Source organism: the organism of the source record quoted next, unplaced genomic scaffold (genome assembly GCF_019419815.1).
Source record: "Pyrus x bretschneideri cultivar Hongxiangsu unplaced genomic scaffold, Pyrus_bretschneideri_v1 Contig38, whole genome shotgun sequence".
NCBI lineage: Eukaryota > Viridiplantae > Streptophyta > Magnoliopsida > Rosales > Rosaceae > Pyrus > Pyrus x bretschneideri.
In genome coordinates, this window is record NW_025999701.1 from 3,195,051 (window position 1) to 3,315,770 (window position 120,720).

Sequence of the window (120,720 nt, forward strand, 5' to 3'; positions counted from 1 at the left end):
TGTTAATCATGTTATGTGAAATTGGTATCATACGGAATAATCTGTAATAAAAAATTCTAGATTTGCTTGATTGACTTGTTGGCAACATCAACCAACTAAGATCATATTTGTTACTTTTCCAACAGTAGAATTAATCAATTTAAAACTTGGTTTATTGAAGTGTTCTTAGTTGACCACGGTCTAGTTCAGGGCACATTCTAACTTTGATAAACTTAGTTGCATGAACATATCTATTTACAAATCATGGTGGCCATATATCATATGCAAAGAGTGAGATATGTAAACAAGAAAAATAACAAACAACATATAGAGTTGTTGGCCGGAAAATCCCACTTCTAGTTTAAAAAATCGGAGACTCTCCACTGAGTCCAATCCACCAGTGCAAATAAGGTTCTAACAAAGTACCACATAAAGCTCAATTCCTAGATCTGATCCACGGAACAATTTTACCTTTGTGCAACCTTACTTTGCACGAGATGGAGACGTCTTCAATTTTCACAAGATGGCAGCTCCTTTTCCTAAACTCTTCACCTTATGGCACCAATACCAACACTAACAAAAGCAAATGATATGATAATGATTCATTGACATTGAAGTGGGAGAACGTAAAAGTTCTAATGAAATTCAACAAATGCATGGCTATTTGTGATGGAACCTTACATTTAAAATAATGTATCAAAAAATCCAAACTAAAGGGAGTTTGAGAACGAAGAGAACCTCTCTCGTATATGAAAAGAAAAAGTGCTCTCGAGAGAATGGAAGAGATAGTTTAGCCATTTTTTTGTGAGAATATATTTTCTACTTCCATTTTTATAGTGGAAGATATTGTAATATTTTGTCTGCTCAATTTAATTACACAGGATAGAAAAAGTTTGATCTAAAGACTGTCAATTTACTTATTAACTTTTATCAATTCCTATCTTTCCCAACAAATATTCTATTGGTCCCAACAAAAATGATCATACATACCATGCTTATCTTGGAGAGATTTTTTTAAAGTACTGGAAATACGATCTGGAACACCAAACGTCATAATGTAATTTGGTAGAATTTTTTCCTTCAAGTGTCCATTTACTTATATTATGACACTTGGTGTACCAAGTCGTCTTACCGGTACACTGAAAACTCTCTCATTCAAATTATAATATTTCTATCTGCTTTTTTTGGACTTATATATGCTTCATACTAAGTAAATGTCTTACTTGCAGAAGTTTTAAGCATATAGAATGTCAAACCAAAACCTAGGATCGATGAGGATAATTGTATGTTAGGGAGAAGCATGATGTAATACGCATATTATCTAATTTGGTGAAATATCTAATGAGGTTTGCTTTAGTTACTTTAGGTTGAGTGTACACATATGATTTTTTCACATCTTCCAAAGTAATGTTGAAAATACTTGCAGAGTTTATGTGGTATATTTGACCTAAATTTCCAAGGACATGTAAACTGTTGGAAAGTATTCAAAATAAAGGAATCGAGGGGGCAACAATATGGTGACCGGTTAAAATTTCGCAAAATGTCCATAATGTTGATTTGTACATGGCAATCGACCAGACCAAAATAGCCAAAATGACAAATTTGAACTTGAATTTTTCACCTTTTTTTTTTTTTATTTTTATTTTTATTTTTCCTTTTTTAAGGTATGGTTTGTTTGTTTGGTTTCAAGCTTTGATACTATGTGTATCACATTGAAATAACTTCACAAACATGTTCTAAGCAATTCAAACACAATTCCAACTAAAGAGACATGTTTGACACTATTTCTCAAATTTTTATCTTTAATCCTTGTCCTAGCTATTTCCTACTATATATCCAACGTAAACAGAGAATCAAATACATGATGTCAACTGTTGGAATAAATATCCTTAAGCACTTAGATCTATGAACCCTTAAAATAAGTGAGGAAATGAATCGATAACGTCAGATGGTCCATTCCAATATGCATAATAGAGAGATCTTTAGGACCATGTGATCATCCGAATACTCAGATCACGAATATTGTCCTTGTTGTTCACTCACTACCATCATAACAGAGATAGAAAGGGCAAAAGGGATTCATCTTTTTATACATAACCAGAAAGAGAAATATAAGATACAAAAAAAAGAGAAAACTAATGGAAACACCCTAGAAAACTTTCATTTAACCTTAAGGACAAATAATTTCAAAAATGGCAATGTTGCCCTTGAAAACCTTCTGACAGAAAAAAAAACCAAAAGTATCCCAATTTCCAACATCCATTAGAAGTCACATGCTCTTCATCAAAGCAAATATAAAAATTCCAGGAGGAAAAACTATGCAGCATGTTCACATGCAAAGCAAAAGGAGACAAGCAAGTTCACATGCATTTATCAAACAAAGCAAAAGTCAGACAAGTTTTCAAAAACAGTCCTGATATTTTCAGCAACAGTAGAAGCAAAGTGACAAATACCAAGGAGATGTCCACACCATCCATTTGTAAATTTTTATACCGTTGTATCCTCATTCAATATATATAAGTGAAGTTCTATTCATTGTAAAGATACATCAACATATCAGCACCTGAGCATCCTACTCTCACCATATACTCACACCATCTTCATACTCTCAAAACATCCGTAGTCTTCATAACATCCTTGTAAACACTTCATTGTAAACACTTTCTTGTAAACAACTATCTTTGTAAACATTCTATATATCAATAAAAGTTCAAGTGTACATATTTAAACAATCTCCAAGCCTTAAGTAAGCTTTTTTTTCTTTCTTTAGTGTATTTGTTTAATTAAACTTATAGTCCAAAACAGGGAAACACTATTGTAGTTATACTATTAACCTATTACACTGACGATCATACTTTGCTCGAGTACTCTATTATAGTTGAATGCTTGCCATACAAATAACTGGACATTAACCAAGGTACCTTTGAGTTCAGCCGTTAAGGCCTTATACTTGTACCGCGAGTGGCCGTCATGCTGAAACATGTCGAGTTCCATGTGCAAGGTTTTATGTCTAGTTATTATAATAGTCACCCGACTATTTAACTGGGCCTGCTGTGTGAATCTAGTATCAGAGCCAAGTTTAGCATTTTCATAGTATAATTATAATAGTAAAGTACCTTGAAGACGGAAGTGATTAACACAACTGATATCACACTTGTTTATTTTATATGAACAACAGATATTATTGTCCTTGTAGACCTTGTCAACTACAACCACCATATATTTATTGTCACATACACCCAACTATAAATAGCATAAAGAGAAGATTAGTATATATATCCAAAAGAATTAGCAGGATTTTGAAGAAGCAGAAGTTTTATCTTGGTTATCATGAACATCATTCATTTATTCGTAAATATAATAATACAGAAGTGCAGTACAAAGTTTTAGAAGCAAAAAAAGCAACAGATCAAACTTTAGAGATCCTTAGAGAAGAAAGAGAGTTTCTAAAAAATCAGTTAGTCGTAACTTTAGAGAAAGGTAGACTGTAATTCATGATAGATTATCTTAATTTAGAAATTAGTGAACCTCAAAAAAGAAAAATAACCTTAGACCTAAATAGTTTAGTTTGTTATTTTCCATTGAAAAAGCATAATTATATTTTGCATAGTGAAGAAAATCCACAAGCCAATAGTATTGTAGATCTTATTATTAGTCAACCAGAAAATATAAAATAAGAAAATAATAAGCATAATCATTTGCTAAACCAGTTGTTAGAGTATTTTCAGAAAAATTCCATAAAAACAGTTAGAAAAAATTTAGACTATATTACATCTCAGTTAGAAGATAATAATAAAAATATTTAAAAATTTCCTAGCAAAAGAGAGATAAAAGAGCTTGTTGACCTCATAGATAGTAAGCCGAAGCATGTAAAATTTAGATCATTAGAAATAGTAAAGCAGTTAAAATTAGAAGTCCAAAAAATTCAATTAGTGCTAAAAGAGTTAAGTGAACAAATAGATAAGTTGCATAATGAAATAGATAAATTATTAGTTTAATTATTAATTTAATGACCGATTATAGAACTAGCAGAAAATATATCCAAGCTTTGAAAGAAATTAGTAAGTTAGACAAAGAACCAGTAAGTTTAACAAATTTTTCAACACAAGTAGCCAGTAGTAATATTCTCATTAGGCAAAATAATTTAATTATTCAATTAGTTTTAAGTTTGGCTGAAAAATTAGATCAAGTTGAAGAACAAATAGCAAAAATAAACCAAGTTTTAGATAACGCATCTTCATCACTTCCACCATCTTTGCTAGATAAATTAGAAAAATTAATTTTAAGTGCAAATAATAATATTAGAAGACCCAAGCTAAATCCTTTTGATAATAGAAAATGGAACTCTTTAGGAAAAAAAAAAGAAAAGAAGTAGTTAGATCTGAAGATATTTATCCAAATGAAGAAGAAGCATAATAATTTATTTGAAGAGGTTTTGAGAGAACACAGAAAAATAAATATAATTTGTATCAATTAGGTTTATTTGAAAATAGAAGCAGAATTGTAAGTAACATCAGTCAACATGAAGTTAGCTGTATTGATAAAGAAGTTACACTTAATTTAATTAGTAAAGAAGCAGTTACTCATTTGAGAAAATCACATTTTAATCAAATTCATATAGGATTAGTGTGTGTGTGTGTGTGTGTGTGTGTGATGATAGATGTGATAATCACCAACAAGCAGCAATAACAACAGCTGAAGTAGATTTAAGTTCAAACTTAGCAATCATAGGATGTATTCCAAATTATGTTATGACAATTAATAAATTTAGTAAATATATTAAAGTACATAAGAACAAAAAATTATAATATGAATGGAGAGTATAAAAATTTATGTATTAACTTAATTTATATTGGTAAAATGTCTGATAAATATAATCATAAGTTTAATTTAGAATTTCAAAATTTAGTTCAAACATTTGGTAATAAACATGTAAATATGATAGAAGCAAAATCCGTAGATAATAGCTTTTTAGAAGGAACTCAGTGGACATTACCTAATTTACAAGTAACAAGAAATAAACAACCAGTTAAAATACAAGTATATGAAACTAGTACAGGTAACGCAACAATTAGGTTTAGTAATTACAAGAGACTAAAAAATATAGAAGAAAATGAGAGTGAGATCGAAAATGAGAGTATACGTATGGCTTTTGATAATTTAGATATTAATTTAGTTGAGAAATTTTTTTATCATATTGTAGATAAGCTTATAGAAGATATTGATCATTTAGATGAAGAGCAGTACTTAGAAAAATATAGGATATATGATTTAGAACTACATAGAATTTCAGATGAAGAGATGAAAAAATTAATTTTAGAAATAGGAGTAGAACGTATTTTAGGATCAAAAGAATAATAATTTATTCAAATTGAAAGAAGAATGTAATACAGCAGAAGAAAGAAAATCCAGGACACGTAAGTAGAACTGATCAACAATTTTTTAGACCAACAAATGAACAATATAATGAAAAAGCAAAAGTAGATTACATAGAAAAAAGTATGATAAAACTACCTAGAAAAAATATTATTCCATATTTGAGAAGGTTAGAACAAATTAATATAGTTGGCAATATATTAAATTTAGATAATGTAGATCCACAAGATTGGGAAAGAACGATTGAGAGATAGGAAAAGAGTTGCGTACATGCAACATTAATGTTAGATTTTTGTAATTCACAAAATATGTTAGATTACTTTGAATATACTTTGGATGGTTTAGTTTTTTATTATTTTCAGTCATGGAAAGTCCAAAATCCAGAACATCAAGCAGTTAAAGCACATTTTAATATAGATGGTTTTGTTACTTTGATTAAACAAGAATTTTTAAATCATAATAGGTTAGATCAAGAACAAATAAGGGCAATTAGAAATTTAGAACAATTGCAAATTTGTGATTTATAGTATATAACTGAGTATACAATAGATTTCTATAAATATTTAGGAAAAACAGATAGAATTAGTGATATTAATTTATTAGATACTTATATGACAAAAATAAAAGGATCAATAGAAGAAAAGATTTGGAATGAATGGCAAAAGCATCCAAAGAAAAATGATATTGCATAAGACCGAGAATTCAACATGTATATGATATATTTAGACAAGAGTGTAGCCAAGTAAAAGTTAAGAGACAAATTAGAAAACAATTTTATCTGAGTTGTAAAAATATAGACTTACCACAACAGTATGGTTGTCATAAGAAAAACAAGCATAAGCATAAGAAAATATACAAAAAAAAAATATAAGTCATATAAACCCTACAAACAGCATAAGACATTCAAGAACATATAAAAAGAAAAAATATATTCCAAAACAATTTACGAAAAGAAATGGCAGAGCTTGGATTAGAAAATATAAAGCACCTAAAGATAAGAGTAGTTGTAAATGTTATTCATGTGGAGAAGTTGGACATATTAGACCTAAATGTCCAAAATTAGGAAAACAGTCATGAGAAAAATGCACATTTGATGGAGTTGTTTAAGTTAGAAGAAAATGAAGATATTCAGTCAATATACAGTTTAGATGATTTAAGTGATAACAAGAGTATTTATAGTATAGAAAGTGTTAACATGATAGATTCAGACTCGGAAGATTTAAGTAGCACAAATAGTGATTTAGAAGAGTATATATGTGCATTCATAGAAGAACAACATGAAGAAGAATATAAATACATTAATTTAAGTTGGCCAGAAAAATGTCATAAGTTTAGTAAATTAGTTGCAAATAAATACTATAATACATCTGCGAAAAGTGTGATAATAATAAGTTATTAGAAATTAATTCAGCAGAATCACAAGAAAACACTAAAATATTAGAAAATATTGTTTATAGTATAGAAAAGCCAAAAAATAGTTTTTTAATTACTATAAATTGTGAAATATAATTAGTAAAAGAACATAAGATACAAAAAACAGCTATGACAGATACAAGGAGTACAAAAAGCATCATAAGAGAAGAGTTGGTACCAAAAAAATATAGACAAAAATTAGCAAAACCAGTGAGAATAACACAGTTTGATGAGAGACCGGTTTACTTAACACATTGCATCAATAATGAGTCTATTAAAATAGAAAAACAACAATTTAATTTACCATTAACATTTGTTTCACCAATAGGATCATACCCATTCATTTTAGGTTTAAATTTTTTGAAAAGTTTACAAGGCTGTTTATTTATGAATCCTAGCATAACATTTTTCAAAAGAGGTATTACAATAATTGACCAAAGTAATGATGTAGAAGCATAAAAAATCTAGTAGTCAAGATAATTATTATTTGGAAAACTCAAAAGAAAATAATGAGCATAATAACATAGAAGAGTTTGATGAAGAAATATTTGAACATGAATATCCAATTTTAGAAGAAGGAACCCGTATAGAAATATTACACTTAAATAAACCAAAAAGTTTAAAATAAATATTACAATTAGCAAAATAAATTAAAATTATAGGAGAAGATCCACAGTTACATTGGAATAAAAATAAAATACTAGCAAAATTAGATATAATTAATCCAGATTTAACCATAAAGACAGCTAACAAGCCTTGTAGTTATTAGATAAGCAAGAGTTTGAGCAGCAATAAAAGAGTTGTTAAATTTAAAAGTAATTAGACCCTTTAATCATAGACATAGATCAGCAGTATTTATAATGAGAAAACATTCATAGCTTAAGAGATGTAATGTGACATCCCGTCCCGAAACTATCGAACCGTACGTGTGAAATGACCATTTTACCCCTAGTTTGTTCTATTAGGTTTTTGGTGTTTAGTGTGGTGTGGACAGGTGTGGGGGTCACACACACACACATTCACACTTGCTATCTCTCTCTCCCTCTGACTTTCCTCTCTCTCTCTCCCCCGAGCTCCATTTCTCCTCCTTCCCTTTGAAAACGTACGGACAAACCCACAACCCACACAATCCTAACAGATCGTGGAAACCAGCTACACCATTCAACTCGTAAGGTCGAGGCGAGCTCAACCATACCATTTTCAGGTGAGGAATACTTCGTTTTCACGTCGATTCAACAATGGCCGAATTGAGTACTGTTCATGCAAGTTTTATACATTGAGTTTTTGGACTTTTGAAGCTTGTAGAGGTGTTGGTGAGGTTCCCAGGAGCGTCGGAGTAGCTCGTTGGACGAATTTGGACGTCGGGAAGGCCTGGTTCGAGGTTAGCCGAGCTTGGAGTTTTTGGACAGGTATAATCTCTAGGTTTTAGCCCTTAAAACTTGTTGGGACATGTTCTACTAGTCTAGAGCTTTCTTTTGGTGCAAAAATCTTGAAAAACGGTTGAAAAACGAGCGAGAAAACCTAAGTTGCAGGTTTTCCGGCGACGGCGCCGGCGAGGGGGGTTGGCCGGAGAAGACAGAGGAATATTCCGTTAGGGTTAACGGAATATTCCTAACAGAAGCTAACGGCGTCAGTCAGGGTTAACGGAATATTCCAGGGAATATTCCTGACGGCGTCACCTGACGCCGTCAGTGTGCAGGTCACGTGGCCGCGCGTGGGGGCGCGTGGACCCGTGCCTGTGCTGGCGCGTGGGGGCGCGTGCGTGGTCCAAAAATTATTTTAAAAATATGGTTGTGATCGTGAGGTTGTGTAGGTCACGTTGGTATATTCATTTGTCCATTTTGAGCAATGTATGAGAAGTTATTTTGAACGGACGGTTATGTGCTCTAAAGTTAACGTTTTTATAGTTAATTCGCATATAGGTGACACGTATCCCGAGGACGAGCGTGCACATTCGAGGCAGGGGGGCTACGACCCTTCTACATACCAGTGAGTGGGCTTTTGTTTTCCGTATATACCTATATACATTTATATTCCCAGAAATTGATTTAAAAAGGGTTAATTGCCTTATGCCATGTACTTTATTATTTATCGTTTATGCATCGTTGCATGCATCATTTGTGGCATACATATACATATGCATACGTCATATATTTATGTGGGGGTGCTGCGGAGGCATAGGTGAGTGCCAGGTAAGCGTTAATTAACGACTGCATTAAATAGTGGTTAGAGATGATTAGAGAGCTCATAACCTGCACCCCCGGTGTTAGTGCTCCCGCCCAGAGTAGGGCACAGTCCTTCACGTGTTGTTCACCTCCCGCACCATACGCTCAGCTTGGATCCAAGTTAGGTGCATAGGCCTGTCGTACAGACCACAGTAGGTGGTTCCGACTCGTAGGTGACCCGCGATTATTCGCACAGCCTTCACGTGATCGTAGCACTAGAGCGTATATACATGTTACACCCAGGCCTGTCGTACAGACCCTTTAGGTGGTTCCGACTCGTGGGCAGGTTTAGTTATTGAGATTGACATTTGAGCTCTATATACAGCCGTACAGGTCGCGTTAGGTGACTCCGGTTGTCAGAAGATTGTGTGACTGATACGACTCACACCTGAGCACTTGCATATCATTAGGAGATTTTGTCATAGCACATATTGAGCATGATTGGCATACCCTTGAACATGTTTGAGCATATCTATACATACGTACATATGTTATTTTCTGGGACGTATACAGGTTTTACGGCGAGGGGTTAGTTGTGTTTTGCTAAATGGTTTTCAAAGAGTTTTGTTTTTGCCCACTCACGCTTTTGTTTTGCGCCCCTCCAGGTTCTAGTTGCTTAGCCGTTGCGGTGGTTTCCCTTGCGAGCTTTTCGGCGTTCTGACAGACACTCCACATTGTAGGTTCGCCTTCGGGCGTACTACGGTTGTTATTTTATTTGGACTGCTATAGACCTGCTCTGAATTTGTATCGCACTAACTAGCACTTATTCTGGTACTTGAATGCTAGTTTTTAATTATTCGTACTTTTTATTACTACTCTATTAGCTTCCGCACGTGCACATGGCTACGTCGCCTTTGTGTGACGGCCAGCACGCTCCTACCTCGGTCGGGGTGTGTCAGTTTGGTATCAGAGCCTAGGTTTGGCAGTCCTGTGTCCTTGTGAGTATTCTAATAATTTTGGTGTCTTCTGTCAGAACTATGCCGCCTCGTCGGGAACCCCGTCGCTCTTCTGAGCCTACGTTCCCCGATATTACTCAATTGGGGGAAGCTTTTGCTACAGCCCTTCAGGCAGTGATGCGCCCTCCCCAGAGGACTCCTCTGGAAACTATGTACAATCTGAAGTTGGATAAGTTTAAGGGCAGTGAGGGACCCGAGAACGCAGAGCGCTGGCTAGAACATATAGAGAAGACTTTTCGGGTGCTACATAATCAGGGGAACTTGCCTATGGAGAGATGGGTTGAGACGACCGCTTGGTTTCTTGATACGGAGTCGGCAGCTTGGTGGGAGCAGGAGCTTCGTAGGTTGACTCCGGATCAGAGGGTCGAGTGGAATGTTTTTACGAGGTTGTTTAGGAGAAGGTATGTGCCCCCTGAGTATATTGACCGTAAGAAACAGGAGTTTTCCGAACTGAAACAGCGGAAGATGTCAGCGAATGAGTACTACCGTAAGTTTACGGACTTGTCCCGTTACCACCCTGATGTCGCTGGTAATCCGGCGGAGATGCTCCGTCTTTTCCGTTTGGGCACTAGGAAGAAGTGGCGTTCTATGGCGTCTGCAATCCACAGCGAGACTTATCGGGACTTCTATGAGATACTACTGAGGATCGAGGATTCGGAGAATATGTCGAGCGATACTGATGAAGAAAAGGACGGCAACCAGAAGAAAGATGACAAAGGTAAAGGTCAAGCATCGCTTGGGCCCCGTCAGACTCAGAACTTCAAGAGAGGTGGAGCTAGTTCTAGTTCTTCGAGTGGTGGCTTCAGTGCCACTGGGCAGGGTCGTGGAGGTAGATTTTCTGGTGGCGCTAGAGGCCAGAGGCAGGGCGATGGTGGGCGAGGCAGAGCCCCAGTTTGTCGTAGGTGTAACAACCGGCATTTTGGTGAGTGTAGACGTGGTAGCAATGGTTGCTTCACATGTGGACAGGTGGGACATAGAGCGGCACATTGTCCCCAGGGCCAGCAGCAGCAGAAACCACAGCAGACCTTTATGCCACCACCTGCACCACTTCAACAGATCTAGGGTCCTAGTGGTTACGGACAAGCAGGTCGAGGTGGTGCCTACCACTACCAGGGTGATGCTGTACCCTATGCCTCGGGACAGTATCAGTATCCTCAGGACCCCTACTCCCAGGGTAGTTACCCTCAGTATTCGGGCGGCTATATGCCGTATCCTCCAGCTTCAGCCGGCGGTTCTCAATGGTATCAAGGAGGACAGTTTCAGACAGGAGAGATTGCTACCAGTAGTGCAGGGTCTTCGAGACAGACCGGTCAGCCCAGTCAGGGGCGTGGTACGCAGAGTCGTGGTGCTCAGGCGAGCAGAGGTCGTGGCGGACGGCATCAGGGCCAGGGGCGTATACACAACATTTCTTTGCAGGATGCTCAGAACAACCCGGATCTGATTATGGGTACGTTAAATATTCTTGGTTATTTTGCTAGAGTCTTAATTGATTGTGGAGCTACACATTCTGTGATTTCTCATACATTTGCTCAAGTGACGCAACCTCGCCCCACACCCCTAGGGTATGATTTAGAGTTCGCTATGCCTAGAGGGGAGAGATGTATTGTGGATCGCGTGTACCCAGGTTGTCCAGTGATAGTGGAGGGCGTGGTTATGCCCGCTGATCTTATCCCGTTAGATATTGTGGATTTTGATGTGATTTTGGGCGCGGATTGGTTGCACCCCAATCGTGCCAATATTGATTGTTACGGGAAGGTAGTTACATTTCGTCGTCCTGGACTACCCGTGGTTACCTTTGTTGGTGAGCAGAGTGGGGTGAGACATGGTGTTATTTCGGCGCTACGGGCGAAAAAGTTGTTGACTAAGGGTTGTCAGGGGTATTTAGCCCATGTGGTGTTGGATGAGGTTCCTCCTTGTAGTGTTGAGGACGTGAGGGTCGTCCGACACTTTCCAGATGTTTTTCCCGAGGAATTGCCTGGGTTACCACCAGATCGAGATTTAGAGTTCACTATCGAGTTGCTTCCAGGTACTAATCCTATTTCGTTGACTCCTTACCGTATGGCACCTGCTGAATTAAGGGAATTGAAAGTGCAACTGCAAGAATTAGTGGATAAGGGTTTTATTCAGCCTAGTACTTCACCTTGGGGCGCTCCAGTGTTATTCGTAAGGAAGAAGGATGGAACTTTGAGACTGTGCATCGACTACAGGCAACTCAATCGGGTGACGATTAAAAACCGTTATCCCTTGCCTCGTATCGATGATTTGTTTGATCAGCTGAGAGGTGCTTGCGTGTTCTCTAAGATAGACTTGAGGTCTGGTTACTATCAGCTGAAGATCAGTAGGGATGATGTCCCTAAGACGGCGTTCATGACTCGTTACGGTCATTACGAGTTTCTGGTTATGCCATTTGGGTTGACGAATGCACCAGCCGCTTTCATGGATTTAATGAACCGAGTATTCCAGCCTTACTTGGATAGATTTGTCATTGTCTTTATTGACGATATTCTGGTGTATTCTAAGTCGAAAGCGGAGCATGTTCGACATCTTACTTTGGTGTTAAAGAGGTTGAGGGAACACCAACTATATGCTAAGTTTAGCAAGTGCCAGTTCTGGTTAGACCAAGTTGCGTTCTTGGGGCACGTCATTTCTGCTCAGGGTATTTTGGTTGACCCTCAGAAAGTTGCAGCGGTAGAGAATTGGGAGCAACCGCGAACCGTCACCGAGGTGAGAAGTTTCCTTGGATTGGCAGGGTATTATCGGAGATTCGTTAAGGATTTTTCGGTGATTGCCTTACCACTGACGAGGTTAACAAGGAAGGATGTTAAATTTGAGTGGGATAATAGGTGTGAACAGAGTTTCCAACAGTTGAAGCATTGTCTCACTCATGCACCTGTTTTGGCACTCCCAGACGATAGCGGTGATTTCGAGGTTTATAGCGATGCTTCCTTGAATGGTTTGGGCTGTGTATTGATGCAGCAGGGTAGGGTGATTGCTTATGCTTCGCGGCAGTTGAAACCTCATGAGATGAATTACCCTACACATGATTTGGAGTTGGCTGCTATCATTTTTGCGTTGAAGTTGTGGAGACACTATCTTTACGGAGAAAAGTGCAGGATCTTTACAGATCACAAGAGTCTCCAGTATCTCTTTACTCAGAAGGAACTTAATCTTCGTCAGCGGAGGTGGTTGGAGTTGCTCAGCGATTACGATTGCACGATTGATTATCATCCTGGTCGTGCGAACGTAGTGGCTGACGCGCTTAGTAGGAAGTCACAGGGCCGCATTAATGCGTTGTACGCTAGTCGTGTTTCTCTTTTGGCTGACTTGCGTGCCACGGGAGTGAGGTTAGAAGCTGAAGATCGAGAAGTGGCGTTACTTGCTAATTTCCAAGTTAGGCCAATTCTTATTGATCGGGTACTTGAAGCTCAGGTAGCTGATCAAGAGACTCAAGCACTAATTCAAGCTCGTGAGCAAGGAAGGAGGCGAGACCTCAGAGTTCGAGATTCGGATGGCATGTTGATGCTAGATGGTAGAATGTTCGTGCCTAAGAGCGTGGAGTTGAAGAAAGAAATTCTCGATGAAGCACATATCTCGGCTTACGCCATGCATCCAGGAGCTACGAAAATGTATCATACCATTCGACCATTTTATTATTGGCCAGGTATGAAGAGGGAGATAGCCGAGTATGTGAGCAGTTGTGCTATTTGTCAGCAAGTTAAAGCAGAAAGGAAGAAGCCGTTTGGGTTGTTGCAGCCGCTTCCAGTTCCCGAGTGGAAGTGGGAAAATATCACCATGGATTTTGTGTACAAGTTGCCGCGTACACATAATGGCTTTGACGGCATTTGGGTGATCGTTGATCGACTCACTAAGTCGGCCCATTTTATTCCAGTGAGAGAGAAGTATTCTTTGAGCCGTTTAGCGGAGTTGTTCATCTCGAAGGTTGTGAAGTACCACGGTGTTCCGGTGAGTATTGTCTCGGATCGTGATCCACGGTTCACATCGAAGTTTTGGGTAGCTTTCCAGGAAGCCTTGGGCACGAGATTACTTTATAGTACGGCGTATCATCCACAGACCGACGGGCAGTCAGAGAGAACTATACAGACCTTAGAGGATATGCTGCGAGCTTCGGTGTTGCAGTTTGGTGACGCTTGGCACCAGCGGTTAGATTTGATGGAGTTTGCTTACAATAATAGTTTTCATTCAAGTATTGGCATGGCACCATTTGAGGCTTTGTATGGTAGAGCTTGTCGCACACCGTTGTGTTGGTCAGAAGTCGGAGAAAGGGTCTTAGTAGGTCCGGAGATCGTTGAGGAGACTACCCAGAACGTCCAGGTAATCAAGACTAATTTGAAAGCGGCACAAGACAGACAAAAGAGTTTAGCGGATCGGCATGCTACAGACAGGGTGTACGAAGTCGGAGATTGGGTATTTTTGAAGCTTTCGCCGTGGAGAGGTGTAGTGAGATTTGGTAAGAAAGGCAAATTAAGTCCACGGTACATCGGACCATACATGGTCGTGGAGCGAGTTGGTGAGGTAGCTTACAGGTTGGAGTTACCTCCGGAGCTAGCCAGAGTGCATAACGTTTTCCACGTGTCTATGCTCCGACATTATGTTGCTGATCCATCCCATGTGATACCTCCTCAACCGTTAGAAATTAATCCAGACTTGACGTATGACGAGGAACCGGTGACGATCATCGATTGGAAAGAGAAGGTTCTGCGGAACAAGACGGTGAAATTAGTGAAGGTTTTGTGGAGGAACCATTCCGTTGAGGAAGCGACGTGGGAGACAGAAGATCGGATGAGGGATTTGTATCCTAGATTATTCTTTGGTTACTAGGAGTCGTTTTCGGTTGTTTTGAATTTCAGGACGAAATTCTAATAAGGTGGGTAGGTTGTGACATCCCGTCCCGAAACTATCGAACCGTACGTGTGAAATGACCATTTTACCCCTAGTTTGTTCTATTAGGTTTTTGGTGTTTAGTGTGGTGTGGACAGGTGTGGGGGTCACACACACACACATTCACACTTGCTATCTCTCTCTCCCTCTGACTTTCCTCTCTCTCTCTCCCCCGAGCTCCATTTCTCCTCCTTCCCTTTGAAAACGTACGGACAAACCCACAACCCACACAATCCTAACAGATCGTGGAAACCAGCTACACCATTCAACTCGTAAGGTCGAGGCGAGCTCAACCATACCATTTTCAGGTGAGGAATACTTCGTTTTCACGTCGATTCAACAATGGCCGAATTGAGTACTGTTCATGCAAGTTTTATACATTGAGTTTTTGGACTTTTGAAGCTTGTAGAGGTGTTGGTGAGGTTCCCAGGAGCGTCGGAGTAGCTCGTTGGACGAATTTGGACGTCGGGAAGGCCTGGTTCGAGGTTAGCCGAGCTTGGAGTTTTTGGACAGGTATAATCTCTAGGTTTTAGCCCTTAAAACTTGTTGGGACATGTTCTACTAGTCTAGAGCTTTCTTTTGGTGCAAAAATCTTGAAAAACGGTTGAAAAACGAGCGAGAAAACCTAAGTTGCAGGTTTTCCGGCGACGGCGCCGGCGAGGGGGGTTGGCCGGAGAAGACAGAGGAATATTCCGTTAGGGTTAACGGAATATTCCTAACAGAAGCTAACGGCGTCAGTCAGGGTTAACGGAATATTCCAGGGAATATTCCTGACGGCGTCACCTGACGCCGTCAGTGTGCAGGTCACGTGGCCGCGCGTGGGGGCGCGTGGACCCGTGCCTGTGCTGGCGCGTGGGGGCGCGTGCGTGGTCCAAAAATTATTTTAAAAATATGGTTGTGATCGTGAGGTTGTGTAGGTCACGTTGGTATATTCATTTGTCCATTTTGAGCAATGTATGAGAAGTTATTTTGAACGGACGGTTATGTGCTCTAAAGTTAACGTTTTTATAGTTAATTCGCATATAGGTGACACGTATCCCGAGGACGAGCGTGCACATTCGAGGCAGGGGGGCTACGACCCTTCTACATACCAGTGAGTGGGCTTTTGTTTTCCGTATATACCTATATACATTTATATTCCCAGAAATTGATTTAAAAAGGGTTAATTGCCTTATGCCATGTACTTTATTATTTATCGTTTATGCATCGTTGCATGCATCATTTGTGGCATACATATACATATGCATACGTCATATATTTATGTGGGGGTGCTGCGGAGGCATAGGTGAGTGCCAGGTAAGCGTTAATTAACGACTGCATTAAATAGTGGTTAGAGATGATTAGAGAGCTCATAACCTGCACCCCCGGTGTTAGTGCTCCCGCCCAGAGTAGGGCACAGTCCTTCACGTGTTGTTCACCTCCCGCACCATACGCTCAGCTTGGATCCAAGTTAGGTGCATAGGCCTGTCGTACAGACCACAGTAGGTGGTTCCGACTCGTAGGTGACCCGCGATTATTCGCACAGCCTTCACGTGATCGTAGCACTAGAGCGTATATACATGTTACACCCAGGCCTGTCGTACAGACCCTTTAGGTGGTTCCGACTCGTGGGCAGGTTTAGTTATTGAGATTGACATTTGAGCTCTATATACAGCCGTACAGGTCGCGTTAGGTGACTCCGGTTGTCAGAAGATTGTGTGACTGATACGACTCACACCTGAGCACTTGCATATCATTAGGAGATTTTGTCATAGCACATATTGAGCATGATTGGCATACCCTTGAACATGTTTGAGCATATCTATACATACGTACATATGTTATTTTCTGGGACGTATACAGGTTTTACGGCGAGGGGTTAGTTGTGTTTTGCTAAATGGTTTTCAAAGAGTTTTGTTTTTGCCCACTCACGCTTTTGTTTTGCGCCCCTCCAGGTTCTAGTTGCTTAGCCGTTGCGGTGGTTTCCCTTGCGAGCTTTTCGGCGTTCTGACAGACACTCCACATTGTAGGTTCGCCTTCGGGCGTACTACGGTTGTTATTTTATTTGGACTGCTATAGACCTGCTCTGAATTTGTATCGCACTAACTAGCACTTATTCTGGTACTTGAATGCTAGTTTTTAATTATTCGTACTTTTTATTACTACTCTATTAGCTTCCGCACGTGCACATGGCTACGTCGCCTTTGTGTGACGGCCAGCACGCTCCTACCTCGGTCGGGGTGTGTCATGTAAGGCTAGAATAGTTTATAATTACAAGAGATTAAATGATAATACATATGAAGACCATTATAAGTTACCAAATAAAGATGAGCTTATCAATAAAATTCAAGAAAGTAGATATTTTAGTAAATTTGATTGTAAATCAAGATTTTGGCAAATACGATTAGCAGAAGAATCAATTGAGTGGACAGCTTTTACTTATCCAGAAGGATATTTTCAGTGACTTGTTATGCCATTTGGACTTAAAAATGCTCTGCCGAGCTTTCAAAGAAAGATTGATCAAATTTTCAAGAAACATGATAATTTTTGTAGTGTTTATGTAGATGATATTTAGTACATAGTAAAAATAAAAATGAACATAGAAAACACTTAAAGATAGTTTTACAAGAATTTATCAATAATGGAATTCTGATTAGCAAAAATAAAATAGCATTAGATAAGCAAGATATAGGTACAATATAATTACAAGATCATATAGCTAAAAAAGTCTTAGAATTTCCAGATAAATTAGAAGATGAGAAACAGTTACAAACATTTTTAGGATTGTTAAATTATGCAAGAAAGAGAAGAAAAATAGCAATATTACATAGTAAAACTAGCAAAACTGGACAAAAGTATTTTAATAGTAAATATATTAAATTAGTTCAAGATATAAACGAAGAAATTACTAAACTTAAGTCATTAATATTACCATTAGATAATAGTTACAAAATAGTTGAAATTGATGCTTCATCATTAGGATGGACATACATACTATACCAGAAAAAGCATAAGGAGTCTCCAAAGTCTGACGAATAAGTTTGTAGATATTCATCAGGAAAATTTAGTGATGTACAGTCAAAACTACTATCAACAGATTTAGAAATTTTAAGAATAATTAACTCACTTGAAGCATTCTCTTTATTTTTACATAATGAAGTATTTACGATTGGAACAGATAGTCAAAATATAGTTTCTCATTATAACAAGATACATGCTAATAAACAGGCAGCCCGAAGATCGTTAATTTTGTTGATTCAATTACAGGAAATTGTTTTAAATCAATTTTTGAACATATAAAAGGTAATGACAATACATTAGCCGATATTTTATCAAGATTAATTTGTTGAACAAGAATAGAATATTGTGGACCATCATCCTCAAATAGCACAAGACCACAAAGCAGAAAAACATCTTTCAGTAGCATAATGATGCACCATCAAACTCCACCATTCAGTGGATTCCAAAATAGCATAAGCAGACCAACATCACCACCAATACCCACTTTCAACTTTAATGGCAATGTTGTTGAAGGAATCAGAAATTTAACTCTAAGGTATAGGTCAAGAATACCAGAGCTTTCTGATAGGCAACAGATTTTCTTAGATAATTTTTGGAATATCCAAACCAATTAGCCAAGCATGAGGTTAGGTCATGAAAAACTAATTAGAGTCTTAGAACAAGAGTTTGATAATTTTAATTTTAACTTCTATCAAGGTCAGCAGCATATTCATTATCTTGAGTATAACCTTCAAGTCATCTCTAAGGATCATGAGTCATTACTTAGGAAGTTTGCCAAAATGAATCAAGAACTCCAATATCTTATAATGCAGCAGAAGGCAAATCACACTCTAAAAAGAGAATTGAAAATAGGTTTGGAAACTGATCATCATAAGAATAAAGGAAAATAGGTTATTGAACCCATAGAACAAGAGGCTAATAAACCCATGGAAGAAATTAAAATTGAACTCTTAGAAAAAGACATTGAAATGGAGCAACATCAAAATAATGAGCAGCATCAGCTTCTGAATGACAAAGAAAAACAAGAAAAATATGAAAGTTTTCTTAGAAATATATCTTTAGACTTAATAATAGATGATATTTTATTAGAAGAAATTTCAAAGATTCTGAGCAAAGCATCATAGTCCATGAAAAAGTTGCAATTACAATTACAATGTGCTTTGTATCAGTTCATCTTTAATTCAAAACCATGGATGGATATTATTACAAAGATGTATCTACTATGTCTTTATGATAGTACAGAGAATTGTATTTGTAAACCGGAGATTAGTATAGCTGTAGCCAAGATTAACATGAGAGATTTTAGACTATAGCAGTTTAGTTATGAGCATCAGAAAAAACATAACTTGGTAGAAGTTACCCCGACCTTACTATTAGAGTTTGACTATTTTGATAAAATATTCATTAACCATATTTCAGAATTATTTCCTGAAAAATTTATAAAAGTAGCAGAAGATTATCTAAAAAGATGGAAAGAAATTTGCATAAGTTTTATTAATAGTCCTCCATATTAGCATATACATATGCATAAGAAGAAAGCTAGGCATATAGCCATGATTAATGAACAGTCATTTAGACTATCCTCTATCTCCCCACATATGTAGACTCCTTCATACAAAAATATTCTAAAATTTCGAAGGATCCAAATGCTAGCCTTAGATGATTTTGAAGATTTTAGGTATGATATGAAATTAGTAGCAGAAGAAGAAGAAGAAATGTATATTTATAGCAAGACAAGGATCAGTCTTCAGCCTTATTAGAAGTCTCAAAATTTCAAAGAAGAAACAGTATAAATGTACTGCAAGGTGAAAGAAGAAAGAAAAAAGATGCAGAGCTAGTAGAATGTGATGAACAGTACTGTAACAATTTGACAGAAGAAGAGCTACATAACATCGATAACATGATGGAAGCATGAAGAGCTGGTAGCAAATTAGCATAAGTTGAATAGCATCATGTAAAATAATGTATTTACAGATGAAAATGTCAACATCATTGTGGACCCCGCCATAATAACAAAAATGGTATAAGAGTAAATAAAGAGCAGAGCTTGATCTATTATGGACTTTTTATACATAAAATGTCATTTTGATTAAGAATGAATAATACCAAATTCTTTTCGTTAAAACTCTCTCCAAAAAATGATAAAAAAAAAATTAAAAAAAAAAAAAAAGGATGTTTAAAAAACTTGGACACCAATTAGATCCTTCGAATTTCCAGTCTATTGGCATCGTACGCATTACCATCCAAAGAGCAGGTGGAGATACAAAATATCTCCTCCTTTTTTAGTGTTTGTATGGCTAGCTTGTAAATGTCACCATCAAGATTTTTATGGGAAAAATAATATTTAACATTTTAAGAAATTATCTTTTTTGCTTTGGTGGATTGTTCTCTTGGCACCAACCATGATTCTTCCAAGAAACTATGTCCTTTTATTTTTTTTCTGATCATGTTAAATTGCTTCAGCACAAGCTATTAGTCATTAATATCCAAACTTTCAACAACTAAATATTCTCTTCTTCAACACTAATTATGTTTCTAGAACTAGATTTAGCCAAGTTGGCTAGATCACAGTGTGTCCCATACTTTGCACTCAAGTTCAAACTCTCCTTCTCACAATTTACATGAATTATTAGTGTAAGTATAGTTCCTATCATTTATATAAAAAAAAGAAGACATTAATTATGTCTATATTCTTTAATTGTTTTTAGATGGTGGAAATAAGTAACTGGTTACTGGTGGTCTCAAGACCCTCTGAAAGTTAGGAGAAATGCATGTGAAGGTCTTTCAGAACTCTCTGAAGGTTTGATACGAGACATTTTTGTGTCCATCAAATGTTTGATGAACTACCTTTTAAGAATATCTTGGAAACATTTGGCAAAATGTATCGACAACGCTCAACATGGGATGTTGATATCCCTCGGCAGATTGCTTTGGCATTTATCGACATGAATGCAAATGACTATAGACCCACCTAGTGCATGACAAATTCCCCCTCTAAAAAATTTGCACGCTACGTGCACATGCAAAATTTCTATCTAAATAAAACTTGAATATTACACACTGGGCCCTCAAAATTAGAATTTTGGATCCCTCACTGCATGCATGTCTGCTTAAGTACCTTTTATCTTATAAAGCAAATATTATGGCTATTGCTATACACACACCCAATATTATTTGTATGGTATAACCTTTTACATTCTACCAACATCTCCACAACATTTTCTTTTAAGCAGTACTGGAGCTAGAGTTGATTAATTTTCACTGATGTCAACAGTTCTTGGATTGCAGATGAGTATATTAGACAGAACAACTGCAAAATGTTAAGCTTGCAAGGACTAAAAAGAGAAACTTGATATCAATTTGTAACATGTTTCAGTAAGGATCTAATAGAAAACATAAAATTTCATCACTTTTTTTTTTTTCTTTTTTTTTGACAATCATAAAATTTCATTACTCATTACCCATAAAATAATATTCAAATTTATGGAGATTCAGTACAAGGAATTATATATATGTATAATTAGATTATATTATCTTTCTTTCTTTTTTTTTCTTAATATGTCTGAACTAGTAACTTCAGTAGTTCTGTACAAACGCAAATAATGATATTAAGGAGGAACCATTACTTAAATTACATGGATTGTTTCCCTCTGACCCATCATAATCCCCAAAAAACCAATGACCTAGATTATGACATACAATAACAACATTTATAAAATTGCAGCAGAAATATTAGAAGGCTTTGTGATAAAACTCATGAATCTTCTTCCATGAGTCTTCCCTCTGCATCTTCAGCTGCTTGTAGAAGTTGCTAATAAAGTTCTCAGCTTTAGCAAACAGCTCTTGCCCACTAAGCTCCTCGAAAACTTCTTCTTCTCCCTCAATGTAACGCTTTTCCTCGACCACTTCGTGATCTCCATGATAAGTCTCACCTCCCCCTATGAAGAAAAGGCTAGGCATAGAAGTACACTTCTTCACACTCTCCACTTTCACAGTGTCCACAATCTTCTCAGACTTGGATTTCTCAACAACCCTAGCCTTCTTTTCGACATATTGCGGAGCAACAACCGTTTGATGTTCATCATTTCGGGAAACAACCCTTTTTTCGTCGGAGGCTAGCTCCGTGGGAACCACAGGTTTGGGAGCAAAAGAAAAACTGGCGCCAGAGCCGTTCTTCTTGTCATGGTCTGAATCAGGTTTGGAAAAGGAAGAGAGGACGCCGGCTTGTGCTCCGAGGGCAATGATGAGGAGGTTAGTGATGATGTAGAGGTAAGGAGTCCTTAGTGAGGAGGACAACAAAGGTGCAAGGACGAGAAGAAAAACTAGCAGAGAAAACATAAGAATCTGAGATTTTTCATTAAGCTTGCTCATGGCGTCTGCTGAGGGACTGAAAAGGTGGTGCGGGTAGTAGGAATAATAAGGATGAAGTGCGAAGAATGAGAGGAGTGAGAGGGATGTGGTTTATGGTAGTAGAGAACAAGTAAAAGCCTAGGGACATATTTATAGAGAGAGATAGAATTGTCTTGCTCATAGGATCATGGCCGCAGAATATTATTATAATAGTCAAAATAAGTACAAAAGAAATTCATAGGAAGCCAGCAGTGCCTTAATCACACTACAATTTTTATCTCTTCATGCATGTCATTTTCACGATCAATTCATTTAATTAAGCAAAGGATCAATCGAATTATGTACGTTCATATACTCAAACGCACTCACCGGTTAGCACTTAGCAGTAAGAGCATCCACTCTTACATCTAATGCTCTATGTTTGATTTTGTTTACAATATCATCGCACGTGATTTGTATACGTTTAGAGCATTCAAACTTACATATTTGGTTCTATGTCCGTATACTCAAATTCACGCATCAGTTAGAAATTGATCAGAAGCTAGGAACTAATAATTTAAATTGTCAAGAGCTTTCGCTCATGTACTGAGGTTCCATATTTGATTCCTCCCTTCTAGAGTATCATAGTAAATGACTAGTAACTCCAGTAGTAGATAAGAGCACTCAACCTTACATCTGAGATTTTATGTTCAATTTCCCCCTTCGACAATCTACAGTATCATCATAATACACTTGTAATTCAAGTGGTTAAGAACATTAAGACTTAACACATAAGATTCTATGTTCGATTTCTTTACTTTTTACAGTATATTTATAATGAACTTGTATATCAACTGCTTAAGCACATTCAACCCTTCGCCTGAAATTTCGTGTTTAATCCCTCCCTTCTCCAACATGGTTCGTATTAATATATAAGAAGATTAACAATATTATCGTCCATTTTAGGAGCAAGATTCTATACAAGAAAGATATAACAGCAGATAACATGCAAGAGGGAGTGAGATTTGAATATAATTGGACAATGGTTGATAAGGTCGGTGAAAGAATATTCTTCAATTGCTTTCATTTGCTCTTTTTGTTTCCATGGTTAAGAGGTTAACTAGCTCATAGCAGAAACGTGCGGTTCCTGCAGATTAAGCTTGCATCGGGTCCCACGATGGGCTAATTGTGTTGTGGAGAAAATTTTTATTTTGAATCACATCCCATATACCTTTCATAGTGTAGTAGTTGGAGTGAGTACGATACTTTTATATAGAAATTAGGCAATTTAAATTTGATACTTATAATAATACTATTATTTTAGTATGAGTTTAATATATTGATATCACACTCAAGAGTATATCATATTGAAACGATCGAATCACATAGCTACTCAGTCCTACAGTTTGGTGGTATTTCTCTTCACTTGTAAGTGAGAGGTTTTAGGTTCGAATCTCGTGGATGATGAATTCAATACCAAATTAGGTTGCCCATTGTGTGGTTTAGTCGAACTCCTCCTCCCCCTTAGTGTAAAATATATTGTTGTACTCAGAAAAACGAACCACATAATTCATATGACATAGATTTAAGGTATTAAAAACTAAATTCATGCTAATAACATAAGTAAATTGATAATAACACTTACGCTAAATTTTTTTTAAAAAAAACTAATGAAAACCGTTTAAAAACTTTGATTTTTAACAATAAGAACAAAATAAAGGGTAAAGTGAATAGTACCATAATTGACTTTTTAGTGTAAAAATATAATTTTTCGTTACAATGAACAATACTAGAAGTTTTTTGCTACAATTTCTTTTTTTTATGAGTCGGCTAATTAATTGTGGACCCCCAAGAATCAAGCATAGAGTCCCACTTGCAGCACTAGTGCGCCTGTAGGCTGTAGTGAATGGTCCGTCACAACCCCTCCACTTCCAAGGCCCACTTCTCCGTGCATTTTGGACTTTTTCGCTTATTCCAATCAAAATAAAATGACCCGACTTTAAGACACACCTAAAAGGATCCGCAAACTTTTTTCTTTTCTTCTGAATTCCCCTTTTTTATTTAATTATTATCTTTTCTAGTTGTTAAAGCAGATAATTCTTTTTTAAACTAATAATATTATCTACTTTAAAAAAATGAAGAAGTTGACTAAGTCTCATAATGTGTTAACAATATTGTGGTTCAAATTCATATTTGACGAGAATCGAACATAAGATTTTTCACTTATAAGTAAAAAAGAATACCACTAAATTGTAGTACTAAGTAAAAATAATTAAAGCAAATTAGCATTAACTCTTTCTTAAATATCAACAAAAATAGACAAGTATTAGTCATGCAGTCCTTCAGTACAATGAGTATCTCATCCCGATTTATAATGCGAAATACATAACACCTAATATGAAATGCGGATAACAATTTTTTAAAAATAAAGAACAATATTTATTTATTTGAATCCTAATTTTCAGTACTTGTCAAGAGAGACCCCATAAATAGAATCAATAGATGGCTCCCAAAGAAATGGATAAGGCAAAGGATACAAATGCACATGATTTTACTAGTCAAACTTTTCTTTTGTTACCTTTTTGAACAATCTGTAATCTTAAATAAGTTAAATTAGATGACTAATGCAGTCCATAATATTTGTGTGTACAGACAATTGTAGGACCCACATGAGATCAGATAGCCTATAAACCTACACAAGCACTCAATCCAACCGAAAATAACTAAAGAACAATAATTAGCTACTCAAAAATGAGTACGAGTTTTTACTCAAAACCTTAGTATTTTAATTATAGAGCTTTGTACTCAAGATCAGAACCGTTCATATTATGAATCATACTGTAATGATCATCTATGCCGAAAATAAATTATAACTAAGGTCGTTTAATCAATTTATTATAGCAAATGCATAGACGGTTCGTAATACTTTTATCAATACCGTTCATTTGTTTTCAAACAACTTAATGATTAAACGACCTTATTTTTATTTAATTTTTTGTAGAGATGATCTTTATAGAGTGATTTATAATTTGAACGGTTCAGATTATAAACACGAAGTTCTATAAATTGACAACAAACAATTTTGAAAAATTTTGAATAAAAATTCTTATTCATCTTTGAGTAATCAAATATCGGTCATAATTAAATCGAAAGGATTCTAAATGTTCTTTCTAGGTTGTAGGATGACAATGATGACGATGATGAGTCCACTTTTCCTAGCATTGGAAATGGAGGAAGAGATATTAGGAGACTTGAAATAGAAAGAAAGAAAGCAATGCTCAACGTGCTTTGCACCGACAAATCTTGTCCAACAGATTTAGATACTCCCTTATCCTTCTGATCCAACTAAGCGCCAGATAACTCACAGTTTCCTTTATGTGTTTTTCGTCCAAGATTTCCGCCCGTTTGGTATGTACGATTGCATTGGAACGAGTAACCCCTAGTTTTAAGGTGTATTAAAAGTAGAAGTGAATAATTTTTATTTATCAATTTTGCATACCAAACAAGCCCTATTATTGTATAACTTGTACCGGCAGCAAACAACTCTTCAGTTGAGAGCCTAGCTTTCTAAAATAGCTACGTTGCTTATAATTGGTACCATTAAACTACAATCCCAGCTCACCTTGCATACCTTCTCAATTTCTACTAATCGACATAAGAGTTGTGCCAGCGTCAATCGCACATGGGCCCTATGGATGCTACCCGTTAATCATTCTGGGACCCGAAGCGGGAAACATAAAGAACAATGGCTAGCATTCAGTGATGCGTGACTAGTGTTAGCATTCCCATTGACAACATGGTTTGCAGTTAAACTAGAAGGTTGGTCATAAAAAGTTTGGTTGCAAGCAAAAAATCAAATAAAATTATTGCACAGGAAGCAAATTAGGAGTTGATATTTCATATCAAATTCACACGACACATTGAACAGCATATACAGAAGCTGGATTAGCCTAGGCAAGTCCAGGGCGTGCTCAAAATCAACACAACAGCATGCAGCAAAACATGAGAATCAAGGCGACTGAAATAGGCTTACGTTTCTTTCAGTACTGCTCGAAAGGCCCCGGTTGCTTGCATATGGCGATGACAAGCCGGCTTCAAATATTCACATATCAAAATGTACACTACATCTTTGCCTACGATGAGGGCTGGTCCACTCCATCTGAGATTCGACGAGATGGAAGATGAATGTTCATGTCATCTAAAGTTGGGCAGTCATCTATGCTTAGCCCGCGGTCATTAGCTAGATGCAAAAGGCAGATGAAACACAAATGGGGCGTGATATCCTGAGCCGCTGCAGCTTGGCAATTGACAGGAAAGGTAGCCAGGACATACTTGAAGGATATGGTGTCTTTGAATTCCTTCTGTAAGTAGAGTAATAGTCAGAATGAATGAAAAGCCTCCTTTAGTAGATAAAACAAGAAAATATATCCCTGAGTAACTTGCAAAGAGATACTTAAGTTATGAGATTGGAAAAAAATTTCATGAACATGTTGAAGAAAAACAATATGAATTCCGCACATGCAATCAGAATATGCTTACCGCAGTAGGAACTCTGGCAGATTCTTGCATATGACCCCACAGAGTTTCCTTCAATGCATGAACATCAACTTGTTTTGAAGTTCTGTCGTACTGAACTTCAAGGTTGCTTACCTGAAACATCACAAGTCACAGTCTTTAACCAGAAGTTCTTAGTGCGGAAACACAACGCCCAGCACTCCCAAAAAATTGATTTTCTCAGTGCGTTATTATCATTAGACAATGAGGACATTGTAATTTCAGTTCACACACAAGGCAATTGTATGTCCAGGAAAGCAACAAAAAATGAACAACCCCAGCATGCAGGGTTTTTGTTATTGCAGTTTCGCCCAATGATCTACTGACCTAATCTAAAATTCCAAATGAGCACCAACTACCAAGGTAGAGTTTTCATATTCACAAACTAACAAAGAAAAATTTGAAACCTGACGAGGTGGAGAAACAAGAGTATCCGAGTCTTCTACATCGCTATGAATACATCCATCATTATATTGGCCACTAAGCACACTCTCATCGTCCCATGATGGCAATGCTACATCAAAATTGTGACTTTGTTTCCAGGAGTTATAATCTGAAAATTAAAACTAAGAGTCATCCTTCAATTCTAGTAAGAGTTGTGCAGAAATTAGCCTTTTTCGTTCTAGATTAAAATAAGATCACTATCATAAGCCAATAGATAAAAAACCATTAAAACAAGATTACAAATGGATGATAAATAGACATTTGAATCATGATGGATGTTTAAACTGACACACACACACACACCCGCTTGTACGAAGAAGCTGATACCTGTATGCTGTTGTCTTCTCTTCCCAAGGCACTACAATAAAAATTGAAATTTTACCACTAGCCACATCAAACAACATAAGGATTCAGAAACTTATGAAACCTAGGCAGAAATATGAGAAAAAAGTGTCCTAAGGCCAATATTAAGCCTACAGCTTGGACAGGCTAACCATTTGGCCATCATTTTAAGGCACAAGACCATTGTATGGTTTTAGACCTGATAAACAGTTCAAGATTGGCTTAGCATAACCTAGGCTCAGCTCATAACAAAACCAGCCCTTACTACATTACGGAATTAAGCTTGTACACAAACAAAATATGAAACATGGAACTGCACGAGTACAACATATTCTGAGTAATAGCATGTTATCATTTGTATTCAACTCTTTAACTAAGTGACAAATTTTATTTCGCGGTTTCTTATACTGTAGTTATCACAAACTCAACCGATGGATTATCTACCCTGGATTAGCATCCTATACATGGAGTGAGATCATGATCATGTCAGAATCTCCATCTTTCCTTGAAATTTTTTATCATGGATAACAATGGATTTGTATATTATTGGACAACATGGAGAAATCATTACCAGAACATTGGGAAGAAGAAACAACTTGACAAGATTCTCAGGTTTATAATGGCAGTCATCTGGAAGCCTGTTACTGACAGGTATTCTATTTGGAGGTAGGAGTAAAGACTTGAAATTTTTTGGCACAGCAAAGACATTTGGAATTTCGTTGTCTAGAGATGCTGTGAAATCAAGCTCAACTTCCTTATAGTTTTTGTTCTTTGATATATTAGTAGCTGGTCTGCTTCGAGTGGCAGGAGCTTCCTCTGAACCTACAGAATAGAAAACAAAGACGGTAAAATCAAGGCTTACCCACAACAGAGCAAACCGAAAAGTCATTTCCTTTGTAACACCAACCCTTAGGCCTCCTATACTTCCAGTGATCAGGACCAGCCCATGAATTTTCCTTTAATCGCAAACCTTGAAACAAAAACATAGAAACTTTCTCAAATCTGTCATCCACATCCGCTTCATATGATGTATGGGAGTTATTATCCTGCGCAAATTTAGAAAACGTATTCCATTTATCTTTTTCATTCAGCAAGACTATATAGAGAAAACTAGAGAATTGCTGGCGGAAACGTGTTATGTAACAAGCCATTTATCAAAGTCTAAATGACTTCTGTATATAGCCATAACAAGTACCTCATGATGACTTTGAAATGAAGGTCCGAAACTCATATTCTCTTGATCACCACCCATATGATCATTTTGATCAATGTTCAATTTGTAATAGTCCGCAGCATTGAAGGGATCCGTTTTGAGATCTGCATTCTGGCTTATATTAAAATCTTGAGATGATCGATGATTATTTTCATCAAATTGGCAAAATATCTCCTTGAGAGTAGGACATATTTCAGTCTTTGCGCGTATGCCCACCACCATCTGCTCAAGAGATTCTACATAGAAACCAAAAAATAAATAAATGGCTGAAAGAGAAGACAAATAAAAAAGGCAGGGAGGGGAGAAGGGATGAGAAAGAGGTGGCAAATCAACCCATTGGGTTCTTAAGGGGTAATTTTTAAGACCCATTTAGTTTGATTTCACCATAATAAGGTATTACACCATCATCACCACTACCAATCTCACCACCATATTATGGTGCTGTCAAACTAAACGAGTCATAATGGTTACACATTAACAACCCAATCAGTTGATTTGCCACCTCACTGAGATGGTGATTTGGTCAAATGAAGCAAGAGATTCTAATCTCACTCGCCTTTGGCAAAAGAGAGATCAATCAATTCCAAGGCAGTACTTTGCAATGAACATGATCTGCACTTCCCTGGAACTTCGTACGCATCAGAAAGCACCTGGCATCCTCCACATGCTCCAAGGTTATTCAGTAGCAGACCCTTGGCTCCACCTTCATCCAACTGTGCAAACGTTTGATGATATAGAGGATCCGCCACCAATGTGACTAAAGTTCAAAAATAAATCAAATTAGAACTTTAAAAGGTAACAAGATAATAACCAAAATGGATAGTCTAGTTACCATCAAACTTCTTTATGTTAAGAGCTTCGAAGGAGGATTCCACTGTCGACATTGGATCTATCTGTTACAACTACATTCATTACTTTGAACTTGCAGTCAAAGTTTGTAATGCAATATAATTAAAACACAAATAGTTCATACCTTCCTCTCTGACTCTTTCTCCCTACCCTGCTTGTTGCTGACATGGCCATCCTCTGTGGTAGTTACTGTCGCCAAAGCAAAACATTAGGGAACTGACGAAAGCAAAGAAGCGGTGAACCTCAAAGCTAATAAATCCGAAAACTGCCTGAGATAAAGAAAAAAGGGACCACAAAATCTGTGACACAAAAATAATTACAGACCTAAACCAATGTCTAAACCACCAACCTTGTTCATCTTCAAGACGAGCTCGATTCATCCCACTTAGGACCTTATATGCCTCAGCGTGCAATGAATCCACCCTCGCCGAGTAGATTTTCAACCCGGCTTCCAATGTGCAACTTGCCTATTCACTCAAAACCAATAACAATAATATCTCCACAAGTACATACATAAACACCAACAATATCCCAAAAACCAACCAATTTTCACGATAAGTGCTCCAAACCTTGTGAAAATTAGTCTCCGCGCCATTTTCCGTTCCAACCTTAATAATGTCGCTAAGATGATCGATAAGCTTAAGCTCCCACGTGTTCTTCTGGGTTATTTTCTAGTATACAGAAAACAAAACAAAAAATCACAAAAATATCGAAAACTTTGAAAATAAAATAAACTAATGAGCCGCTTTTTTTCCTTTAGGAATGAAAAAAACATAGAAAGGTATGATTTTTAAGTATATGTTTCCTTTCCCGCATTTTCTCAGCAACCAAACAAACCCTCATAAAATTTGGTCAATAACAGCAAATATAGTAACTGTATTACTAAACGCACTCAGCAATCTATTTTTTTGTATGTAATTTCATAGATTAGATAAGCAGACAGAGCGGAGTGGGAGTGTGGTGATGGTTTGTACGGACATTTTCGCTGGCGAGTTTGATACATTCTTGAAAGAGTTTTATAATCTGTTTTCCGCTGAGACAACGATCGTCCGGTAGAGAAGAATGAGCGGAAACTGTAGCCGCCTTGCGACGAATAGCGGCGGCGCGTGCCACGCGTGCCTGTGCACGTTCGAGCTGGTCGTCGTTGGAGCACAAAACGAAAAGCGGACTGGTAGGCGATTCGGGACGGCTCGCCGTCGACGCCGTACTCCTCGGCGCTGCTGGCGGTTTTGGACTCATTGCCTTCGCCATTGATGAGCGCAGAGAGAGAGAGGGAAGAAGTAAATTTGAAAAGAGGGGAGAATGGTGGTCGCGTGTGGGTTTGTAATTTGATTCTACCAGAGACGACGCACGACGTGCCGTATTGTGTGTGGTTCCCGCCAAACGGGGGATTGTAGAGAATCGACGACATGTCGTTTATTCGGTAATTCCAACCCCTTCCTCACGCATTCGCTTTTCCTTGTTTCTTGCTTTCTATTATTTTAGGCATTTATAATTTGGCCATAAACCCTAAACCCTCCACGTGCATCTCATTTCTGTTCGCCAGTGGACTCTCCAGATTCTTCTGGTATGGTGATATCTGCTCGATCTTTTCGGTTTTTCGTGTTTTAGTGTTCCCATCTATCTACCCATTCTTCTTCGTTTGTGCATTTCTTTGTTAATTTTGTGTTTGGATGGTGAGAAAGTTTTTTAGCAAACAAAAAAGAAAAAAGGAAAATTTGCGGAAAAATCGACATTTTGGACCTTATTTTTCAACCGATTGTTGTTTACTCGTTCTGGTTTTACTGTTTAGGTAACAAAGTAATGAGATTTGTAAGTTGGGTTTGTTTTCTTTTCTGATTTTCGTCCAATTTTCTAGGTTATGTTTGGCCGGTAAGAAAATTTTAGGAGGAGAGAAAAATGGGAGTGTCTACGAGATTCACGAACATGAATCGAAGAAAAATAAGGGCATTATTTTGAATGATTTACTTGGATTAATAACACTGGCATTTAACCTGTCCACACTCAGCATTCAAAAACATGAATTTGAACAAGATGAAAGTCCCCAAACTTCCTGGAGCTCGTGGCATTGCTGCTTTGCTTACGGTGGGAGTTGTTGGTAGTCTTGGTGTATATGGACTTAACAATAGTCTCTACAATGTCGATGGAGGGCATAGGTCCATTGTGTTCAGTCGTCTTGTTGGTGTCAAAGACAAGGTTAGTTCTTTTCTCCAGTTCTTGGGAATTGTGTAACGTTCGATCGTTTTAAAATCTTGTTGAACACATTTTTCACGACCTAAAAATGACTTTAAGAGGACTGGTCAATAATGAGATCTGTTGTAATTGCTTATATAGCTCACATGGAGCCAATCTGTGTCCAATTCAGCACATGCTTTGCACAAAACAGAAACAAAAGTGGAATATCACAATATTATGAATTGAACAGTTTTGTTCTATACTTGTATGTCCATAACTTTATCTGTAGCATGTCTTTTTTCTGTATCTACTTTTGCAGCACAATATATTTACATCTTAAAGTTGCAGGTTTATCCTGAAGGGACACACCTTATAATTCCATGGTTTGAAAGGCCGGTCATCTATGATGTTCGTGCAAAACCTTATGTAGTGGAGAGTAAAGCTGGAAGCCGTGACCTCCAGATGGTATGTAAATATCCTAATCTTTTTCCTGGAAAATTCTCAGAACAGCTTTAAAATTTATACAAATTGGCCACTGTAATAAAGTATGTGTTTGAGGTTATTCGATTTTTTCCTAAACAATTTTTTCATCGACTTGTATAAGTTATGTAGTGAACTTTAAGAGCATGGCTTTGAGGTCCTAAAGTAGGACATCCTCTATCTCTATGAATTTGATCAGCTATTTTTCATATGAGAGTTCAATTATGATTTACTTTCAGGTAGGATAGGGTAAGGTACAAATGCAATCCCCATGAACTATGTATGTCAAAGGTTGAAACACTTGCATCACCGTTCATTACATCTATAGAACACATCAAAAACCCTTAAATCTTGTGATAAGTTATTGTCGTGGCTAATGCCTACAGTGATGTTATTCTACCCATCAGATCCCAAAAGTTTCCGAATTCTCATGAATTCTTGTGTCGTTAACTCATCCCACCCATTATGTTGCTGGGCACCCATTTTCCCTCTTGCTCCTGGTCTTTTATGTGTGAGAATTGCTATCTGCTGTCGTATTGAGTTGAACCTGGTATTATCCATTTGTAGTTTCCACTTTCCAGTGAAGTGTTTATAGTGTTGTTTAAGAATTTAGGATACAAAGGTTTAAGGGGGCAGTAATAGTTTTGGAAAGTGAAAATTTTCAAACTGACTAATCATAATTCATTTTATTTCTACATATTTTGGTTTTTCTTCCAGGTATTAGTAGGTCTTCGAGTGCTGACCCGTCCCGTGCCAGACGAATTACCTACAGTTTATCGAACTCTGGGTGAGAATTATGTTGAGAGGGTCATGCCTTCAATTATCCATGAAACTTTGAAAGCTGTAGTTGCACAGTATAATGCCAGCCAACTTATTACTCAGAGAGAGGTAAGCAGAAGGTGTATCATTTTCTTTTGGCTATAACTAGGACTGTTTGGTTATGTTAAGTTTGGGTTTTATTTCAATTGGTTATCGCTTTAGGTTTTTTTTTTCTTGATCCCCTTCTCCCCTTTCTCTCTCCCACAACTAGGTACTGGTTTTTCTTTTTAACCTTTGAGGTAATGAAATGTCTTTTGCATGTTTAATATGTTATGTTGTAGGTATATATAATATGATATTTGATCTAAAGAAAACAAGGTAATAGTTCAATTTACCAGCGAGAAATCACTATCTAGGCCAATAATGTACCAAAAACTTTTAAAACCGGAAATAAAAGGGTAAAATACCGATTAATTCAGTAATAGGAAGGTTGTCTAACAAGTGCAGTGCTGATTTAATAGCCAGTACTCTTTTTTCAAAATCCAATAAAGCTGGTACTCAAAAGTGTGATAGGTATTCAAATGGTTGATTGGTATGAGGGCTTGGGATTTAAAGTGCAAGTTTGACGCTCTTGCTTTCATCCTCCTCACTTTGAGTTAAAAAGTTCATTGGCTAGTGGGAAGTGTTCTTGATTATTGTGCATCTCTGGTGATCTATTCTTTCTGATGCAACTCAAATGGTAGATTTCCATAACTCAAATCATTTGAAGCAGTACTGATTATGAGTAGGGTCTTTTATTTCCTCTTCCTTTATGGTACATTGCAAACTTGTACACTTCCGTTGTGTACATATTATGTGAGGGAGAAATTGGAGATGGTATTCCATGTGTCACTGACTGTTATTGACGGTATTCTTATTATTTCGTAGGCCGTCAGTAGGGAGATACGGAAAATTTTGACAGAGAGGGCAGCGAATTTTAACATTGCACTGGATGATGTGTCTATCACTAACCTGACTTTTGGAAAGGAGTTTCTGACTGCAATTGAAGCTAAACAGGTAGCTGCACAAGAGGCTGAGAGGGCAAAATTTGTTGTGGAGAAAGCCGAACAAGACAAGAAAAGTGCTGTTATCAGAGCAGAGGTGAGATGGGGGAATGCTAATTTCTCAATTTTGAATATAGTTTTCTTTTGGTGCATGTTTTTGCAATGTTTTTACTTATCCGTAAAGTATTTCAAAATAAAGACAGTACTGGGGTGGCAACATTGATCGGCTGCTCATCCATTCGTGATAATGGATGAGTTTGTCTGATTATTAAATGCCAACACATTGTATCAAACATTTGTTTCTTTAGTCATACCCCGCACATATTGGGACCATACTGCTGGAAAACATCCTCCTATTTATCTGTAGTATCTGGATTTCCAATTTGGTACATGACATAGTGGTAGAATGTGTGTATGGGATTAATCTTTTTTCTGTTCTTTTCTGTTAATCATTTTATTTAGATTCTCGTCCATTGAATTAAATGTCTGACTCCTTTTATTTGCCTGCTTAATTTCTAGGGTGAAGCAACAAGTGCGAAGCTGATTGGTCAAGCCATTGCCAACAATCCAGCATTTATCACTCTACGGAAGATTGAGGCTGCAAGAGAAATCGCACAGGTTATCTCAGATTCCAAAAACAAGGTTTACTTGAACGCCGATGAACTTTTGCTGAACATTCAGGGGAATGTGCAGTAGTTAAGTAAGCAAAGTTGTTCGGTCGTGGGGATGCTTCAAAAACTCATAAATGAAGAAACTGGATGGTGGTTTTGTAATGTGATGGGTTATAGAAACAAAGGTATTCTGGAAATTCCTAATTTGTGACGATTTTCTTTTCGTTTTGACTGACTAGAATAAGAACAATGTTGGGAGGTAATAGATGGATGCTCCCCAGTGATGCAAATTTACACTAAGCCGGGCACGGCTCTGTCCGGCCTTTTTAACATGATGTTCGCCCGGTCGCAAGTAAATGTGAGTGGAATTTGTAATGGAAGAAAAACAATCGCATAATTCGAGCCTACGGATGAAACGCTGACGAGTAAAAATGTATGGCACTGGTAGTATCCGAGCTGGAAATCATCTTTATATACCCGGGATCAAACTATCAGATCATCATACAGCCAATTGTTTAGAGAAATTAAACACGATTTCTAAAGATTTTACAGATGAATTCTGGGTACAAACTTCGCTTTTGCTAAATCCTTTCACCATCGGCGGGGGGAAGAATGTTGAGAATTTTTCGACAATGCAAATCACCGCCAAAGGCTGTGTTTCACTAACCATCTGCTAGCTGGAACTTCTCATGAGATAAGCTACAATACATCCCAACACTGCACCTGCAAGAACCTGCGGCAATATGAATCGAACAAAACAGAGATACAGGTTATGATCATTCGTATTAACTCTTCATCATTGACAATCAAGTGCATGAATAAACAATGACTCATGCCGAATGAACATGAAGACGCAAATGCAGTAGACCTGCAATGGAGTATGACCAAGAGAATCCCGCAGAGGTCTAACACTAGAAACAGGGTGTTCTGGAGGTAGCTCACACACTATTTGGTTTAACAACTGCAATAAGCAACATAACGTATTGAATTAGAAAAGAAAATTACAGTAAAAACACAAGCATTGAAACAAACCAAATATACAGTGACACTTACACAACTTACACAAAACAAGTACACAGTAAACAACCACCACAATCAACTAACATTTTTTAATCAAAGATGAAGGTTCATAACTTCAAATATAAAGGCTGGACACAAGTCCACAATCCCCAGGGTCCAGAATTTTAGGTGATGTTAACACGAAACGTGAGAAAACATAATCAGTAAAGAATGAATACACCATGGATCCACTGTTGTATGGCTTTTTTTCTTTGAATAAACAGTATAGCTGTGAACATGTGCGTCTATGCAATATATGCTACAAGGATAAATAAAATAACTCGCATATAGCTTCAAAAACTTCAGGACAAAACACAGAAATGCATTTTCGACCTAACTTGCATATAACATATTACTCCACATACCCCTGCCTTATCCCGGAGAAAGCAATTTTAAATGAGCAAGATGGGATTGGCCCTATTGCTACTTACGCATCAACATACTGCAACTTAAATAAATATTGAGAATCCTAATTCGTGTCTATTCATCTGCACCTATGCTAGGCGCTCCAATATTAGTCATCATTCCTTTCTAATTTGATGTGTTCAGATCATGAGAGTGAGTGAATGACAAACAAAAACAAAAGCAGTGCCTCTAATATGTGGCCATCATGATATGTCAACGTTTGACCCTTGGATTCCTGCCACACTTGCCAACCATAATACCTGAGGATTGCGTCTTAGGCTCCAACTATAAGGTGCTTTATAGGAACAGGAAAATGACACGTGTAAAATGCATGACTAACAAGAATGTATAATATAATGTGCTATGATTTTTATCCTTAGAATCAGGAGGTATGTACAGGCTAACAGCTAGGTATTGCCTGTTGGTGCCCAATAACATAGTAATATAACAAAGGTGTTGCTACTGCCAACAGAAACATTACAATGGCCACTAACTTCAAAGGAAACGATGCATACAATGCATAATAATAACTGTCTCCAGAATACAAATGAAGTTTTAAGATGTAAACGGAACAATTATCAAATAGCATCCACAGAAAAGAAAATAGAAGAAACTCAAACGCAAATTTGCTCAAATGGGCATATATTCAATCAGTAGCATCCCATTACCCCAAGCTTACTTAACAAACTTCACCAAACTACTCCCATTCTTTATTATTCACAAAGCATGCCGGCTACGAAATATTCTTACTTCAGCTTGACGACCAGCATGAAGTCTTACACCAGTTGCATCATACATGACCTGCAAGAAACAGTAATTTTATATACATGAAACCTAACTCCTTGAGAAATTGTGCATGGCATGTAAAGTGACAAAAAAAATTGAGAACTGAGAATAGTCGTATCATCTCTTTAAATTATAATAAGTTTTGATTGTGCTTCTCATGTTCCATCTTTGTTTAAGGTCAATTACCGCATAGAGTAACTTTCGTATCAAGGGCTTCTAGTCTACACCTATAACTGGTCAAACATATGAAGTAGAAGACTTACATCTTCCCAGGAAACAAAAAGACAACGGAGTGCGTTTAGATATTAAAATAGACAGAGTAAAACCATAAGAAACAACAAGTTAATGGTACCAGTACATAGATCTTAAATCTATATTATTCAATCGACAGTTCACAAATGTGTCAAAGATCAATATTCTGGTACTTATCTTTTGTTATGTTATCTTCAATCAAAGAAGATTGTTGGTCCAAGCGTAGTCGATTAAGTTGTACAGAACCAATATAAATGATTCTATATACTATATAAGTGACGACAATCCAATCAAAAACGGAAAGTTGATGTAGGAGTAATGAATATGTGAAGAAAAACAAATGCAATTGAAGTTTCAAACGTGACATTAATAAGAAGAACTCGGGGTGTTAAATCTATAGGGAATGCAACAAGCTCAAAAAAATACAAACAAAATGGGATCGTGACATTATGTCGAGCATTTCACATGACAATCCAAAAGATTTTAAACGTGAGCATGCGAGCCTACACAAAAAGAATGAACAAAACCTGGTTAAGAGTTACATACAACGCATGCCAAAACCACGGCAATGGCAAATGCGGATCCGGTTCCTTCCTGGAAACCAATAGCAACTGCCAATGCCGTCACAGTCGCCGAATGCGATGAGGGCATTCCCCCTGACCCTAGCATTCTTCTGGAGTCCCATCGTTTCTCTTTGTACCTGCACGTCTACGAGCAAATATTTGAAAACCTGAGCAAACAAAACTTCACTAAGCATACCCAAAATGGAAAAACAAAAGACACAGATAGAATTAACAAAACCGAAACAGAAATTCGTCTACTTTTTAACAAAACAGTGCGTGTAAATTAACCTAATCATCCAATTAACTTAAATTGTCACATAATTTCACAAAATTAAAAAGAACCCATCATTACCCATCAAGCAAATTACCTGAAAATGGAAAATTACAAATCATAGCACAAACCTACATGTTCAAATGCCTAGAGAGAGAGAGAGAGAGAGGATAATACCAGGTGGTGAAGAGCTTGAGAAACTGGGCGAGAGCGCAGGAGAGGAAGGCAGAGAGGAGGGGGAGATTGGAGGGAAGAATGGACGGCTGTGATGATGTAGATCCATTTGATGAGGCATCAGCAGCAGTGATTACCTCGTCCATGGAAGCGCCGATTACCTCGTCCGTTGTTGCAGCCTGGTTGCGTCCCCAAAGCTGGAACCCGGTCCGGATTCTGGCTCTCAATAGACGTTAAAAAAAAAGAAAGTTCTGACTCCATAAACAAGTCGAATTATTTTTTTAAGTAATTATGGGAGCAACTTACACGAGATATGTTTATCTGTACCGTAATATTGTGAACACGAAAGTTCCTGAAATTTCAATGTCTACAAATATCATGATGTTTAGAATTATAATATTTTTAGAGAAATATTTTCATATAATAATGCATTATTAAACTGTGACGTCAAGTAAAATTAAACACGTTGATCAATCCATGTATGTTAATCTATTTTTTTTTTTCTTAATGAGTCGGGTCCGAAGGATAAAAAACACAGATGGTGATTGAATTGGGAGAAAGAGTATGTATTAAAAAATTACAACATAATTAAATAACAGCGTAAGGCATGAAAAATTTTCACTCTTATTACATAATGTAGTCTTTATATTTACTCAATCTATGACAGGGCTTACGTTGAAACTTGGAAGTGATAGGTTGGTGCGGGGAGAAACTAGGCCGCAAATGAGAATGAATTTTAGAGGGCCGTGTGAATTGGCCGAAACCTTCTCTAATGTTGACGTATTTCAAACAGAAAACGACATGCCCTTCTCCACTAACATAGATGATGGAATGATACTTTGCAGCGCTAAAATATACTAGAGCTCGTTTGGAATTATTTTTAAAATGATTAAAAGCGTTTTTAGTAAAAATATTTTAATATCAATCTTTAGTAAAAATTCAAGTGGATCTTCAAAAACAGTTGGCGTGCTTCCTACAAGAAACATACATCTAGTACTTCTTCCAAATAACAATTGAAGTGCTTTTTGAACTCAAAATCAATTTCACAAAAAACACTTTCAAATATTACTATGCTTCCTCTTTTGTAGTTAAGTTCAAATCATTTATCGCTCTGTCCAAAAATTTTTTAAAAAAAAAATGTGAGATCATATTAGAAAAAGAAAATTGGAACTTTGTCTTCCTTTGTGACAACCCGTTCCAAATTTTACGTTTTTATTTTATTTTAAAAGCGTGAATTTACAAAATTGCCCTAGAGGCAAGGACTTTGACTTCCGTTGACCATCGACTCGAGAGATGTGGGCCTTATTCTTTTAGCATATCCTCGTAGTACTTATTGGTACGAACGTATCGGCGAAAGCTGTTTGCGAGTCCGGATTATAATGGTATAGTTACGGACGTTCGAAATTGGTTATTCAAGGTTTAACGTTTATTTAAATTAAACTCCCCCTTGTGAGGAAAGGCCCAATCAGAATTGGAAGAAAGAAAAGGACAAAAAAAAAAAAAAAAAAAAAAAAAAGTGGGTTTCGTCCACCCGCACCACCGCGGGTGCCCATTTTCCGAGGCCGATTCCGGCCAACTCCGGTGGAGTTTTTCGATGCCACCACCACCATCTTGAAGCTCTCATTCCCCTCTACAAAACCCACCCAAGAACCACCTTGATTAACCATGGTATGAGGCGGTTTGAGGCCACGAAAGTTGACGAAAATCAATGGTGCTCCGGCCACCCTTTTCGATTTTTCGGCAAATCGGCAAAGCAATGGCCGATGCCACCACTTGGGCTTTGTAGCCCATCATCCCAGGAGCAAAACCCAACCAACCTTGACCCCGTTGGACCACCGTGGACGACGAATCGACGTCGGGAAGTTTTAGGCACCCGCCGGCTTCGTGGGCAAAATTGACCATCTTCCGTCCATTTTTGGACTTCGTGGCAGGTATGAAAGTTGCTCCACTCACTGAGATCTTCATTTCTGTGAAGTTTGAGAATTTTTGGAAATAGTTGGATTTTCCGGCGAGTCGGGGCGGCCGACCGCCACCCGCGGCGGCGCGTGCGGCGGCGCGTGGCCAGTGGGCCGCCAATGTTATTTTTAGGCTATGTCAAATGTTTTGAATTCAGTTTTGTCATTTGAATGACGTAGGTTGATAGTTGGAACCTAAATTCGTTACGATACGTTACTTGATAAAAATGTGAATCGATGATCCGACCGTTGGATCGTCACCAAAATTGGATACATTATAATACGTAATATTTAAAGATCATAGGAATTTACGGATCGGGAATCCGACTTACGGATCTTCCTGAATTGGATTTGTAAGTTAGTAAAATAAATGTTCACGGCCACTTGTTTTAGGCAATTGGCGGAGATCTGACCGTTGGATCGTAATGAAATTTTAATATGTTATTCTAGAAATATATTGTGGATCGTTGGGAGTTACGGATTGGAAATCTGATATGCGGATCTTCCGGGTCAAGTTATACAGGGTTGTAAACCCTACCGTCGATCTTTGATCGACGGTTGACTTGTGGTCAATAGGTCTCAACCTATTTTAGAATGTCGTTGATGTTGTGTTTTATGTGAATTGCATATTCTTCAGATAAGAGTTCTGAGATGTGATTTGATAATTGGTCACAGGGACCGATCATTCAGGACGCCTCGATGCGCGTGCTAGAGTAGTATAGCGTGGACTCCAGGTGAGTAGATCTTTTCCTTTTTATCGTACATATTGTTGAGAATTCTATCGACACTTTTAAATTGATTAGGTATATTACCTTCGTATAATTATTGCGAATGCTTAAAGTACCTATATGAACTACGAATGGCTTGATCCCTGTCTAGGGTACGTAGGCAGTCTAACGAGACGTTAGATGCAGCCATAAAATATTTGAGACAAAAGCCTTGCTTGGGAAATTGAGTAATGCGAAGGAAATTGGTAAAGACAAGTTTTAGTTTTATGAATTAGTTGGTTAAATTAGTGTTAATTCCTCTGAAAATAAGTAGTTTGGGAGTAGGGCGTTACTGATTGTACACTTCACACCATATTGTTTATAATTGAAAATGCTACGACATGGTTCAGTATTAGATTGCATCATGTTATATCAATATGTATATTACTTGCATATAATTATTGAGAATGCTTTCAAGTGCAAGGTGAACGCAGGATTGACGAGATATGGATAAGTCGTACAGGTCACTATAGGTGACTCCGACTTACATGCTAGCCAGGATTGACGAGATATGGATAAGTCGTACAGGTCACTATAGGTGACTCCGACTTACATGCTATCCAGGATTGACGAGATGTGGATAAGTCGTACAGGTCACTATAGGTGACTCCGACTTACATGCTAGCCAGGATTGACGAGATGTGGATAAGTCGTACAGGTCACTATAGGTGACTCCGACTTACATGCTAGCCAGGATTGACGAGATATGGATAAGTCGTACAGGTCACTATAGGTGACTCCGACTTACATGCTAGCCAGGATTGACGAGATATGGATAAGTCGTACAGGTCACTATAGGTGACTCCGACTTATATGCTAGCCAGGATTGACGAGATGTGGATAAGTCGTACAGGTCACTATAGGTGACTCCGACTTATATACTAGCCATAATTGACGAGATACGGTTAAGTTGTACATGTCATTTTAGATGACTCTGACTGATATATCACTTTGTATTGATTTAGTTCATTTGGCCTACTTATTAATGTATGGTGGATTTGATGGCAAACCGTGGTTTTGGTCATTTCCGAGTATGGTTTGGATATATGTATATATGTTATACTGTCTTATGGAAAACGATACGGGTTTTACACTTAGGGGCATTACTTTTAGAGAGGTAGTAACTTTGGGAAGCTTGGTTTTATTGCTTACTCACACCTTTTGTTTGGTGCCCTCCAGGTTTTAGCTATCGAGTTTGTATCGACAAGAATCTGTGACGAATCTTAGTATTGATGAATATTTTTGAGGGTATGATTCTTACTCACATTATTGTACCTTACTTATGCTCTGACATCGCGCGTGAAATGGGTTCGCTCCCACTCGTAGCGCACTCTGGTATTTAGACACTTTTGGAATCAAATTCATTCACTTTTTATACACTATCACATTTTATGGCTTCGTCACCTTCCAGGTGTCGGCCAGCACAGCTCGATTCAGGGTCCAAGTGGACTTTCTGGGTCGGGGTGTGTCATCCTTAACTAAAATATCATGAGTATTAGTCATTGAACTTGTCAAATATAGAACAATGGGCATCTAGATGACTTGTTAAAACTTACGTAACTTATTTGCTCCTTTAACTCTTTATTTTGGATGAAAGTTGTGACTGTGTTATCTAAAAATGTTGTTGCTCCACATTGCGACAAGCTCAAAAAATTCATCAAAATTAATTTGGTATAATATCTCTTATTGTTGGTTACATGTTCAATTTACCAAACTTTAGCGTTGGATACCAATATATAGGCGTTTAGGTACAAGCTTTAGAAACAAGGATAATGCAGCGATGTAGTGAAACTGGCATGAAGACCCCATTTTTTATGGTCACCGCCCACACCCATGTGAGCAAGACATAGACAATGGATAAGGTGATTGTCCTTGGTGGATATTCTGGGGCATGTCCTTTAATTTTTAGGACCACCACTTTTTGCTTTGCAAAGCACTTTGGGCCCTCTACGTGCTTGAATGTTCTGGTGAATGGACTTTGACTTTAAGGACGACGACTTAGAGTACTTTTTTTATTTTTTTAATTAACTGTTATTGGAAGAAAAGAGAAGAGTTCGAACTATTACAAGAAATAAAAGACGAGAGAGTTTAGAATTCAGAATGCATAACATTCTATTCATTAAGATATTAAACTACATGCACTATTAGTTCATCTTTAGTTTGGGAGAACCATATAATGCCATCTATGCAAGTTGAGCCTTGAGCTCCAACTAATGTACAAATGAAAATGAAATCCGTAGTACTAAATGACCAACTTGGACATCAAGAAATTGATTAAAAAAAAAAAATCTACAAGCTTGATGATGAGGAATGAGGATCCTTTCCGAATCCTCTTAAGGATTCTTTAATCACCTTCATTTATTGTACATCGTGCGGTCAACTTTTGTCAGGTGATGTTTACATTCAATTTTAAATAAAAAAAATATAATAATATATAACTACACGATATACGGTAAACGAATATGATTGAAAGATTTCCGTAATTAAAGAATCCTCACAAAAAGATATCCGGATCCTCTTTCGACGATGAGGGTGGTTAGGCTCCTAAATACTTGAAAGGTATAGCACATCATCAATGGTAGGTTTGAAGTTACAAGTCCACCTCATCCAAAACACAACAGTAGAATGATTCCCTCGTACCAACTCCAATGGTGGGTTAAAAGCCAAATTACTCTCCAAAATTTCCTCCCAAACCCAATCCAACCCAAGGGGAAAATTTGGGCTAAATGCTAAATGCTAAACCAAGGCCAAATTCCCCCCAAAATTTAGCCCAGAAATCGGAGTGGACTCTACCCAATATTTATCGGAATTTAAATTTTTTTTAGATTAAAATGTTCCTAAAATTAATTTATGATAGTCTACATTTTTTTTAAATTAATTTCACAAAAAAAATAGCCTAAGTTCGTTCTTTAATAATCCTGGGCTAAAATTTTAGGCTAGAACGGTTAGAACAGAAAAGCTGTTTATGGGCTAAAAGCTAAATTTTCCGAACTAAAATATTTGACTTTTACCCCAACCATTGAAGATGATCTCATGGATCACGAATTCTAAATTTTTATTTCAATTAAAATTTGTGTGCTTGCTTTGCGTAATGTGGACGGTGGACCGTCTACTTACAAATTTCGTACTCAGCTCTAATTTTTTTAGGGATAACTTGATATAGATCCAATTTTGTGAGCCATTAGTAGAATTAGTCCACTTCATTGAAATATGTCCAATAATTGAGATTCCATATATGTTTATTTGTGATTTGTACCCTATTTACCCATTAGGCTTACGAATTGTAGTAAATACACAAAATTTCTTAATTATGAGATAATTTGTGGTTTAACTAATCCCTTAATTGTAGGATTAGTTATAGCCATATAATCACCTCAACCCCCAGTCCGTTTCATCCCTCCTTTTTTCCTTCTTCCAAACAATTCCATTTATCAATCCTCCTCTTTTTTGTCTCTTCTTTTCATGGATGATATTTTTATGTTCTTCCCTCCAAATTCGTTCCTTTAATAGAGGTATATTATATCATATTTATATTTTTATGTTCTACCATGTAGGTTCCCAGCATTTTTCTTCCAATACAATAGGTATTTTATTTTTGTTTTGCAGGTAGATTATATCTGCTTTGTAGGTAAAAGCATTTTCTTCCTATACAATAGGTAGGTAGTTACTAGATTATATCCGTTTTGTTTTCTTCATAAATAGGAGGTAGTTACTAGATAATATTTTAGTTTGAGTATTTAAATATTCAAAATTTAAAAACTGAATAAATGATAAAAAAATTAAAGAATTTAAATATTTTTATCTGAAAGAGCAAAATTGATATCAAAATATATAATTGGATAACTGAACTTGGTCCCAAAAGCTACCTAAGTTTTTGGATCTAGATCCAAAAGTCCCAATTTTTTTAATATTAAAATCGGCTGCATGGTCAAATCACTGTCGAATTATCAACAGGCAGCCTTACAACCCACGTGTTTGTTTGCACGCATTAGAATATTCACTGTTTATCGTTAGTGGGTCCCTCCAAGTGGGATTAGTTATATTTTTATATTTATTTTTTCTTTTTTAGAGGCTCAGTATGGTCAAATTAAGGTTTTTATTTTAATTTTTTTAAACAAAAAAAGGTATTTGGAATTGACTCCCTCCATTAATCTCAAAATTGATCAAAACTTTACTATGAAACATCAATTTGGTCGTATCATTCAACAACTACCAATACTGGACTACTTAAATGATAAATAGGAGTTTTTACTTAAAATTACTATAATTAGAATAGTTCATATTATAAATCATTTTATAAATATCGTCTATGCTAGAAACAATTAAAACCAAAGTCGTTGAGTTATTGAATTGTGTAAAAACAGATTAATTGAATTAATAAAAACATTACAAACTGTCTATGTATTTGGTACAATAGATTGACCGAACGACTTTAGTTTTAATTTTTTTGCAGATATGATATTTACAAAGTGATTCATAATATGAAAAGTTCTGATCATAAGCACAAAACTTTATGATTTAAACATGAAAATTTTTTAGCAGGAATCTCTACTCATCCTTGAGTAGCCAGACATTATCCCCCCATTTTGTTAGTGTGCTAATGCGGTACAAATGTTGAATAATTTTTCTTTCAATTAAAACTAAAGTTGTTGAGTTATTCAAATGGGAAGAGGATCCTCTTCGAATTCACTTTATAGGAATCCTAGAGATTCTCACATCCTAACTGTTCATAGTACATTGTATATCTAGTTTTTATTAGATACTATTTGTATTTAATTTTAAATAAAAAATAGTTTATAATCACACGATATATGATGAATGGTTAAGACATCAAGATTTCTAGAATCTTCACAAGTTTGATTCGAATGGAATCCAAATCCATTCAAATAATCATCTTTTAGAATATTCATTCACTCTTTCTGAGTGGTGGGGTCCTTTAAGTGGGATTAGATTAGATTTTTTAATTTTTTTTAATCCATTTTCCTGGTTTTTGGGTCCAATAAAGAATTAAATAATGACAATATCCAGAATTTTCTAAAGCGGGAAGCTTCGGAGATGAAGTGCGAATTTTGGGTTTTGTGGATTGGGACGTTGAGATGTTGTCCTTGTCCTTGCGGTTGAGAAATTTCCTAAGGTGGACGTTTGCGTTTGTGATAAAACAAAAGGTGGGTTACTTTACAAGGAAGGGAATTATTATGAAAAAAGTATTAGTTACATTATGATTATACTAGCGTCTTACCATATCCATATTTTAATGATAATTGGCTATTTTTATTTTATTATTTAATATTTTGGTTTAACAATATATTTTTTATTTTTTTTAATTTTAGTTGTGTTAGTTATTATTGTTTTTTGTTAAAATATATTTTAAAAAATAATAAACTTATCCCGTGTGGGTTTTTTTGGTGAATCTTTTTATTTTTTTTAAATTTCAATGGAAAAAGGGCAATTTAGGTATAAGTTATACTCTTCTACTTTCTTTCTATATACATGACTAATACGGAAACGTAGTTTGCTTAAATTGGCTAGAGTATTATCCCCAAAATACACCACACCAAACAATCCAAGGCCACGAAAATCCCCAAAATGCAAATACATACCCCAAGGTGGACGGTACACCCACAGCCACGAACACCCCCATCTTCTCCCCACCCCTATAAATCCACCCCCTCATCTCCTCCACACACCCCACTCACTCCCCTAAGTCCGCAAATCTCCGTCTGGGTTTTTCGATTCAGTTCGAAACAGGCGATCCTCACCTTTCTGGTTTGTTTTCCTATCTGGGTTTTATCTGAGGAAGAAGAAGGAAGGTGTTTGATCATTTTTTGGTATATTTTTAGGGGTAAGACCCAGGTTCGACAAGTTGTAGACATCACGGCTATACACGGAGCTCCTCGGCCGCTCATTCATGTCCGGGCTGTACGACGAAAGGGTTGTGTAATTGAGAGCAGCCCTTCGCCGCACGGCGGGCGTGGTGCCTTGCCTTCCGAAGGCGGTAGCCCCTCCGACCTGCTCTTCCTCGCTGGTGGCGGTTCTGCTTCCTCTGTTTTTCTCTTCTGCTTATATTAGCTTTTTAAGACTTTCTTGGTTAGATTCTTAGGAGATTTTAGAGATTTTTTTTCTTCTATAAAGCGCACGAGTAGATCGTATTGTTGTTTTCGGGTGGTTTTGGTTTTGGTGGTGTTTGATTTTACTGGGAATTAAGAGAGAGAGAGAGAGAGAGAGAAGGGGAGGGAGCATGATGTTGAGGATCAAGAGGGTTCCCACCGTCGTTTCGAATTACCAGAAAGATGAGGCGGAGGAGGGTGCTCGCCGCGTCGAGGGTTGTGGCCGCAATTGCCTTAACCAATGTTGCATTCCAGGTATTTGTTGAAATGCCCTCCACTTTGAATTTGAATTTCTGTGCTTTATATGTTATGCACTTGAATAGGTGTTTTGTAAAACAAGCCTCCCTATGTGATAAGTTGTCAAGAAAATTCTTCATTTGTTGATTGGTGTTTTTTTTATTGGTTCTGGCATTGTTCTTATCTGGGTATTTGTCAATTATTCGAAATATACGGGGTCGGAGTAGTATTAAAGATTCTTGCTTCTTTTTTTTTATTATTTTATTTTATTTTATTGTTTTATGGAATTTAAAGAAAATGATTTTATGTTGGGTTCTCATGGTTTTTCGCTTGGTGTAGGCTCTAGTTATGACTGGGTTTTGTACCAATTTCGGTTTGTGTAGGGGCAAAACTTCCATTGTATGCCTTCAAGAAGCGGAACGTGAATAATGGTGACACGGGTGTGCCCGGACATGACAAAAGAGAGCCTCCCGTTGCGTTTCTTGACTCACTGCTTCTCGGGCAGGTAAATTGATTTACAGGAGATGAAGAATGATCACCAGATTTGTTTATTACCTCTTGTGTTTAGCAATTATTTTGGAGTACAATTGCTTACCATTTAATGGTACAGTGGGAGGATCGCATGCAGAGAGGGCTATTTCGCTATGATGTCACTGCTTGTGAAACCAAGGTGTATTCACTTACTTTTCCTCAATTTTGTAGCTTTTGTAAATGGGAATTCGAATTCGAGCTGAGGAACAATGTGTATGTACTATATACTTATTTGGCATATGGGGACCAATTTCTTTGATAATTCGGTGTAGGTGATCGGAGGGCAATATGGTTTCATTGCCCAGCTGAATGAGGGTCGCCATCTTAAGAAGAGACCAACTGAGTTTCGAGTTGATAAGGTCCTCCAGCCCTTTGATAGCAGCAAGTTTAACTTCACTAAAGTTGGACAAGAGGAGGTTCTATTCCAGTTTGAAGCCAGTGAAGATGGTGAAGTTCACTTTTTCCCTAGTGCACCCATTGATGTTGAAAATTCTCCAAGCGTTGTTGCCATTAATGTAAGCTCTTTCTCCTTGTGCATTATTTGTTCTTAACAAGGTATTTGAGAAAAAGGTATTTATCGTTTACTGCCCCCCATTTAACAGGTCAGTCCTATTGAATATGGCCATGTGCTGTTGATTCCTCGTATTTTTGAGCGTTTGCCACAAAGGATTGACCGGGAAAGCGTCTTGCTTGCACTTCACATGGCGGCTGAAGCTGGGAGTCCTTACTTTCGATTGGGTTACAACAGCTTGGGTGCATTTGCTACCATCAATCACCTTCACTTCCAGGTTTCTAACTCCATACTTTTCTAGCAAGCTGTCGTTAATTATTGGATTCAGCTTCTGATGGGTTCACTATTTATAGTTGTCACTCAAACAAATTTTCTTCCGTTTATAGGCTTACTTCTTGGCCGTGACCTTTCCCATTGAGAAGGCTCCTACCAAGAAAATATCCACTCTGAATGCTGAGGTGAAGGTCTCTGAGCTTCTGAACTATCCTGTCAGAGGTCTTGTTTTTGAGGGTGGAAATACTATGGAAGATTTGTCTTACACCGTCTCTGATGCCTGCATATGCCTTCAAGAAAACAACATACCGTACAATGTCCTTATCTCTGATTGTGGAAAGCGAATCTTTCTCCTGCCACAGGTATATAGTCAATGAAACGCAAATGCTTCGTAAGTAATATTTTTGTTGTACATAGGCTGTTTCACTCACCTCCATGCATATCGTATGAAATGCAGTGTTATGCTGAGAAACAAGCTCTCGGAGAAGTGAGTGCAGAGATTCTGGATACACAGGTGAATCCAGCGGTGTGGGAAATTAGTGGGCATATGGTCTTGAAGAGGAAAAAGGACTACGATGAGGCTTCAGATGAAAATGCTTGGAAGCTCCTGGCAGAGGTTTCCCTTTCTGAAGAGAGGTTCCAAGAAGTGAATGCTCTTATTTTCGAACGTATTGCTTCTGGTAATAATGGCAGTGAAAATTTGCCGGAGGATCCGGAAGTTAAGCCTCGTTCTCATGAAGAAGTCGACACTACCATTAACAAAAGCTCGCGCACTGCTATGGTGAGTGGGACACAAGAATGCATTGTTCTGCAGTAAATGAGCAGATTGGTGGGTGTTTACAATGTGAATCTAGTATTGCAGTATTCCATTTGGGTTAATGTCTGTACCTTTATTGGATGCTAGCCGATGCCTAAATAAGCAAAATTGGTTTTGCATAGTCAGCTGTTCATAGTTTGCAGTGTTTGTGTATTCTGCATAACAACTTCGATCTATTTGTTTAGGGTGCTTTATGGATATGTAAAATCCCTTCTTGTGGTTACTATTGTGGGTGAATAATGTTATGTTCTGTGTATATAACGGTGTTATGTCGGTTATGTTTTACCCCCTCCTGGTCCAAAGATTTTTCGGTGCGCATAAAACACAAGTATGTACATCACGTGTTATTAAATAAGTGAAGCGATGTTGAAAAATATTTTTTAAAATGGGCATATTGGTTATGACATTTACTTATATTATAATTTGTGATGTATTACTTTAATCCCTTAGTTTTATAATTGACTGCGTGAAGGAAAATAAGAAGTTTCTATCCAAGTGTGATCCGATAACGATCCTATTAGCTAAAATGTTGACCCCAACTTGTTATTTTTGAATCATTGGATTAACAGATCGTGTAAGAAATTGTCAGGTATAATTTTTACCCAAGTGTTTGCATGTGAATGAATTTGCATTTATGGTCATTTGGTTCTTTGACTATTTCCTTCGTCTTTGTTACATTTAAATTATAATTTAATCGCTATCCAAAAAAGTTGCCCACAACTAAATCTAAATGCATGGGTCGCACACGAAAATAAGTGGCGCCGACTCTAGCATGGGGTTTTCAATCCTGCTAAAAAATTGGTGGCGCCAACTCTAGCTTTGGTTGGGTCGGTTGCCAATTTCCCCTTTCTTCCCTTGTCTCTTTTTTTCCCCTTCTCTGATGCTTTTTCCTCTGCTCTACATCTCAATCTGTCTTCCTCTTTTTACTTTATTGGCATCTCTTCCTATCGTTCATTTGAGCTTCGACCTTCAGTCATACTTCCCATCAAGATGGTGCGTAGAGTTCTAGTTTCTTTACTTTGTGGATGTGCACAGAGAGCTATTTAGGGTTGGATGATGAGTTTGGCGAGGCGATGTTTGGTGATGGGCATATACTTACGCCGGTCAAGTTGCACTATTTTGGTGGAGGTGGTAGCAGCCAGTTTATTAGTTTTTTTTTTTTTCTGTCTTTAAGCCTTGGCTGTTTGGTTGGGCACTTATTCGTTCGTTTGGTTGGCCCCTTTTTTATTTATTTATGTTCTCTTCTGGGCCTTTTATATGTAAATCTATTTCTTTGTAATTAAGAATAATTTCCTTGACAAAAAAAAAAGTCCATAAATTATACCATATCACAAGTACTGTGACATCCCGTCCCGAAATTTTCGAAAATGTACGCGTGAAAAGACGGTTTTGCCCTAGTTCTATTCTGTTACGTTTTTGGGTTGTCTTGTATGTGTGTTGGCATGATCTGGGCCACACACTCACACCCTCACTCTCCCTATTCCTCTGTCCCTTTCCCTGCTCTCTGTCCCGAGTCTCTCTCCCCCCTTCTCATTCACCATACGTACGGACACACGCACCACCACACTCTACACCCACAGATCGAGAGAACTAAAGCCATATTCGAGCTCGTGAGGTCGAGGGGAGCACGATCATACCAGTTTCAGGTAGGAACTTCGACGTTTTCACGTTGATTTCACAAGGTCCGTTTTAGTTACTATTCATGCAAAAATAACCTAGCTCGTTTTTGGGATTTTGAAGCTTGTAGATGTATTAGTGAGGTCCCAAGGAGCCTCAGAGTGCTTCGTTGGACGAAATTGGACGTCGGGATCGCCCTGTTCAAACTTGGCCGGTTTTGAAGGTTGGTGACAGGTGAGATTTAGTAGGTTTTAGCTCTTAAAAGTTGTTGGGACGTGTTCTACTAGTCCTAAGCTTTAATTTGGTGCAAGAATCATGAAAAACGGTTGAAAAATGAATGAGAAAACTCGAGTTGCAGGTTTTCCCAGTTTCCAGCGCTGGCGACGTTGCCGGAGACTCGCCGGAGAAGGTGACGGAATATTCCTGACGCCGTTAACGAAATCTGTCAATTTTGACGGAATATTCCTAACGGCGTCAGTTGATGCCGTCCGTGTGCACCGCACGTGCCTGCGCGTGGGTGCGCGTGCGGCGGTGAAAAATTTTTCTAAAAAATTCTGGTGTGTTCCCGAGGTTGTGTAGAGCACGTTGGTATATTCAATTGTCCATTTTGAGCAATGTTTGAGAAGTTATTTCGAAAGGAAGGTTATGTGCTTTAAAATTAACGTTTTTATAGTATTTTCGCATATAGGTGATACGTATCCCGAGGACGAGCGTGCTCACGCGAGGCAGGGGGCTACGACCCTTCCACGTACCAGTGAGTGGGCTTTTGTTTTCCGTATATACCTATATACTTATAATTCCCAGGAATTTATGTATATGTTTATTAGTTTATGCCATTCCTTTATTATTATTGGTTATTATGCATGGTTAGTTGCATATATGGTTATTATATATATTCATTTATACGGTTATATATATATATATATATATTGGTGCTATGGAGGCACAGATAAGTGCCAGGTAAGCGTTATTTAATATTCGCATTAGATAGTGGTTAGAGGTGCTTAGAGAGCTCATAACCTGCACCCCCGGTGTTAGTGATCCCGCCCTGAGTAGGGCACAGTCCTTCACGTGTCGTTCACCTCCCGCACCACACGCTCAGCTTGGATCCAAGTTAGGTGCACAGTCTTGTCGTACAGACTACTATAGGTGGTTCCGACTCGTAGGTGACCCGCGATTATTCGCACAGCCTTCACGTGATCGTAGCACTAGAGCGTTTATATGCATTACACCCAGGTCTGTCGTACAGATCACTGTAGGTGGTTCCGACTCGTGGGCAGGTTTAGCTATTGAGATTGAGATTTGAGCTCTAGATTCAGCCGCACAGGTCTCTTTAGGTGACTCCGGCTGCCAGTGATATGTTATTGATACGGTTTATACCTGAGCACTTGTATTTCAATATGAGATTTGGTATGGCATATCCTTGAGCATAATTGGCCTATTTTTGCATACGTACTTATGTTTATTTTTCTGGGAAGTATACAGGTTTTACGGCGAGGGGTTAGAATGTATTTTACTAAATGGTTTTCAAAGAGCTTCGTTTTTGCCCACTCTCGCTTTTGTTTTGCGCCCCTCTAGGTTCTAGTTGCTTAGCAGGTTTGGTGGTTTCCCCGGAGGGCTTCCAGGCATTTCTGACAGACACTCACTGATGTAGGGTCACCTTCGGGTGCACTGTTGTCGCATTATTTCAATTTGGACTGCTGTAGACTTAACGCTCTGAATTAGCGGTTCGTTTACACTAGTACTTATTACTTTGACCTTTGTATGCTGGTTTTTTTTTTTATTATTCGTACTTTTATATTACCACCTTACTAGCTTCCGCACTGTGCACATGGCTACGTCACTTCCACGTGACGGCCAGCACGCCCTGATCTCGGTCGGGGTGTGTCAGTTTGGTATCAGAGCCTAGGTTTGGCAGTCCTGTGTCTTTGTGAGTATTCTAATGCTTTTGGTGCCTTCTGTCAGAACTATGCTGCCTCGTCGGGAACCACGTCGCTCTGATGAGTCTAGTTTCCCCGATATTGCTCAGCTGGGGGAAGCTATTGCTACCGCCATTCAGTCGGCGATTCGCCCTCCCCAGAGGACTCCTCTGGAGACTATGTATAATCTGAAATTGGATAAGTTCCAGGGTAATGAGGGGCACGAGGGCGCAGAGCGTTGGTTAGAGCACATCGAGAAGACTTTTCGTGTTCTGAATAATCAGGGGAATCTTCCAGTCGAGAAATGGGTTGAGACGACCTCATGGTTTCTGGGTACGGAGTCTGCAGCCTGGTGGGAGCAGGAACTTCGTCGTTTGACTCCAGCTCAAAAGACGGATTGGAATGTTTTCATTGCTTTGTTCAAGAGAAGATTTGTTCCCCCTGAGTACATCGATCGTAAGAAGCAGGAATTTACTGAGTTGAAACAGAGGAAGATGACAGCGAATGAGTATTATCGGAAGTTCACTGACTTGTCTCGCTACCATCCGGAGATTGCTAGTAATTCGGCGGAGATGCTTCGTCATTTTCGCTTAGGCACTAGGAAAAGATAGCGTTCAATGGCGACTACCACTCACTGTGATACTTACCAGGATTTCTACAAGGTTCTTCTGAGAGTTGAGGATTCTGAGAACCAGACGAGCGAGAGTGATGAAGAAGAGAAGAACGGTAATCAGAAGAAAGATGTTAAGGGTAAAGGTCAAACGTCGCTCAGGACTCGTCAGACCCAGAATTTCAAGAGGGGTGGTACTAGTTCTAGTTCTTCTAGCGGTGGTTTCAGCGCCACTGGTCAGGGACGTGGATATAGATTTGTTGGTGGTGCTCGAGGCCAGAGACAGGGTGACGGTGGCCGAGGCAGGGCCCCACTTTGCCGTAGGTGTAATGGCCGACACTTTGGTGAGTGTAGGCAGGGCAGCAGCGGTTGTTTTACTTGTGGGTAGATGGGACATCGAGCTGCGCAATGCCCCCAGAGTCAGCAGCAGAAGCTACAGCAGACTTTCTTGCCGCCACCTGCACCTATCCAGCAGATTCAGGGTCCGAGTAGTTATGGGCAGGCAGGTTGAGGTGGTGCCTATCACTATCAGGGTGATGCTGTTCCTTATGCCCTGGGACAGTATCAGTATCCCCAAGACCCCTATTCCCAGGGTGGTTTTCCTCAGTACTCTAGCGGCTATATGCCGTATCCTCCAGCTCCAGTAAGCGGTTCTCAGTGGTTTCAGGGAGGACAGTTTCAGCAGGGTGAGATTGCGTCGAGTAGTGCAGGGTCTTCCAGGCAGTCTGGTCAGCCCAGTCAGGGGCGTGGTACTCAGAGTCGCAGTGGTCAGACGAGCAGAGGTCGCGGTGGACGACAGCAGACCCATGGACGTTCGCTGCAGGACGCTTAGAACAATCCGGATTTGATCATGGGTACGTTGAATATACTTGGTTATTTTGCTAGAGTATTAATTGACTGCGGAGCTACACATTCTGTGATTTCTCATACATTTGCTCAAGTGACACAACCTCGCCCCACACCTCTAGGGTACGAGTTAGAGTTGGCTATGCCTAGAGGGGAAAGATGTATTATAGATCGTGTGTACCCAGGGTGTCCAGTGATAGTTGAGGGTGTGCTTATGCCAGCTGATCTTATCCCGTTAGATATTGTTGACTTTGATGTGATTTTGGGCGCGGATTGGTTGCACCCCAACCGTGCCAATATTGATTGCTACGAGAAAATAGTTACGTTTCGTCGTCCTGGACTACCTGTGGTTACTTTCGTGGGTGAGCAGAGTGGGGTGAGACATGGTCTTATTTCGGCTTTGCGAGCGAAAAGGTCGTTGTCTAAAGGTTGCCAGGGTACCTAGCTCATGTGGTGTTAGTTGAGGCTACTTCTAGTAGAGTTGAGGATGTGAGAGTCGTTAGACACTTTCCAGATGTTTTCCCCGAGGATTTGCCTGGGTTACCCCCAGATCGAGATATGGAGTTCACTATTGAGTTGCTTCCAGGTACTAATCTCATCTCTTTGACTCCTTATCGTATGGCTCCCGCTGAGTTAAGGGAATTGAAAGTTCAGTTGCAGGAATTAGTGGATAAAGGTTTCATTCAGCCTAGTACTTCTCCGTGGGGAGCTCCAGTTTTGTTTGTGAGGAAGAAAGATGGAACTTTGAGGCTGTGTATTGATTACAGGCAATTGAATCGGGTGACGATTAAAAACCGTTATCCGTTGCCACGTATCGATGATTTGTTTGATCAGCTTCGAGGTGCCTGCATGTTCTCTAAGATTGACTTGAGGTCTGGATACTATCAGTTAAAGATTAGCAGGGATGATGTTCCTAAGACGGCGTTCAGGACTCGTTATGGTCATTACGAGTTTCTGGTTATGCCATTTGGCTTGACGAATGCACCAGCTGCTTTTATGGATTTGATGAACCGAGTATTCCAGCCGTATTTGGATAGGTTTGTTATTGTTTTCATCGACGACATTCTGGTGTACTCGAAGTCTAAAGCGGAGCACGTTCGACATCTTACTTTGGTGTTGAAAAGGTTGAGGGAACACCAATTGTATGCTAAGTTTAACAAGTGCCAGTTTTGGTTAGATCAAGTTGCATTTTTGGGGCACGTTATTTCTGCTCAGGGTATTCTGGTTGACCCTCAGAAGGTCGCAGCTATGTAGAATTGGAAGCAACCGCGAACCGTCACCGAGGTGAGAAGTTTCCTTGGTTTGACGGGGTATTATCGGCGATTTGTTAAGGATTTCTCCGTCATTGCTTTACCACTGACGAGATTGACGAGGAAAGATGTTAAATTTGAGTGGGATGATAAGTGTGAGCAGAGTTTCCAGCAGTTGAAGCATTGTCTCACTCATGCACCTGTTTTGGCACTCCCAGACGATAGTGGTGATTTCGAGGTTTATAGTGATGCTTCCTTGAATGGTCTGGGATGTGTGTTGATGCAGCATGGTAGGGTGATCGCTTATGCTTCGCGTCAGTTGAAACCTCATGAGTTGAATTACCCTACATATGATTTGGAGTTGGCTGCTATTATCTTTGCGTTGAAGTTGTGGAGACACTATCTTTATGGAGAGAAGTGTAGGATCTTTACAGATCACAAGAGTCTTCAATATCTTTTTACTCAGAAGGAACTTAATCTTCGTCAACGGCGGTGGATGGAGTTGCTCAGCGATTACGACTGCACGATTGATTATCACTCTGGTCGTGCGAACGTAGTGGCTGATGCACTTAGCAGGAAGTCTCAGGGTCGCATTAATGCGTTGTATACGAGTCGTATTCCTCTTTTGGCGGACTTGCGTGCTACAGGAGTGAGATTAGAAGCAGAAGATCGAGAAGTGGCGTTACTTGCTAATTTTCAAGTTAGGCCAATCTTGGTCGATCAGGTGTTTGCAGCTCAGGTAGCTGATGAGCAGACTCAAGAACTAATCCAAGCTCGAGAACAAGGAAAGAGGCGAGACCTCAGAGTTCGTGAATCAGATGGCATGTTAATGCAAGAGGGAGGAATGTTCGTGCCAAATAATCTGGATTTAAAGAAAGAAATTCTTGATGAAGCACATATCTCGGCTTATGCCATGCATCCAGGAGCTACTAAAATGTATCATACCATTCGACCATTTTATTATTGGCCGGGTATGAAGAGGGAGATAGCTGAGTATGTGAGTAGGTGTACTGTGTGTCAGCAGGTCAAAGCAGAAAGAAAGAAGCCATTTGGGTTGTTGCAGCCGCTTCCCGTTCCAGAGTGGAAATGGGAAAATATTACCATAGATTTTGTGTACAAGCTTCCGCGTACACATAATGGCTTTGATGGTATTTGGGTGATCGTCGATCGGCTCACTAAGTCGGCACATTTTATTCCAGTGAGAGAGAAGTATTCTTTGAGTCGATTAGCGGAACTGTTCATCTCGAAGATTGTGAAGTACCATGGTGTCCCAGTGAGTATTGTCTCGGATCGTGATCCACGATTTACATCTAAGTTTTGGGTGGCTTTTCAGGAAGCTTTGGGTACGAGACTACTTTACAGTACGGCGTATCATCCTCAGACGGACGGGCAGTCAGAGAGGACTATTCAGACTTTGGAGGATATGTTGCGAACTTCGGTGTTGCAGTTTGGTGATGCTTGGCACCAGCGGTTGGATTTGATGGAATTTGCCTATAATAATAGTTTTCATTCGAGCATTGGCATGGCGCCGTTTGAGGCATTGTATGGTAGAGCTTGTCGCACACCGTTGTGTTGGTCAGAGGTTGGAGAAAGAGTTTTAGTGGATCCGGAGATTGTTGAGGAGACTACTCAAAACGTTCAGGTAATCAAGTCTAACCTGAAAGCAGCCCAGGACATGCAGAAGAGTTTAGCGGATCGGCATGCTACGGACAGAGCGTACGAGGTCGGAGATTGGGTATTTCTGAAGCTTTCACCGTGGAGAGGTGTTGTGAGGTTTGGGAAGAAAGGCAAGTTGAGTCCCAGGTACATCGGACCATACATGGTCACGAAGCGAGTTGGTGAGGTAGCTTATAGGTTGGAGTTGCCTCCGGAGCTAGCCAGAGTGCATAACGTGTTCCACGTATCTATGCTTCGACATTATGTTGCTGATCCATCTCATGTGATACCTCCACAACCTTTGGAAATTAATCCAGATTTGACGTATGACAAGGAACCAGTGACGATACTAGATTGGAAGGAAAAGGTTCTAAGAAACAAGACGGTGAACTTAGTGAAAGTTCTGTGGAGGAATCATTCAGTCGAGGAGGCTACGTGGGAGACAGAAGACCGGATGAGGGATTTGTATCCTAGATTGTTCTTTGGTCACTAGGGATGGTATTTGGTTGTTTTGAATTTCGGGACGAAATTCTATTAAGGTGAGTAGGTTGTGACATCCCGTCCCGAAATTTTCGAAAATGTACACGTGAAAAGACAGTTTTGCCCTAGTTCTATTCTGTTACGTTTTTGGGTTGTTTTGTATGTGTGTTGGCATGATCTGGGCCACACACTCACACCCTCACTCCCCCTATTCCTCTGTCCCTTTCCCTGCTCTCTGTCCCGAGTCTCTCTCCCCCTTCTCATTCACCATACGTACGGACACACACACCACCACACTCTACACCCACAGATCGAGAGAACTAAAGCCATATTCGAGCTCGTGAGGTCGAAGGGAGCACGATCATACTAGTTTCAGGTAGGAACTTCGACGTTTTCACGTTGATTTCACAAGGTCCGTTTTAGTTACTATTCATGCAAAAATAACCTAGCTCGTTTTTGGGATTTTGAAGCTTGTAGATGTATTAGTGAGGTCCCAAGGAGCCTCGGAGTGCTTTGTTGGACGAAATTGGACGTCAGGATCGCCCTGTTCAAACTTGGCCAGTTTTGAAGGTTGGTGACAGGTGAGATTTAGTAGGTTTTAGCTCTTAAAAGTTGTTGGGACGTGTTCTACTAGTCCTAAGCTTTAATTTGGTGCAAGAATCATGAAAAACGGTTGAAAAATGAACGAGAAAACTCGAGTTGCAGGTTTTCCCAGTTTCCGGCGCCGGCGACGTCGCCGGAGACTCGCCGGAGAAGGTGACGGAATATTCCTGACATCGTTAACGGAATCTGTCAATTTTGACAGAATATTCCTAACGGTGTCAGTTGACTCCGTCCGTGTGCACCGCACGTGCCTGCGCGTGCGGCGGTGAAAAATTTTTCTAAAAAATTCTGGTGTGTTCCTGAGGTTGTGTAGAGCACGTTGGTATATTCAATTGTCCATTTTGAGTAATGTTTGAGAAGTTATTTCGAAAGGAAGGTTATGTGCTTTAAAATTAACGTTTTTATAGTATTTTCGCATATAGGTGATACGTATCCCGAGGATGAGCGTGCTCACGCGAGGCAGGGGGTTACGACCCTTCCACGTACTAGTGAGTGGGCTTTTGTTTTCCGTATATACCTATATACTTATAATTCCCAGGAATTTATGTATATGTTTATTAGTTTATGCCATTCCTTTATTATTATTGGTTATTATGCATGGTTAGTTGCATATATGGTTATTATATATATTCATTTATACGGTTATATATATATATATATATATATATATATATATATTGGTGCTATGGAGGCACAGATAAGTGCCAGGTAAGCGTTATTTAATATTCGCATTAAATAGTGGTTAGAGGTGCTTAGAGAGCTCATAACCTGCACCCCCGGTGTTAGTGCTCCCGCCCTGAGTAGGGCACAGTCCTTCACGTGTCGTTCACCTCCCGCACCACACGCTCAGCTTGGATCCAAGTTAGGTGCACAGTCTTGTCGTACAAACCACTATAGGTGGTTCCGACTCGTAGGTGACCCGCGATTATTCGCACAGCCTTCACGTGATCGTAGCACTAGAGCGTTTATATGCATTACACCCAGGCCTGTCATACAGATCACTGTAGGTGGCTCCGACTCGTGGGCAGGTTTAGCTATTGAGATTGAGATTTGAGCTCTAGATTCAGCCGCACAGGTCTCTTTAGGTGACTCCGGCTGCCAGTGATATGTTATTGATACGGTTTATACCTGAGCACTTGTATTTCAATATGAGATTTGGTATGGCATATCCTTGAGCATAATTGGCCTATTTTTGCATACGTACTTATATTTATTTTTCTGGGAAGTATACAGGTTTTACGGCGAGGGGTAAGAATGTATTTTACTAAATGGTTTTCAAAGAGCTTTGTTTTTGCCCACTCACGCTTTTGTTTTGCGCCCCTCCAGGTTCTAGTTGCTTAGCAGGTTCGGTGGTTTCCCCGGAGGGCTTCCAGGCATTTCTGACAGACACTCACCGATGTAGGGTAACCTCCGGGTGCACTGTTGTCGCATTATTTTAATTTGGACTGCTGTAGACTTAACGCTCTGAATTAGCGGTTCGTTTACACTAGTACTTATTACTTAGACCTTTGTATGCTGGTTTTTTTTATTATTCGTACTTTTATTTTACCACCTTACTAGCTTCCGCACTGTGCACATGGCTACGTCACTTCCACGTGACGGCCAGCACGCCCTGATCTCGATCGGGGTGTGTCAAGTACCGTATTCGACCTTTCTAGACTATTTAGGAGATTTGAATTCGAGTGTTGGGGGAGCACTTAACTAATGTGGCTATGCCTAACAAGTTGTTTGTCTAGTATTGGTAAAATTAGTATAGAAGGATTACGTAAAAGTGGGGATTTACGTTCAATTTTGGTAAATAACAAGTTCAATACTAATTTATTATAATTAACTTATTGTGTGGTTTAGTTCAAATTCAAATATATGGTTGTGTCAAAAGTATTAGGGAAATACTTAAAAATAGGACAATTCCTTAATCTTAGAACAGAAATAGGACATTTTGAATATGCACATGCCATGCACAACAATTAAACAAAAATAGAATTTTTCTTACACCTTGAAATGACTTAATTGCGCTCGTATATAAATGGGTTATTTCCTCCCATTTTTTGATTTCTCTATTTCTCTATTTCTCTCTGCTTTCTCTCTCTCCCCCTCATTCTCCATCTTCTCTCACTTTCTCCCTCATGCACTCTCTCTCCCTTTCTCATTATGCACACACGGTGCACAATCGTCCCGGCCAACACTGTCCAAATCGAAGCCATCACCAATTTCATCTCATCCTCACGATTCCAAAACACCTAGCCTTGTCACAAATCTCATCCCCAATTGTTAGGATTGAAACTCAAGCAGGCCATGAGTTTTCCAGCCATTTTATGGCAACACGGCAAACAATCGAGGCTCGAGACCACCACTGGACTTGCATTGAGGGTGGAACAAAGCCTTGTCATTAAATGATGGTGTTTTGTTTGATGAATTTTGATTTGCTCACTGTATGTACACGACATGCACATGATATGCTCACAGATGTAAGCTAACTCAAAAATCCAGAGCTCACAGCTACCTCTTTGAAATAAGAAAAATGACATCATCACCTGTTCATATACACTATATGCACATTACATGCACATCATATGTAAAGTAAATGCACAAAACTGGAGATCGAGCAACAAGCTGCTTTTCACATTAATAAGAAACTTTAATGCAACCTATTGGTATAGTGGATACAATTAAAACATAATTGTTACATATATAAGGTTACAATGGCAATTTGAAAAGTTTTGTTATGTATATCAAACACTGCTTAATCATGCATGTGGAAAACATGATACTCGTTGTCGTTATTTCATGGATACGCATGATCCTTAACATCCTCTAAGCTTTTTCTTAATTTAGTTTTTTGCCGAGGCCAGCTAGGTTGTGGTCATACTCACTTATTTCCGAGGCACAACATACGTGTATCATAACTAGTGAACATTCCCGCTTTTCATATTAAGATGTAGCCATGCACACCATATGCACATTATGGAAAAATTTTCACAAGTTTTTGCAATTGAGTACTTGAACTAGAAATTGTTCCATCCCAGTTTTGTAGCACGTCAAAACCTGAAATTTATTCAACAATCCATTGGCCCCAACATGAAATACAAACCCTAATTTAACTTCTAAGTATTAATTCATCTTACAAACAAAAATCATTGATGAAAGAACTTGGAACTAAACACCCTACCGTACTATGCATGTCGAAGCTTCAGTCATTGGAAAAAAATGGAACTTTCCGGCCAAAACATAAAATATAGTACAAAACCCATCTCACTTATCTCACCTCTTTCTCGCATCTCTTTGTTCGAAATAAGAGGTATGAGGTCTATCCAAAATCCAACTCACTATTCTCATCTCTCTTTGGACTTCCCTCTCTTTGAAATCGGAGATCAGCCCAGAAACCCAGAGCTCACAGAGCTCTCTTGACATCCCTCTCTTCCAAATGAGAAAATGATGCAATTGGCTTTTGATTTTTAGTATTTACATGTGAGTATTTTAATAATTTTGGTTTTGTGCATGGCTTGTACATGACCGGTTTGTCCTATTTCTGTCACAAGATTAAGAAATTATCTCATTTTCGGGTATTTCCCCAAGTATTATGAGAGATGGAAGAAAAATGATTCTAGGTCATTCTAACATAAGGGTAAACTAGTCAAAAACATCATTGAAAGCTGAGCAGAAATAAGTAGCACTCGAAATTGGAGATTTAAGTACAATACATCCATATACTATTGGACAACGATTGCCTGCTCTCTCACTTTCGGTGTCCTTCCGTGCTCTCTTGTTTTTTGTGGTCAAGGTTAAGCCACATCAACATTTTATATTATTTTTTTATAGAGATAATAAGATAAAAATGAATAGTAATATAAAATGTTGACGTGATTTTGTGACCACACAAACAATAAGGCACAGGAGGGCACTAGAAGTGGGAAGGCGGACAATCCTTGTCCTATACTATTACAATCACTTATTAACATTCATATATAATGACAGAGACATCAACCGTCAATAAGTAATTACATTAAGGTTTTGTTTGGCAGTTCAGACTGTATTGATTATTTCTGTCTGATAAGATAAATAACCACCATATAGTACTGATTAAATTAATCAGACGTTTGATGCAGTATCGGACTAACGACGTATTATTTATACTGTGTTTAATACTATTGTTAATTTTATTAATGAGAAAAAAGGACCAAAAAAAAAAAAAAAACAAAAACAAAATTGTGATGATATATTCTGCCTCCAAACTATTATCTTCTTTTAAACTTCCTTATTAACATGTTTCAAAAATTTTATAAACAAAAAGAAAAAAAACAGCGCCCTTGTCCCTTCATCCCACACCCCAACAAACGCCATCGCCACACCACCCTCATTCAATTCCGGTGACAAACACCATACCCACCCCACCCTCAGTCAATTCGTGAACACCTCAATTGTGGAACATGGCTTCTCGCCACCGCATCTTCCCCAACCCAGTAAACCGAACAAAGTTGCTCACAATTTTGCATTTCCAAATCGAAAAAAGCTCTAAACACAAAATGCTGGTTAACTCTGTAAAACCCTTTTCTGGAGGATGAAGTCTGTAAGACCCTTTTCTGGAGGACGAAACGAAGCCAATGCAAAGACATAGAACCTGCTCCATCATCACGTTCACCATCCTCCTCAGATCTACAATCAGGGCATCAGTTCGTTGGTGATACGGTCGTCGGTGAGGCATCGGCTGGTCTTCAGCAATGCATTGTGGTTCGCTACGGACACGGCGTCGAGAGTCGGTGTTGGGTGCGGTGGATTGAGGGAACGGAGAGAGCGAGCAATTTCCTACCCGACTAAATAATACTGAGGTTTTAGAGTGTATTTTTTTTGGAGTGAAACGATGCGTGAATAAGTTAGACGTTAGATTAGTAATTGGTGGGTTTGAACCCATGCCGCCGTTATGTAAGGGTATAACACCTTTACACATCTATGGTAAATGGTCATTTGTAGGTTTTAGAATGTATAGTATATGAGCACACACAAAGGGTGCGAAATTTTTTTTTATTTTATTTTTTGAAGTAGGAGAGAGAAAGAGAATGATAGAGAATGTGGGAGTGTGAAATTTTGTTTTGTATTGTTTTTTTTTTTAATTAATTAAAGATATGTTAAGATTACATGTAGATGAGATTTTGAAAAAAAAAAAAATTTGATTGTGTAAAATTACATTTTTGTCATATATTTTTTATTCATATTCTATTTAATTAGAACGTTGAATTGGTAATTTTAGAGGATTTTGATTGAGAATAAATTAGTAAAGATTAGTTATACGCGTGAGCTGTCTATAATAAGTGGGGCCAGGACAATTAATCCGGAGTCTATGTATTACGAAACTGCAGCAAACAACCAGATTGGTATAATTATTCATATGCGGTCCTTTATACGATGTGCCAAATAAGTATTTCAATGTACTATAGCAGCCTCGAAAATTGGGAGAAAACATCAAAATTGTAAGGTGGAGGCCCAAATCTCATTGTAAGCCCGCGTTAACAAGGCCGTCGGACACATTTTGATTACTCTGTTTTGACGACCAAGCAACAAGAAGGGCGTCAGAGCGGCTGATTTTGTATCAAACCTGACGATCGTATTTGGAAGCTCTCATTTTGTCGTCGGCTTTGCTTTAATCTCTGTAAGTACTAGTATTATTCCACTTCACACGCCATTAGATTTCCCATCCCTTTTATATTTTTACGTATATTTTCGAATCCTCTGTTTTTAGTGGTGACACATTCACTTACGGTTTAGGGTTTAGGGTTTAGCTAACGTGATTATGAACATCGAAGGAAACAGTGTCAATGCAGACCAACTGTTTGATGAAACGCGTATAAGTAAAACTTGGTGCTTTATAATATTCAAAGGGAACCAGTCAGAGTAATGAAATTTGGGGCTTAAAGTGAAGATGAACACCAACTGTTTGATGAAATGCTTCTACCAACCGTTTGATACACTGAAAAATGCTCTGTGTTTTTGAGTTGTGATAGTTATTTTGTTTCTCAATTTCGTTTGATTTTTGATAGATTTGGGTGTGAATTTGTGAAAGGTGATGTTTTGATAACTGAGAAGTGATGCTTTGAAACTGCAGATTATCGGAGGAGATGAAGAAAGGGATGCACCCTCAGATGCAATGGATATCGTACGTGACACAGAGTGGGAGATTGATGCAGGTTATGATGCCCAAGATCCACCACGCTGGTAAAGTCTACCACTTGAAGGCGAAACGCCAAATGGCTGAGCATATGAGCCAGATGGCCAAGTTTAGGCAGCGTTACGAGAAGCAGATTGCTCCGAGAGATAAACCGTGATTGCTAAGTCAACGTGCCTATGGATTCAAAAGGTTTGGATTCTTTGACAACTTTGTTTCGGAATAAAGATGAACTTGCTTTGTGAGATTTTAAGCACTTGTGCTTTGCCACTCTATGTTTTGTTTAACTTGGAGAAAAGTTGAAGTTTCTGTTTAAGTCAAAGGGAAAAGTTGATAAAAGTCTTTCATGCTAATCACTGTTGATATTCTATCAGAAGTAGAATTAATCTGGATTTGGGGTTAGAGTTGTTCCTTTTCTTCGCCATTTATGCAATTCTAATTCAACGTTATCCTCGGTATAGGTCTTACCGCTTGTGTTGTATTTTGTATAGCATATAAATGGTTTTGCATCACGGTGGTCTTATTCTCTCATTCACCCGAATGATTTGGTTTTGGTCTTATTTGCTCGGTTTGTGGCAATGAAGGGAGGGTTGCGCCCAACTCAGATTTGCGTTCCAAGTAAAACCTGCGGCAGAACTGAATTACAAGCGTCGCACTGGATGTGCAATCTACAATGCTACCTGGTAAAAAACAAGGTTCTAAGGCGCTAGTCAGTGGCGGATAGGGGCCTAGTGGGAATTTTTTTGTCCCTTACAAAACAGGTAGCATTTACACTATTATCTATTAAAATTGCTACTCAACGTAGTTTACATGGCAAGTAAACTTGTAGGTCTGTCTTACAAATGTATGGCGCACTTTGAGTAGAAGGTCGTACCACACCAGTATCAATCAGTTTTGGGACCGTCCTACAAAATTCTTGCGATCTGATTTGCACAATTTGATGAAAGCCAAACGAGACCGAGAGGACAATTTCTCGATCCTCTAGGGTTGCTCCTCTGAAAGAAAAAAACATAATTAAATTCTCCTTCGATTGTCCACCCGTGTTTTCTTGGATGCACGCTCATCTTGCAGATGCTCACTACTTGACTGAACCTGGTAGAGGAGAAAATGCATTACATTTTACAAAACGCAGAACAAAGGTCGAAGAAAAAACACATGCAATTGATGTTATCACCTTATTGAGCTTCTCCCTCACCATCTTGACAGTCTGATTCATAGATTGGGAAGGAAAATACTCCTTCAATGAATTACAGCGGATCAAATGTCAGTTTAACCATTTAACACAGTAAAAGTAGCATAAGAATAAGGTCTCGTTTGGCATCTAAGATTGTATTGGAATGGATAACCCTTTATATTCAAGGTGTGTTGAATGGACAAGTGAAAAAAATTGTGCCTGACTTGAAGGTAGAATATGAAATGACTCAGTAAGGAAACTTATCCCGACCAATCTGCCCAAAAATGGTAGGAATAGAAGGGATAAGTTTCCTTCATGTTTAATCCCCTCGAAATGAAAAATCATTCACCTCTACCTTCAATATACCGTGAACATAGTGGGTTATTTATTCCAATCCAATCTAGACACCAAACGAGGCCTAAAGGTAATCATTTGAAAATAATAACAAACCTGGTCAGATGAAACTCTTGAAAGAGGAGGGTTAGTAACGTGTGAAGCAAGTTGTGATTCTCCAGAGTCCCTAACCAGAAAAAGAAAGGCAATTGAGCACACCAGTTTCAAATGCCTTTTGTGTCCGTGACAAGAAGAGCAATTTTCCAATTAAAAGTTCGCAATACCTTTGACTTGAGTTTACATGCTGGGGAAAGCAATCAATCTGAGTGGGAATTGCACGCAAAGAAGGGTCAGTCAAAGCACCAGACTTATTGACTGTAGACCCCTTAGATCTTCTGGCTGAAATCATAAATAAATATATCATGTTTCTGGGAGATATGATAAGTTTAAATCAATTGGTCACATGACTATACAAAAGAACATACGGTTCAATCGTCCTAGAACTTCTCTTGTCCTGCTTTCCAGCTTATCCTTTGTATCAGAAAGGGTCTCAAATTCAGGAGCATATGATACATTAAGTCGATTCCCGAGGAAAGCATACTCATCCAATTTTCTCTTTGCAAACCTAAAATGTTAAAACCAATAGGGTCTGGTACTTAGATGTTAGATCTATGTTTAACTATTATCAACAAGTTATCATCAGACATAATCACCTGGCATTGGTGACCAGACGAAATTTTATCCAATAAACGTCGGTGAATTGATCACAATCTGCTTCATCCATTGGTTTACACCTGAATATGGAAAACAACCAAAGTTACAATGATTTGAAGGACGACAGTCTACACTTTACAGTTGGATTATTAAAGACTTAAAACTTGTACAAGAGAAAGGATAGTAAAATACTCCTCTACTTCTCCGTAGGATGCAAACAATTTCAACAGATCATCGCCGCAACCCAAAGATGGAACGTTCCTCACAATCAAATACCTGCCACAAAATATATGCATAAACAAAACACTGAAAACAAGTTTCTACTTTCTGGAAACATACATAAGCACCATGGACAGACCTTGATTCGTCACAAACTGTGTAAACGCGAACCGCTGGAGGTTCATCTTTGTATCGAGGCATTATGTTCCACCAAAATCCGAAGGGGAGTAACTACCAGTTACTTGCGTCAATGAATTAAAGGAGCTGAGGCAGCAATTAAAAGTGGCTCTGAAAGTTATTACTGGTTCTGCTCCTCAAACATATTTTCTGGGTGCCAAAAACAGGCAAAAATAATTGCTGTACTACTTTCACTAACAAAACAGACACAAATGCACACATACATGCAACACAACCACAAACACAAACATATCTTCGCCAATGTCAGAAGCCAAACGTGCCAACTTTTTCTGTCAGCCAATTATGCCTTATTTTACAATTAGGTGGTCAAGAATCCCTTCGTCTCTCTAAAACTAAAAGTTCCTGGTTTTTCTAGCATGATGCAACGACTCTCAAGGCCCAAAGTGAAAAGAGAGCTGCCGCATCTTGCCAACTCATTTTCAATAGAAAATTAAGCATAGTAAAAAATGGAAACAGATAAAGTACCATCAGTTCATTCTCTCAATCCAACTTGATCAAACATTATTATCCAACACGTAAAAGGTCTTTCTGCTGTGTAGAAATCAAGTAAAAATTCACCTTACTTAAAATGTTAAGTGCAAAAAAATTGAGATTGACAGAGTAACATAGACAAAAGCCTTTCATAATCCTATATTTCATGAGTTCGGGCTGATTAACCAAAGTCCAGCCACAGCTGACTGTGAAGAAGGTGATGCAGGAATCCAGAAAATCAGGTGTAGCTTTTGTTACTTGCAGCTCAAACAACTATCCTAATTCATTATTCTGCTGGAAAAATCCAAGTTACCTTCTGACAGCAATGGTTTAACACTTTAACTTCAAAACATGACTCAAATAATTTCAACATGGTTTCGAGTAAATTCCGTTCCGAAACAACACTTGGAAGAGTTAACAGTAAAAGCATAACCATGAAGAGTAGATATAATACTGACCAAAACAAACCCCACTCATCAAACATTGCAACAGCATTTCAGTTTTGATTTCAAACATACAATCCAGAGCATTCAAGGAAAAACACAACACGAAAGCAGCCAGATTCCAAGTTCGAGATTTCCATACCTCGAAACGAAGGTGGCGTGGCGTCTGCTACTCCAAAACTTGATCCTTGATGAATTGAACTTCCTTCTTCGATCTAACAATCGAAAAAAATAGGTATATTAAGCATCCTGTCATCTCAATGTAACACCCCTCTACGCTATACCTACATACACACATACCAACACACACCACGTTCAGATTTGCATCATATCCTTGTTTCTAACTCGATGGGGAATTTTCACAAACACCTAATACGCAAGCTCTAATAGCTCCACAGAACCAATTTTAATAGAAATATTCCTAATTTTTTTCTTCTGGCAATTAAGAAATTTATAAAACCAAATTAACTTGCTAATTTACTATCCTAAACATCAATCCTTAGCCTCTCGAAACCAAATTAAATTCCTTCATGCATGCGACTAGAAATTCAGAAGATAAACTTACCTAATTTTCTCTCTGATGAATTTGCACAGTAGGAGGGGGTGGGGGGAGGGACACAGAGAGAGAGAGAGAGAGAGAGAGAGAGCTTGGATGATAACGGCGTCAAGGGCGTGACGTTTTGAACAAATGAGTGAAATGACAAGATTGCCCCTCGTAGGCGAAACATCGACAAAAGCCGCAAAGGGGCGCGAGCTGCAACCGTCTCTTCCAAACCTCAAAAGCTCCCTGCTCGGTTCAGCTTTTACTCTCTGGGACTGTTACTGCGACTCCATGGATCACGGCGGCGGCGAGGCCTCTGCGATTCTTCGCCAGCTCGAAGACTTGAAGGCCAGTAAGAGCGAAATAGAGCGTCAAATCTCAGCCCTCGAAGCTCGGCTCCAAGAGATTACCCTTCAGCAGCCCAACGGCAGCGTTTCCAATGGCTCTTGTCCTCCCACTATCCCGTCCGTTGGTTCGGGCTACGGCCACGATTTGTCGCCTCAGATGATTTACCGCTACAGTCGCCACCTCTTGCTCCCTTCTTTCGGAGTCCAAGGTATAATTTTATGAGTCCCTGTCTGTGTATATGTTTATTTTATATGTTTATGTATGTATGTATGTATACATGTATGGCATGCATATGTTGCAAAGTTATAATGTTTATAAACCATACCTAATTAGGATTTAGAATTGTCCAAAAGAGCTCACTTCTAATAGTAATTTTTGGGGGTAATTTCTTTTTGCATTTTTGGTAATACAAAGAACTTAATTCTCGTTTGGTATCTACGATTGGATTGGAACGGATAATCCATTATATATGTATATTAAAGGTGGATTACACGTAGGGGTGAATGATTTTACATTTTGTGGGATTTAAAGGGGATTAGACACGAAGGAAACTTATCCATTGTAATTTCACCATTTTGGGGGATTGGAATGGATAAGTTTACTTAATTAGCAATCCATCTTCTACGTTGAAGTTGGACACAAATTTTTTATTTTTTCGGTCACCATACCTGTTGAATTAGTGGGTTATGTGATCCTATCCAATCCTAGACTCTAAATGGGGCTTCTTGTGAAAAAATAAAAGTTGAGGCATTGAGATGAAAGAATGATTTTTGAGCTTTTGTAATTCATATAACATCTATGTAAACGATGAGATGATTTTTGCATCTTTTTTAATGGCTGAGATTTTCTAATTGGACTCTTATATCCTGATTGACTCAGGGCAGTCAAAGCTCTTAAAGTCATCGATTTTGGTGGTCGGAGCCGGAGGATTAGGCTCCCCTGTTCTGCTGTATCTTGCAGCCTCTGGTGTTGGTAATGTTTCCGGCTAATTGGGATTTTAACAATGCCTACTATAGATATTGTCTATATGATGATTTGATACCATGAAACTGAAATTGAACTCTTCTGCTTTTTGGGAACTGAATCTTTAGGCCGATTGGGGGTCGTTGATCATGATGTGGTTGAGCTCAATAATATGCACAGACAGGTACAATTTGGAAATCATGTTCCTACTCTTGTTCTTCATATTGTTCACTTTATGTCATGTATTTAATGGTATATAAGATAGCAATGCTAACTGGTAAAGCTCAGTTAATTTACTATTGTGATGCAGACTTAGTGCGCTTTGTTAAGCGGAGTTTGTGTGCGCGCAGATGTATGTGGATATTTTTTCGCTTTATATTAAACGAATTTTTACTGTTTCCTTTCCTATTTCAGATTATCCACACTGAAAGTTTTATTGGTCAGCCAAAAGTGAAATCTGCTGCAGCTGCTTGTCATTCGTATGTCTCTCTTTTGGGAATATTTTTCAGTGCTTAAAAGAATGACCTATATTGGAGTAGATAGCAAATGATATACTGGCCTTTGATTTCTATCAAATTCTGTTTGAGGGCTTCTATTAACACTCAGAATATACAATACACCAGCACTAAGTTTTTTTTCAACGAATTTCCAACTTTACCCTTGTCTGTTGCGTAAACCCAGCAAAATCCCTTCGCCACCCCTCTGAGAGCTAGAGAGGGAGAGGAGGGACTATTTAATGGTTGCTTTGGAGGTAGGTGGCTGTGGACCGGAGCGTATCTACTCTGTCCCAGAAGGGTATGCAAAGTTGATAAGAAAAACCGCCAAACCTCTGCATTTCTTTGAAAGTTTTTTTCAAACCAGGGTCCCACCCCCATCACCCACACCAAGATAATGAATGTAGCTCCACCACTGGCTGTGAAGATGGGGAAGGAAGGGGTGCCATTGGGTGGAGGGTTCGGGGGTTGGGGAAGGGAGGCTGCATGGGGGATCTAGCTTACTTTTTCAATGTTTTTTCAATACAGGCCAGGTCAACACAGTCAATTGCTGGGTTCTAACTTCTAATAGACAAACTCCTGTTTTTTATTTGGTTGAAAAAACTCCTGTTTACTATAGTTATTTTGCGTCATTCTAACATGGATTCATGTCCCAGGATTAACTCCACTATTCAGGTTGTGGAGTACCAAGAACCACTACGTACATCCAATGCTTTGGAAATTATGAGCAAGTATCCTTGAAGATTTTCAATTTTTTAAAATCTTTTGTTCCTTTATCGTAATTCAGAGATACACTTTTACAATCTTATATATTTATTATTGTTCCCAAATTGCTGAAATATAGCGTCATCCTTTTATTTTGAAGAAAATATAGCATCATCCTTAACTCATCTCTAAGATATGATATAATAGTAGATGCAACAGACAATGCTCCTAGTCGTTACATGATTAACGATTGTTGTGTGGTGTTAGGGAAGGTAAATTGGCTCCTTGTGATGATGTTACGAAGGCACTCTGTGTTACCTTTTTTATTTACCAGCTCATGGTTTTCATACATGCAACATATATATATATATATGTGTATATATATTGTATGGATATGTAGGTTGTTCTTGTATTGTTTTAACTTTCCATTTACTCATTTATTCAATTTTCTCCACTAAGTACTAATGGGTACTGATATACTCTTACAGCCTCTTGTATCTGGTGCTGCAGTGGGATTAGAAGGGCAGGTATGTTGTGTAGAAATCTTGTTTGGTTCATTTGTAATATATGATTTTGTATAATGAGGTAGTATAAATTGTCATTTGCCGTATTTTATCATGTTAAAGTTTCCAAGTATTTACTCCAAATATAATTGTGCAGCTCACGGTTTTCAATTATAATGGTGGTCCATGCTATCGATGCCTATTTCCAACTCCACCACCTACAACTGCATGTCAAAGATGTTCTGACGCTGGTGTCCTAGGAGTTGGTATGTCAATAAATTGTTTTTATTAAAAATTCATGGAATATAAAGTTCTGGAAAACTACCTATTAACAATCCCAGTCTGCCGCTGTACAAGGTGAAATGTTCTACAAAGAGAAGTAGTTTGATAACTTGTATAGTGGTTAGGAGGAAAATTTGGTAATCCGGAGTTTAATCATCATTAATTTCTTGTTTGATTTAAAATATATCACTTAGTATTTTCATTCCTTGCTTGAGAAACCAAGTCCCTGTTTCTTACTACTCAATTATTTCAGTTCCAGGTGTCATCGGCTGTCTCCAAGCCCTAGAAGCTATTAAGATTGCAAGTGCAGTTGGAGAACCACTCTCAGAACGCATGCTTTTATTTGATGCATTGTCAGGACGGATACGTAATGTACGCTTCATCTTAGTATCACTGAAATCCAGTAGACTTTAATTTGCTTTGAGTTTATGAATGCATTAGTCTTAGAACAAGAATTGTTGAAGCCATATGGCTTTGCATGTACGTAATCAATGTCACCTCAGTATGTTAGTTATTTAGGCTTTTGGTCCAGTGGACCCCCTACACAATGACCATTCGTCCTTCCCTTCCCCTAAACACCTCTCCATTCTTTGGATATTGGATTACATGTTCGATTTCAGGTCGTTTGTGCCTAACTTTTAATAAGGAGTTAGTTACCATCCTACTACGTGGATTTGCTTTTTTGAAATCTGGATTTGTTTTCTTTTAGAACTGAAAATGAATAATTAGCTTCACAGTTGACATTTCACGTTTATCAGATATGGCTTATCTGTCTGTTGGTGCGCATTTTAGAAATTTTCTTTGTATTCCAGGTTAAGATTCGAGGAAGGTCACCGCAGTGCGTAGTGTGCGGTGTGAAAGCACCATTCTCTAAGCAGCAATTTCAAGAATTTGATTACGAAAACTTCACTCATTCTCCACTGACTCCGGTAAAAATTTGTCTCACAATTTGTCTCTTTTAAAGTATCTGATTTTAAATGTATGATTGGATTGAGAACTGGTATTAACAATCACGCTATTTATTCAATACAGTTACCTTTGAAGTTGAACTTACTTCAGCCAGACTCCAGAATAAACAGTAAAGAGTACAAGGAGAAACTAGTTAGTGGCGAGGCACATGTTTTGGTCGACGTTCGCCCAGAACATCACTTCAAGATTGTTTCTCTGCCGAATTCCTTAAACATCCCACTCCCACGATTGGAGGCTCGGTTGCCGGAAATAACTTCAGCCTTAAAGGAAAAGGAAGACCAGAGGGGTACTGATTCCGGTTCAGGTGGGCAAGTATACGTAATATGTAGAAGGGGTAACGATTCTCAAAGGGCTGTTCAGTATCTCCAGAAGATGGGTTTCACATCGGCCAAAGACATCATCGGAGGACTGGAGGGCTGGGCGTATGAGGTCGATCCAAACGTCCCTACTTATTAGTGGGAGTTGATTAGTTTTGGAACTTGTGTACTGTATACCCTTTTTTGGTCTTTCCGTTCTGAGTTTGCAGGTATACGTCTTGATATAGAGTATTTATTTTGGGTGTTAGTGTTGCATTTTCATGTATGTACACACAAAGAGATAATTCGGATTAAGATTTTGGTCATGTTAATTTCCACTTAAACAAACCATTTTACTCTTTCTTTATGTGCAATTGGGAATATTTTACTCTCTTCTTCTCAACTTATAATCCTAAGGCTACCTCCAATTGAATTTTCAACTCTTCATCTATAGTTTGGGTTAGTGAGTTTTTTTCTCCGATGGTAATGAGCTTATAATTCTCACCCCCAACTTTATAATTTGTTAAATTTTTGTTTTGCTAATAATTTTGTAATTAATTTTCTATAATCTATATTTTATTTTTACAAAATTCAAATACCTAAAAATACAATTTTTGGTAGTGAAACATGAAAAAATCGAATTTTTATGAATCTTTGACAAATGGCTGGATATTTATAGAGTTTTGGATGAGTTCTTGTGTTGGATATTATTTGGATTAATTAATAATATTATTTTGACCATCATGTTTAAATATGAGGCGTCGAAATTTTTTTAATATCGTTAAAATTGATTAAATTGGATTTGAGCAGTTAGATTTAAAAATGATGTAGCTTGTCGTGCCTCACTGGTCAAAACCCAAGGGGAGCAACAGTCAATGGATGGCAATGACTCGTGCATCTTAGCCGTAGAAAATGAACTTGTTGTAAGTCCACCCGCACCGAATTTCCTTTACCATGTTGCTTCTGACGCGCGGGCTCGCCATTCTCCTCGCTTCGTGTGTTGTTGCAGCTCGCTGAGCACTCTTCTCGCTTGCATTTCTTATCCATTTGAGGTGGATGCAAGACCCAAATACCCACCCCAAAACTCAAGCTCCTATATTTCCCTCCCAAAATGCATTTCTTGGAGATGGCTGGACCCAAAATTTGGATTTTCCCGTTGGAGACAGCCCAAGGGAATTATTAAAATTAAAGTGCAAATTGGACAAAAGAGTCGGGCCAAACTATATTCCCGATTCGCTTGCGAGACTTCGAATGGTTAAAAATTAACCGCCCACACAATGCCATGTCATGAGCCACTTACACAATACCATGTCATGAGCCACTTACACAATACCATGTCATAAACCACTCACACAATGTCATGTTTGCATGAGCATAAAATTTCACCCCGGACAAAACTACAAGGAAGAGAAATTTATTCTTGTATATGTAAACCCAACTCAATAGTAAACGGATGTGTGTCTAAATAGTTAAATTGTGATGGTCAAAATTTAGTCACGTCAATTCAAGCGTCCCTTAATATTAGTTCATCTCATACACTTGTATATTATGAACCCGCCTCCTAAGTTTAGGTGATTTTTTTCTTCTTCTTTTCTCAACAATTCCGCTAATCAATTCAAGTACATGACATTAATAAGAGAGGGTCGATTTGGATTGAAGATCAGTCGTGTTGTAGTCGGATTTCTATTAACCAAAAGATCTAGGTGAATTTTTAAAGTTTTGTTTTTTTTAGGATGTTGATATTTTTACACTAATGGGAAGGGGAGTTCAGCTAAGTCATATAATGGATAGCCTAATTTGGTATCGAATTCGTTATCTACGAGATTCGAATTTAAGACCTCTCACTTCCAAGTGAAGAGGAATACCATTAGATCGTAGTACTAAGTGACGTGAATTTTTGAAGTTTAATAGAAGGTTTTCCATGAGATACGGTTCAATTTGGTTCTTGGAATGGAATTTTGGAAGAGAAATGCCATGCACGTTCCTAGAAGATTCTTAAACGTGGTGCTTATAATCTAATTAAAGAGTAATGCTACTCATACCATGTTTTTGTACCACATTCCTATACCATCTTAGGTGGCATCTGATGTGGACAACCACATCATTTGAAAAATTTGCAAAACCCAAGAAAATGAAGGAGAAAGACTCTTCATATACCACAATCATCATTTAATTATCTAATTTTTCTTAGTTATTAGTTATTAAATAATGAACTAAATTTAAAAATCTAATTAATTCAAATGATGTGGTTGTCCACATTAAATGCCACCTAAGATGGTATGAAAATGTGGTACAAAAACATGGTACGAATAGCATTACTCATTAAATGATGATTGTGGTATATGAGGAATCTTTCTCTTTCATTTCCTTGGGTTTTGCAAATTTTTCAAATGATGTGGCTGTCCGCATCAGATGTCACCTAAGGTGGTATAAAAATGTGGTACAAAAACATGGTATGAATAGCATTACTCCTAATTAAATAACAAAATACATATTGATCGCTTAAAAGGAAACTAATCATCAATATAGGATCAACACCAAGGGGCACGTACATAGACAAATAAATTGCATGCATGCATGGCTTGATCATACTCTTACAAACATCATTAAAAACATGAAAGCCCTAGCTATTTCCATGCATGGAACTGCAATGTGAACCAAAACTCCAAATTAATTACCAAACTAACTCTCCTGGCAGACAGGCCTTCAGAAGGGAGAGGTGAGTACACGATTACGTACTAACAATTTGAAAAATTAAGAACTTTACTGCTCCACAAATGGGGGTGGATGAGGACGCGGTGGCCATGGTCGTTTAGGAGGAAAAGGAAACGGAGGGCGCGGTGGCCACGGTTGTTTAGGAGGAAAAGGAAACGGAGGACGCGGCGGCCATGGTCTTTTAGGAGGAAAGGGAAACGGAGGGCGCGGCCCTGGAGGCAACTCCGGTTCCGCATAGCCACACATGCCATACAAGCAACGCACACCATAAGGGCACCTATTTCCACATCTCCCACAATTAAATGGGCTAATATTGGTATTACCGCAAAAACCACCACAGCATTGCCAACTAAACGGGCATCTGATTCCACACAACCCACAATTGTAGACATCGGAGCTGACGTCAACACAACGATCTCTACAGCACCGCCATCTTTGCCGAAACGGATCCGGCCATTTTTCCGAAAACTCTTCCTTCCTACGACATATCCAAGGCCGGCCCCGGCACCCTCGTGGCCATGGTGGGCGTGGCCAGTTCGTTGTTACTTTTTTCAGCCACGGTGACGTGGATGCACCGGCAGCAGCAGTTGTGCTGGCATTGGAATAATGCCCTTGGATTGTGCTCACAAAAAGCGATAGCAATAGTAGAAGTGTTGAAACGATCACAAATTGAAGTTTGGAAACCAGCATCGTCTAGGGTTTTGAAGAGGGAGGGGACTTTATTGTGATATATATACACGTAATTAACACATGTACCTGTACGTTTTAATTTAATTAATTAATGTGATTAGTTAGTTATTTCTTGTTGTAGAATTAATTAAGGGCGGTCTTGATTTAACAGAGATCATGCTTTCCTTACATGGTTTACGATTTGAGGATTTTTGTAGTGAGTTATGGACGGTGGATGCTGTTCATGTGGAGAGACAAACAATTTCGTGAGATATCAACGAGGTTTTCATTAGCTTTATGTATTTCTGGGGGCTACTCTATTATCAAATTGAAGTGATTAGAGTGGGCCAAATGGCGTGACAGAGAGCAAACTGGTAAGCTTCATTTTGCTTGCTAGCTGGCCTCATATATATCGTATGTTAGAGACCTCATGCACATGAAGGTCCGATTACGTATATACTATGGAGCTTGAACGTACACACTTTTGCACAACTTTTGGACGAATAGGGGGGAAATGCCCTCGAACATATATGAGATTGAGATGGGACTGAAAGAATTACAGAGGAAAAGTACAAAACAAATGCTAAAATATGGAGCAGAGGGCTATATATAACTATGTCGTAGTTATACAAAATCTTAATTATCTAAACTACTTATTAATAAAATCCTCTTCGTCAAAGACAATTCGATCTTATATCACAAAATAAAATCATGAACAATAATATAATTTTACACAAACTAAGTTTTGCTGATTTTTCCATCTTTCACCCACATATCATTATAGTATATTTATAATTTTGAAAAATAAAATAAAAATATAAATCTCTCTTCACTCCAACGTTTTCTCTCACTCCCCCACATTTCTCTCCAACTTCTCTCTCTCCCATATATTTTCCAAAATAAAAAAACATATTTACACGTAAAATGTATGGGCTTAGGCTAGTAATAAGTTAATTAAACTCAATTGGGTTAGGCTCACGTAAGTTAATACTCTCTCTCAAAATAGTGCATAAATACCATCAAAGTCCAACTTATAGAGTGAGTATGATAAACTTTGCTAGACACAACTTTGTAACAATATCTGCCAGTTGATCCTCACAGAGCAAACAGCGAACAAATTAATTAGCTTCCAATTTATTTTTTGATAAAATGTCTCTTTACTTTAACATGTTTAGGCCGATCAATCATGTTGAACTAAATTGTGAACAATGTAAATCACAACCTTGTTACCACAATTCAACTGCGTAAGCTTTTGAGGTATAAATCCCAACTGAAAGTCAATTCCAAATCCATACAAACCGCAAATGTCACGTGCATACCTTAAAGCTTAGCCTCAATGCTTTATCTATCAACAATCTTTTGCTTCTTGCTTCACTAGATAACAAGATTGCCTCTAATTACAAATGTGAATTAACCTGAAGTTGAACACCTGTCAATGATTGAGCATGCCCAATCTGCATTCCTATATCCAAAAACATCTAAGTGAGCATGCTTTAAATACACAAGTCGTTTACACGATGCGGAAATTAAGTATCTCAAAAATCATCAATAACACTATTATGTTTAGTATTAGGAGTATGTATGAATTAACTAACGACTGTGGAGTTAAAAAAAAAAAAAATCAAAAGTTCAATAAACGACACGTAGACCTTTGTCTGAAGAAGACAAAATTGCCCTTATTAAATGGACAGGACACACAAATATTCTCACACGCAACTCAATATCTGGAGGCTCGAGTAGCTAATTATGACTACACCAAGCTCCCCTATTAGTGGCATGGAAAAGTCAAAGGCATTAAAGATATGATTAATCATCAAAACTATCTTTAATACATTCTTGATTGAAGATCAACTCAAACAAGTAAGGAATACTCACCACAATCAATGATGCTTACCAAATAATCCCAAGATACTATCTCATAATAAATATATTGGGATAATTCTTTCCTTATCCATCTTACGAATGACACAACTTGGCCAGTGGGAAGCCACCATGTGTAGGCAAAATCCTAACCCTCTCCCTCTGGCCACCTCCTTATAAATACCTCATCTGTTTATGGTAAACTTTTGTTACGTAATAGAAGCCCTAAACTCTTTCTCTTTTTAGAGAAACTGACTTAGGAATCGGAGATCCATTGGCCAAACCTCCATCCCCACCCCCACCCCCCCGGCGCGCGAAACTTTATGAGCGTGTGAGGCTTTGGCCTTGATCAAAGGTGTTTGTTATTTTGTTAATACAAATTCGTCAAAACTGAAGACAATTGATTTTTGCTACCACACTTACTATAGGCAATATCTGGTCTGGTGGGAGCCAAGTATATATATTAGCCTTCCAACAACAAGCTAGCTAGTACTATTCCTACTCATGTAACTTGTGATTTATCTCAATAGATGTGTTAGTATGTTTACAAGCAAGCATCTCAATCCATGTCAATAACTCCATCATATACTTTCACTGAGACAAGAAAATGCTTTGGGATTCTTAACAACTCAATCTCCAAAAAATACTTTTAAGACTGAGATCATTCATCTCAAATTTGAAAGACAAACATGTTTGTAGTGCACCTCTTTGTTAAAAATTATATCGACATAAACGATCAAAGAAGTTCTTGATTTCTTCAATTTGCACACATGATTCTGTAAATAGATTTCTTAAGCTTTTTATTGATCATCCATCTATGTTTGTGTGACGATAAACACAAGATGTTGCGCAAGTGGTATTTGCGCGACGAAGGAGAGCGTCGCGTAAAACTGTTTTGCTCGACTGATAAGGATTTTACCACACACGCAAATGGGTTAAAAACTCCTATATTACTTGCTAGAATGACAAGGTTGTTGTAGTATAAACGGTTCTCGCAAGGTCGTTCTCCACAGGGATTATTAAATAATTTGAAACAAACCAAATTCCAATTAATTATTGTAAAACAGAAAATTGAGATGATTGGTTTTATAATCTACTCAAATTAAAACGAATTTAATTAATAAAAATAAACTAATATGCAATATTAAAGATGAAGGGGAAAGAAAACTGTTTTGGAAAAATCAAATTAAGAACGCACTAGGGTTCCACCATCACCTAGCAATCCTATGTATTTTTACCAATTACTTATGATCTACACATGCCACTTTGAAGGTTAGGTTTTCCTAATTTATATTATACTTGGAACTTCCAACATAGAATGTATATCTAACATACAACCCGTCCGGACGTTCGGATCAAATCTGAACATGAAAGACTCATTATACTTTATGAAAACCCTTTGAAAAACTATGCAACCCTTAAGATGTGATGTTCATCTTAAGTGAAATTACAATTATTAATCACAAGAAGCCAGCGTCAATTTCAGGGAACCTTCCGACCAAAACTGCATCAAATTACTTTTCTAAGGATCCTAATGGTGATTAGGCATTAAGACAATTAGATAGTTTTAATCACGGTGATTAGTAATTCAAAGTGCACATGCAAACAATCATAAGCAATTGAATAAAAATTACATATTCATGCTAAGGCTCAAGGCTTTGCCCTAGCAAAAGGAATTAGTTGCGCATATTCATAATTGAAATCATAGAAAATATTAATAAAAAATAAAAGGAATGAAAACACCTTAAAGTAGAAAAGCTCCAAGAACCCTAGCAATTACTCTCTGACTCCAAAGTTGCATAAAAGAAAGCGTTCCCAAGATTAAGAATGGCCAAGCAATATGTTTTCTGAGCCCTCACACAAACCCTAAAACATAGGTCTCTTATTCCAACTAGGAAACTAAATAATAATAAAATATCTTAGAAAATAAGACCCTAATTAAATTAGGAGAATCTTCCAAGTACTTGTCCAGCCACGTTTTAACTTCAAATCTCATCCAAATCCAACCCATAATAGCTTGTTTTAAGGATTAGGACGTTCTGAACACATCTCCAGAAGGCCATGAACCCCATCCGAGGTCATCTTGGGCTCCAAAAACGCAATTCAAGCCCAAAACGTCACTATTTCAGCACTGCACATTGCTCCGTTATTTTATTGACAGAAAATAATCGCTTGGTCGAAAAATCTGATATTTTGACACGATCAAGGTAAGTGATCACGAACGTCTTCCAATTGGAATTACTTCAAAATTCGTCCATTTGACCATGTTTTGCTCCAGAAGAAGTCGAAAATCCTATATCAGAAATACAATTCAAAGTATCAAAAATTTTCTAAATTATTAACGAAAATATACTAAGAATAGGGTAAAATATATAATATAAAATATACTCATCAGCGACGAAGGTACACCTACGTTGCGCAAAATAGTTTTGTGCGACACCTTGCTTCGTCGCGCAAATACCACTTGCATGATGTTTTGTGTTTATCGGCGCACAAAATTTTGGCTCCAAACCAAGAATGTTTTACCGTTTTTTTCCAACTTTACGCGACGCAGGTTCACTACGTCGCGCAAAGTCAACACAAAAATATCCCTTTTTGTCTTTCTTTCCAGTGTTCTGACACAAGTCAAAAGCTCCAAAGCTGCCTTCCCTTCTTCCTCACTTACAGACCTCTATAGCCGCCTGATCACACTTAGGTGATTTAAAAACCTCTATGTTATTCATCCATTTTTTTTTTATTTTTTATATATGATTGTATTGAAATTTTGGTTAATATTACCCAATATATTGAAAAATTTGATCTTTTTTGTTCTTATCATGCATATATGATTGAGGATAAATACTCAGTTTGGTAAATACCCAACTTATTGAAAATTTTGATCTCCTGTTGATGATGGCAGTGTAGCACAAAGGGACTCCTTCTCTAACGTGAGGGTAAATACTCAGTTTAGTGATCCCCCTGTTGTTGCACCTGCACTAGAAAACTCTAACGTATTATCTGAAGGCCAAATTAATGACTCTATCCTGAGAATTGAGAGCAAACGCAAGGCATACTTGTTCGGTTAACTTTAGTATAATAGTATATTTTCTCAACCAAAGACTTAACCAGTTGCACCTTGTAGAGTGAAGAAGCGAGAATCACTAAAGCAGTTGAAGCTCATGAGTTGCGGATCCACAAGGAGCTCGAGAAACAAGAAATTCTGAGGAGAAAGGTTCTATTTTTAAGTCCTAAACAATTGTTTCTGAAGCATAGCAATTAATATGCTGATATTTTGATTTTTCTGTTTATAGACGAAAAGAAAAGAGAGGTTTATGCGTGAGAGGCAACGCAAGGAAGAGAGATTAAAACGTGAGCAAAAACGTGAAATTGAACAAAGGGAAAACTTTTCATTTTATAGCTTAATACAATCATAAATTAAATTCACTTCAAATCATCATAAATTAAATTCACTTGAAAAAATCTTAAAAATTAACGTGATTGCAAATAATGGGCTCTTTTGAGTTCGCGTAACTCAATTAAACAAAAAACAATAGCATGACATACTTAAGGCCCTACAACACATAATGCACAGAAACAAATAAAACTAAGCAACCACTAAACAGCTAAAAGCTTATTCACAAGAGATCTCTTTAAATACAACATAGGGTAATGTATTGTTATCCTATATCACTTTCCAACAGATAGACCAAAAATGTACACATCCAAAGGGAAACAAAATATGTACAAAACGTTTGCATGCTTCGAATGACATGGCAAACTTACACAGGACCACGCTTCTATAGCACCCACATTGCTCAGAACAGAAGACGCGTGTAATGCCATTTACCTCAGCACCTTCATCCATATATCATATATATCATATATATATATATATATATATATATATATATATATATCATATATATGCCAACACAAATCTAATTTGGCACTTCCATTCCTTCTCTTTTTATTGCAATCCGAATCAAGATATCAAATTAAGCTACTTATATTATTAGTGTGTTCAAGTTCAACATGGGAGGGCATATTTTTCTTCTCCGCGCTTTCTCTTCAAGGTCAAGGTCCACAATTTTGAAGTCATTAGCTGCATGTCATTACACAACCAACCAGGTAGGTTATAGTTTCATCACTAATTTGGTTCATAAATAATGAATGATTGATCCATATATATGTTTTAGGTCAAGTAAATAATTAATTGTATGATAATTGATTTTTCTCTAATTTATTCAATCTTATGATTTTATTTTAGAAAGTATGCGGAGAAATGTGAAAATCACTTGTAGTATTTCAATATTCTCTAGTTTATTGTACTATGTCCCAAATTCAAACATAAATTAACGATACAATTCGAATTAAGAGAAAAAATAACGTACGAATCCGAATTTGATAACATTGATTTGGTCGTGATATTTGTACTATGATTGAGTGAATCAGTTGGAAATGGAACTCTTTCTTTGATCAATGTTGGAATTCGGACTTGATTGCTATGCTATCTGAAATTTCAATGAAGAGATATAAGAGCCAAGGGAGCAAGGGAGAGCACCACCACGGCCACGCAGGTATAGAAGAGAGAGCACCTTCTACGGCTGAGGAGTTCAAGAGAGTGGCGGAGGAGAAGCGGAAGGCAGTGGAGAAGCTGAAGGTGGCGGAGCAAGGTGTGGCCAGCCAGACAGCGGACAAGGCATACGATGGGACAGAGGAAGCTATCTTGGGTGACTCTAACGTTGAATCTGTCAAGAACAGGTACAAGGAACATGAGCCCGGGGCTGACTACAGAAGGAGGCCACATGACGACTAAAACATTTTTTTTGGGTCTAATTTATGGTTAGTTTGATATTACTGTGTTTTTTTTAAAAAAATTGTTTCTACTGTGATATGAGAATAAATTGCTGTAAAATAAAGTTGTTGAGTGTTTGGTAATTTTTTTTTTTTGGTAAAAGTGTTTATAACAAAAAAAAAAATAGTGTCTGAATGTTTGATAAAATTTTATATAAATTGTTGTGAATGTGTGAAATGGTTAAAAATTATATGTTTTTAATGTGACATAATAATTGTCAAAGAGAATAATGTTGGAGCAATAATTACAATTTTGTAAAATATGAGTACTATGCTTTGATAAAAATAGAAAATAAAAAAAATAAAAAAATAAAAAAATAAAACATGTTTTTAAGCATGGTGTGGAGTCAAAAATAATTTCAGAAGATGAAACATGGATTTTCGGACAATAATGACAAGATTATCCTCGAGGCACATCAAAATTCTCACGTGCATGCAACAATTAATAACGGCTCAATCAAGGAAGAGTCAAAGGTGATCAATCATTCCTTATCAATTCCTTATTGATTTTATTCAAAAGGTAACTCCCAAACCTTCCTATTTAAATTAATTAGGAATAATTACTATGTTAGTTGCAAGATATTATTTCAAATAATATATTGTAATTATTCACCTATTACCACCAAATATTGACACACCCCGACCGAGATCAGGGCGTGTTGGCCGTCACGTGGAAGTGACGTAGCCATGTGCACAGTGCGGAAGCTAGTAAAGTAATAATATAAAAGTACGAGTAATTAAAAACTAGCATACAAGGTCAAAGTAAGTGTGCTAGCGTAAGTGAGACGCTAAGTTCAGAGCAATAAGTCTACAGCAGTCCAAATGAAATGATACGACAATAGTACACCCGAAGGTGACCCTACACTGGTGAGTGTCTGTTAGAAATGCCTGGAAGCCCTCTGGGAAACCACCGAACCAGCTAAGCAACTAGAAGCTGGAGGGGCGCAAAACAAAAGCGTGAGTGGGCAAAAACAAAGCTCTTTGAAAACCATTTAGTAAAACACATTCTAACCCCTCGCCGTAAAACCTGTATACTTCTCAGAAAATAAACATATGTACGTATACAATAAATATGCCAATCATGCTCAAGGATATGCCATACCAAATTTCATGTTGAAATGCAAGTGCTCAGGTATAAATCGTGTCAATAACATATCACTGGCAGCCGGAGTCCCCTAAGTGACCTGTACGGCTGAATTTAGAGCTCAAATCTCAATCTCAATCACTAAACCTGCCCACGAGTCAGAACCACCTATAGTGGTCTGTACGACAGGCCTGGGTGTAATACATATAAACACTCTAGTGCTACGATCACGTGAAGGCTGTGCGAATAATCGCGGGTCACCTACAAGTCGGAACCACCTAAAGTGGTCTGTACGACAAGACTGTGCACCTAACTTGGATCTAAGCTGAGCGTGTGGTGCGGGAGGTGAATAACACGTGAAGGACTGTGCCCTACTCTGGGCGGGAGCACTAACACCGGGGGTGCAGGTTATGAGCTCTCTAAGCACCTCTAACCACTATTTAATGCAATTGTTAAATAACGCTTACCTGGCACTTACCTGTGCCTCCACAACACCATTATATACATATATATACATATAATTGAATATATAAATAAACGTATATGCAACTAATCATGCATAACCACTAGTAATATAAAAGGAACGGCATATAACGAATAAGCATTTATATAAATTTCTGGGAATTATATGTATATAGGTATATACGGAAAACAAAAGCCCACTCACTGGTATGTGGAAGGGTCGTAGCCACCTGCCTCGAGTGAGCACGTTCGTCCTCGGGATACGTATCACCTATATGCGAAAATACTATAAAAACGTTAATTTTAAAGCACATAACCTTCCGTTCAAAATAACTTCTCATACATTGCTCAAAATGGACAATTGAATATACCAACGTGCTCTACACAACCTCAGGATCACAACCATATTTTTAGAAAAATTTTCCACCGCCATACTCGCCGCCACGCGCCGGCCACGCGTAGGCACGTGCGGTGCACACGGATGGCGTCAACTGACGCCGTTAGGAATATTCCGTCAAAACTGACAGATTCCGTTAACGGCGTCAGGAATATTCCGTCACCTTCTCCGGCGACGTCGCCGGCGCCGGAAACTGGGAAAACCTGCAACTTGAGTTTTCTCGTTCATTTTTCAACCGTTTTTCAAGATTCTTGCACCAAAATGAAGCCCTAAACTAGTAGAACACGTCCAAACAAGTTTTAAGGGCTAAAACCTACGAAAACTCACCTGTCACCAACCTCCAAAACCGGTCAAGCTCGAACCAGGCGATTCCGACGTCCAATTTCTTCCAACGAAGCACTCTGAGGCTCCTGGGAACTTCACTAAGACATCTATGAACTTCAAAATTCCAAAAACGTGCTAGATCAATGTTTTCATGAACAGTACACAAATCTTCCATTGTCGAATCGACGTGAAAACAACGGATTTCTTACCTGAAAATGGTATGATCGTGCTCCCCTCGACCTCACGATCTCGACTGTGCCCTTAGTTGCTTCGATCTGTGATGATTTAGTGTAGTTGTGTGTGTGTCCGTACGAGTTTGAAGGAAGAAGAAGAAAGAAGGGAGCTCGGGAGAGAGAGAGAGACAGGGAAAGAGACAGAAAAAGGGATAGAGACAGTGAGAGTGTGTGCGTGGCCCAGCACTTGCCAACACCACACCAAGCAACCAAAAACATAACGAAACGAATTAGGGGCAAAGTTGTAATTTCACACGTACGCTAACGTCAATTTTGGGACGGGCTGTCATAAATATGGTTGGCCACTCTTCATCTAAAGGGCCGACCACTCTCTTGTAAATACCATTTTATCCCACTAAAATGTTAAGCCATTTGCTATCCACAAACTCCTAAATACATTCTTTTCAGAATTCTAACATTAGCATAAGAGATTCTTCGGCCAAAGCTCAGCCAAAACCCCTCTCCCCATTCATCGTGGGCGTGTGAGCCTTTTGACCTTAATCTTAAGTGTGATTATTTTGTAGGTGCCTTTTCATAAAAAGAGAAGATGGCTAAAATTTGCATCCACAAATTGGTGCTTTCATTGAGAGTTTGATTTACATGCTCGAAGAAGACTCTTGCATTCAAAGTTTCTCTTTTCTCGTTCATACATAAATTTTCCGTACATTCTTGTTACTAGAATTTTTTAATTCTTTGAATATATGTAGGAGAAAAATACAATGGTGGAAATTCGGAAACCACGATGAACGGAAATTCCAACGTTCAAAGATCCAGATCAAATGATGGAGATGCTACACCACAATGATCCATGAGACTCAGCGTTGTGGCAAAAGGAGTAACTTTGCCACCACGGGGTGCCACCACCATGGCAGCCATGTTACAAAATTCAAGAAGACGATTCGGAGGATATGAATTGAACAAAATTGAGAACATATCGAAGAGCGACAGTTCCATGACGGTAACGGTGAGCCACTTGAAATGTGGGTTGCAAGCCTTCGACAACACCCAGGCTTTGGAGAGGGATTTCTTTTGCACGACTAATATTAGTTAAAAATCTATTTAGGGTTTCTTTTGCACCACAATAGTTTCATAATTTTTTTATTAGGGTTTGAATCTAGGTCTTGATCGAAATGGGAATGGGAGAACCAATTTCAGTTAAATTATCTTCCTTTTTTAATTTTCCAGATTTTATGTTTTTTTTTTGTTTTTCAGTTTTATTTATCTTTAATATTAGTTAAAATCCACATAAGCATCCATGTCATTTAATGAATAAATAAGAACCCTTGGATGTCATGTAATCAAAAGGTTTAAAAAGAGTCTAAAAGTATTTGTAAAAATATTTGTTGCTTAATCATATCCCATATTTATATTATACAATACTATATTTATTAATATAATTTATAGGGATCGGGGACCCCTATAATCATAACCAAATAATATTTTCAGTTTTTCCCCATATTCGAAATATAATTGAATTTTCATCCCCAAATCCGTTTCATTCGAACGATTATCCATGGGTATTGGGTTTAACAGTTTAAATTGACATCCCTGCTTGCACACCCTTAAAGCCGACCCTACTAAAAAATGTTGGTTTAAAGATTTAGAGCTTGAAAGACGACTATCAATGAAAACTAACTTCAATATTCGTCCCCCTTAATGGATGTTCATTATCAAAGATTTAGATTCATTATCTGAAATGTTTTAGAAGATTGATGCCACTATTAAAAAAAACATTCTATTCAAGTTCCTGTTTTGTTTATATGAAGTGGGATATTCACTGATATGACGAAAAGAATACATATATGTTGGAAGATAGGGTGCATTTATGTGGGTCTCAATAAAAATCTTGCTAGAGATTTCAACTCAATCAAAGGAAAAAGAGTGTTCCGCAACAAATGACAGACTTATGCCATCCTCCAAAATAAGGTATGTGATTATGTCAGAAGGTTCCTCAAACCAAATCGTTGATCTAAAGCTAGACCCAATTGTGCTAGTCTATGAGCAACCTTGTTTGCCTCCATCAGGTGTAGGCGAGCTTTGTTTGGGGAATTGTATGCATAAAATAGCGAGCATCTTTCACCACATGTCCAAAACTTCGTATAAACCATTATGAATTTCAACAAATTTTACACCGCGATTTCCTAGGCTAATGGTGCACAAATTAGTTTCACCTAAGTACATATGTTTCGATAACACACAGACCCAAAATTTCACATAACCAACCCTACCCCCCCCCCCCCCCCCCCCCCAAAAAAAAACAAACAACACACACACACACATATAACCCAATTAGACAAATTAAAATTTCCTATAAAATTAAATTGAGAGACAAATACATACGTTTCCTTTAATTTTCTTCCAATTCAATCACAAACCTATAAAAATCAAACTTAATTAATTACACAATTAAACAAAAAGTATTTAACAAATAAAAAAACCTTAAATTAATTGGGAGAGGGAGAGTGAGAGATGGGTGATGAGGATGGTATGAGAAGCGTGTAAGATGTGTGTGAGAGAGAGCAGATTTGCAGAGCACGGAGAACAGCGCGCAGGGGGGAAGAAGAAAGAAAGGAGAAAGAGAAAAAGAAGGCTGCATGGCCTGTTTTAATGAACTGGATTTTGCTTGACGAATAACAACGCTGTCAAGCAAAAAAGTGTCGGTGGGTTTTTTGACAGGTCATCATGGAACTTTGCCGACACGCATAACACTTTAACCGACAAAATCTTTCATCGGGCAACATTCCAAAGGCCGATGAACTGGTTTTTCGTCGGGCAAAGGATGACACAATACAATGCGTCCCTGACAAACTTACTTTGCCTGAAGAACTTTACTTTACCCTTCGAATTTCATCACGCAAAATCCTTGACAAAAACTTAAACGTTGACCAAATTTCTCCGATCAAATTTTGTATCTTGATCGGACGAAATTATGTCTCACTCATGCATTTGTCGAACACCTTACGTGCATGAATTGATTACTACCCAAATGACACAGGGGTCATCAAAGGTGCTTCCCAACAATTTTTTCGGTCGTTGGCATGTTGACTTCAAGGTGGATCTGTCACTAAATCATAATCTATACTCTCTTTTTTCACATTTGCTAGATTAATCTATCATTCACCCTATGATGCGATAGTTAATTAGTATTTATTATATTAATCTTTTTGGTATCTGACGAGTCAATTTAATAATATATATTTTACTATATTCTTCGTATGTTTTGGTAATTATTTTGATAGAATTTTGATACTTTGCTTTGTATTTTCAATATAGGACATTCGACTTCCCCTGGAGCAAAACATGATCAAACGGACGAATTTTGGAGTGATTCAAATTGGAGGACGTTCGTGTTTCCCTTGGTGTGTTTGTATCAAAATTTGGGATTTTTCTACCAAACAGTTATTTTTTGGCAATGGAGTAAAGAAGCGCACGTTGGAGGAAAGTGACGTTTATGTGCTTAATTGTGATTTTTGGAGCCCGAGATGACCTCTGATGGGTTTGTAGCCTTCTGGAGAAGTGTTCAAAATATTCCAAGCTTTAAATCTAGCTATATTGGGCCGGTTATGGGGCAGATATGGGTCCAAAACGTGGCTGTGCAGATTTAGAGCGAATTTTACTATTTAATTTAGGGTTATGTTTCCTATTTTATTTTAATTTATTTAGTTTCCTAGTCTTGATGGAAGACCTTTTATTAGGAGGATTTAATTTAGTAGGATAAATAATCTTGGCCGGCCCTATTTTTCTCTTCTTCTCCATGCAATATTGGGAGAGGAAATTGGCCAAGCTTAGAGATTTTCAGATTTTTACATTCAAGATGTTTTTGATATTTTATTATTTCATTACAATTTATGTTGATTTTAGTTATGAATATGCGTAACTAATTTCCTTTTTGATAGGGTGAAGCCACAAGCCTTAACAGAAATAAATAGTTTTTTTTTTTTTTTAATTTGCTTATGATATTATGCATGCAAGTTTTGAATTGTTAATCACCGGTTTAAATTATCTATTGTCTTGATGATTCGTGACCATTAGGATATTTATAAAAGTAATTTGATGCAATTTTGGTTGGAGGTCGGTCCCTGAAATTGACGAAGGCTGCTTGTGGTTAATATGTGCAAGTTCACTTAGGATGAATACCACGTCTTAAGGGTTACATGGTTTTTCAAAAGGTTTCACAGAACTTAATGACTCATATATGTTTATATTTGATATGAATATAATAGACTAGGCCTAGCTCAGGCCCAGTGCGGGCAGGGTGATCGTCCAATGCCCAAAAAAATGGGGGCACCAAAATTATTAGGATGGTATATTATATATGTTTTTATAAGAGTATAAATTTATAAAATTTGGTTTAATGAAAAAGAAATTTAACTAGAACTAGTGGTTTTGTTGTTTAAAATTAATGAGGAGGTCTTAGGTTCAAAACACCATGTGTGCTTATTTAGATTCCAATATTTAGAAAATTTCTTTTCATAACAGTATAAATTTATAAAATTTGGCTAAATGATCAAGAAGTTTAATTATAAGCAATGATTTTTGTTGTTTAAAATTAACGAGAGGTTTTAAGTTCGAAATGCTACATGTATGCTTATTTTTTTCAATTTTTTACAAATTTTTGTTTGGTTGTTAATTTATTTACTAGCTAGTAGTTATGTGGGTTGCTATTTTTAAACATCAATTCCAATTCAAGTCTAATATTCAACAAAGAATAACGCGTAGACTAATTTTTTAAACCAAATTTGTGAATAATATTACATGTCATCAAAAAGGTTTAATTTAGTGTTCATTCATTACTTATACATATCCTTAAAGACTCGAAAATATTATTATATTTTAAGTCTTATATTAACGAGGTTAGTAAATAAGAAAAAATACCTCATGATTTATACAAAAGCACTTTAAAAGTTCAGATGGAAAACAAAACTCATAATCTATCTACTTGTAAACCCGAAGTTTTTTGGTTTCCTTCTCTCAATACAAAATAAATTTGTTATTCCGTATTTTTAAATTATTGAGTTTGAAGTGCTTTCTAAATATAATTTTATCGATATTTTATGTGTAACAACAAATATTTTTTTTATATGAAGTGATGGCACAGTTTTTAGCGTCGCACCGGGCCTTAAAAATCTCTGGACCGGCCCTGCAATAGACAAATTGCATGTTTGATATACATTCTATATTGGGGGTTCAAGTAAGAATATATTAGGAAAACCTAACCTTCAAAATATGCATGTATAGGTCATAAGTAATTGGGAGAACTATATATGATTGATAAGGTGACGGCGAAACCCTAGTGCTTTCACAATTTGACTTCTAAAAACTATTTCCTTTTCCTCATCTTTAATATTGCAAATTGTTTACTCTCATTTATTAATTTTGTTTTTATTAAATTAGGTCATAAAATCAATCATCACAAATCTTTGCTTTACAATAATTAACTGAAATTTGGTTTGATACGAATTATTTAATAATCCTTGTGGAAAACGACCTTGCTAGAAACATTTATACTACAATATACTTGTCATTCTTGCAAGTATTATAGGTGTTTTTAACCCTTTTGTATGTGTGGTAAATATCCTATTAGTGCCACATGTAAATGACTAAAATGGGGTACATAACCTCTACGGATCCTATGGACCTCCGTACCATCACTCACCTCCCCCTACCTCTCCCACACCAATTCCCACAACATATTTTTCTGACCTTCAACCCCTCCCATTTTCTTCTACTTCTTTTCTTTCTCTACGGTTCTGCTTCGTCGATCACTATCAGAGAAAAAGGCAACGATGTTGAGGAGAAAGAGAAATAGTGAGAAAGGTAAAGAGGAAGAAGTGATCTCAATCCGCACGATTTTACGTGAAGAGATTATTTGGTTTGCAAAATTCAGATGGTTTGAATCCGAAGAGCATCATGTTCCACTAAAATGTGTTCACAAAATTACTCATCAATAGAAAAGTAAGAGTGTGGATAGAAAGGAAAATTGGTCAACTTAATTGTTCTGTCAAAATAAAAGTTCATTAATTTATTCCTCATTGTATTTCTTTCTTTTGCATAATAATTATACATTTTTTCCTAGTACTATGATTATACATTGATTTAGGACTGTATATATGGTGATTTGTTTATCAAAATTATAAGCCCAATTGAAAGACATTTTCATACATACACATCCTATTAACTAGCTAGCTTGAAGCTATTAATGATTGATTAAGCCACATATAATCATCTTTTAATCTATCCAATTTAGCAAGAACCCCAACTAATGTTGCAGTATTGTAAGTGCATGCCTCGGTCTGCATGTAATTCCACCTCTCGTCCCTGAATCCATCGTTCCCATCGGGCCCACCAACCAGTGCCCCAACAAGCACGTTAGGGTTTGGACCCTGCTTCCCATACCAGCTATCGTACCCCTGAGTGCACCCAATGAAACCCTTGTTCTTCTTATACGAATCAATGGATGCTCCTCTGTGGTGCACCCTTTGAGGGTATTTTGGTCCATACCCAACCAAGTAGCTCATGGCCATTGGATTGGACCCCAGAATGTAATCAACCTGTGATTTGGCAAAAGATAAGATTTCTTGTGGGCTCACCTGTCCTTTGTCGCAAGTAAGATTCTCATGAGTGGCTTGGAGATAATCAGTGTATGTTGTGAGTAGAAACGCTGCGTTTGAGACGTATTGCATGTTGTTCCATTGGCGGATATACAGCAAGCCTCCTGGGGTGCGTTGCACGTTGGCTACGTTGTTTCTGTCAAGGCAAGCACACATGTAAAACTCTGCTTTTGAACGATACTGTTGCAGTATTTGCATGTGTTGCTTGTGTTTCTCTTCCTTTAGCAACTGAAAAAAGAAAACGTATGTGAGAGTTAAGGAATTGAAACAAACAAACTAAATATTTGTTAATTTACAAATCAGACAGTTAATCACATGACTGATGCTAGAGGTGAGTTCTAATAAAGATTTGAGACACACTAGTTGTATTAGAATGTTGTGCGTTGTATGGTGTGAATAAAAAAGTTTACTTAAATTTAGAGAAAGAATAATGCTTGAATTCCTCCTGGAGGAATGAACTCATTCCTACACTTGCAAATAACGTATTTTCAACCTAAAAATTTCATAATCAGAACCATGTCAATCTCTAGATACATTATTTATAAGTGGAAGAATGAGCTCATTCCCCAAGAAGGGAATGCAAGTATTATCCTTAGAGAAGGATGTTAAGTTCAGTCAACGTAACGGTGGGTAGCTTTGAGGGACTCTTCGGAATGACTTTTGAAATAACTGAAAGCGCTTTTGATAATGTTTGGGGAAAAAATTCAAAGTGCTCTTGAGTTAATAAAGGCGGCATTTGAAGTGCTTTCAACAATTAAGCACTTGTTTTTATTATATCTTTTTAATAATGCATTTCAAGTGCTTCTTCATGAATCGCATACATTTCATGAAATTTTTGATGTGCTTCTAATAGAAGTTCTTTCACTAGAAGCACTTATGAGCAGGAGTATTTTGTAAACAAGTAAGTTCAAACAAATCTTGAGTCAGTGATGCATTAATTGTGTGGTCGATGACTTGATTTGAAACTATGTAGTATGATAGTTGATAAATTGTAGGTCTCAAAATACACCATCGGCTACAATCAACTACGCGCCTAACCTAGTATAGTTCTATTTACTAATGAGATGGAAATTAAAGAGAATTAGACAGGTGATCAAGTTTGAGTTTATGTACCATTGAAGCAATGATTTGAACACCAGCATACTTAACATCCCAGCTAAACTCTTTGATGGCCCAAGTAGTGCCCCCAAGAGACTGGCCATTGTTCAAAGCATAGTTCAAATAATCCTCATTCTGTGTGGCTTTGTACAACCACAAAGCTGCCCAGAGCAACTCATCCATGTAACCACTCCAAGATGTGTAGTGCCCCTTCACCACTCCAATACTCTCATCATATTTACCTCTATATTTGTCACCAAACTCAAACAACTGCCAACAAATCCAATTCCCATATTAATTATATGTTAAATACATTGAATAAATTTATATCAAAGATTTAAGAGTACGTATTTATTTAACCAAAACCATTGTACTTTGGTAACCAGTACACCAACCTTTGCATAGTTGTATATCAACCTTGCATATATTTCTGTATATATATCGTCATCAGACTATTTAAATATGTTACCTGTTGTGCATGGTGTAAAAGTAGGCCAGAGTAATGTGGGTTGGTTTTCCTAAATACAATAGCAGCCGCTGCCATTGCCGCCGCAGTCTCACCAGCAATATCTGACCCGGGGTGGTTCTCATCGACCTTGTAGGCTTGTCGAGACGTTGTCATGTCCTCCGGCCTTTGCCAACAGTAGTGATCCGTCGATCCATCTCCCACCTAACAATCATAGACTCGTATAGTAAATTTATTGACCGACCCAAGCTATTGACAGTCTTAACGTATTAGAAATTATCATATGACAATGTTATCAAACTAGGAATCTATACCACATTTAAATCAAAGTTTAATAACATGTTAGACTGACACTTTTCAACTGTTTTATTTCATTATTACTATTACCTCAGCCCACAAAACATTTGGGTGAGTATGAGCCTTGATGAAATAATCAGTCCCCCATTTGATAGCTTCTAAGGCATGCTTGTACTCTCCAGCATCCTCTATTTGTTTGCCGTACTCAATTACACCCCAAGACAGCATTGTTATGGTAAAAGCCATTGGCAGACCGAATTTCACATTGTCACCTGCATCATAGTACCCTCCCACCAAGTCCACCTGAAAAACATACGTGAATACGCCAGACGAAATACATCACATCAAACACATGCATACATAATTATGATTCATGTTTTTTCTTTTATACAAGCAATATCGGGATAATCAAATTCAGAACCTCGAATGAATGCTAACTAGCTGAGCTACAAACACGATGTATATGATTGATGAATTATGATGATAAAATGGATAACTGACCCCTTGTTCTAGGCCATCGTCAAGGCCGGAATGGTGACGCCAGGTGACCCGTTGGTTGTGGGGCAAGCGGCCGGAACGTTGGGACTCGAAGTAGAGGAGACTCTTGGAGAGAGCTTCGCCGTAGTCGAAGGACTGAGTCTGAGACAAGGAAAAGAGTGCGAAAATGGAGAGTAGCGAAACCCATTGGACAATACCTTGCTTCATGTCCTCCGTAATATTATTGTGTTTCTCACTCTCCTCTTCCTACCCCTCCCACGGGCCCCTATTTATAGTTATACTCCTGCTCAGTCAGTGTGGGGCCAAGACCACGCGAGCTTAATAAATGGATTCCCCCATTGATTGGTTAATCACAAATTACCCCAAAAAGGCTACAATCCATGGTAAAAGTATTCAAAAATATTTAGACATGTTATACCAGAATTTAGTTGGCAAATACGAAAACTAATGAAAAATATTTCAAAACTTTAATTTTTAAGGATAAGAACAAAATAAAAGGTAAAGTGAATAATACCAGAATTGTCTTTTTAGTGTAAAAATATGGTTTTTCGTTAAATGAACAGTACCGGAAGTTTTTCATTAAAGTTCCCTCAGCAAATGACCACAATTTTTTTTATACAACGGTACATTTACACTAAGCGGTGAGTAAATAAATAACTACAATTTATAAGCCATTATATTTACAAGATTTTGGTTGGGCGTGAAAAAAAATGTACAAACTCGTCAAATGAAAAAAGTTATAGTTGTGTCCACGAATGTGTCGACGATTCTGCAGCACATATTACACTACGTCTTATAAGATGAAACTCATTTCTATCAATAGTTTCACGTTATCTGTAAAAAAAATTCCTGAAGAAGAAAAAACAGACCAATTGAGCTTTACTTTGGATTTGAAATTGACTAAATACATATCGAGTGCTCCCACGCGAAATCAGATTTCCCTAATCAATGTTTTTGACCAAATTCAGGTAATAATATCTGGCATAATTTTGCTCCAAATAGTAATTATGTGGGCCCATGTAAGGTTGATCAAACGGCTAGGAGAAATTAGACAACCCCAAATATTTTCTTGGCCAGATTTTAGCTGCATAGCCTTTCTGTATACGGAATGATATCTGGTTTTATAAAGATGTTGGCTGGGCATTTTTAAATTTGAAAAGCCAGCGTATTCTACAATTTTTATTATTGAATAATTTTAAGAGGGTATTAATTGAAATGTGCAATTAAATTCATATTTTTCTATTTTCTGTTTTGATAGATGGACACATTTATGTTGAGTGCGGAAATAAATTTGTATCCACTCTGGATCTCTATATCTAGAACTTACGGATCAAGAAATCTGAAACACTCAATTTCAATCTTACGGCGCTCTTAGCCATCCTATTGATTCACTTCACAAAGACTAAAAAATTTGATAAGCTCAGATCTCTCTCTTGAAAGCTCTGCATCTGTCAGTCTGTGAGTTCCGATCATGACTAGATCTCATTCCACGATGTGGCTACGTTGCTTTTAAACAACAGGGTGTTTATAAGTGGGATGACTTTGAGCCAGTCTGCCTCTTTTAACATTTTTTTTTTTTGTTTTGATATTAATGTAGATGTTTGTTTTTTATTGTCATTTGACACGAGTCTCCACTACATCAAATTTTCACCCAAAGTGGTTCTATTCAAACTCAACCAAGATTTAGTCTCAATGGTGTCACCATCACAGTCCGTCCACCCAGTTAGATGCAGCCACTCTCAACCCCTTAATTTTGGAAAGAATCGATGGTCGTAAGCTGGTAGACGTGGTACAGAGAGTTGCAGAGATGGAAGATCATATATATTTCGATGTTGAACAAAAAGTGTGTTTTGAGTCCTTAACGCGAATTCTTGATAAACGTCAAACAAGTCAAACATACCAAGCAAATGCAGTAAGTTAAACAAGAGAACTACAAAAACACTCAAATTTAAGTGCTCGTTTGGTGTCCGGTAGTCGAATGGATTGGCTAACTCCTTGTACTTCACGGAATGTCGAAGAAAGAAATGAGATAAATTGTTTCCTTCATGTCTGATCACCTCCACCTTCAACATACCTTGAACTTCATGAGTTATCCAATCGACTTCAAACCTAGGAACCCAACAGACCCCTAACATCCTGAGATGACCTGACCACCAGAGAAGCTTAGACAGGACAAACTGGTTCCTAATGCATATAACACTTGATCAACGTCAATGATGACACATTTTCGTGTCACAATGTTGTTGATTTTTAATGTGATTCATGCTATTGTATCCAAAACCAACACCACTCCCCCACGACGATCACCCTCAAGATTCAGCAAGCAATTGATACGTCGAGCAACAATTTCATCTTGACAAGTCAATTGACAGCCAAGGATTTGTTACAGAGAGACCTCAAAATGCATCCATCTGCTCCCTCATGATCAAACCTTAACCATTATTCACAAATGTGTAGACCACCATTCAGGACACACGAAAAAAAATACAAGTCGCATGAAGAACAGCCAGATATTAGTGCTAAGAATAAAAAGAACAGGCCACACAGAGAGAATGTAAAGCAGAAGCCATACCTCATATACTTTGAAACCATACCACCATACTCATTACACACACAATTGCCAGGTATTGACAAACATCTAGCAATAAAGCTTAAATACGACTACTAGTGTTGATAGATACTAAAAGTTCAAACATCAGCCTTCGCGATAGCTTAAAGTCTACATATACTTAGCTCCTACTAGGAAAACAACCTTCTATATTCATTGATTAGGCAAAAGAACCTCCAGTTTGATGCAGCATTGCATCTATTTCATCCCCATCTTCCATTTCCAACTGCAGGAGAAGAACAATAATCAGTCAGAACTCAAAAAATTCACACACATGCTCACATATCGGGAGAGATAAAGAACCGAACCTCATCAGGGGTCTGCTCGGCTCTCAGACGACGGCCATCAAACAGGAATGCAATAGAGTTGAATTCCACCGACTGTCTGTCGCAGTAAGCGTTCATAAGCTTCTTCAGTTGGGTACTTCTCTTGATCCTGAAAAACACTTCATTCCCATCCTACATAACCAAAACCAATATATTTTCAGCATTAACAATAATTCACATACAACGTGCACCAAAGTATCCATTGTCAGCAAACTTTACAATCGCACATAGTAAAATCTCCAAAATATTGAGAAAATAAGGTCAATTGAGGGTTTATTGAACAGTAATTTCAGGCACAACCATAAAAAAAAAAAAAAAATCAAACATAGGAAAAACAAAACATGCTTCATTAAACATTCAAAAAAAAACCCCAATTTTGTAGGGTATGTTCTGATCACGATTAACACATAATTTCCATAAACTAAAACAAAATCTAGAGAGAGAGAGAGAGAGAGAGAGAGAGAGAGGGAGAGAGAGGGGGGGGGGTGGTGGGAAAGGGGACCTGGCCCTTGACTTTGAGGTTGATGTGGGCGGACTGATCGGTGGGCTTCTTGTCCTCCTCCTGGTTCGTGACGCCTGACATTCTTCCTTGCTTCTCTGTGTGATCCGAGTGCAGAGGGAGACTATGTGTGTTCAAGTCTTCTGAGACGGAGACCAAGAGACCTACCAACACTTCCAACTCTTGGACTCAATGAAAACAAAGTGGCTGCTTTGTGCCTTCCCCTCCCCTCTTTTTCTCTCTCTCCACCCCACTCCACTTACAGAACCCCACCCAAATTTTCGACTTTTCAAGGATGGAACTGTACGACATCCAATAATGACACCGTCGTACATTACTCGGCCCATTTCGTTCAGCCTCACATATTCATTTGGGCTAAGGCTGATCTTAGATTAATTTCTCAAATGGGCTCTTGTTAGGTTTCGATTGGTAGTCTCTAGGTAAAGGAATCCTATAGTTAAGTCTCACTCGTTCACACATGAAAACAAATGTACGGAACTCTAAATCCATTTCTTTAAAGGCCTATTAAACATATATGTTTTTTTTTGTATCTTTGGCTTCTTTATCGGTGTCTAATTCGCGTAAGGTGATTTGTAACACCCACTTTCAAATTTTGAGAGAGTGACATTTTTCATATGCTCATATGTGATCGGTTATTTGGTCCAACATCTCTGGCTTCTTTATGGTAATTAAATATTTTTTGCTAGATTAGATATTGATTCTAGTTTTCACATCAATTGAAAATAAAAATTCGTAACTAATAATATCATATCACTCGTCTCTCTACAAAATTTAAAAGTTTACTTATGTAAATTGGTTAAACACTTTACTTTGAAAATAGAAAATTCCTTCATTTTTTTTTTCTTTCTAAATCATCAGTATCCTCATTCAAAGGTTTGAAGCCTAAAAAACTTGAAATGGAAAGCAACCAATATAAAGGATATTATTAAAAAGTAAATAAATGGTATTTCTAGAATATAGAATTACATTAATTTGAATAACTTAAACTTTTGTCCTTATAAAACTTGTGGTATATGTACATCTCCTCCAATAAAAATTCTGGTACAAATGCATTGTTCAATTGAAGAAATGCCTAGCATTCATGTATTGTATTAATTTACAATTTATTATATAAAGGGATGTGACCATACCAACGTTTTATACTACACTTGAACTCTTTTGAAAAGAATAAGGTCATAATATTTATCTGAGTTTTGACAACGCAAGAGAGAATAACAAATGCCGAAGAACATTTTAGTTGTGTTATGCATTGTTGCAAGCTTTATCTGGGCATCAGTAGCCACACCAGGAATTGCTACTTTCTACTCAAGCTATATTCGTAAGTTTGCTTTCTTCCTCACTCTTTTTTTTTCTTTAAACCACTATATTGAGCTTCTGGAGACGAAGAAAACATTGTACATAAATTATGACATAACACGGAACTAAATATAATTAACGAAATGTCCTTTTCATAAACTGTATATAGGTATAATTTTTAAGGAAAATTGATCAAAGGTGGATATCTTTTTTGTTTTTACAGCCTCAGCATGCTACGGGAATGCACCACAAGGCATTTTGATCGCTGCTGCAGGTGATGCGATATGGAACAATGGTGCTGGATGTGGAAAGTTTTATAACGTCAAATGCACTGGACCTCGAAACCCAGTTCCACATCCATGCACCAACTCGACGGTTAGAGTAAAGATCGTTGATCACTGTCCTGGATGTCAATCCACACTTGACCTCTCTCAACCGGCTTTCGCCAAAATTGCTAACCCGGTGGCAGGAATTATCAACATTGATTACTGGTAATCTTATTTGCTACACGTTACCAAATTTGTTCTACGTGTATCTAATTTATGAATAATATTCTTCTTCGTGCCGATTTGCTGGGCATGAAGATCTTCAGTTATTACACAAATTATTGTAATATCGTCAACGTTACTACTGAATAAAATAAATATAAATGTTATTTAAATTCTCACCAGATGCACATGAGACATTTCATTGTTTCTTATTCCAAAGGTGGAAGAGAAGAGTACCACAAATTAAAATTAATTAATCTAGTTTAGTTGACATATGTTGCAAGATATTTATGTACGTCCACTAATTGGTATAAGTCGCATGATATTTACGTCTGTTCATTAATTGGTATAACTCTTGTAATGTTAGTCAATTGATTCTCCCTATTGAATTAGGGGTATTTTTGTAATTTTTCAGAATAACCGCACCACTGTATAAAGGTGACTATATCTCACATTTGTAACACACTACTATGAAATTCTCGAATAGAATTCTCTCACTCTCTTAAATTATTTTCCTCTAAAACAACATAACAATTTTTACTCAAATTTGCCACACCTAATACTATTGGATCGAGCACATTTTCGTTTCTTTGAGACGAATTAATTAACGAAGAAGCAAGTCTAATTAACTGAATTCCTATAGTAGAACATCCCAAATAAATTCAAAAATTGTTGAACTAGATCATCTTAGCCTAGAGGAGTTTGAATTGCTTAATGTTTTCAGTTTGGCAGTTTTCCCTTACATTTGACAAAAGAAATTTGAACATAACAAAAGCTTTCATGCATGTGTCAAATTGTTATTAAACGATCCTTCCATGTAATGAGCCAATATATTTTGCTTGCAAACCTCATAGATACAAGCGAAGCACATACAACGCATGCCAACATGACCCCCTCTCCACATCTTTGATGAACATACGTAATTATATGTGCCAACCAGTCTCATGTTAATGATTCACTAGTTAAAATGAGATCATGGGTGCAAAAGGCTATTATATATAGTTCAGTTGTTAAGAGCATTCACCCTTGCACGGGAAGACTCTTTCCCTTGTCCCTCACTCTCTCTTTGGTTGTGAGAAAATTTATTCTACTGATTGGTCTTTTGTTCGCACTGAAAATTTACTTACAAAATCATATATAATAGAGAGCTAGAAGAGCTGCTACTTGCCCCATTCGGACTCAAAACCCTTAACTAGTTCAAATTCCAGAATGCAGCAACAAAACAGATACAACAAAGCAAAAAGAAACGCATAATTATCTAATATCTACCCATCTCTCCACCCTCCCCTCCATCCATGCCACTCGAGCATTACGCTGACTCCAACCGCTACCAGGGCGAGGTAATACATCAATTTCAGCTCCATGTCCATTCCCAGCTGCAATAAAAAGATTTTGAGTCCATTCGAAAATTCAACAGTGCGAACCACATTCACACGGAATAAAAGAATAGATAACGTAGGTAGAGAAAGGTAGAAAGATGACCTGATCTGGAGTGATATCGAATCCAATGCTACGGCCACCATGCGTGAACATAACATCGTCGAGCGCAACAGAAAGTTCACTACAGTAAGCACTCATACGCCTCTTCAGTGGAGTGCTTGGCTTCATCCTGATGAACATTTTAGTCCAGCCCTACAAACCGCAATGAATTGCGAAATAGCAAACCTTAACTATAATATACAGACATCCAACAGAAAAGAGATCTATAATATACAGATAAAGTGATCAATAATGGAGCACATGTATTAAACAGAATAAATAAAAAGCATATCAGACTAAATGTATATTAACTACGGAAAATGAAATATATGTTTTGGATTCGTTTCTGGGATAAAAACAACACTCTAAGGACACATTTCCATAACCGTAATCGGAATTAAAATACAGAATTGAATTTTGATTACGGGGTATAGCTTTGTTTACTAAACTTGGGGAGTAAAAGAAAAGGTGAGATCCACACAAAATTTTGGAATTCAATTCTAAAATTTGGAGGATTTGGATTCCTTAGATTAACATGGTATTTGGATTCCTAATTACTTTGGCAATCGGAATGACATTTTTGTTCCCTTTATGCCCTCACTTCTTTTATTTCCAATACTATCCTTTATAAACTCATTAACCCTAGTTTAATTATGCACAACTCCTTACTTTTTTTTATTTTCATGCTCGTTCACATTATGCACAAATACATGCATATGCCAAAGAGAAGAAACTACAATTTGATTGAGAAAATTTAAATATTACAGTAAATGCGACATCCCACATCGCTCAGGGGAGTGGATCTTGTAAGTCTTATATGTATATTCTCATCTCTACCTAGCATGAGACTTTATAGGAGCTCACTGGCTTCGAGTTCCATATGAACTCCAAAGTTAAGCGAGTTCGGGCGAGAGCAATCCCAGGATGGGTGACCCATTGGGAAGTTCTCGTACGAGTTCCTAGAAACAAAACCGTGAGGGCGTGGTCGGGGCCCAAAACGGACAATATCGTGCTACGGGTGGAGTCGAGCCCGGGATGTGGTGGGGGCCCGGGTCGGGATGTGACAATTTGGTAGGGGGTGGATTGTGACATCCCACATCGCCCAAGGGAGTGGATCTTGTAAGCCTTATATGTATATTCTCATTTTTACCTAGCACGAGGCCTTTTGGGAGCTCACTAGTTTCGGATTCCGTAAGAACTCCAAAGTTAAGCGAGTTTGGGCGAGAGCAACCCCAGGATGGGTGACCCACTGGGAAGTTTTCATGTGACTTCCCAGAAACAAAATCATGAGGGCGTGGTCAGGCCCAAAGCTGACAATATCGTGCTACAGTGAAATCGAGTCTGGGATGTGGTTGGGGCTCGCGTCGGGATATGACAATTTGGAAGTTTTCATGTGAGTTCCCAAAAACAAAACCGTGAGGGCGTGGTCAGGGCCCAAAGCGGACAATATCGTGCTACGGTGGAGTCGAGCCCGGGATGTGGTTGGGTCTCGCGCCGGGATATGACAATTTGGAAGTTTTCATGTGAGTTCCCAGAAACAAAACCGTGAGGGCGTGGTCGGGGCCCAAAGCGGACAATATCATGCTACGGTGGAGTCGAGCTCGAGATGTGATTGGGGCCTGTTCCGGTATATGACAATTTGGAAGTTTTCATATGAGTTCCCAAAAACAAAACCGTGAGGGCGTTTGTCACATCCTGGCCCGGGCTCCCACCACATCCCGGGCTCGACTCCACCGTAGCACGATATTGTCTACTTTGGGCCCCGACCACGCCCTTACGGTTTTGTTTATGGGAACTCACACGAAAACTTCCTAGTGGGTCACCCATCCTGGGATTGCTCTAGCCCGAACTCGCTTAACTTCGGAGTTCATACGGAACCCGAAGTAAGTGAGCTCCCAAAAGACCTCGTGCTAGGTAGAGATGAGAATATACATATAAGGCTTACAAGATCCACTTCCTTGGGTAATGTGGGATGTCACAGTAAATACTTAAATTTATAAGAATAAATAAATAAATAAAAGCATTTTAGTGTGTCTATGAAATAAAAAAACAATTTTATTTTTTTCTTACTCTTATATATTATATCAAATTTTATTTAAAAGGTATATAAAATATTTGATTTGGGACAAGGGCATTTTAGTAATCATACTTGTTAATATTCTAATTCTGCTTAATTAGTAAAAAGCTTTATAGAATTAGTGTCATTTTTATTCTGATTCCAAAACATTTAAGTAATCAACTCCAATAGGAATACGATTCTGACTTCTCTTCATTCCAACTCCTCTTTAATTCAATTCCTCCTCAATTTAATTCATCATATTTTCATCATGGTTACGTAAATGCACCATAAAAAAAGAGATACGGGAAGATGGGTGGTCGTGGACTTCAATGTTGATCACGGGGTGGACGATTCCCAACATATTGTTCTATGGTCTGACAAGAACTTTGCGACTCGCCCCCATTTCAAGGAACTGGATCCTCTCTTGAGCAGCCCATTTGGGTTGTTCAAATTTGATCCAACGGCTCCAAATTGGAGGCCTCTCTAAAAGTTAGAATAATTGGAGCCGTTGGATCAAGGTTGAACGGCCCAGATGGGCTGCTCAAGAGGATCCCCATCCTGAGCTTAGGTGAGGATCCAATTCCCCATTTCAAAGCCTTCAATGATTTGCTTTTCTCTGTGCCTCTCTCTTTACTTTGAGAGATTTTTCAGTGTGACCAATATCACGTGTTATTATACAATTGGTAAGATATGTGTGTTAAAAAGTTAATAACTTAAAAAAAAAAAAAAAAAATCCACCATTTAGATATGGCTTTCCGATGAAGTTCTGCAGATGAGCTTCAATTCTCGAATAAAGTTATTTGAGAAATATCCTTGTACGCAGAGGTAGAATAAAATACCAAAAATATCAAAACTGACCGGACCCGTACAGAAGCCAAACAGAAAATGTATCGAATCGAAAATACTGAATCATTCGGTACCTGAATGGAAAATACTGAACCATTCAGTACCCAAAACGACATAGATACCAAAACTTTTGGTACATGAATCAGTATAAAATACGTGTTTGTTCGGTAAGATTGTACCAAACCGATTTAAATTTTAAGATGCATAATTTAATTGTACATATAATATATAAGATTATAAATTCTTACAGTCATCAGGATCGATTGAGATTTAATCTCAACCATTGAATTGATATCATCTTTCTCGCCCGACACCTCTTTACTTCACGTTAGTCTCGACTCTATCGACCTCAATTGAGATATAAATTTTAAGGAAAAATATCGACTTTAAGGAAAAGTACCAAACCTAATTAATCCTTTTATTTGGATTAAGCCGCACTTTATGGGTCAAGACAACTGTAAAGATTGTACATTTAGGGTGCGTTTGTTACACCGGACTAACTCGGACTGGACTAACTTTAAGGACTAAGTTTGATTGGCTTAGACTAGACTAAGTTATACTGACTTAGTGAAACGTTTGGTGAAGTGTCAAACTAGAAAACTAGACTAACAATAAATTAATAATTGTTGCACCGGACTAACTCAGACTGGACTAACTTTAGGGACTAAGTTTGATTGGCTTAGACTAGACTAAGCTGTACTGACTTAGTGAAACGTTTGGTGAAGTGTTAAACTAGAAAAACTAGACTAACAATAAATTATTATTATTATTAACTAGACTAACAATAAATTATTCTTATTCATCATCATCATCAACGAATATATGGAAAAATGGGGCATCTTCTTCGCAAATTGCTGGTGTTCATCTGTACACAGAACTTCCATTCACATAATCCAATAATTGTTCAATGATCAGAACTAAATGGTATCCCAGAAAACTCACAAATCCAAGCCTACTTTCACAAACCAAACACAACCAATTCACAGAATCCATCAAATATTCTGAAATTTAAAGAACAAAACAAATAAGGTAAAGATAAAAAATAAAAATAAAAAATAAAAAAAGAAGATGAAGAACGCAAAGCACCCAACCCAGAACCCAATCAACTTCTGCAAACCCTCCATAGTTGTAATCCTTCGTAAGGAAAATTAAATCCTAGAAAAATCAAATCCTTTAAGCTCACTTGTATATGCAGGACCAAAAATTCAATTTGAAAACCTTAAATCGCCAAAGTTCTGTCGAATTGGAAACGGAGCTCATCGGTTCTCCGATTGAAGATCGAATTTGAGGTCTCATTCGTGGTTGTGGGTTGGGGCGATGAGAGAGAGATTGGTGATGGTTTGGACTAGTGGTGTGATCTTGGCTGTGTTTGGCGATTGAAAGATGTGTAGAACTTCTAACGAATTTGGTTTTACAATTCGAGTATGGGATTTGCAATGGAATCTGGGTTTCGCGATTCGAATGTGGGTTGCAATTTCAGCGAATTTGGGCTCTGTTTACTGGCTTTTAGGTCTGGGTTTTGCGATTCGAATCGGAGTGAATCAAACGACAGCGAAAGCAGGGAGAGAATGCGACGGGTTCTGGGTTCTGGGTTCTGAGAAATTCGAAACAAGCAGATGATGCGATTTTGGGTTGGCGAGTGTTGACGATGTTGGCAACGCGAGCAGACGAAGCAGCAAAGAGAAAAGATGGAGGATGACAAGGAGAGAAAACGTGAGAAGATGAAGACGCAGTAAAGGTCTTAGCAGTCCCATGGTTATTGGGGGGTCTCGTTAAGACCTCTTAGTGAAGGGTTTTGTTTATGCGAGTCCCCTTTAGTCTCATTAATGTTAATCCCAGCATGGAACAAACATGGTATTGGACTAACAGCTAGTCTAGTCCAGTCCAGTCCCACTAAGTGAGGGCAAACAAACGCACCCTTACATTTGTACCACATGAGCCACAGCCCACACAACATAAGCGCCGAAATACTAGCTAGAAAATGTTCTGCTGCCAAAATCTTCAACGAATTTTTTCAGCTGCCGAGATTCTAAAAATTTTTAGCTCTGGTTACCTTAATTGGTTATGACCCAAAGCCCACACATCATAAGGGCCGAAATACTTGCCGAAAAATGTTCGGTTACTAAATTCTTCAACAAAATTTTTTAGCCGTCGAGATTTTTAAACTGAAAAATTTTCAGTCATCGAAAGTTTTTACTTCCAATTACCTTGATTGGTGGTGGCTTATATATTCAATAAAAAATTAGAAATAATGTCTACCAACTCAACTAACTGCATTAACTTGTTTGTATCTCTTTATGTTTTATTATCTAAATCTCTACTAATTAATAAAACACTCATTGTTAATCAAAACCCTATGAAATTACCAGTTTAACCTTCTAATTAAAACAAAACATGAATAAGAAATATATGGCAGAAATGTAATTTCACACAACCAAATTTTGCTATTTTGTTTTTTCAAAGCCTCACCTACATGTAATCCTAACATATCTCTAATTAAAAATAAAAATGAAAAATTCACACTCCCACATTCTCTATCACTCTCTTCCTCTCTCCTTCTATTTCAAAAAAAAAAAAAAAAAAAAAACTTCTCACACTTTGTGTGTGCCCGTATGCTAGTAATCTATTAACAAAACTTTTTTTGTTAACCAATAGAGGGTGAAAAAACTAAATTAACTTTCTCAACAAAACTAAATGAAATAATTAAAAATATGAGAAACAATCGCTAAAAATATGAACAATGATGCACCCTGACCTCGAATGTCCACCTGAACTCTGAATCGAGCTATGTTGGCCGACACCCAAAGGTGACGAAGCCATAAAGTGTAGTGATGTGGAAAATATGAATAAATTTAAACCTAAAAGTGCCTTAATGTAAGAGTGTGCTTGTGAGCGGGAATTAACCCATTTCACACGTGATGTCAATGCATAAGTAAAGTACAGTAAAATTAGAATAAGAATTATACCATCAGGAGTAGTCTCCGATATCAGCGTTTGCCAGAAATTCTCGTCGACACGAACACTACCACTAAATCCTGAAGGAGAGAAAAACAAAGGTGAATGGTCTTGAAAATAAAGTTTTGTAGAAATCTTTTCAAAACGCAATAACCCATCACCCTAAAACAAGTATAGTTTTCAAATATACATATTACGTATAGTATGAAAATACTTACTGTAGCCTACAATATCTCCAAAATTCAATACGTCACAATATTTCATAAATAACCATCTAACATCGGATGATCACATAATCTCGCATAATAAACATAAATAGACATATGCTGACACACGAGTTCATGCATATATATTCTAACATAAACAAGACTAGGCATAATAATGATTTACGCTCTAGTACTACAATCACGTGAAGATTAGCGTTATACGCATCACATACAATTCCTAATTGTCTACAGCAATCTAAGACAAAACTGGCACCTACAATGGATCCAAAGTGAAAGTACGGTGTGATGTGAACATATACGTGAAGTATAGCCCTGACTCAAGCGAGTACTGACACCAGTGTAGCATACGATGAGTAGATAACGTAAATAAAATTATACAGCAGTAAATCGATAATTCATGTCACCATAATACTATTCATAACCATAAATATAATTAAGACATCAATAATAATACGCATACATGTGCATCCTATATGACGTAGCATAATTTCATAATTTCTATCAATGCGCTAAATCTTATAACAATTAAGTTAATCTAGACGTATCGTAGAAAATTTCTTATGAAATATATAAATGGAAACTAAAAATTGTATATGTACTATATAAAAAAAAAGACTTACTCATAGTTACTTGTGAAGTCGTAGCCCTTTGAACTAGAAAAGCCGGAGTCTCCGATAGTAATCGCACCTAAGCATAATATTAGGACATATTAGTAAAACTCAACTAAAACGATTACATTTGGAGACACAAACGGCGAATTCGAAATAAACGCGTCGAAATACACTAAGAAGGGTCCTAGGCAAATTTTGTAAAAGTCAACAGTCAATCAAAAAGTCAACGGAGACTCCAAGTCAGTCAACTACGTTAAATCTTCAGAATTTCACTAAGTGGATGTCAAAAACAGAATCAGGACGTTGAAATTAACCTAAGAGGGTTTCCAAGAAAATTTCAAAAAAGTCAACTAACAGCCAACAATTAACTTTAACAAAATATTTCATTCTCAAATGAAATATTCTGTTAAAGTTAACTTAAAGGTTAACATAATATTCCCTCCAAATCTGAAATGGATTCGGGTCGTATCCGGGTTTGGACCGGGTTGGATCTCGCCCACAGTTCCAGGTTGGCCCTTTTTTTTTTTTTTTTTTTTTCGATCGCCGCTACATATGTCAAAAACTAGGGATTTGGCCAGGAAACTTCCACGGCTCCGATCAGCTTCAAAACTCAACTAAAACCAACGCATAATATATGGCTTTTAAGTTAGGGAAACAAGGAAGAGGGATATACCTATCCTATGGTCGAAGTTGGCTAGAAAATGGCTCGAAAGCTGCCGTATCCTTTGCCGAAAACTGGGTAAAAGCTTCCTGAGGTGTTTCTTTGTGTCAAACGTTGTAATGAGGCTAAAAATGATATGAAACTATGATTTAGGACAACTTACAATGGTTTCGAGGCTTACCCTGCACGAAAATCTTGAGGGTTCGCCGAGAACCAATGGGGAAGACAATGAACAGTGGCTACGTCGAGACGTTTGGACTCCAAGGTCTTGGCCTGGTTTGACACGTGAAGGGTCAGACGATGGTGAATGTCTGGGTTGGGTGGTGCAACTTACCGGAGACGACGAGGCAAGGTGGTGGCATCGGTGATATCTTACTGAGAGGAGAGAGAGATATAGTTTGAGATGAGAGAGTGAGGGAGTTCGATCCCCTTGTTTATGAGTTTTGGGAAGGATGACAAGGTAGTAGTATTTAGGTGGCGGTTCAATGGAGCTCGCCAGATGAGTGGTGGTTGATGCGAACTAAGTAAGCACACAAATTAAAACCCTCTTGTGACAATTGTAGTATATAAATAAGTAGGGATCGTTCTTAACCGGGGATTAGGAGGGATTGCAAAATCACTTGGAAACTGACTCAAAAACGTAAAATAAAGTTTGAAACACTAAACTAGACTCAAAGAATGCAAAACTAACAATAAAAACACTCAAACAAATCAAAAGACTCAAAGAATACAAAACACTTATAAACACAAATTAAGACACTTTCTAACTAAATTAGACACTAAGATAAAGGGGGATTGAGATTTTTGACGAAAATAAATTAAATGCACAAATTGTAATTTAAAGGCAGAATTTAAATATGAATGTGATGAAATATGGAATGAATGCTAGCTAGAAGGTTCTTCTCCACACATGTTACACTTGCATACATTTTGATTTTCAGTTGGTCTTTCGATGAATTATGAAACTCAACACCCCGGGTTAATTAGGTCCGCTTAAATTAACCGTCAAGTTTTCCTTAAGTTAATGAATTGGATGATTGCATGCGACAACCCAAAGCATTCCCCACAAGTTCCCTACATGAATTGCATAATAGAGATACAAGCAAGAATCATTAAGCATCATGAAAACTATAAGTATTGACGAGGCATTCGTTACTATGATTGCATGAAACTTATGCCAAGAATTTATTTAACGCGATTGTTTATAAGCAACCTCCACTACTTGTGAAAATAAGTTCATAACTATTAGGTGAAATTCACTTATATTCTAGCGTCATATTCATGCATGAAAATTAAGCGTGCACTCTCAATCAACATACATAAATAAGTTATCGATCAAACAGTTAAACAAATTGAATCCACAACTTATGAAATTCCAACCAAAAGTAATCAATTCATATTGCAAGCATAAGCATGGTTTTGAATCACCCCCTAGCTAACTAGGGGGATTTAGCCTCTCATGTTCACAAAAAGAGAATTACAAATGAATTTAAACATAAAGCACAAAGGATTGATTACACCTAGAACGCACGATGAATCCACTTGAATTTCCACGCGTCGAAGCTCCTCTTTCCTCCTCTCCTTTCTGCGGCAGATTGGTTAAATGGTGTTGGTGGATGATTTGCGGGTTTAGGGATGGATTTATGGAGGTTGGGTGGTGCGGCAAGGTGGTGTGGTGGTGTAGGAAGGTGTGTAAGGTGATGGAGAGTGGTGGAATGATGGAGGAATGTTGGTATGGTGGCTGGAAAGGTGGAGGAAAGGTGCGGCTGTTGGGAAAATCTGGAAGTGGCTGCACGGTTTTGGGGAGAATGATGGCTGCGGCAATTAGGTTTTGGGTGATGGGATAATTAGGTTGTGAATGGATGCATGGATTGATGGGAAGGAATAATGGGAAGAAAGTGGCTGATTAAAAAACTGGAATCAAATGGGATTTGCGGCTAGGTTCTTAGGTTATGGACTGCACGGTTTTTGGGGGGGAATTAGGGTGAATGATGAATGGCTTGCGGCTTAGGGGGGGAAATATATGGAGAAAGGCTGAAATTAATTGGGAAAAAGTGCGGCTGATAAGAATAAAAAAATGATATGGTGGCTGAATAAGAAATGGCATGAATGGGAATTAGGGTTATGTGTGTAGTCACGGCTAGGTGGGAAATTATGGTGGCTGAAAAAAAATGAATTAAAGTGCAACAATTTGAATTAGGGTGTGGCTGCAACTTATTGTAGAACTAGGGTTATTAGGATTAGGGTTTAAATGCATAAAAGGGCCTAAAAGTGCCCCCCCCTTGCACGGCAAGGGAAGGGAATTAGAGAAAGGCACGGCTTAGGCTAGAATTTGGGCTAGGGCCTTCGTTTTGTGTCCTAAAGTGCCTACAAGGACTTCAAAGTGGCTAGAAAATACGGACGTTTAAGATTAGGAAAGGTTACCAAAGCGGGAAACTTAGGGTTAACTTTCCTAAAATAGGAAACCTTGTTTGAGTAGGATTCCTCGTTTTGGTAAGAATTCATCGTTGGAGTAGGATTTCGTCGTTTCTTCAAGTCTTCAACTCATTCATTCCTCTTTCGCTCCAAAAGACTCCAATTCGCATCTTCTTGCACACTTTGGCCTTTTAATCTGAAAATACACAAAAGTGGCCTTAAACACTAAAATAGATAAGTAAACACAACATAAATGCACGAGAACAAACTAATTAAGTCGCATGAATATGCTCCTATCAGTGGTGATGGCGGGTGATCTCTGTGTTTACATAGAGAGAGTGAAGAGAGAGAGAGAGAGAGTTAGATGAGAGAGAATGGAGAAAGTTTGAAATGAGGGAGAGATAGTGCTCCAAAAAGAAGGGAGACATGGGAGTGAAGGGAGGAGTGGTGTGGGCCGTACTAGCTCACAAAACAAAGTCATAAAAGACAAAATAGAAAATATCTCAAAAACATGAAATTACTAAAACGCCCTTCACATTTGTAGTTTTGTAAAATTGTAACCATAGCTCCAATTTCGATTCCACTTACACCTTCGTGTTTGTACCAATGAGTACATCGAGAATACGATAAAATAGTAACTCGCACACATAACTAAATAATGGTCAGTGAAAGTCAACAATCTCGCCTCTAGGGGCATTTTCATCAACACTCCTTTAAAAATATTAAAATAAAAAAAATTAGGGATGAGTTGTTACAAACAACATCTTCAACGACAAAAAATCATTTGAAGGTTGTCAGCAAAAAATTTTAGCGAACATTTTATATTTTTTCTAAATTTTATTTTCAAAATTTTAATAAACACGCATGACATATGTACAATTGCTAGTATTAGTTAACAAATGAGCATCAAGATTGAGAAAAAAAATCGAGAAACATAAAACTACAATAAAATGTCACGAGGCCAACAACTCCTACTAAAAGACGTCGATAGAATACAAGAACTTGCTCAAAAAATATTAAAATATATCCACGATGCAACCGTACTCTTGTTTCCTAGGATTTCAAAGCCCAAGCCTTGTCCAAATACCAAGACGCAACAAGCCATACGAAATAACCAAAAACAAAATAGTCATCGCTCGTTGAATGATCTCCAACGAATTCTTAGCGGAGAAGGAAAGGGATGTCCCAACGAAACATCCCGCATGCACCCGACAAATTGTAATAAAATTGCCAATTAATCTATAAATTAATCATCCCCATTAATATAAAGATTAATTATTTCTAACCACATTACGTGTATAGTGTATAAGTCAACATAATTAACAAAAGGGTAATCAATGTTAGGAATACTATATTTTTAAACTAAATTTTGTAAATCATATGACGTAATTGTTGATAATTGAATTATTATTTAAGACTCAGACTCATGAATGTTGGGACTAAAAAAATAGTCCATGCCCCCTGCCTATTCACTGTTTAATGCCCTACCTAATGAGGATTGGTTGCAAGCCAAAATAATGGAGTGACATTTGTCTCCCCCTTCCTAGATGAACAAGTAAACTACCACATTCCCAACTAAACTACCTACTTGTAACGTTTTCAGTAAGAAAACCAAATGTATATGTACATATCATGGGAATGGGTTGACCTCTACGCGCGTTATCTAACCAGCACTTTTGGTTTTTCCTTTCTTAATCAATGGGGGCTGGAAAGATTTAGAGTTGCAATATACATTTCTCACCTTGGGAGAAACAAGTAGTACACTTGTACACTATCAAAAGGTTTTTTATTTTTCGGTAACGGTTAAATAATTGATTATGCGAGGTTAGCCTTTTTGTTCTGGTCTAAATGCATTTAGCGCCAATCTTCTCTTGAAGAAAAGAGAATCCTAGCAATCACCACAAGACCAAACCTACATGGCCAGTTTGTAGCAGTTTCGTTCAACAATATTTCATCAGAGAACATGTTTATAGAAAAGATGTTACTTAAGAAAATGAACCTACAAAATAGTGCTTAAAATGCTTCTAATCTAAATTGAAATGTCTCTAGAGTCTTGAATGTTGACGTTGAAAATCATGCAACTTGATTCACCGTTAGAAAAATAAAAATAAAAATCTCTAAAAACACTTCTTGAGAGATTTGTGTATGCATTCCGATTTATATCTCCCTCTTTCTGTCGCTCCCAGCATGTAACCTTTGATCACGTGGTCTAGAGAAACGAGAGATGCACTCTGGGAATAGCCCACGTTTTTCGAATTCGATTTGGGATAGCCAATCCAGCAGCGGGCAAATCACTCTTTGTTTCTGAGAGATTTAGATTTAGAGTATATCCTCAATTACTTGGGGGTAGAACTGATTGATATGTCTGGCAAAGTCGCAAATGAATGATGACTATGAGAGACCAGTTAAGAAAATAAGGGGTCAACAGAGTGGCTAGCCAGCCGCGTTCTTTTTTCCTTTTCAAACCAACTAGTCGTTGTAATTGATGACTTTGTTGGTTCTCCAATCTCTCAACCCTATCCATAGTATGTCTAGCAAATCTACCAAAACACAAGCAAATAAGCTACTTCTTTCGTTTCACATGATCATGCAAGGAAATCAAATACATAATACGAAATTAATGCATTTGATACTTAGTAATACGGTCTAATGATATTTCTCTTCACTTGTAAGTGGGAGATCATAGGTTCGATTCTCGCGAAAAGTGAACTTGAACCACATTATTAGTAGACAAGTTCATTGTTTTCATTTCACACAAAGGCTATGTTTAAGTAATGCGATATGTAGTGCGCATGCAGATAATACATACGAAATTAAGCAGCTTCTTAGTATAATAATTGATCGTTTTAATGTTAAGTAAGAAGATATTTCTAAAAGGGGTCAATATCTAGTTTATTTTTATACAATTTTATACTCTAATTGGTGCTCTGAATATATCTAGTAATTATCCCACTAAATTTGAGTTGTATAGTTTATTAACAATAATACTTGAATACCCTCTTAGGGGATGACTCATTTCCCACTTACAAGTAACGTATTTTCATTGTAGAAGTTTTCTAATCGGAATCATTCAATTTCTTAGTCTTCACTTGAAGATTATCCGTAAAAAAATTTATTTGAATCGACAATCGTTTAATCATCCAAATATTTTAAATAAATGGACGGTGAACTATTAGTATGTTACTTGGTATCTACAACATCTATTTATTTGAGACACACTAGCTAGGATGACTTACAATTCCCGATTTGAATAACAATTCTGTAGGAATCATCTTCAAATGAAAATTAAAAAATTAGACGATTTTGACTATGAAATTTCTACGATAAATGTATTTTAGTTGCAAATGGGAAATTTGAGCTCGTTCCCAAAGAAAAGATGCAATAGTATTATCCTTATTTGATTGTGACAATACGACCTTTAGCTTCTTTTGAGTTATTTATTTGATTTTGTCTCTTTTCATCTCTGACTTAAAAAAATGATGATATAACTCGATTAAGATTGAATTCTCTTCTAATACATATGTGAATGTGGTTTATGGTGATCATCATTAATAAATTAGCTCAACAATCTGAACAGTATATGTTAATTACATAATACATATATACTTGGAGTACCACATTAGAAAACCTATAAATTAGTTATTGCTACCAATTAGCAAACGCTTATTTTGACAACAAGAATCCTTAGAAATCTTCTGACATTATTTTCTTGACAAAATGTTGGGCGCCGTTGCCGCCGAATTAATATATTTCATCATGAGATTGATTGATGATAGAATAAAGTTATATATACATATATAGAGTTCCATCCATATTGCTCACTTCACAGAGATATTAATGAGTTCTAAAATTACAGAACACTTTTATGTAAGACGGTTGTATTGCTACGTGTTACTGCTCTAGGTTGTATTGTGTAGATTAACGTTTTAACACAAGTTAATTTGTAGTAGTACGTGTATGATAATTCTAAATTTTGGTATATCATGAGTCCAGCTCATGATAAAATTTTGGAGAATACTACGTTCAAGGGAATGTAATGGTTGGTTTACCCACTTTATACGTTGGAATTGCGAATGACATTAATCAAACATAGGAACTCTATGTGGTGCATGCATATATGAAGTTCCAAGGCTAATTAATTGGATGGCTCATGAAATTTTCGACTTCCAATTATAGTAGCGGAGCTAATTCTTGGACTAACTGGGGTGTTTCATCCATACATACAAATAGATATGGCATTTCCCCATTGTAGATCATCCAAAAGCAAGCATACCACTCATTTAGAGTGTTAGAGAGAGTGTATTATACTTTCTTGTATTCATCAAACCTCGTCTTTGCCTTAGTAAGATTGTTCTTGTTGTACCAATTACTTTGATATAGTGAAAGCTTGATTCGATGCTCTGTGGACATAGACACAAATTATTGAATCACGTAAATTCTTGTTGTCGATCTTTCTACTTTACTTTGTGTTTTTTTTTCTTTCTATTTTGTAATACCATGAATCCTAATACTATAACACCTTATTTGTTGTGAGTAAGAAACTAGAGCCAAGCCAATGTTTAGGCAAGTTTTTCTCTCTAAGTTAGAAAGCAAGAAAGTAAAGCATATAATTAATATAAGACAAACCAACGTTCACATTTGGGACATAATTGAATTGACACTCATTTTCCCCTAAAACATCATAATACCATATCATGCTCCATGCACCAAGCAATGGATCCGACGCGTCGTGACACAGACAAGTCGGCCACCAAACGCACAACCCCTCAATGAAAACCCAAATATTCCATCCATCTGATCCAATCAACCGCCACGTGTACGGTCAAAACAAAAAGAAACCAACGATTCAACCCAGATTAGAATTATTAAAAAATCTAAACACCCAACATTAGCAATACGTAACAAATAACGGTCGTGTAAATATGCGCTTCCGCCCGTTGCGCAATGTGGAGCGGTTATACCCATTTGCTTCTATCCCCACCACCCTGTAATATTTGGCTCTATAAATAAACCCTACAATCACACTCAACAGAAACCCCATCACCTCTAATCATCTCTTGCTCTGCTCTGCTTCTCTCAGAACCAGAGCATCAGCATGGCCACCTTCACATTCCCTCTCCTTCTCTCTCTCCTCCTCCCACTTTTCGCTTTTGCAGCTGCTGCTGGTACGTACATAATAACGCGGATATACGTTTATGAGATTTTCTATCATGCACCGGCTTATCTGATATGCTTGTTTATTGATTGTTCAAATGCATTGTGCATATCATGTTAGAGCTTGTGTACACTTTGTGCTAATTAATTACTTATAGGTTAAATTTGAACTCATTACATCTAATGGGTTTTTTTCTGGCTTTGCGGAAACAGGTACTGTTGGAATAAACTACGGCAGGATAGCGGACAACTTACCACCGCCCGAAAAGGTGGTGGCACTCTTCAAATCCCAAGGCATTAACAAAGTGAAGCTCTACGACACCGACGCCGCTGTCCTCACCGCCCTCGCCAACTCCGGCATTGGAGTCGTCGTCGCCATCCCCAACGAGCTCCTCTCCTCCGCCGCCAGCGACCCCTCATTCGCCGACAAATGGGTCCAATCCAACATCTCCCAATACCACCCCAAAACCCAAATCGAAGCCATCGCCGTAGGCAACGAGGTCTTTGCCGACCCGAACAACACCACCCAATTCCTCGTCCCCGCCATTAAAAACATACAGTCTTCCCTCGTCAAGTACAACCTCAGCTCCATCAAACTCTCCTCCCCGTTCGCCCTTAGTGCCCTGAATTCCTCGTACCCGCCTTCTGCCGGGGCCTTCAAACCCGACTTAATCGAACCCGTCATCAAACCGTTTCTGGAATTTTTAACCCAAACGTCGTCGTATTTGATGATAAACGCGTACCCATTTTTCGCGTACGAGTCCACCTCCGATAAGATTTCTCTCGACTACGCTCTGTTCCGGACCAACCCGGGAAATCCGGACTCGGGTAACGGGCTGAAGTACTACAGTTTGCTCGATGCCCAAATCGACGCCGTTTTCGCCGCCATGTCGGCTGTCGGATACGGTGACATAAAGTTGGTGGTGACCGAGACCGGGTGGCCCTCCAACGGCGACGAGAACGAGATTGGCGCGGGGAAAGCCAATGCGGCGGCGTATAACGGAAACTTGGTGAAGAGAGTTTTGACGGGAGGTGGGACCCCCTTGAAGCCAAACGACCCGCTCAACGTCTATCTATTCGCTCTGTTTAACGAGGATCAGAAGACCGGGCCCACATCGGAGAGGAACTACGGTCTGTTTTATCCGGACGAAACGAAGGTTTACGACATTCCGCTTACGGTGGCTGGGCTGAGTGGGGCCCAGTCATCGCCGGCCAACAAGAGCAAGGTTCAGGTCCCGGCAGCGTCGCCCTCTGCGGGGAACACGTGGTGCGTGGCGAATGGGAAGGCAGGGGAGGAGAAGCTTCAGGCCGCACTGGATTATGCTTGCGGAGAAGGAGGAGCTGACTGCCGTTCGATCCAGGAAGGGTCCACGTGTTTTAATCCTAATACGCTTGAGGCGCACGCTTCGTACGCTTTCAATAGTTTTTATCAGAAGAAAGCACGCGGGACCGGCACGTGCGATTTCGGTGGTGCTGCCTACGTTGTTGCTCAACCTCCAAGTACGTAACAAACTCCTTTATTATTTCATCTCTAAATTTCTTGATTTAATTTATTCAATTTATGATTTAATTTTTAGCATACCAAATTAATGGTTTATACTAAAATTCATCCATTGTTACTCAAAAGGGTGATGGATTTTGTTTTACGATTACTAATCTAACACGGAATTCTCAACACGAAAGTAATATGCATACTAATTTCTTTTTTTTTTGTATTGTTGGTAGGTTATGGGACGTGCGAGTTTCCGACACGTTACTGAATGAAGAAATTAAGATGGGGTTGTTTTAGTTTGGTGAATAATTATTCGGACATTGGTTGGGACTTAAATTATTTTTTGGTATAGATTTTAGAACAGTTTGGGCACCTATCTGATTTGTATTTGTATTTATTTATTGCTATCACCATTATTTAATGAATATAGTGATTTGGATTGGTTATGTTTGGTTCGACTTATTTATCTGTAATTACTTGCATGTTCCTTTTCTTCTAGATTTCTCAGTCTGCATTTCCGTTGGCTTTTGTTTTTGTTGGTATTGCGACTATTGTCAATTATCATTGAGTTTTTTAATTCGGTTTGATGGGAGATATGTACTTATGGTCGGCTACAAAGCTTATGTTAAAATATGTGACATAATTGTCTTATTACTTATTTTTAAAATTAAATTATTGTGAAAGAGTTAAATTAATTATCATATTTATCGATGATGTCTACATTCACTTGTTCATAAAATTCAAAGAGAAACGACATAAAAATACATATCAAGGAGTGAATATAGTAGCTAATAATAAATAAATAATATATATAGGGGCTAATAAACTCGGTTGAAGTGGTCATGACAAAAGATCTACTTATATTTCGTTTGATCTCCCTTGTATTATCCTTTCTTTAAAGCTTTTGTATGATGGTAGGAAATCCTTTTAATCTTTTTTCTTTTTTAATTTTCAAAATGGAAAAAAATTTTGAGGATCTGTTTTTTTTTTTTTTTTTTTTTAAGAAAAGGGGATAACTGATGGTAAGCCACAGTTATTTATCTCTTTCGGAATCCAAAAAGACTCACAAAGACATTTCAGTTTTCCTCTGATCACAAATTTGACTTTTACTTTCAAGGATCTTTAGATATGCTGAATTGGAGTAACTCATAGAAAGGCTACAATGTAGATTGGGCTTAGAGGGCTCGTGCAGCACTTCAGATAATGGGCGTGAGCTTGCAAACCCAAAACACTTGGGCCAACTCAGGCATCCGCAATTAAATGTGAAGAATCCAAATTACGATTTCGGCATATCTTGTGGGATTGAAACATGTTTGATTATGTTTTTGCCATTTATTACTACGGTTCAACCTTAACATATTGTGTTAATTTACACAATTTGCGTGATGCACATGTCGTAAATTTAGGACCTAATGACTAAATGACTACTTCGTTTTGGGTGGGGACAACCTGAACTTCTCGTTCAAATGATGACAGCTAAGAACGGAACCTCTCACACTCAAAGACTAGGTTAGTGCCAATCAAGTTTGAATCCTCAACACCAAAATCAGCTTCAATCGCAAAGTTATCGAACGTGAAGGTTCTAAGAACATGAATTAGACTTATTGATTATCATATTACCATATATATATATAATGCATGTACAATTATTAATGACATACTCCGACCGAAATCAAGGCGTGTTGGCCGTCACGTGAGAGTGATGTAACTATGTGCACAGTGTGGAAGCAAAATGATAAAGAGAAATACAAATAAATAAAAACAAAACTACTAGCAGTACTAGCTAAGATAACATGCTAGTGCGAGAGTAAGTGTGAAATACACAACCAGAGCATAAATAGCCTAAGTGCAGTCCGACTGGACAAGTACTAATTAAACAGCACCCAAAGGTGACCCTACGTTTGTGAAATCTGTCAGAACCACCACTGGAATCCTCGTATGCCACCAATGATAACTCCTACCCAGAACTTGGAGGGGCGCAAAATATAAAGTGTGAGTGGGCAAAAACAATGTTTTTCAAAATCATGTCATTTCTCAAAAGTTCTAACCCTCGATGTAAAACTTGTATAATTTCCCAGAAAATATAATATATAACAATATATTCCACAACCATGCTCAAAATAGCAAAATTCATCATTATGCCATGTCAAATATCCATGCTCAGAATAGCAAAATTCATCTTTATGCCATGTCAAATATCTCAGCATAAAAATATATGTAAGCCAGGTGATATCAATCAATGAAAACCCAACGTTCACATTTATGTCGTGTCAAAATTCATCATTATGCCATGTCAAAATTCATCATTATGTCGTCGGAAATGGGAAAATTTTCCATTCGTCATATCTAACTCATTTCTCAACCAAAATTCACGAATTTTATGTCAAAATGAAGCTTAGGACAAGGGAAATAAGTTTATACCACTTTGAAGCACCAAAAATGTCGGAATCTTGCCGGAGAAATCTCACAAAATTCGGCCAACTTTAGAACTTGCTATCATGACGTCCAAAATCCTTCAAACTTGCTCTCTGAGCTTCGTGAGAAGGTTCTAAAGCTCCATACGACCTTAAAAACTCCTAAAAACCTCACAATAATTAGTGCATGAACAATGCATGAAATCTGGGGTTAGGGTTCTCGAGGTTTTTGAAGGTTTCAAGTCTCACAAATGGTATATATGAACTCAGAAACTTGCAAGGAGTTTGAATCTTACCTTCTAGACATTGATCCGTGCGTGAATGGTTGGTTTTGAAGTTCGTCCGTACAATTGCAAAGGAATGGAAGAAATCCGAAAGGAAAGAGAGAGAGAGGGTCAACGGGAGAGAAAGAGAGGGTGTGAGTGTATGGTTCAGATGGCAGCCAATCAAAAACAAAAGAAAACAACTAAACAACA

General features: G+C 37.8%; 11 protein-coding genes and 1 long non-coding RNA gene across 21 annotated transcripts; 7 read left to right on the forward strand and 5 right to left on the reverse strand.

Annotated features, from left to right (window-relative positions):
* Positions 1-25,984: 25,984 nt before the first annotated feature.
* On the reverse strand, positions 25,985-30,875 carry LOC103940901 (condensin complex subunit 2-like). The gene is made up of 13 exons (XM_048564241.1): positions 30,558-30,875; positions 30,149-30,250; positions 29,929-30,046; positions 29,704-29,768; positions 29,563-29,623; positions 29,287-29,487; positions 28,713-28,966; positions 28,425-28,563; positions 28,089-28,339; positions 27,503-27,533; positions 27,139-27,284; positions 26,717-26,827; positions 25,985-26,538 (listed from the first exon to the last, which is right to left on the reverse strand). The coding sequence occupies exons 1-13, from the start codon at positions 30,828-30,830 to the stop codon at positions 26,311-26,313; spliced, it is 1,980 nt and encodes a 659-aa protein (XP_048420198.1). The 5' UTR covers positions 30,831-30,875; the 3' UTR covers positions 25,985-26,310.
* A 145-nt stretch (positions 30,876-31,020) lies between these two features.
* On the forward strand, positions 31,021-34,947 carry LOC103940899 (prohibitin-1, mitochondrial). The gene is made up of 6 exons (XM_009351081.3): positions 31,021-31,146; positions 31,588-31,775; positions 32,103-32,219; positions 32,952-33,122; positions 33,921-34,133; positions 34,556-34,947. The coding sequence occupies exons 2-6, from the start codon at positions 31,599-31,601 to the stop codon at positions 34,730-34,732; spliced, it is 855 nt and encodes a 284-aa protein (XP_009349356.1). The 5' UTR covers positions 31,021-31,146; positions 31,588-31,598; the 3' UTR covers positions 34,733-34,947.
* Positions 34,948-35,095: 148 nt separating this feature from the next.
* Positions 35,096-38,430, reverse strand: LOC103940898 (uncharacterized membrane protein YuiD). Its single transcript, XM_009351080.3, has 5 exons — positions 38,161-38,430; positions 37,696-37,849; positions 36,862-36,912; positions 35,516-35,608; positions 35,096-35,380 (listed from the first exon to the last, which is right to left on the reverse strand). Exons 1-5 carry the CDS (start codon positions 38,301-38,303, stop codon positions 35,321-35,323), a joined length of 501 nt encoding a protein of 166 aa, XP_009349355.1. The 5' UTR covers positions 38,304-38,430; the 3' UTR covers positions 35,096-35,320.
* Positions 38,431-46,519: 8,089 nt separating this feature from the next.
* On the forward strand, positions 46,520-49,640 carry LOC103940897 (GDP-L-galactose phosphorylase 1). Of its 2 annotated transcripts, none has more exons than XM_048564176.1 (7): positions 46,520-47,241; positions 47,563-47,728; positions 47,834-47,893; positions 48,027-48,269; positions 48,357-48,542; positions 48,652-48,900; positions 48,996-49,640. In XM_048564176.1, exons 3-7 carry the CDS (start codon positions 47,846-47,848, stop codon positions 49,353-49,355), a joined length of 1,086 nt encoding a protein of 361 aa, XP_048420133.1. In that variant the 5' UTR covers positions 46,520-47,241; positions 47,563-47,728; positions 47,834-47,845; the 3' UTR covers positions 49,356-49,640. The 2 variants fall into 2 exon arrangements, with proteins under 2 accessions (XP_048420133.1, XP_009349354.1); XM_009351079.3 differs by having other exon boundaries at positions 47,607-47,728.
* A 12,460-nt stretch (positions 49,641-62,100) lies between these two features.
* LOC125468438 lies at positions 62,101-65,213 on the forward strand. Of its 4 annotated transcripts, none has more exons than XR_007250811.1 (3): positions 63,713-63,980; positions 64,434-64,685; positions 65,078-65,213. It is a non-coding gene; the product is annotated as an uncharacterized LOC125468438 (long non-coding RNA). The 4 variants fall into 4 exon arrangements; XR_007250812.1 differs by lacking the exon at positions 65,078-65,213 and adding an exon at positions 64,985-64,999; XR_007250813.1 differs by lacking the exon at positions 65,078-65,213 and adding an exon at positions 64,955-64,969.
* Positions 65,214-65,255: 42 nt separating this feature from the next.
* LOC125468437 (RNA-binding protein 48) lies at positions 65,256-68,751 on the reverse strand. Of its 5 annotated transcripts, none has more exons than XM_048564155.1 (10): positions 68,611-68,751; positions 68,188-68,260; positions 67,073-67,197; positions 66,907-66,990; positions 66,714-66,794; positions 66,486-66,625; positions 66,285-66,399; positions 66,118-66,187; positions 65,668-65,730; positions 65,256-65,585 (listed from the first exon to the last, which is right to left on the reverse strand). In XM_048564155.1, the coding sequence occupies exons 3-10, from the start codon at positions 67,132-67,134 to the stop codon at positions 65,508-65,510; spliced, it is 693 nt and encodes a 230-aa protein (XP_048420112.1). In that variant the 5' UTR covers positions 67,135-67,197; positions 68,188-68,260; positions 68,611-68,751; the 3' UTR covers positions 65,256-65,507. The 5 variants fall into 5 exon arrangements, with proteins under 5 accessions (XP_048420112.1, XP_048420113.1, XP_048420114.1 ...); XM_048564156.1 differs by having other exon boundaries at positions 67,073-67,260; XM_048564157.1 differs by having other exon boundaries at positions 68,188-68,329; positions 68,611-68,744.
* Positions 68,734-73,505, forward strand: LOC125468436 (adenylyltransferase and sulfurtransferase MOCS3-like). Its single transcript, XM_048564154.1, has 11 exons — positions 68,734-69,142; positions 69,814-69,906; positions 70,026-70,081; positions 70,312-70,376; positions 71,048-71,122; positions 71,290-71,368; positions 71,585-71,623; positions 71,757-71,865; positions 72,135-72,253; positions 72,694-72,810; positions 72,914-73,505. Exons 1-11 carry the CDS (start codon positions 68,734-68,736, stop codon positions 73,304-73,306), a joined length of 1,554 nt encoding a protein of 517 aa, XP_048420111.1. The 3' UTR covers positions 73,307-73,505.
* Positions 73,506-82,315: 8,810 nt separating this feature from the next.
* Positions 82,316-83,309, forward strand: LOC125468395. Of its 2 annotated transcripts, none has more exons than XM_048564065.1 (2): positions 82,316-82,497; positions 82,822-83,309. In XM_048564065.1, exon 2 carries the CDS (start codon positions 82,874-82,876, stop codon positions 83,183-83,185), a length of 312 nt encoding a protein of 103 aa, XP_048420022.1. In that variant the 5' UTR covers positions 82,316-82,497; positions 82,822-82,873; the 3' UTR covers positions 83,186-83,309. The 2 variants fall into 2 exon arrangements, with proteins under 2 accessions (XP_048420022.1, XP_048420021.1); XM_048564064.1 differs by having other exon boundaries at positions 82,898-83,309.
* An 8,419-nt stretch (positions 83,310-91,728) lies between these two features.
* Positions 91,729-94,922, reverse strand: LOC103926987 (endoglucanase 11-like). The gene is made up of 5 exons (XM_009335875.2): positions 94,697-94,922; positions 94,286-94,498; positions 93,902-94,102; positions 93,448-93,702; positions 91,729-92,562 (listed from the first exon to the last, which is right to left on the reverse strand). Exons 1-5 carry the CDS (start codon positions 94,898-94,900, stop codon positions 91,906-91,908), a joined length of 1,530 nt encoding a protein of 509 aa, XP_009334150.1. The 5' UTR covers positions 94,901-94,922; the 3' UTR covers positions 91,729-91,905.
* Positions 94,923-97,246: 2,324 nt separating this feature from the next.
* LOC103926988 (small ubiquitin-related modifier 1) lies at positions 97,247-98,291 on the reverse strand. The gene is made up of 3 exons (XM_009335877.3): positions 98,130-98,291; positions 97,610-97,759; positions 97,247-97,527 (listed from the first exon to the last, which is right to left on the reverse strand). Exons 1-3 carry the CDS (start codon positions 98,208-98,210, stop codon positions 97,462-97,464), a joined length of 297 nt encoding a protein of 98 aa, XP_009334152.1. The 5' UTR covers positions 98,211-98,291; the 3' UTR covers positions 97,247-97,461.
* A 1,074-nt stretch (positions 98,292-99,365) lies between these two features.
* Positions 99,366-99,938, forward strand: LOC103927008 (putative EG45-like domain containing protein 1). The gene is made up of 2 exons (XM_009335906.1): positions 99,366-99,465; positions 99,667-99,938. Exons 1-2 carry the CDS (start codon positions 99,366-99,368, stop codon positions 99,936-99,938), a joined length of 372 nt encoding a protein of 123 aa, XP_009334181.1.
* A 16,251-nt stretch (positions 99,939-116,189) lies between these two features.
* On the forward strand, positions 116,190-118,276 carry LOC103926989 (glucan endo-1,3-beta-glucosidase 7). Its single transcript, XM_009335878.3, has 3 exons — positions 116,190-116,349; positions 116,552-117,838; positions 118,064-118,276. Exons 1-3 carry the CDS (start codon positions 116,280-116,282, stop codon positions 118,096-118,098), a joined length of 1,392 nt encoding a protein of 463 aa, XP_009334153.1. The 5' UTR covers positions 116,190-116,279; the 3' UTR covers positions 118,099-118,276.
* The last annotated feature ends 2,444 nt before the right edge of the window (positions 118,277-120,720 follow it).

Bases quoted from the DNA above. Each gene is read 5' to 3' on its own strand.
- LOC103926989 (XM_009335878.3), top strand. From the start codon at position 116,280: ATGGCCACCTTCACATTCCCTCTCCTTCTCTCTCTCCTCCTCCCACTT. The intron at 116,350-116,551 runs GTACGTACATAA...TTGCGGAAACAG, and splicing joins CGCTTTTGCAGCTGCTGCTG to GTACTGTTGGAATAAACTAC. The intron at 117,839-118,063 runs GTACGTAACAAA...TATTGTTGGTAG, and splicing joins CGTTGTTGCTCAACCTCCAA to GTTATGGGACGTGCGAGTTT.
- LOC125468436 (XM_048564154.1), top strand. From the start codon at position 68,734: ATGAGTGAAATGACAAGATTGCCCCTCGTAGGCGAAACATCGACAAAA. The intron at 69,143-69,813 runs GTATAATTTTAT...TGATTGACTCAG, and splicing joins CCCTTCTTTCGGAGTCCAAG to GGCAGTCAAAGCTCTTAAAG. The intron at 71,624-71,756 runs GTATGTTGTGTA...ATAATTGTGCAG, and splicing joins CAGTGGGATTAGAAGGGCAG to CTCACGGTTTTCAATTATAA.
- LOC103940898 (XM_009351080.3), bottom strand. From the start codon at position 38,303: ATGGACGAGGTAATCACTGCTGCTGATGCCTCATCAAATGGATCTACA. The intron at 37,850-38,160 runs GTATTATCCTCT...GTAGACGTGCAG, and splicing joins CTCAAGCTCTTCACCACCTG to GTACAAAGAGAAACGATGGG. The intron at 36,913-37,695 runs GTATGTAACTCT...TGTTTCTTGCAG, and splicing joins CCGTGGTTTTGGCATGCGTT to GTCATGTATGATGCAACTGG.
- LOC103940899 (XM_009351081.3), top strand. From the start codon at position 31,599: ATGAATTTGAACAAGATGAAAGTCCCCAAACTTCCTGGAGCTCGTGGC. The intron at 31,776-32,102 runs GTTAGTTCTTTT...TTAAAGTTGCAG, and splicing joins TTGTTGGTGTCAAAGACAAG to GTTTATCCTGAAGGGACACA. The intron at 32,220-32,951 runs GTATGTAAATAT...TTTTTCTTCCAG, and splicing joins GAAGCCGTGACCTCCAGATG to GTATTAGTAGGTCTTCGAGT.
- LOC103940897 (XM_009351079.3), top strand. From the start codon at position 47,118: ATGATGTTGAGGATCAAGAGGGTTCCCACCGTCGTTTCGAATTACCAG. The intron at 48,270-48,356 runs GTAAGCTCTTTC...CCCATTTAACAG, and splicing joins CAAGCGTTGTTGCCATTAAT to GTCAGTCCTATTGAATATGG. The intron at 48,543-48,651 runs GTTTCTAACTCC...TTCCGTTTATAG, and splicing joins TCAATCACCTTCACTTCCAG to GCTTACTTCTTGGCCGTGAC.
- LOC103927008 (XM_009335906.1), top strand. From the start codon at position 99,366: ATGCCGAAGAACATTTTAGTTGTGTTATGCATTGTTGCAAGCTTTATC. The intron at 99,466-99,666 runs GTAAGTTTGCTT...TTGTTTTTACAG, and splicing joins TTTCTACTCAAGCTATATTC to CCTCAGCATGCTACGGGAAT.
- LOC103940901 (XM_048564241.1), bottom strand. From the start codon at position 30,830: ATGGCGAAGGCAATGAGTCCAAAACCGCCAGCAGCGCCGAGGAGTACG. The intron at 28,564-28,712 runs GTACTTGTTATG...AAATTTGCGCAG, and splicing joins CATTTCAAAGTCATCATGAG to GATAATAACTCCCATACATC. The intron at 26,828-27,138 runs GTTTCAAATTTT...GTGATGTTTCAG, and splicing joins TTGTTTCTCCACCTCGTCAG to GTAAGCAACCTTGAAGTTCA.
- LOC125468437 (XM_048564155.1), bottom strand. From the start codon at position 67,134: ATGCCTCGATACAAAGATGAACCTCCAGCGGTTCGCGTTTACACAGTT. The intron at 66,626-66,713 runs GTGATTATGTCT...TTAACATTTTAG, and splicing joins CGTCTGGTCACCAATGCCAG to GTTTGCAAAGAGAAAATTGG. The intron at 66,188-66,284 runs GTATTGCGAACT...TTTTCTGGTTAG, and splicing joins CATGTAAACTCAAGTCAAAG to GGACTCTGGAGAATCACAAC.
- LOC125468395 (XM_048564064.1), top strand. From the start codon at position 82,402: ATGGGAGGGCATATTTTTCTTCTCCGCGCTTTCTCTTCAAGGTCAAGG. The intron at 82,498-82,897 runs GTAGGTTATAGT...ATTTCAATGAAG, and splicing joins GTCATTACACAACCAACCAG to AGATATAAGAGCCAAGGGAG.
- LOC103926987 (XM_009335875.2), bottom strand. From the start codon at position 94,900: ATGAAGCAAGGTATTGTCCAATGGGTTTCGCTACTCTCCATTTTCGCA. The intron at 94,499-94,696 runs GTCAGTTATCCA...TATGTTTTTCAG, and splicing joins ACGATGGCCTAGAACAAGGG to GTGGACTTGGTGGGAGGGTA. The intron at 93,703-93,901 runs GTAACATATTTA...ATTTGTTGGCAG, and splicing joins TTTTACACCATGCACAACAG to TTGTTTGAGTTTGGTGACAA.
- LOC103926988 (XM_009335877.3), bottom strand. From the start codon at position 98,210: ATGTCAGGCGTCACGAACCAGGAGGAGGACAAGAAGCCCACCGATCAG. The intron at 97,760-98,129 runs GTCCCCTTTCCC...TTGGTTATGTAG, and splicing joins ACCTCAAAGTCAAGGGCCAG to GATGGGAATGAAGTGTTTTT. The intron at 97,528-97,609 runs GTTCGGTTCTTT...CTTCTCCTGCAG, and splicing joins CCGAGCAGACCCCTGATGAG to TTGGAAATGGAAGATGGGGA.